Source organism: Rissa tridactyla, chromosome Z (genome assembly GCF_028500815.1).
Source record: "Rissa tridactyla isolate bRisTri1 chromosome Z, bRisTri1.patW.cur.20221130, whole genome shotgun sequence".
Taxonomy (NCBI): Eukaryota; Metazoa; Chordata; class Aves; order Charadriiformes; family Laridae; genus Rissa; species Rissa tridactyla.
In genome coordinates, this window is record NC_071497.1 from 33,911,087 (window position 1) to 34,016,878 (window position 105,792).

The 105,792-nt window shown below is 45.6% G+C and overlaps 4 protein-coding genes across 4 annotated transcripts; 2 read left to right on the forward strand and 2 right to left on the reverse strand.

The window, feature by feature from the left end:
- Window positions 1-12,066: 12,066 nt before the first annotated feature.
- Window positions 12,067-25,066, reverse strand: LOC128902550 (transcription factor JunD-like). The gene is made up of 2 exons (XM_054185758.1): window positions 24,814-25,066; window positions 12,067-24,726 (listed from the first exon to the last, which is right to left on the reverse strand). The coding sequence occupies exons 1-2, from the start codon at window positions 25,064-25,066 to the stop codon at window positions 23,756-23,758; spliced, it is 1,224 nt and encodes a 407-aa protein (XP_054041733.1). The 3' UTR covers window positions 12,067-23,755.
- A 2,905-nt stretch (window positions 25,067-27,971) lies between these two features.
- Window positions 27,972-34,660, forward strand: THAP1 (THAP domain containing 1). Its single transcript, XM_054186635.1, has 3 exons — window positions 27,972-28,376; window positions 28,902-29,097; window positions 32,424-34,660. Exons 1-3 carry the CDS (start codon window positions 28,306-28,308, stop codon window positions 32,877-32,879), a joined length of 723 nt encoding a protein of 240 aa, XP_054042610.1. The 5' UTR covers window positions 27,972-28,305; the 3' UTR covers window positions 32,880-34,660.
- Window positions 34,661-53,364: 18,704 nt separating this feature from the next.
- CHRNB3 (cholinergic receptor nicotinic beta 3 subunit) lies at window positions 53,365-64,990 on the forward strand. The gene is made up of 6 exons (XM_054186674.1): window positions 53,365-53,437; window positions 56,488-56,639; window positions 57,681-57,725; window positions 62,184-62,293; window positions 62,483-63,365; window positions 64,693-64,990. Exons 3-6 carry the CDS (start codon window positions 57,699-57,701, stop codon window positions 64,825-64,827), a joined length of 1,155 nt encoding a protein of 384 aa, XP_054042649.1. The 5' UTR covers window positions 53,365-53,437; window positions 56,488-56,639; window positions 57,681-57,698; the 3' UTR covers window positions 64,828-64,990.
- A 4,615-nt stretch (window positions 64,991-69,605) lies between these two features.
- CHRNA6 (cholinergic receptor nicotinic alpha 6 subunit) lies at window positions 69,606-84,876 on the reverse strand. The gene is given in 9 exon segments (XM_054186673.1): window positions 69,606-71,665; window positions 74,466-75,453; window positions 75,567-75,676; window positions 80,333-80,377; window positions 82,077-82,216; window positions 84,574-84,719; window positions 84,721-84,779; window positions 84,782-84,846; window positions 84,849-84,876. Coding segments are annotated over 9 exon segments (1,704 nt in total). The 3' UTR covers window positions 69,606-71,542.
- Between the last annotated feature and the right edge of the window lie 20,916 nt (window positions 84,877-105,792).

The window sequence follows — 105,792 nt, forward strand, 5'->3', positions numbered from 1 at the left end:
AAACCTTCCTCCCTGTGTTTCTGCCAAGTAGCAATTGTGGCTGCCTTGGGGACAGGGTATGTTATACCTTCATACTCTTGTTTCAGACTCTTTGCAAACTCAGGGTTCCTGCTCCCTTATTTATTTTTATAAGGTTTACCTGTCAGCCAGGAAACCAGCAAGCTGTATCTCTTTACTTAATGACAGCAGAAGGCTCGCACAATGTCAAAATAATTGGGCAGATGAAATTTGGCAGATGAAACCCAGCTTTGATGAACATGAAGTAGCATGCCCAGGGCAACAGCAACCCTTGCCATGGCGACAGACTGATGGACTCCATGTCAACCATTGCCACTCAGTAAGGGACCTGGGACATTCTGTGAATGGTTTGGTATGCCAATAGTGGTCAGAAAAGGAAACAAAAGGTTGAGAATTACAAGGAAGGGAAAAAAAGTAATTAATTCATTCTCTGGTGTATCTGCATCATGAGGCCTCCACTAGTTCTGGTCTCCCCGTATTAAGGTGGGGACAGGACACGTTCCAAGAAGCTGCAAGTATGGAATAGCTCTGCGCCAGGACATGGCAAACGTACTAGGACTTTTAACCTGCAAACAGAGAATGTACAGTAGCAGTCTAAAAAAACAGGACTCAAATGGGAAATCACAGAATCACAGAATGGTAGGGGTTGGAAAGGACCTTCGGAGATCATCTAGTCCAACCCCCCTGCCAAAGCAGGTTCACCCAGAGCAGGCTGGAGAAGAATGCATCCAGGTGGGTTTTGAGTATCTCCAGAGAAGACGACTCCACCACCTCTCTGGGCAGCCTGTTCCAGTACTCTGCCACCCTCAAAGTAACCAAGTTTTTCCTCATGTTCAGATGGAACTTTCTGTGTTCCAGTTTGTGCCCATTGCCCCTTGTCCTGTCGTTGGGCAACACTGAAAAGAGTCTAGCCCATCCTCTTGACACCCACCCTTTAGATATTTATAAGCATTGATGAGATCCCCTCTCAGTCTTCTCTTCTCCAGGTTAAACAGGTGTTTCAGCCTTTCCTTATAACAGAGATGGTCCATTCCCTTGATCATTTTTGTAGCCCTTCACTGCACTCTCTCCAGTAGCTCTCTGTCCTTCTTGAACTGGGGAGCCCAGAACTGGACACAGTACTCCAGATGTGGCCTGACCAGGGCAGAGTAGAGGGGGAGGATGACCTCCCTCGACCTGCTGGCCACACTCTTCTTGATGCACCCAGGATGCCATTGGCCTCCTTGGCCACAAGGGCACATTGCTGCCTCATGGTCAGCTTGTTGTCCACCAGGACTCCCAGGACACCCTCTGCAGAGCTGCTCTCCAGCAGGCCAACCCCTAAACTGTACTGATGTATGGGGTTGTTCCTCCTTAAGTGCAGCACCCTACACTTGCCCTTGTTGAATTTCATAATGTTCCTCTCCGCCCAACTGTCCAGCCTGTCCAGGTCTCTCTGTATGGTGGCACAGCCATCTGGTGTGTCAGCCATTCCTCCCAGTTTTGTATCATCAGCAAACTTGGTGAGGTTACACTCTCTCCCCCCTACTGGGTCGTTGATGAATGTAGTGAACAAGACTGGGCCCAGTACTGACTGCTGGCTACCACTGTTAGTTACATTCCTACAACTAGACTCTGTGCCGCTGATCACAATGCTCTGAGCTCTGCCATTCAGCCAGTTCGCAATACACCTCACTCTCCACTCATCTAACTCACCCTTCCTAAGCTTCCCTATGAGGATGTTACGGGAGACTATGTCAAAAGCCTTGCTGAAGTCAAGGTAGACAATGTCCACTGCTCTCCCCTCATCCACCCAGCCAGTCATTCCATCACAGAAGGCTACCAAGGTTTCCCTTGGTAGGGGGAAAGGTTTTTTTTTGCTCTCTCACATAGAGAGCAACTCCACCGCCTCGCCTCGCTGGCTTGTCTTTCCTAAAAAGCATATAGCCATCCATGACAGCATTCCAGTCATGTGAACTATCCCACCATGTCTCTGTAATTGCAATGAGATCATGGTCCTGCGACTGCACACAGATCTCTCGTTCTTCCTGTTTATTCCCCTTGGTGTGTGCGTTGGTGTACAGGCATTTCAGAGAGGTAGTTGAACACACAGATTTCCCTGGAGGGGAGCAAGAAGATCCACAGGAGCCATTCACACCCTTGAGGTGGTTGGCCTTCTGGATGTCATCTTGGGAGTCAGCTAAGAAACATCTGTCACTGCTCTGGTTGGCCTGGCTTATTCCCCAGTTGGCTAAGTTGGCGTGAGCATTGCCACCCTGCACCCCACCCCCCAAGTCCTCCAGTTTGAAGCCTGCTTCACCAAGTTGGCCAGCCTGCTGCCAAAGATTCCCTTGTCCCTTCTAGACAGGTTGATCCCATCCCTCTCTGACAGGCTGTGTTCATCAAAGAATGTCCCATTGTCAAAAAAGTGCCTGCCAAAAAAGCCAAAACCCTCATGATGGCACCAGCCATGTAGCCAGGAGCTGACATGCATTATCTGTCCATTTCTGGGTGCTTCCTTTCCTCTAACTGGTAAAATGCAGGAAAAGAGAACTTGGGCACCAATTTTTTTCACTTGCACCCCCAGGGCTTTATAGTCTTTCTTAATTCTGCCCAGGTTCCGGCTTGCAGTGTACCCATGTGAAAGGGTAACGAAGGTAGTAGTCTGTGTTCTTGAGAAGGTGTGACACCCTCTGGGCAACACCTCTAACCTTAGCTCCCAGGAGGCAGTGTACCTCATGTGACTCCCTGTCAGGACGCAGATGGGCGCCTCAGTGCCCTTTAATAGGAAGTCACACACTACTAGCATTTGTTGTTGTTTTTTTACCATACCTACTGTGTGCTGCTGGAATGTGAACAGGGAAACCTCTATTCACGGCTTCTTATGCCACCAGGTCTGGTGACACCCCATGGAATTAGCAGAGAATAGGTCCTAAGCTCAGAAAAAGGATGAGCTGCTTCACAAGATGCAGAGTTAACTTCTGCTGCCAAAGCTGGTGACATTAGGAGTTTGTGCAGTTTTCAAAAGCTTCTAAACAAATCTGTGGCACAAGTTCCATGAGAACTATTAAATATGGAGGCCCTAGAGCAACACTTCCTTCCAAAAGTTCCTAAATGCTCTTCAGCAGAAGATGGAGGAAGATCTTTTATCCTGCCTTACTCTTTTCTGAAGTGCCAGCCGCCGTCAGCCAGGGAGCTTGTGTCAAATGGCCCCAAGGCCTCACCAACTTTGGACCAGCAGTTTCCCAAAATCCGTTAGCACGTTTTCAGTTTGCAACAGCTTTGGGACAACAAGGGAGTGAAAAGCAACACAGATAAAAACCCTTTGCATGGCCCTGCAGGAAGCACTGCTTGGCTGAGAAAATGGTCTCCTTCCCCAGGAAGCCCTTCCCCCAACAGCCCTTCCTCCCACAGCTGCTCTCTGGGGTGTGGGGTGGATGCCTGTGAGGCCAGGCCTTTCCCCTGGGGGCAGAGCCCCTTCTGCCGTGGCCTTTCTGCAGCTCAGAGGTGGGGAGGAAGGCAATAGCACAGAGAGTGGGGCAGGTCATGGTGGCTGGACTTCCAAGGAACTGATAAGGCTAACACTTCTGGTGCCTGAAAGTGTGGGAGAACTGTCTTGTGAAGACAAGATAGTTCTGCCGCTTACGTGGTAAGCTTCCTAGTTCTCAGTTCTTGGGGCCGTTGTGTCTGATGAGTGACCTCTGCTTCATTATCCATGAAATGCATATGAAAGTGCAAACCCTGCATGTGCTAATGAAGATTATAGAGATCATGCTAAACATTTATGACTATGGCAGTTGTCTCTCCACACAAATCATGCTACACGTCACCAGGGAGAAGGAAGAAACCTGAGACAAGACTGTCCTCGGCAAGGGGGGTGGACCATGCTAATCCAGCAAACATAAAAGGGGAAAATAAGTGCCCCTAAGGAGGGGAACAAAGAAGAAACAAAAGAAGAAGATTGTGCCTGGGAAGATTCTTCCCAAGAAAGAAGACCGTACCTGGGAAGATTTTTCCGAGAAAGAAGATTATGCCTGGGAAGATTCCCGGAAAAAGACGCTGGAACCAGGACCCGTGATCTCTTTATCTCTGTCTTTTTCTCTATCTTTTCCTTTATCTATCCCTCAGTTTCTCTTTTCTCTTAGAGTTGTTAAGTAATGGTTAGAGTTAAGTCACGACCTTGAGTAACGACTTTAAGTACGACCTTAAGTACCGCTTGCCATAAGTTGTCCTATACCTGCTGTTAAGTAACACAATGCATACCTCACCATTTGCCATCATTTGTTATATACCTAACCAATTACTGTGGCCTTGTTAAGACCTACACCAACCATTTTGGGAAGCTAATAAATGTTTCTATATGGACCTTGAGATTTATCTCACCTTAGTCTGTGCCGTTGGGAATTTCCGAGTCTGAAGTCACTTACCCCCCTCTTTACTGAGAGTGGGGCGTGACAGCCTAGACCCAGGGCTCCTTGCTCCAGTGGTTCCCGGTGTTGGGGGGCACGTGGACACAGTCACATCATGACACCAACTTCTGGGGCCAAGACAACTGTTACCACCAGGATGAAGCCTCCCCTGTGCTACCAAATCTGTCTGAGGAAGTAGGATACACGCAGGTTTTGCGAACAGCAAAACCAGGTATAAAAAAAGAAGATCACCCTCTCACTGCACCTGGAACATTACTGATCCGGACAGAGACCAAGTTTTGCTATTGCTCAGAAAAAGGCAACACAAAATACCAATTTCTGCCTTTTTTAATCTGATCCCTTGAACATAAGGGGGATCTAATTCTGCGTAGCCCAGTGCTTTTTTTGGGGGGAGGAGGGGGGCAAGCAGGGTAGTGATGAACGATCTGCCCTTGCACCTTACCAGGCAGCAGAAAGGTTCCCAGCTGGGTGGATCATGAAACACCCAATGCCACAGACCCAGCAGGAGGCAAATGCAGTTTGTTTGACCATGCAGTAAGCAAACAGTAGGTTTGGAGTCTCAAGATGTTGTCAGGAGCTGGAGCCAGCCGTGTTCTTCTCCGCCCCAACCTTCCCAGTCGGAACTCAGTAATGGGCAGCTCCTGCTGCAGACATGGAGGAAGAAAGATGGCATGGGAAGGTCTTTTCCCTCCCTCTTCCTGCCTGGAAAGCTGCTTCTCAGAGGAACAAGCCAGCAGATCAGAGGCAGGTGAGCCACCTCTGAGATTATGCTCATACTTGTGCTTGGAGGGCATTTAAGCATTTAGTGTAGGCCAGCTGTGACTGGCCCACTCCTGTTTTTCACCTTTTATGGCTGCTTGGGAGGCCTCAATGGCCTTGGCTTTGCATTTATGTCCTCTGCGTGGCTGAGAAAACAAGCAGTGCCTTGTCTCCACTGGACTTCTCCACCCTTTGCTGGCTGCCTTTCAGTTATCTGCCAAAGTGCGTTACAGGCAAATATTTGCTCTGCGGCCTCAGACGCTACCTCACTCCTGTTTGCCCAGGTTCTCACTTCAGTGCCTTGAACATTGTGCTCACTCCGCCCACACCCTGGGGTGCTCAAATAGATACCGACTCACAAGGGCTCGGGCTTTGTGCGAGCTGCTCTCCTGCCCTGGCGCTGGAAAGCGTCGGGGAGGAAGAGGCAACACAGGCAAGGAGATGTGCAGGCTGTCAAACCCACCTGGAGACTTTGCAACAAGCGTTGTCCTTGCTGTGGAGCGCGCCAGCCATGCCCAGCGCAGCAGTAAGCACCAGGAGGCGAAGAGAAGGGGCAGACACTGGGGCTGCTTTCCGTGGACCTTTGCTTAAATGCTAAGCCCCCGTGCCTCAGTTTGTTGGGGCTCTGGTCCACTGCAAGCCCAGACGAGTGGAGGCTTGGGGCTGCAGCTTTTCCACTCGCCTGCAGGTGCCTTGTGTGCAGAGCTTTCTCTGGGGATGGCTGCATTTAATTATATGTGTAGTTTTATTCCACTGGGCTGTGCTCCTGTGAAGAGATGCATGCTAGATAAAGCGGTTTGCTGTGGACCGCGAGGAGTGCTGTGCCTGAAAGAGCCCGGAAGGCCACCTGGGTCTCCTCTCTCAGAAAAATTGTCCAGTTAAGGCTGTTGCAAGTCCATCCTTCCTGGGAGTCTCTCAGTGGGATGCTCAGTTTGGCTGGGTACCTCTTACTCCCCTCAGAAGAGCCCTGGTGTAGTGCTCAAGCAGCAAGAGAAAAATGAAGATCCTTGTGCTCTTTTCCTTCTGTCCTGATTTGAGGTAAAACAGAACCAGCTTTCTGTTCAGTAGTTTTACTTCTTAGCTAGACTTCTTCTAACTCTCTGAAATTAACAGCATGTTGTGCCGAAAACAGTTTGTTTTCAGAGTGATAAGAGCAATGTTTACAATTAGTGCCAAGGAATGGTATGTAGGGAGGCTCTTGCTTATTCTTATTGCTATAACAACCAAGGGCAGCTAATTTCATTATTTGTCCCATTGGAGGGTTGGAATTGGAAAAGCATAGAGGGGTCCCACCTGCAGGGAGGAGCAGACAGGACAGGTGACCAAAAATTGACCAACAGGGGTATGCCATCCCCTCTGCCCCGTGCTCGGTATAAAAGCTGAGGGATCAATGGGTCAGCCCTCTTTCTTCAATGGCTGACGTACAAGGAGGACCCTGTCTGTTCATCTGCCTTTGATCCCGATCCGTGAGTTCCTGACTCCAGCTGTGGAATCTAGTTGCCACCCATCGCTGGGTGGCACTTCCTCAGTGTCTACCGGTGACATCATCCTGGGAGCTTGATACAGTTTTGTATATACTATATCTATTTCATTATTTTCCTTTTTATTTTATTATTAATATTTCATGAAAGTAGTTCAGTTCCTTCTAAATTCATAAATCTCTTTGTCTGTCCTCCTCTCCTCTGTGTGTGAGAGGTGGGGAGAGAGCATCTGTTACCAGTCATTGCCCAATTTGGCCAAAACCACACCACCTTCTTTTTTTTCTTTTCCTCTCTCCTGAGCTCACAGCCTCAAAAGCTCAGAAGTGCAGCCCAGATCCTTCCTCTTACACAAGGGTGGGGCAAAGATGCCTGAAGTGCTCCCTGTGTGCCCTGATAGCAAAGATGGCCCTGATGGACCCAGGGCAGTTTAGGCAGGACTATCAGCAGTGGCCCCCCATGATTTTAATTTGGCCGGCACTGTGGAAGAACGGCACACCGAAAGGTCTAGGTCCAGCCGTTGTAGCAGCTCCTGGCCAGCCAGACACACGCTGCTGCAGGGTGCCCGCTCTGTGGCTGCTGCAGTGGCACGAAGCAGTACGAAGGGTTAAATATGATGCTCCATTCCTGCCGCCACCACCACGGTGCCCAGCAGTAACAGCCACAGATCCGTCCAAGAAGGAGGGACTCACCTTTCTGCAGCTTCTTGCAACGCTGGTGTGCGTAGTGAGGTATCAGGGCGTGCGGTTTTAATAAAGGAACGCCAGCGCGCAGTCTGACATGTAGCGAATTCTTCCCTGCAAGCAATTTCTCTTTCCAGCCCGGCACACTCACTTCACATAAAGGCAATGCAGTACAGTAGAAAGTCTCTCCTGGTGCAGGCTGTCAAAAGGAAAGTACGATGCTAATTGTGAAAGCCAAGGGAACAGGAGCGAGGGCAGGAGGCGGCTGCGCGTCGGCCCCAGCTGCGCGGCACAAGGCGGACACTCCCCTGGGCCATGCTCTGCGCATCTGTCATTTCCCGAAAATGACAATGAGTCACATTTGCCCTGTGTCTCATTTAAAGAAACTGAAAGTATTAACTGCTCAGGCATTGGGAAAGGCTGCCGGAGCCATAGCTACGCAGGCACTGGAAAGCCCACGGGGGTGTTCCCAAGCAGCAGCCCATGAGCGAGATTGTCCCTCAAAATCTCCAGAATTGGTGATCAGTGGGACCCCAGCAGCTTCAGAAAGGCTCGGGGTGATCCAAGGGGGATATTGAGGGTTGAAGATGCTCAATGATTGAATGAGAGGGACAGGTGTTTGCACAGCTGGGTTTTGGCTCGGGTCTGTCTTATCCAGAGTGCATGCTCTCAGGCGGTGTGGAAACAGACTTCAGAATAGTCAGTAGGAAAGCATTTTTTCCACCACCCACTAAAAACGGATGCACTGTGAAAGAGAGAAATTATGGGTGAGGAGGGGGAGTTGCTAATCTCCTGAGATCAACACAGCTGGCCAGCACCTGAAGTTAAATCTTCAATTCTCCTCAAAAGATTACAGAGAGGAGAGAAAAAGGCTGGAATACATTCCACCCCCCACCCCCCCAGCCCAGGTAACTCTTACTTAATATCCAAGTGCAAGCTCTGGAGAGCCTTGCCCTGTGGCAAAACAGCAGTGGTAACCTGGCACCTCTGTGGTGCTTTCTTAATTACATTCAAGTTGCCGATTTTCTAAAGCATGTTTTGGGGAATATTTTCAAGTCTCCCCATGCTGGCATTTTACCCCAAAGTATTTACATTGGTCTCAATTTTCTGTAATTTTCTCTCTGGGATTTTCCTTCATTTTCTCCCCCATTTGAGCATGCTAAACAGGAACCCCAAAGAGAAATGAGATCCAAGAGCTCCTTGGAGCCAAGGGGCAAGACTACAAAGCCCATCCCGTTTTTAGGGCTACTTTCTCACTGTGGCTTTACTCCGGTCCTGACCAACACAGGACAGCAAGGCCGTGCTGACCTTGCATGCTGACGGCACTCACTTGTCAGGCAGTCTCTCTCCTCTACAGCTGCGGTTGTTGTTCAGTTTACTAGTTCTTTGAACTGAGATTTTCCTCTTTTGTACATTGAGAGATGAAAGGAGGGGAACACTCCTGCCGGTATGTGGTCTCCCTGTCCTTCTCTCTTCAGGAGGCTGTATTCCGCGGGCTGCCAAGCAGAGAAGTACCCCCACACACCTGGGCGAGGAAGGCAAGGGGAGAGGGAGGGGATGCAGGGAGCTGGGGAGGCTGCCAGCTGCAGCCACAGGGAGCAGATGGAGACGCAGCGTTAGGGTTAGAGAAAAGCAGTGAGTGGGAGGCACTGAAGGAGAGCTCAGGCATAGAGAAAGGATGGGAACAGGGTGGAGAGGAAGGCAAAGAGTTCCTCATTGCAACTCTTGTATAAGCATCGGGACTTGCAGAGCACCAGCAGGTCCAGCTGTTTGCTGAGGAATAGGGTAATGCAGGGGCACAGCTATTGCACTACGGGCACAGGCTATGGGAAACCTTCTTCAGGGGTAAGATTTGCTTCAGGCCCCTCAAGGAGGCTGCTAAGCAGATGCAATGGTTGCAGCTAATAACCCATTTCATGCTCCTTTCAGTTGGCTCACAGCTCAGGGCCATGGACAACTGAGTTGTTTGCTGTCCTGCCTGCCAGTCACCAGGAGCAGCAAGCTCCCTATGGAAACTGCAGAGACTGCTCTACCAGGTCGAAAGGAAAAAACTTTCTTGATTAAAGAAAAAAAAAAAAAGGCAACCAAAACCCCACAACAAGCTGCACAAAGGATGGGCATTTAATCCCAGGCTTATTTAGGTTAGGTAGTGTGGTGTTCAGGGCTGCTGTGTTGCAGGTTACGTGAGTCTGTGGCAACAAGTGGACAGGAGCTGCCAGATCTGAGCAGAGCAGGAGTCTATTTAACACAACACTATGGCTTGGAGAGCAACTGTCTCCAAGTATGTCCACAAAGGAGTAAAAGCTGCAAGGAGATGGTCAGAAATAATGTGACCTGGCTGCGCTATTTGTCTCCTCCTGTGCCTCCTGGTCCAGGTTACTTAATTCCTGGAGAATGAGCTTTGAGATACCCTCCAAAACTCAATCATTAGGATGCATTACCCATAGCAGTCAAATCATGGGACATGACATGTATCCAGGGAGCTGTGACTGGCTTTTGCAACTTGGACTTTCAGGAGTCAGGAGATTCTGAGCCCTGCCGAACATGCAGACCACAGGCTGACAGTAGGGAACCGCCTCCATCCACCCAACCACCTCTCTGAACTGATGCACCCTTCGGTTACAGTCGTCGGCTCCCCACCACCCCTGCAGCGGGGTCTTTCTGGGACTGACATTTGAGAACTGCAGCAAAAATGACAAAGGCACGAATTTCGGATTCGGCAGGATGGCTCAGGTGATGAGACATCTGCCCAAATGTGCTGAAATCTTGTCATTTACACTTCCTGACCTCATTTACAGTTGGTGGGGGGAAACCCAAGGCAACTTGTGTGTCATATCTTGCACATTGCTATGTCACACCAGAGAAAGGGAAAACTTCAAAAAATTACTTTAATGCGGCCAGCTGCAGGTGAAACAGAAAGTAACCAGCCAACATCAGGACAAGTGAAAGAGGTTCACAGCTTTTTTGTGTCATCTGCTATTTGACTTCTGGCAACTAATGCAATTGCCTGAGGGGCATATGCCAGAACCTGAGTCACCCATGCTGGAGAAAGAGTAGGCTGCAAAAGAACCATCGAGCCTTTGCCTCACTTAGTCTAGAAGAGGGGCAATGCCCAGGAATATGTGATGACTTGTTGAATTACTACCTTAGGGCACTGTTCTTGGAAGCCATACAAGGGCCGTGTCTGTTCCACTCCTGAAGGACCCCAGAGACAGAGCGGGAGGAGGAAGGGACCATCTCAGAAGCAAAAAAATGAACACAATTACACAAGTTGTTCAACCAGTGCAAAGCACCCAGCTTTTCCTCCACACCCTGTGGATAATATAGCACAATCAGCCTGAACTATCTCCTCCCTGAGGACTTTTGAAGGCATGGCCCTGAGACACTCAAGGCCAGAAGAACTGAAAGCTTAAAGAGAACAAGTAGATCAGTTCCTGTACCACATAGTCAAAACACTTTTCTATGGAACTAGGCTCTGAAGCTCAAATTGACATCCAAAATTAGCAACAATACCCTCAAGCATCTATCAAAGCGTTAAAGGCTCTCACCATCCTGTTGTTTGCCTTCCCTCTGTATTTAATTTGGAAAGCATCAAGATTATTGCAAGAGAGCTGCAGGCTCTCCCAGGAAGAAATCTGTATTAGAGTGGAGTGGAAATCTGCAAAGGAGTGGTCTGCCTCGCATGTGTGAAACACAGCCCGCAGTCATGCACGATGTGGAGATTAAAAAGCATTAAGTAACTCCCAGAGCACTGAAGGAGGCATGGCTCACATTTAGAAGTCACAGTAGTCCCACCCCAAACTGATTATGCGGTCATGCACTGTAAGTGCCAACGTACAACAGCTTGAACGACAGTGTGCTCACAGCTTCCTTTTCACCCCCCCCCCCCAACTTCTGCATGCTTCTGAAATCTTAGCTTTCATACCTCACACCAGAAGAACCCCGTCCCTCTACCATGGATTCAGTGTCAGATCTAGAACCCACGCACCTCTAGGGAGCAAGCCAGGGGTCCAGCCCTGCGCTGGGGTCTGAGCCGGTGTAACCAACGCCACCAGTGCTGCCCCGCTTCTCGGCTCTTCACTTGAAACTTGGCATCCTCGGAGCATTCTTGGTGGGGCTTGGCACTCAGTCCTTCCCCTTGCCTCTCAGTTTGGAAGGACGTATCCGGAAGGCAGGGCTGCCTTCCCAGAGCAGGGGAGCTTTCAAGTGGGACTTCAGAAGTGTTTTTAGCACGTGGCAATGTTTACTGAGTAGCTCTCCTTTGGGAGTATGTCAAGATGTCGCAACGGGCATAAGAATGATCACGGGGAAGAAAAAGAGTTGCCTTATTCAACAGATTAGCTCCAGATGTGGCTTCAGACCAGTATAAATGGCAAAAAGTTTTTGCCATCGCTCATTCTGCTGAAACAGAAAAGTCCCGACATGGGCAACTGGAGTCCCATCCCACAGTGCTGATGACTCCAGTCAGTTTTTCCTTAGTAATGGCCTGAAATCTGATGTCACCAGAGCTGGACTTCCTCTTCTCTTTTGCCCTTTTCAAAAGTTTACTTTTTTGAGTTGCATCTGCTCTAGCATATAGGGAAGTTATCCTGAAGAACAGCTTTTTTACAAGAAGAAATTCTTCCTTCCTTGCACTTCAAAATGTTGATACAATCGAAAGCAGCAGCACATTAAGGATGAGTAAAAATATTTTAAAAAAAGCCCAGATCAACAAATTCTTCTTGGATTTTCCAACCAAACAACAACTATACCTTAAGCTGACTTTTAAATTTCTTGCTGAAATAATGAAAACACAGCCAAAAATATGAATATAAAGCAGTTTTAATTTTCCTCTAGATATTTATATCAAAGAAATACTCATGTCCAAGTACTGTACATACAATATCTTCCTTATAAACTCTTTAGTTTAAAACACATGTACAAAATTGCACATTGCAGTTTGCAAAAAATCATAAATACCTTTTTGCATGTAAACAATTCCAGCACAAGGATCAATGTTATACATTCCAAAATGTCTAAGTGTCTGTTCAGAAACAAACAAAAAACAAACAAAAATTCCACTGTGATCTCCATAAAGGTCCTAGTGTTACAAATCAATCATTAACAGGTTTCTAACCGATGTACTACACAAAAGGATACATAAATGAGCACAAGGCAAGTCGCCTTTTAGTCGTAAGTACTTAAGACAGAGGCTTGAAATACAATTCTGCTACCATTTAAACCCATGGTAGCCATCCCACAGTATTTAGTGGTAGCAGCATTGTGTTAATTTTTCCAAGATTGCCAATCGCAGTATGCCTTACTTTTAATTCTTAAACAAGTTGGCTACCACTGAACAGTAGGAACTGGAAAATTATTGTAAACACAGTTATCACCGTTGTATATTTAGTAAGTTACAGTATTCTTCTAAACACATCACTAAATTAAGAAAATGTTTTACATTTAATCAAGTGCAAGATGCCAACTAATGTCCACTTTGTCTCAGAAATAAGTATTTTAGATATAATACTACATAGTTTGTAAAAGTAAATAAAAAAAATTACAATGGACATAATCCTCAGTTGTATATTATTAAGCCCTGTAGCTTCTGTTTGCATAAAAAAAATATCACCGCATCAGAAAAAAAGCTGTCAGAAGTGTCCTTGATAAACCTCTCCTGACCAAATCCAGCAAATGAGTAGCTACTGAATTTTGTTTCATTATTATTACCTCCGCCTGTGTGCAACATCCTTGCCAGCACACCTGTTTGAAGAGTTCCTAAAAATAATCAGGTTCAAAAAAAAGGGGAAGTATTTCTGTCTCCATACAAAGTCATTTGTTTTGCTGTTTGTTTTTTTGTTTTGTTTGTATTGGTTTTTTTTTTAATCTATTCAAATACTGTAATTTTTTTAAATTCTTCCTAAAGCAGAGATTTTGAAAGGGTTTCTCAGAGGCTTCCTCTGTGCCAGCTAATTTAATAAGGCAGAATAAGAAGGTACACGTAAACCCAACTTACAAGAACCCAGGAAAGGATGTAGGCAGACAACCACCCACCGACTAGTTGCACGTAAGCTGCTGGAAGAGTAAAGCCAAATCTGAACTGCTCTGTCTCCACCTTTCGTTTTGAACAGCTTTCCTGAACAAGAAAGTTTCAGCGCCATGCCTGAAGCCCTGGGAAGGACCAGTTTGGATTTCAGAGCTGTAGGAAGTGGCAGTTTGCTCACACTTCTCCTTTTGGACAAAAAGAGAGCTTGGGGATGCTCATGGCTGGGGCTGCTTCTCCTTTTCAGGAGGTCCCTGTGGTCCGTTGATCAGCATGTGGCACAACTGTAATCCCAATGAGGACCACTGGACTTGCGTGATCCTAGCAGCAGCCCCAGCCCACAATATTGCAAGGCTCACGATTCTGCAGGGCATGAGGCATTTTCTGCATTGCGGAAGTTCAGCAAGAACCAGGCACCAAAAAGCACTGTACGCTTTCAAAACTGGGTCCTATTGCCCAAGAGCTCTCTCCTTTCTAGCTGGTGGGAGTTAGTTGCTCTGCTCAACAGATGCAAAGACACATGGCTCAAAGAATGATGGATTTCATCTTTCCCAGTCTGCACCTACCCAGAGCTGCTCCTTTCTCAGAGGGTCTGAGTGATACCATATTAGCCATCGTGAACACCACACAGCGAAGGCACACGTATGGTCTCCTAAACCTCAGAAGGATTTTCAGTCTAGGCAGAAACTGCGGAAAGAACAAGCCAGCCTTAGATGAGCCACTCCAGGAATGAGAAACTGCCCTGGAACAACATCCTACAACTCCACAGACTGAAAAACTTGGAAAGATGAAGCCAGTGAGACTTATTCAGCAATACAGACCCAGCCGCCTTTCCTGGTAAGACCCTGCATACGGAGCCTAAGGATTACCTTCAAACATCACAGACCAGAGGTAATCTAGGAGATTAACATGAGTTTTAAGGACTAGGAGCCTCGGGGCCTTTCGCAGCACAACAGCCATGACACTGCCTGCTCTGAAGATCTCTACCCTTCTCTCCTTCTGACCTTAAGAACGCAGTAGACCCATTCCTAATTAAGAAGAGAGGGAGTGGCAAGAATCAGTGGCCAAATTTTCGTGGGTGAGAGGCCTATGCAGACTTGCTCATCATTTTCAGTTTGAAAGCCAGGAATTGCACAATACTATATTGCAACACTTATTCCCTCCCCTTTGTCCCCTACAAAGTAGCTACGCGCAACCCAAGCAAAATCACTGGTGCAAGGAAGTGTTTACGCTGATGGCTCGCGTGTCAGAACTGCGCTAAGTGTCTCTGTAATTAACAAATAGTTCTTTGCAACAAAGTGAAACAATTCCCCGAGATTTGCTTGTGTTGCATCTTTTGTTCCGGGTTTGGGTTGGTTGTTTTTTTGTTTGTTTTTTTTTGTTTGTTTGTTTTGTTTTTTGTTTTGTTTTGTTTTGTTTTGTGGGGGGAGGGGGGAGAAGGAAAATATTAACGATGCCTGAATATCTAATCTGTTACATGCGGAGGAATGCTCAAGGGGCTCGCAAGAACTTGTTTTGCTACATGTTGAGCAACACCACATGGGAAAGCCTTGAAATTAGAGCAAATGCTGGAAGACAGGGCGTAGCTGTCTTTTGGAGCTCGTCCTTCACGGGCCACATTTTATTAGAGAGCAGACCTTTGCATCATCAGTCAGCATTCAGACCTGGACTTTATTTGATGACATTTCAGTATGGTGGTTGCCATGGCTTTAAATAAATAAGTGTGAAATTACCAGTCATCAGGCCAAATAGGGAGGGGCACAGTTTCCAAAGAAGAGAAGTTTAGAAGATACTAAAGCAGTCATAACAAAAAAAAATAAGCTAAAAAGCATTCTGAAGATCAGTCTTAATTCTCTGCCACTTAAACATACAACAAATATTACCATTAAATACTGTATTGGAGAGAAATTTTATTTCTTTGTTGGATTTTTTTTTTCTTACTGTTGCTGCTTCCTCCAACTATCATCTCTAACTATTAGCATAGAGAAAGGAATAAAAAAGTATACTTTTATTAGACACTTTTAGCCTGCTGGGAAAGTGGTAACATACCACAAAGATACCACAGACATACCAGCTTGTGCTGTGATTTCAGTTACAGTGTGCCCAGAAAGACTTTCAAACATTCGAAGGATTTACAGTAACATTTGACTAACTGGCACAAAAGACTTTGGACTGGTGATGAAGCTTAGCCACCATTTTAGGAATCTCTGTTCTGAAGGTGTCATCTTGCCAACTGTAAACAGAATAGGTGTCCTAGCTACTTATGGCTGTAGTTTATGTGACATATTATATATATCAAGATTATTTAACTCCCCAGTAGTCGGTGCATTCCCACTATTTCTGTCACCATTCCATGAATATTAAAAGACAGAATGGTAAAAGCTTGAAAAAACAAGAGTTCAACCTCTAGCTCTATTCATTAAGAAGGCTGAGTTTTATAACAGTATCTTTCCCTAGCAATTACTCGGGAAAAGGAAGAAGGGTATCCTAACTATGCTCTCTGGAACAGTCCATTACTTTTATTCTATGCCACCACATTGCTCGTGTCCTACATTACATGAAAATCTGGAGATTTATAAAAACAGAGGTGTGGGAAAAGTTCTCAAGCTCAACATGTTATCCTTCAAAAGACTCAGTGTGAACCACAAGACTATCTTTATGAGCCTTTTTTTTAAAGGCTGTTCGTTCTTAAAGGTCAATTTTCCACGTCGTGCAGGAGGGCCACACATCCCTCAGGGCGGTGGGAAGCTTTCTGCAAAGGACAAGAAAATGGTATCAAACAGTTCTGCAGAGTTCAAGCTGCTGGTTATGATTTTTCAAATGTTCAGTCCATGGTCTGAGAACAGGGTTGCAGCGAGAACCCTGACTTTTAACAGCTTCAGCTTTCTCCGTCTATGACAGAAGTAATACCACAATCTCGCTGATTGTAACTGAACAGTTGCAAGAGATGCTTCAAGGTACTCAGCAGAAAGGTTTTCAAATTTATTTAAACAAATTTCAAGGGAAGAGTGAAACAGGACTTAATATAGAAAAGTAACCAAACTTGCAAAACCAAAACGAAAACAAAGAAAGACTGCAACCAAAAATATTTTTTTCTGGGACTGGATGGAGGGTCTGTTATTGATCTCCAGTGACACAGCTCTCCAGACTGTGTGGACCTTATTTAGGTGGCTTACAATTCCACCCTGAACTAGTTCTTAACCAATAAGTAAGAGTAGAAGTAAATCTTATCAGCAGTGTGCTAAATATCACAACCTAGCAGTGTATTAGTGCACAGTGAACTGGTCATATCTATTATCTCCGTGTGTTAGCAAGGCTTCATAGTCAACCATCACTCCAAAGCATTCCTACAGAAATCATAATTCCTCCCGAAAAGCCATTTAGCCAGCACACATACTCCTTAAACTATTGCAGACCATGTTAATTACTAGTACTAGAAATTCAGAGCAAAGCTCAATTTACAGCTAGCCACACTATGGATACAGACTTTTTAGGTAACAGACAAAAAAGCAAACAGCAGGTAAGTAATTATTTAGGGTGACTCCCTTGCAAACATTATTTATAATAACCTTCCCTTCACTTTGCAGCAAATAACTACATATGAACTACAGCACTTCAGATTACGTTAAGGCTAAATATGACTTTAAAATAAACGATCTTTTCATATTAATTTAGTATTGCAGGATTTGACAGTCCTCCAATTTGACTGGAAGTCTGAAAAATCACCTTGCTATCACCCACAGAATTACAGCTTAGTTTTCTTCCGGGAGAACTCGACCATGCCAAAGGATATGAAGATGACCCATCGTACTGCTGCAGCTAAGAAAATCACAGTTCCTCCATTTGACCATGCCCTTCTCTATGCATGCTAGTGTCCGTGCACAACACCTTGAAATGCGTTTGTGGGTATCTGTCTGCTTCAGAAGAATTCGTTCATAAAGTTCAGATTTGCTGGCTTTTCCCATATCAGTGGCTGGCACTGAGTGGAGAGGATACCACCCAAACCAGAACTCCAGCACAAGAACTCATGTCCCCAGCGGGCACACGACCAAGATTACAGAATCCCAGAATGACAGGGGATGGAAGGGACCTCTGGAGATCATCTAGTCCAACTCCCCCGACTGAGTGCTTTTACATCAGCGACACACTTTTATCAAGGCTACTCAACAGAAAGTTGCATTTCAAAACACAGCATTGGGGTGAAGATACACATCCTAGACTGGTTTCCTTCCTCTCCCCACCACTGTTTCCTCAGCAGGACCCTGTGAAGGCAGCTAGAGCATGGCATCCTGACTGACCTACATGCAGTGGACTGTTGCAACATCCAAGCAGAGATCCGGTTTGTGACTGTGTTGATGCAGGAAGTAATCCATCTAGTAGGCAATAGCTTAGGAAAAGTGCTTCCAGACTAAAGCAAGTGGGAAGGATCAATGCCTGTGGCAAGTCAACAAGATGGTGTCTCAGAAAGCCACCCTTGTTATGAATTAGGTGTATACATTTCTAGACTCTCTTAGCAACACACAGACACAGCAGGTTCCCCATGTGCACTCACTGTTGCAGTGTTTTTCAGAAACCTACATTTATTTTGCCACACACGACCACTTCATGCACAAGTTGCTTCTGTCCCGCCTCTGATTTACGACCACCCACTAGGGGAGAGGTTTCACAGCACAAACAGCTGCAAGCCACTTCATAGGCAGGATGAAAAGGGAGAGATATTTGAAACACAGGACAGAAGCAATTGGGAATTAATAAGATCTCTTGTCTTCAATAACGTACTGTAATGGCCTAAGTCTCCATAAATTCAGATTTAATTCATGAACACCTTCACAGTAAAGTTTCACCATGCACAGTAAGATTAGCAGCATTATAAGAAACTTTAGATTCTGCAGTTTGACACAGGAACATTTCATCATACTGCACAGGGTACAGTAAACCCTGATGCAGCTCCACAGCAAGTGTCTGTGGCATCAGAAAGATCAGTCAACATTTGCAGCATTATTGTGCATTGTGCTTTCTGTTCAAGGCTTTTTCTGCTGATACAGGTCTTGCCAAACGTTAAAAACGGTGAATCCCTGACAAATTTTACTGTCCATCTCTGCTGTAAGATGCACAGTCACTGCACACAACAGTGAAGCAATCGAAGGGTGTCAAAACAGCCTAGGAACTCTTGAACACTCATTCTTGGTTACAGTAAAACTGCAAACAAAATACTTGGAAAATGGAAGTGGTTTTGTACAACTCAAGTATGTACACAGATATGCCATACTCCAATTTGTCTACTTGCTAAACATAGAAACTAAGAGAATCAAGTAAGGAAAGGGCAAAATTATCCAGCAGCAATTACAGCTGCACATAAGAATAAACAAAAATGTAACTCGTCTCTTTTTCTTTTTTAACTTACACTGCAGAAGAAGAAGGACACATAAAATGGATTGAAGAATTACTTATGTTACCAGTAGACTGGGGAGGGGGATGTTCTTGCATATTAATTTCAGATATAGAGAAATTTTCTCTCAAAAGGTACTGGATTCAAATAGCCAAGACTCAGGTTATGGAAGTCAAGTCACTATTTTCAGCACAACTAGTAATTCAGACATAGCATGCATCTGTACTTCAGACACCCCCGAACACTCTACAATAATTTGGAAAGTATTATCAAGCTATGTAACTGATTAGAAATTAGTTACCAAATAGAACTTCCACTTTAACAGCTGCAAACTGCAGAATACCTCAAGGCTTAAATTTAAGAGATATCCCTTTGTCAAAGGTGAGAGAGACGTGGTTGATCAGATATTTAAATGAACAAAAAAGGATGACTCTTCCTTCAGTAATGACATAAGCACGAACCAAGATAACAGAGAATTGTAGTAGGGCCACCCTTTGATCTTGAACAGTGCATGATAGTCAATAGTAATTTATGAGCTGCAGTGAAGTGTCCAAATCCTTTGAGGTATTTACTTCTTGCAATTCCATCAAAGACTCATGACAAAAATGTCACCACCAGAATCACCCCTCTCAGGACTTATCACCTCCAAACACCTACACTTCTCAAAGTATGCAAAGTACTTGTGTTTTGGGAACTGCTCTCTAAGACTGACAAATGGGCTCGACGCGGAGTCACAGTGAAAGTAGTAAGAACCACTCACCAACCACCCGACCCGTCTGGACACCTTGTGATAGTGACAGATTTCACTACCCGTTCTATGCCAGGGAGTAAACCAATCAACTTTTCTAGCAGTGGCATCATTTGACTCAGTCGTAGCAGAGTACTTCCCCTGCACTCACAGCAAGCAGGGGCAGATCTGATGGGAGCTCCTCCCTCTGCCCAAGGAAGGGGTGAACAAGACTTCCCTCACCACAAACACTCCTCCTCCTACTCCCCAAGACAGAAAAGATCTGATAACAATTCAAAGAAATGAAAGTCACTTACGAATCAAACTATTGTGCTGTAGCACCTAAATAGGAAGGCACTTTACATCTAGATCAAGACCTCGTTTCAAGTGCATTCTAAATCGGCTGATGAGCAGCAATCAAGATTTGCACAGGAGCAAATCCACCAACCAAAACAGACAAAGGAAGGGACTGCATAAACTCCAGTGTAGACATTACACCTAGGGCAAAGAAACAAAGAGGGATGCTTATTTGTCATGGGTTTGCACCTGGAATGCAAAACCAGATCAGAAGGGCATGAGGGTAGCCTGCAAATCAAGTCACGCAGTCAGAATCTTTGTAAGGACTAGCAAAAAGTGTGCAGAAGTATAAAAAAACACGGTACAGTTCTGAAGGATGAAGAAAAATACTAAAAACCACTGAGGTTCCACTGAAGATAAACTGATTTTTTTGGGTTGTTTTTTTGTTTTTGTTTTGGTTTTTGGTTTTTTTTGTTTTTTTTTTTTTTTTGTTATTTTGTTTTTTACAGTGACTCTTATACAGACAACTTGCATGAAGTTACTGAGAAGGAGCTACATTGATGCAAAACATATAAACAGTCCGGAAAATTTTTACCCAGTATCTATCTTTTAGGATCTCACAGTGACCAAAGTTTCAGGCAGAAAATCAAAACCTGAAAGAAACAGACATGAAAAATGCTGCAACAAACTGAATAGAAGAGGCAGAACAAGATAAAGAAGCCATATTTAAAGATTTAGGAACACTGTGGGGGTAAAAGTCAGAGTACTGATGTGCTTCAGAAGACAGTACCAACCAACCCTGACAGCTGCAGCAGGCAAGTACTGCTGAGTCTCTTTATATTGGTTTAAACTGCTGGGCTATCCACTCACATCTCTGCTATAGAAGCAGCAACCTATAGCAGAACCAACAGGGAAAAAAACACAACCAACCCACACTATTCTCAGGTTTTGCTCACGCCAGCGTTACATCCCATGTCTTAGCCTAAATACCAGACAAAAGAAGGTATTCATGAAGGTAACCTGCCACTCTACAGAAAACAGGTTTCTTTCTGACAACTCTGCTACCAGAATAGTAGCCTCTGGCAGAGAGCTGGAGCCACCAGCCTCTCTAGTAGTGTCTCATCAGTCATCAGGGTAACAGAGCTGGCCTGTCAGCACCTCTACCACCGAACAGATGTCAGCTAGAACATAAAGCAGGCTACCAAAGAAGTTACCACACAAGATCTTTGAGAGGCTGGACGCAGGACTGCTCTTGCAGAAAGTTCAAATGGGAGACAGGTAACGTGTGGTGGTTTCCAGCTTTAACACCACCATGCTGAAAAGGGTGACCTCATTATAACCCTGCCAGGTTATAGCCCATGATAGCCCTGCCTTTGGCTGGGAAGGGAAATTGCAGGAGTTTCCTGTGTTTTATGGATCACCCACTTCTCCTTCTACATTGTTAATTTATTATGACCCAAAATGGTAAAATAAGTAAAGACCAAGTACTGCGCAGCTGCATTTATCACTGTCCTGTGTCCTACTGCAAGATCTTTACCTAGCCCTACACTCATTTGCAAATACAAGAACTGAAACAGTTGTGTCAACCCATGTAATTTTTATGATTTTTTCCAGGATTTCTTCAAAAAACCCCATCTCACCATGCATGCAGTAAAGCCAAGTGTCTCACATCAATGCATTTACCAGGCAGCGCTACCTCTCTCACTAGGGAAAACGTGTTAATTCGGGGGGCGGGGGGAAGTCTTTATCAGTTGCTCCAGTCTTGCAGCATCCTTGCAGGTAGGTGATGCCTGCCACATAGTAAAAAACATTTCTTTTTCATCCAGTTGTTATATAACAGGCAGCGCTACAGATTGCATGCTGTCCGGTTCAGAACGCCTTTCTGAAGTCCTTAAACCTGTCTTAAGATCCAAATGGTTTTTCACCTGTTCATTAATATTTCTAACAGCAGAATGTACTGTTACAGGCAATCATTTCAACCACCGAAAAAGGCTCTGGTGACATGATTAAACAGTTATACAATGATTAATATGGCTTCTACCTAATTTGCATATGCATTAAGAAAAGAAATATCCTCAGAGCATCTCAGCTACAATAACACAATTACTATGCATTGTCATGTCATTTCACACGTGTGCCAGGAATGACTATGCACTAAAAGAAAAACCTCAACACACTTGACTGCCACAGCTCAACTTTCTGAACAGATAGCACTCACGTATCCCCAATAAAAGCAAGAAAAACTGTGAGTCTATCCCATTCTTCTTGAATTTCAAAGCATCAAGTGTGGCCTTCAGAAGAAGTAAGAGATGTTTAACAGCTCCTGAGTGGGTTTAACAGATCTGAGCAATGGCTTGTACACATAAAGATGTCTATGCCCCCTCGGCTCCTCATACAATCCCCCATTTTCACCAGCTGGCACAGACACGTATCCCCATGTAAGATTTGCCTCTGAGTTTTTAGCACAGTTTCAAAGAGGGGAGCGGGCCCCACTCTGCAGCTGGATCTGCTCAGGAGAAGCCCTGTCCTCCCCCAGCCGCAGGCCCAGCCCGCAGCCCCTGCACCGAGGGGCTTCTGGTGGGGTGACTGTCACACTCCGACAGACCCTTCCCACTGCACCATGCCACAGGGCTCGACAGCGCTGCGTTAGCGGCTATGCTCAAAACACACGGGTGCAGCAGAAGCAAAGGTAGGCAGTAGTGCCAAGCAAGGGATCTAAAGCTTCCAAAAACTTATTGAGGATTATGTCTAATCAGAGGAAATAGTCCCTTCGCGATTCTCTTCTACTAGTAAAATCTTGACAAAGAAATAAATCACACCAATTCTTCCCAACCAGAAAAATGTTTCGCATTCTAGCGCTGACTCTTTCTGTCTCTAGAGTATTGCAGAAAGTTTCTTTAGAACAAAGTAGACCAAGAAGCAAGATACAGATTTCTACTGAAAAATAAATCTACTTCTCCACAATATTTCTGCAATTTATTCAAACAGAATACAATGGAATTACCACCTTTATAGCTAACCCACCCCAAATCTGAGCCCTTTTCCGTATAGCACTGAATTGTTACTATACTAAGCAAAGAGCAAACACTACTGGAATGTACACAGTGAAGGACAAAAAAGTAAAGCTCTTCTTGCCAGAGTAACCATTTCCACTACTAACGTGTTATCTAGAAAAATAAGGTCTAGGCAACGTCCAAAAGTGTTCAAGTTTCAATAAATAACTATCAATGCCCCAGTTTTGCACTGGCACAAGAAATATGGAGCATACAGTTTAGAAAAGTATTTTCATATGACTGAGTCAGCAATGCATTTCATCCTGCTTAAGATTTACAACAAAAATCATTTCCCTCCAGGGTTCGATTTCCAAACTGAAGCCGTATTAAGTGCAAGAGCACCCACGTAGTTGTCTTAACTCTCAATGGCAAATTAAAGCTCTAGAGAAAGACAGTATTTTAAAAAAAGTTCTTTATCAATACCAAGAAAATATACATAGCCATATTATGTTTTAAATATATATATATACACGCACATCTTTTCAAAAGGGTATGATTCTGGCTTTTTTTTTTTCTTTTTAAGTTTGAAAAGCTTATCCATTGCTATACAGTTCAGTAAGGTGTATTAGGAAACACACTTTTTAATATCCCCCATGAAAATAAAGTTGAATCTTTCTGTAAACAGGAATTTCCTTATTTTCCGAAATCTCTACAGACCTCAAGTACTTCACTGAAAAAAAAAAAACCCACCACCAACCACCTGCCCCAAAACCACCCACGGAGACCCTCGCTGCTTAAGTGCAACATCGACAGACCTCGGGAAACGCTTAGCAACACCCGGCTCCTGCAACCGCCTTCTTCGGGCGCAAATAAATAATAATAATTAATAATAATAATAATAATAACAACAGAAGAGCGGCGGCGGGCGAGCACCTCGGCCCCGCGGTGCCTCGGGGCCGGGGCCGGCGGGGGGTCTCCCCTCAGCAGGCGCTGGTCTCCGGTGCGGCGGCCGCCTCGGCGGGAGCCTCCCGGGGCTGGGCGGCGGCGGCGGCGGCGGGGGGCGGAGGATGCCCGGCGGCGTTGATGTGGCAGCCGGAGGAGAGGTGGCTGCGGACGCGGCCCTGCAGCTGGGTGACCTGGGCGCGGAGGAGGTTGGCGGTGGCGGCCAGCTCGGCGTTCTGCCCCTTGAGCGCCTTCACCTTCTCCTCCAGCCGGGCGATGCGCTCCAGCTTCCGCCGGCGGCACTTGGAGGCGGCGATGCGGTTCCGCAGCCGCTTGCGCTCCGCCTTCAGCCGCTCCTGGCTCTCCGCGTCCAGCGGCGACAGCGACGGCGGCGTCGGCGCGCTGCTGCCGCCTTCCCCGCCCGCCGACGGCGGCACCTCGGGCACCGTTTGCGGCTCCTCCAGGGACCGCGACGGCGGCAGCCGACCGCTCCCCAGACCCGCCGCCCCGAAGGCCAGGCCCGGCGGCGGCGGCGGCGGCGGCGGCGGGGCGGAGGCGGAGGGGTAGGCGCTGCCCGAGGGGCTCAGCGGACCCGCGGGATTAAAGCCGCTCAAGTTGGTGTAGACGGCCGGCGGGTCGGCGGCGGCGGGGGCTCCCGGCGGCCCCGGGCGGGCGGTGCAGCAGGGTCCCGGCGTAGAGAGCGGCGGCGCCGCCAGGAGCTGGTTTTGCTTGTGCAGGTCGGCCAGGGCCTTAACGAAACCGTCGGCGAAACCCTCCTGCTCCTGCGTCACCGGCTGCCTGTACAGAAACGGCCCCGCCGCCGCTGCCCCGCCGCTCCCCGCCCCGGGCGCCGCCGGCCCCGGGCTACCGGACGCCAGCCCCGCGCCCCCCTGGATTAGCAGCTGCTCCAGGTCGGCGGCCGGCGGTAGTTTCAGCAGCGGCAGCTCCGCGGCCGAGCCCAGCGCGGCCTCCGGGCCGCCACGGGCCGCCGCCGTCGCCCCGCCGCCGCCCGCCGGCTCCGCGGAGCCGGCGGGCGGCGGCGGGGCGGCGGCGGCGGCCGGCGGCGGCGGTAGCAAGCGCAGAGCCGCCGCGCTGCCGCGGGCGCTGGCAGGCGGGCGAAGGGCGAAGGGCCCCGGCAGCGGCGCGGGGGCGGCGGCCGCCAGGTCCCGCTTCTTCCCGGCGCCCAGCAGCAGCTTCTGCCCCGCCGCCGCCGCCGCATCGGCTGCGGGTCCGCCGGCGGTACCGAAACCCGGCAGCGGCACGAAGTCGGGTAACAGCTCCAGTCCTTCCTCGGGGTAGAACGGCGCCTCCATCTTCACGGCGGATCGCCCGCTACGCCCGCCGCTCATGCTGCCGCCCTCGCCGGCCGGCGGCAGCGGCGGCGGCGGCGGCTCCGGTGCGGCGCGGCGCGGAGCGGGCCGGGCTGGGCGCCTGCTCCGCGGGGCCGGCCGCCCTCGGCTGGCAGCGGGGACTGAGACGCCTCCCGGCGCCGCCGGCCCCACGCCACGCCCCGGGCCTGCCGACTGCCCGCCCCGCAGCCGCCCGCGCCGGTCCCCCCGCTCTTTTCCCCGCCCGCCGGGCTTGCGCGAAAGGGCTTCCCGCCGCAGCCCCGGTGTTGCCCCGGTGGGGCGTCCGTGGGGAACCCGCGCTGCTTCCCCCCGAAAACTCGCCCCGCGGCTGCGGTGCGGAAGAGGAGGCGCCGCCGGGGGCTTCGCCTGGGACGAGGGGTTTCCCCTGCGCATCAGCCGGGGATGCTCCAGCAACGGCACACGTCCAGCACGGGCAAAGCGAGCGAAGCCCACGCGTGGCGGCTGCTCTGTGCGGGTATTCGTGCGTTGGGTCTGTGACGGACGGGCACAGGGCAGTGCAGGTATCAAGGGTTAATGCTCCCCGACAACGCCGGCTGGGAAGTATGCCGGAGAAACGCTTGGCCGTCGGGAAACATGTCGAGTTGTCAGAGCAAAAGCCATTCGCAAGAAGGAGATGGACCCGACGCAGCTTTTCTTCTCAAAAAAAAAAAAAAGTTTAGAGAAAGGGTGTGAAACAGCTTAGACGTGTTTTCAACGTTATTGAAATGCGAAAGTACCATTTTTCAGTTTGGGGGTGGTATTTATTTGTTATCTTCCCTTGAGACAATTCCCCCTGCCCCTCTCCAAGTCTCCAAAATTCTTACAGGATGAGGAAATTGCTTTACGCCCAGTCTTTTAAAAATCTCTTCTGCTCAGGATACGGTTGTGATCCTGACAGAGCTGCTGAAAACTCTCTTTTAAGTCAGCTTGCTGGCTGAGGGCCTCAGCCGCTCATCTACACATTCATCAGTTCTCCCCATCCATGGTGGGATCCAACAGCATCCCCTCAGTGAAGTATCAGCCTTTGGCAATCTACTCATGCTTTCTCCGCGGATATTTCCTCCCTGCACATCAAGACCAAGCGCGTCTTCTCCTGGAGTCTAGCAATGCTGCTGAGCTGTGCTGTAGCCTCACCCTCTGCATGGGCACACTGTGCCTCGACTGTGCCCAGGATAGCTTCAAAACTGGGAGTGGGGGAGGAGGCAGAGACACCACTGTCAAGTCAGGAAGGACTTTGCCCCACACATGCCACTTCAGATCCATAGGAGGACCAGAGTCTAAGTGCACTAATGCCTTGATGACCTTGACTCGCCTACCTTGGGGCCCCCAACTACTCACCCTTCCCATGGGGCAGGAGCTCCATTTCAACTCAGCTCAAGGCCTTCAGTCACTGCCCTGCTACGTCGTAGGTGTTCCTCTCTCCAGCCCCATCTCCTGGGTGAACCTTTGGACCTGTGTTTCCAGTTCTGTTCCCGACACCATGTCTTGCTGCTCCTGCCTGGACTCCCTGGGTGGACCTCATAACCTGGTTCATCACCTCTCCTCCTCTGGGTGTGTCAGTGGGTCCAACCACTAGTGCCTGCTCTGCCCGCCCTGCTCAGGCACTGCAGGACTCTGCCCAGGCTGGTGAAGGCCACCGCCTTGGCTCCAGACACTCCAGCTCATCTTCCTGTGGGGCAGCCCTGCTCTGCCACTCCCTGAGGCTGTGGCAGAATTGCTGCCTGGAAAACTGTCCAGAAGAAAACCGTCCAGAAGAAAGCCATCAGGCAAAAGACACAAACAGAGGCATTTGCGTGGATAGGGGAGGAGTAAGCATATCTTTCTTGGTGAGGAAGGTGGTGCTAGAAAGAGCTTATTTTTATTTCCTTGTCTCTTGGCTGACCTAACAGCAGAGGGGCAGAGCTAGAAGTGCTCAGCCAACACCGAGTACTGAAAACAGCTAACAAGAGTGGCTAGCGGCTTTGTGGAAGTATTGCTGTGACTGCCTGCCATGTGGGCTTTTCCTGTCATATTCCTGTGTGACAAATGGCAGTGACTGGTACCTGCTCTGCAGCTAGGCAAAGAGGGCTGTCTGGGCCGAGAAGCCACAGTCTCCAAGCTGAAGTCAGTGCAGCTTCTCTTCTTTCCCTTACGCAGCAAGTGCAGAGAGGGAAAGTGGACTGAGGAGAAAATGAGGTCCTGAGTGGGGACAGAGAAGAAACTGGGGTGTTTCAGTTGGTTCTGGGGACATTGTCAGAGAAATTCTAGATACAATGCAATACATGGCAGAGATGACACTAAAGGTAGGTCCTTTTGTCAGTCCTCTGACAAGACCTGTTGGTCAGTTGTATAGGGTGGTTTTACTCCCTGAGTTGGAAGGCGAGCCTACAGAATGGAAAAATGCAGAAGCTGCTCGAAATAAACATTCGTAACGACAGATCGATTTATTTATGTTGCTATCTGGTATTTGCTGATATACCTGCAAGCCAAGTCTCGGTGAGCGAAACAAAGTTCTTTTCCACATCCTTAGCGCAACTGTGTGTTATGGCAATGGGGGTGGGTGGGTTTGTTTTCTTTTCCCCCCCCACTGCCATTTTTTTTCGCTGAAGAGAACCAGGGAACCCCGCGGGGCTCTCGGCGCCTGTGACAGCCGCCTGCTGCCCGGCCGCCGCCCGTAACCCTGCCCGGGGCCAGGCCGAGCATCCCCGGCCAGGGCCCCCCGCACGGCGGGGGGCGGACGAGCCGGCGGAGGGGGTCACCCTCCCCACGGGCAGGGCCCCCGCCGGCCTCAGCAGCCCTTGGCCCGGGTGGGCCCCGGCCCCCGCCCTGCGGCGCGTAGGCGGGGCCGGGAGAGCGGTGTCGGTGTCGGGGCGCCGCGGCCGCCGCTGCCCAGATGTGCGGCGAGGAGGAGAGGGGGCGGGCCAGCGGCCGCGGGAAGGGGGCGGAGCGTGGGTGGGGCGGGGAACACACACCTCGCTTGGCCCTGGCAGGTGGCGGCCCCATTGGAGGGTGCGTTGGGGAGGCCCCGCCCCGGCGCGCAACCCCACCAATGGGCGAGGGCGGCGAGCGCCAGTACCGCGAGAGTTGCGCTGAAGCTGGCGCCGCCATCTTGGAGTTGGGAGAGGCCGCGTCCCGTTCCTGTCCCTCTCGGCGGGTCACGGGCCGGGGGGGCAGGATGGGCGCCCGCCGGTGAATTAACGGCGCCCGCGAGCTCGTCTCCCTGACGCCGGGCCGCGGCGGGCGCGGGGACGTAGGGCGGGATGGTGCAGTCCTGTTCCGCCTACCGCTGCCGGAACCGATACGACAAAGAGAAGCCCATCTCCTTCCACAAGTGAGCGCGGGCGGCGGGGCGGGGCTGGGCCGCGGCGGGGGCGGGGCCGGGGCCGGGCGCGGGGCCGCGGCGCTGGCGGGGTCTGTGGGGAAGGGGGGGCGGGGGGAGGCCGGGCGCGCGCGGCGCGTCAGTGAGGGGCGGGGCGCGGCGGGGCCTGCGGCCGCTGAGGGCGGGGAGGAGGGGAACGGACCCGCCGGGATCCCGGCGTTGCGCCTCCCCCCTCCCGGGGCCTCGCTGAGGAAAGACGGGGAGCGGTACGGCTTTGCCGCCGTTTTCAGGGAGGGGGCCCCCCCCACCTCCACACCACACCGCCCCCCCGCCCTGTGTTTTCAGAGGGCTGAGAGCCCCATCCCGGTCCGTGTGCGAGGTCTGGGTTGTCGGGGGTGGGGGGGGGTTGGCCCCGAAGATGGGCCCGTCAGAGGAAAAAACAAGCGATCGCGCAGTTAGTCGCAGCAGTGCTCAGCCGTAACCCGACCCCGCGTTAAAAAGCTTTCCAGACAAGATGAAAGTGCTTCTTATTTACAGGTTTCCCCTTACGAGACCTGATCTGTGCAAGAAATGGGAAGCCGCTGTTAAAAGGAAAAACTTCAAGCCAACCAAGTATAGCAGCATTTGCTCAGAACACTTTACTCCCGATTGCTTTAAAAGGGAATGCAACAACAAGCTTCTGAAAGAAAATGCTGTGCCCACAATATTTTGTTATACTGAACCCAGTGAAAAGGTAAACGCAAAGCACTCGTAGTTTAAGATACTGGAATGTGTGTGTTGCTGGTGTTAGCCTAGCCAGGGCTTGATGTAGCAGAGCAGCGGGGAGAGGATGCAGACAGAGGATACCGGCAGAGCATGGGCACCTGGAGGCACGTGGAGGACTGTGGTGGCTGAAACACGTCCAACAGCTGTTCTCATGTGCTTTGGCAAGAGCAGAGGTGTAGGCTGCCCAAGGCTCTGGAGCATGTGGAGCATTGTACATGCGTGTGGTAGCTCTGCCCTGCTCTTGGGTGCGTACGCAGAAGCCTAAGCAGAGTAACTTCGGTTAAAACCTTGTGCAGAATTAAATGGAATGGCAGCAAAGTAAGAAGGTGTTGCCCCGTAGTTAAGTTGTTCAACTGTTATTTGTGGCATACTGGAAGTTTTAGAGAGCCTTTAATAATACTTGCAGATTGCACTGTACTCTCCCACGCTGACTGGTGGCTACTGTTGTAAGAGGTGACGGACCTTAGTTCTGAAACTTAACTGTCCTCTCTAAAGGGCTCTGTCCTCTGGTTTTACAGAGTTAAAGTGAGATGCGAAGAGAGGGGCAGAACAGTAGCTGCACCCGCTATCTGTCTGTGCTTGAAACCACCTCTGTCTTGCCCTAACAGTTACCTTGTTCATAAGCCAGACTGGTCCCTAACTTCTGTCTCTGAATTTCTGATGATAGTCTCCTGTGAGATGCATTGTTCCCTTTGTTTTGCTGCTAAAGCAATTTACTGTGAGGTGCAAGTCAGTTTTGTGTTCTTCCTTCTTGATGTAATACCTGCAAGACAAGAATGTAAAAGATTGATTCTAAATTGCTGTAAAGGAGAAAATATTACATCTCTTGCCACTCTGCTGTAGAGGAAGTGGCAAACAAGAGAGTGGATATTATAGGTCTAGGAGGTGAAAGACTGTAGTGGGTTGGAGTGCACAGAGGAAAACTAGGACTTTTGCTTGTTTGATTTTTCACTTTATATACAATATTGGATTTGATGCAGAAGTAAAAAGGGAATGTATCTCAAAAATGAAAAGTGGCTAATAACAGAGAAGAGGATATAAGCAGAAGGTATATAAGGAAAGACAGACAATTTCCAGGTAAATATGGCTGGTTTAAGCTTTTTTTGTTTGATTATGCTTCCCTGCTGTCTGTATGACACACATTTTCTTTGTCATGTGTAAAATATTTGCATATTTTTTACAGTCTGAAAGCTGAATGGTTGTAGGGGATAATCTGCAAAAGTGCAATTGCTGCAGCAGGATTAGTTGTGGGCCACGTTCCCCATTTCATTATCATGCCTGGATCTACAAAAACACAAAAGAGTGCCTTTTAATTATGGAGAAGGATTTAGTGCTATTCCTATTTGTCTGATGGCATTTTTAAATGAACTGCCAGAGATCTTCAAGAAATAACATAGTAGCAGAGAATAGTAGTGATTGTTTTGGAGTGGAATCCACACTGATTTTGCAATACAGCTTTTCATCTTTTGCATTATTTAATTTGAAATACTTTTTTTTCCTTTACTTATGTCTTGTGAGAACCATTCACTGGCTGTAAGAACTAATTAGAATTCACTTATGTGTCAGTGGTACCAACGACCTGTTCTCTGTGATACGTTGTGACAATAGTAATGTATTTATAGAGGTAGTATAAGCTGCAAATAGAAGTCTTTATGTGAATTCAGCTGTCCAGCAATGACCTGATTTTTGCTTGTGCTTCCAACAAGGGTGAACTTCTTTGCCAGTTACGTCTTTGCCTTGTTTTTTAGTAGAAAAGTTTGGAAGTGATGGTGATAGGGTCAAACTCTTTAATATATTAATGTGTGAATTAGATAGGCACACTGTTAGCGGTGATTTCTCATAGTTGAGATATAAGAATGGTCATTGGCTGGTTTTGTACTTTAAAGTGAGCAGCTCTGTCAGGATCACCAGTCACTAAACTGCCTTCTCAGTTACTGTCTGCCAAGTACTGCGGTTTGTACAAGAGGGGTATCTTGACCCCCCAGTATCAGGTATTAGCTTCAGATCTGATGAACTTGATACTTAGATGAAGAGGCTTGTCCGCTGCTCTTATAGTCAACGTTGTCCCTTATGCTTTTATGTGTAGTAATAATATTGGCAACAGGTAGGTAGTTAGAAAGTTGGTTCAGTGCCTCTTTCACTGAGAATGTCTCAGGCTTTCTTTCTGACAGGTAATATGCAAGCCCTTTTGTTTAAACAGTGCCTTTTTTTTATCATCACGTACACAAAAGCATTTCTGATTTATACTGCTTTCCTCTGGGGCAGAAAGAATCTGATTCTCTGCTCTGGCCTATCCTCAAGTGGTGAGGGATCCATTTTGTCCTGAACCGTACAAGTGAACCTGTCGAGAGCAGTATGATAAAGACTGCAGTTTCATGTGGAGTTGAGCCAATCAATATTCTCACTGCCAAAAGTGAGAATCATGCTTCTTCCTTCTCCATCCCATCTGCCAGCCATGAAGTCCTGTTTCTCACTCCTGCCACACGCCAGCACAGGTGTAGGTCATGCGTCGTGTTGCATTGCTTTGACTTTTAATAAAGCAGTGATGGTGGGAGACCGAATAGCTTTTTGTCATCTTAGCAACTTACTATGTTTGAGCAAAGAATAAATACCAGGGCTGGGAGGGCTGCTTTGTGGTTGAAGAGCTATTTATTTTGGCTCATCATGTCTCTTGAAACCAAACCCTTATGCTGCAGCCTGAAACCAGTGACACAGTCCCTTCCAGTTGTTGAGTAGCAGGCCTTTACTGTGTCTACCTCTCTGCTCTGCTAGCTTATCAACCCCCTCAGTAGGTGAGCCTTATTCTTCCTGAGCAGACTGTTGTGGTTTTGATTAAGTTAGCTGATAAGTTCAAAGTATATAATGGTAAGATGCACCAGAAAGAAGGAGGGACAAAGGGGAATGGGATGGCAATGATGAGTTATTAGGTCAGCTGAACTTTCTTTTATGGAACTACAGCCTGCGTTCTTGCTCTTAGCTGATAGAGGATATGTATTTGACATAAGTCTTCAAGTGAGAGTAATTGCTACATTCTTCAGTTTTTGATTTATTTGAGACATCAAGGACCTGAGTTTCAAAGAACCCTGAAAATCAAGCTGCTTAAAATATCTCCAGTTGAGAAGCCAGACAAAACAGGTCCATAATTGTTTGTCAATTTTGAAAATGTAGGCTTTGAAATTTATTTTATTAATTTCAATCCTGGTTGTTTATGTTATTCTGGGGCTGTAGTAAGGGAGTTGTGTTGTAAACAATGTTCAGCATGAAAATGTACTTTTTTTTTCTTGTTGTTTCTAGCCTGAAGAATTTGCAGAGCAGCCAGAAGACCCACCACCGCCGCCTCCACCGCCGCCGCCGCCACCACCACCACCACCAGCAGCTCCAGTACTACCACCGTCTCCATCAACTCCTTCTTTTCATTTGTCTCAAATAGATGCCAGATTTGTAGATCCAAGTATTGGATTATTGATGCCTCCTCTCCAGACCCCTAGCAATCTTGCTGTTTTTTGTGATCATAACTATACCGTAGAGGATACAGTTCATCAGCGAAAAAGAATTCAGCAGCTGGAAGAACAAGTTGAAAAACTGCGGAAGAAGCTCAAGACAGCACAACAGCGATGCCGGCGTCAGGAAAGACAAATTGAAAAACTGAGAGAGATTGTTCAGTTTCAGAAAGAAAAAGACATATTGGCAGGAAAAGGCTATGTGATTCTGCCCAATGACTATTTTGAAGTTGTAGAAGTACCTGCCTAGAAGTCAATGAACATCAGTTTTCACTTTGCTAGGCCAAGAAATTTAGTTTAAAAACTAAATGCTCTCTAATTCTGTGTGTAAGACTCTCCTGAATCCTAAAACAATAAATAAGCAGTCATACAAATGAGATCACATTTTTTCTTCATTATCCTGTCAGTTTGATACACTTTTAATATATTGAAAATGCAAGCATCTCAGAATTAGAATATGCATTTAGTTTACAAAATCGGAATTGCTTTACAGAAGGAAGTGATGCAAGGTTGAATGCATTTAAAATCTGTTCTGTTTTTTTTTATTTTCTTTACAATGACTGTCTTATGCTTACAGGGGATGGGGAACTGAATCTGGCTGAGACTGAAGTTGAGGTCATTGTACACTTTGTGCAAAGCTTTGTCAAGGCATTTAATGTTGGGTCTGGTGATCTTCAGGAGGCAGTTTTCACTGATTTCAGAAGGAGCACGATTAGGCCAGCTAAGAACACCTGCAAGTGCTGCAGAAAGATAGAGAAAGATAAGATACACATTTCAGCCTGGGAAAACTTCCAACCTCAGTTGCTATACCTTCAAAGCATTGCAAAAAGTCTAATTCCTGGATCCCTTTGGTGAGGTATGTAAATGAACCTCTTCTTTTGGAGTAACCTTTCACCACGTGTGTCTTATGAGGGAGATGAGGAAAATTCATTAGCATGGCTGACGAGAGCTTTTGTTTTGAGGGCACTTAAAAATACTCCCGAAGTGCAGTGCTGCACTGAACATTTATGTTATTGGACTGTTGTCAGGATCAAGAAGACAGCATACTGTTTAGGGTGACTGCTTTTCACCTTGATGATATACAATCCCCAATATGTTAGAGTGTGACGTTCCCATAAACACTGTTAACGGGTAGAATGTTCTTCTCTTCTTTGAAATTGTTGATCTTAACTCACACCTCAACTGTGTGTAGCTTTAAGAAATGAAGTTTTTTTACTTATCCAGGGTGTCAGGCATTTGTGACTTTCATTTCAGTATACTGTGATTTTCTTTCCTTCTTTCTTTTTTTTTTTTTTCCCCCCTGTTCCCCAGAAGGCATCCACCAAAGGACAGTTACAGAATTAGACTTTGGGAGTTGCTTGGTGCTAGACTGGTTTTTAATATTTCAAATGCTGCTGCCTCTCCTTCGGCCTTACTAAGACTCTTTCTAAAAATGAACTTAGCATGACAAAGTAGTGCAGCAGTTTGCACTTACTCTCTAATAATTTGTTTAGTCAATAAAGTCATTCAAAATCAGAGAAGATGGCATCATGCTAACCCTGTTGTAGTCTTCAGAGCTGAAATTCCTGGATATATTAGACATGAGTAAAATTATTTCTCTCAGTCGATGTCAAACTTGTATGTTGTGTGGATTCTAGCTCTGAAATTAATCAAGCCCTGCTAACGATGGCTTTAAAAGCTTTCCTTAATATCCTGTTAGCATGACATTTTGAAATGTTTTGAACCAGTCTCGATACTTTTGACCCCACTCATGCCATGTATCTACTTCCCGTACCAATTCATATACATAAGATGAACAAAAATGCTGATGCATCCTTTTGTGTACATTTATTATACCTGATTAAAAATAAAAAGCAAATGGTGTGTTAGATTTTTAACTGCTCTCTCTCCTATTTTCCCAGGACTTTGCCAGAACCAACTTGATATTTTATGTCTTTTTTCTAAAGTAGTTCTGTCGTTTAGATGCTGTTTTTTTCTCACAATGTTCCCATCTTGTTGCTGTTACGCTTTATACTTAAAATAAACTTGAAAATGCTCAAATTCAAAAAGTAGCAAGGAAGAGACACTTAAAAAACTGTTGGCATGTGTGGCCAGATAGCAGATTGTTTCTGTTTTCTCTGCAAAATACTGTCTCTTCTTACTCTTTGGGAATTTGAAGTGTGAATTCCTGAGGCACGGTGGGTTGCTGCAGTCCCATATGGCTGTGGTTGGGGTGCTCCTGCCATCCCCCTCCTCCCTCTGCCATTTGGCAGTGTACTCCCATTACTGCCCTTCTCACTGGCAGCAGTTCTGCTGCTGGTCAAGTCCTTCTGTGGGCCAGTTCAGGTCACTAAAGCAGCAATTTTGGGTTGTAGTGGAGAGGCAGAGGAAGACCAACACTATGAGATCTGATACGAGAAAAGGCAGGGCCAGGAGCTGGGGATGGGGAGAACCATAGAATCACAGAATGGTTTGGGTTGGAAGGGACATTAACGATCATTTAGTTCCAACCCCCCTGCCATGGGCAGGGACACCTCCTACTAGACCAGGCTGCTCAAAGCCCCATCCAGCCCGGCCTTGAACACTCCCAGGGATGGGCAATATAGAAATGGAGAAATAAGTCCCCTGCTCCAGCCGCAATGAGCTGTTGCATTATGTCAGCTGCTTCTGAAAATATAATGGTAAGTTCATGCTCTTTTAACATTCAGCACTGTTTCCTTCCACCCTGGCCAAAGATGCCTGTCTTCCCCGCACCTTATGTTCTGTTTTCTGTGCTTGTTGGACCCTTCCTTCAGGTATTTTAGCTTCATAACCCTTCAGAAAAGCAGCCCAACAAAAGTAAGTTGCAAGGTAAATTTAAGGCACGCTGATAGATGGCTGGTGGGTAGAGTTCTTGTGTGTTCAAGCTACTCATATTGGGATGTTGGTTTAATGGCTGGACCAAGTAAATGTTCCTTCTATAGAGAGGGGTGATTATTCCTTGTCTTGAGGGTTTCAGTAGTATCAGGTTGAAGAGGCAACTGCTGCCCAATTACTGACACTTCCTCTCCTATTATCAAAGGTTTTTTCCAAGAAGAGATGCAGTCAATTCGGACAATGGACTTGAATTTCTCCTGCAGCAACCCTTTCTTTTTTTTTTTTTTTTCCTTTAAAAAAAACCCCTCGCTAACTCCTGATGCAGTGATGCTGGGGCTAGGTGTGGAATCTCTTCAATCAATGAGACCCCCTTCAGGTACTGGAAGGCCGTTATAAGGTATTCAAGATCTTAAGATAAAGGCTATCTGCTACTGGCCAGGCTAGGAAAGGAATACTAGCTTTTAATGTAAAATTAATAACCACAGTTTGTTCAACCAAGCATTTATTTACTAAAATTTCCACTTTTTTTTTTTTTTTAAGTGTGATCTGTTACATTCACACAATTGGCTGTAAAAAAGGGCTGCATCACTTACTGTTGTATTGGGCACAACCGGCACCTGCACATAGCAGCGAATTGGTAAACATCTCTGAAAAAAAGTGATTGGGAGTTAAAAAGCAGAGGTGGGAATGTAGAATGGCATGTGGTTGCCCAATTGCGCGTGAAGTAGTTGACATTTGTTTAAATACACACACTTCACTGAAGCCTATTTTATCAAGCAAACAATTCAAGGAAGTTAGAAAGTAGCAAAATTGGCAAAAATGCTCCATCCTTAAAATCTGGACAGGAATATTTGTTTTGAAACGAACTGGTGCTTCAACAGGCAGAAATTGAAGCCACTTCTAAAAAGAGAATTGTTGGCTTACTTCCCCCTGTTGCCCTACATTCCCTTTTGCTGGTTTCACCTGTGTGTAGTGTTTACTTTTTTTTCTCCTTAAAGCTCTGCAAAGTATTAGATGTCCCTGTCTAACTAGGACAGTTCGAACCCAGAGATGTGTTTTATGGGGAAAAAAAGTTAGCTAAATACTAGGATTGCTGCTTGTCACACTGAGGGAGTCCATCACTGCCTTTTTTCCCCGTTTCCAGTTGCCATCTTCTCCATGCTGTTACTAGCACAGTCTTAACCGGAGATTTCCAAGAAATCTTCTGTTGTGCTCAGACTTAATTGCCTTTCAGATCTACACAGGATTTAGGGTACAGGTGCCCTGTGTGAATTTTGAAGGAGTCCTCTTGCAGCTGAAGAAAGTGCAGTGCTTCTGAGGAACCAGGCAGTTATTCCTAGTTGCCCTTTTGCTTTGTTTCTTTCGAGATCTGTTTTAGGTTTTATTCTGTAGGCTTATCTGTTTCCTGTCAGCTTACACCTTCGTCAGGTGGCTTTGGCAGGGTGGAAGGGGGTGTTCTGACCTATTGTCTAATTTTAACAACCGAAACACAATCTGCCGAAGCACTTTGATGCTTACAGTCTGTCATGGCTGCAAGTGCAGGTCTGTAACTCCTGCTGTTTTGAGCACAGCAGGTTATTTGCCACACTTTAGCCATGATCATGATTTATTAATAAATGAAAGACCAAAACAGGATACATGATTCAAAAATATGATGACGACAGTAATTGCTATTACAGATTTCTCCCTGTGCCTGTTCAATGCTTTCAATGGAAATTTTATCTTTTTACAGAGATCTTGGGATGGAACTGCAGCATTTTATTGTGCAAATTGGGCAGAAGGCCTTACAGTGTTGTACAGACTGAAGGAGTTTAAAAGCGTGCAGAAAAAATCTGTTGCAAAGTTGTTGTTTAATCCACTATGAATAACTTGAAACATCTCCCAAAGGACAGTCATCTTAAATATTCTTAAGTCAAAAAAAGCAGTTAGGTCAGTTATGCAGGAGGAAATTTTCAAGAACCTCTCTTGAGAATAGACACATTACATTGTCATAATTAAATTATTGCAATAATTAAATCTGTCCCCAGTCCTGTCACTATTAGTTCATTTAGCATTGAGTACCAAGCCTTTTATTGCCTGTTGTGCCAAATGATCTAGTGATCCGCCTGTAGCTGCGTCCTCCCTTCGTACAGGGCAAATAGACTGTAAGGCCTGGGCTCACACAGTCCTGGAACCTCTGGAAAACTGATTGTCCTCTGCATCTTAATTTGTTCTAGTGGTCTCTTTAAAGGTCTTTTAGTTAGGTAGGAGCATGGAGAGTACCATGACGCTAGTCGTTTGGGTTTATTGTTTCTTTCTTTTTTTTTTTTTAAACTCAGGGAGGACTTGAGTAATTTAGGCAGGCTTCTTATTTCCTGTCAGGTTTCACTGAATGTGATGATTTAAACTTCAGGGTCTGTGGCTATACTAGTCACCTATAGGTGAACCAACCCCTCAGTATGTTAGTCTGTGAAAGACAAGTGATTTCCTACTGTGAGATGTTCAATTTGGTGACCTGGGACAGGTAACCCAGAAGAAAAGAGGAGGTCTTGCCTTCAGTAGTGGTTTCTTCTTTCATCTTGGGCTTATTTACCAGCCCGCAGGCAGAGTCCACGACGCTCTAACCAGGTTCTCATAGGTGTACCCAGAGCTGATGTAGCAGAGTGATACAACAATATACTGAAATCGCAGCACAAGCTCAGTGTAGCAATTGCAATATATAGTGGATACACAACACAAACATAATGTACAAATTCCCATTACTGGTGTCTAAATGCTCACTGTCATGACACCATGTGTTCCCAGTTGCTGGGAAGGAATATGTGGGTTAAACGCAGCTCAAGCCAGTTTCTTCTGAGGTGATTCAGTTTTTATACTTTCTATTGGCCTGAGTTGCATACAGACTCCCCTCCCATGCTGGTCTGGCTGGCTCAGGAAAACATTACTTTTGACTAATTATTTCAGGGAAGGCTGTTTATGCAATCTGATGGATGAGTGATACAGCTGTATACCTAAAACAAAGGTCACCATCCAGTCTCCCTTGTGTTGAGATAATTTCAGCTTTCTTTATGACAATTTGGTGTTGTTCCTTCCATTCTTCCCTGAGCTCATCATTCTTGCCCATCCCCTCCCGGTTTTCTTCCACTGCAGGGGTCAGCCACACCATGTCTTCTCAGGAGTGTCCTCACACCTGTCTTTTGTAGGAAGAAGTGAACTTTTTTGGCTTCAGGTGCTTTACAGTCTGAACTCATGGCTCAGAAAGGAACTAATTTTCAGGGGTGGTACTTTTTTATGTTAAGAGAAAGGATCTTATTCTGGGCTTAAGAAATCCCAAGATTTCCACCTGCACTTTCAGGTTTAGGATAACAACCATAGCAGCTGAGTCTGCAGAGAAGGAAGCTTCAGAATACCCACTTTCACAGCTCAGTCCAGAGTTCTTGCTCTTTTTTGTTTTTGTTTGGTTGGTTGTGTTGTTTGGGTTTCTGTTGTTGTTGGTTTTTTTTTTTTCCTTTTCTTCTTCTTGTACTGATAGGATCAGACTCTTCATTCATCAATTCAGTGATGTTGATGCTGTCAGGTCCAGAAGAATGGAACCTGCATGCCAAAAAAATTGAAACAGAGAGAGAGTTGTTCCCAAGCTGGCTGTGAGACACCAAAATGGACTCTTCTGCTCTCACTACAGCACATGCCATGTGAGCTCAGGCCACAGGGGCTGGCCTTACTGATTACTGTTTACATTTCTAGTGTTTTAAGCTTCATCTACACTTGCAGGCTTGTCTTATAGGTGTCCTGAGCTGATATGGTGTTTTATCGAGTGATTTTGTGGTAGCAGTTTATCTGAGGGACTTCAGGAGTCACTGCCAGATAAATGAATATTTGTGGTGTTATGTCCAAGAACTGAAAAAGAATTTATTTATCAATAACTTCAAATTCTGTACCCTGTGTGTACATTCAGTTCTTATCTTCATTTCTCTCTTTGTGACAGACAGGAAGATCTTTTTATTAATTTTTGGGTTTTTTTTGACTAACAACGGACAAAAATTGCTCATACTTTATTTATGTGTCCAGCATGGTGAGGAACTGGGCAGGTTCTGCACTACAGGTGCTACAGCATTGAAATCTCCTGGTCATGGATAATAGGAAACATGTCTATCCTCCCACATGAGTGTGCATGTGGCTATTTCAAGTTGAGGAACTCTAGTTATTTGGAAGTAACCTGTTTAAAATATGCACACACACAAACCACAGTTAAGTTATCTTTCTTTGATACTGCCATCAGCTGACAAAATCAGATTTCCTGGTGGTAACTTTTCATATAACTAAAAACATATATATATGTGTGTGTGTGTGTGTGTGTATGTAATATCTTTTACTCTCCAATGTTCAAGCAAGCTTATGATGACATTATAATTAGTCTAACAATATCACTGTTGATAGCCATTCTGCCATCAATATTGAAATTTATCTCTTGGCTTGTCTAGTAAAGTTGTTATGACTTAATTTTTTGCTTCGTGAAATACCAGCTTAATAGCTGTCAGGTGATTGACATGTACGTAACTTCAGTGATAAGACGTAATTAAGTGAAACTAATATTTGCAAATTATGCTTTCTTGTGTTCCCAATGCTGCCTGACAGTCTAGATTCCTACACCAAATCAAAAAAATCAGCCTCCTTCAACACCTTTTACTCCTTCAGTCACAGAAGAAATCATAAGCTTACACATGCAGCAGATGACATTGGCCTTGCTTGCTTTCCACAGTACAATCACCATAAAGTCTTGTGAGCATGCTGTCTACTGAACCCACCATCTCTGTGGTGAGATATAACTGTAGAAGTAAGATTTTTCTCCCCACTAGAAATCTTTTCTAATCTTGAATGTTATCTCATTTTCTCTTATGTGCCTTGCTTTGCTCCTCTACAGCATCACTCCTCTCTCTTACCAAAGATTCATTTGATCTTTTCTATTAATGCTTTCAGAGTTTAAAAGTTTGTGTATCTTACCACATTTGCCTTTTCTGATCTTTTACAGATGGTAATGAGGCACTGACGTGCTCAGTTACCGAGGTTGTCAGCAATTGAGCCTTGGCATATTTGGAATGTGGGGACAGTAACCTTTTGTTATGGACTGGTAACTTTTTATTATTTCATACTATAAAATGTGCCACAGAGATGAAAATGCAAAACACTGTTGGAAACAGCATTAGCATGAAAAGCATGTCTGAGCTGAAGAGTGCTTCAGGTTAATGGATGAGTTTGGCCTAAGGAAAAAGGAGGCTTGCTTATTATTTCAATGGGTTTTACTCTCTGTGCTTTTAAGCTGAGTTTTTACTTTTATTCTACTTGTCTCTTGATTCCTGTATATAAGACAATATGTACCAGAGGTACAAAAGTGAGCTTGGCGATTTTCAGGGGAGCCGAGAGCTTTCTGAGCAATGTCTTCACCACTGGCGTAACTTCCCTCCCACAGAAATCAACAGTGAAAGTCCTGCCTGTGCTGAAGTGCTGAAAACTTAACGCTGAACATTCTGGGGAAAGACTTGCTGAGTCCCATGGGGCTGGGATTTCTTCTTTGTATTGCTGAAAATGGTATTGTTGTATCGTTGGAAAGTCCACCGTGAGTTTTTCTATCATCAGCCTTGTGCAGAGGAGGGGGCACCAGGGCAGCGTCACTGTCTCAGACAAGACTAAGCAGCACCATTCTTTGGCAACAAAGTCATGAAACCATCTCCAGATGGTTCTTGCTCATGATATGACCATGGGAGATGGGCTCCAGAGCAATGTGACACTCTGGTGTGCTGCAGTGGGATCACGGTAAGGTAAAATCCAGCTGCAACGATAAATGGTTATTTACCTGAATGAAGAAGGTGTCTGATAGCATTCCTAGCCAAATGGTCATCCCCATTACCCATGGAGGAATTAAACTCTGAAGCATTCCTGCAGTCTTTTTTTCCCCCCTCCTTTCAATTTTGCTGATTATATCTGATGCATCTGGAGTTGATGCATCATGCTCTCTGGGCTTGCTGAGAGCCTCAAAACATTGCAGACCTTATGAAACCAGTCTGTTGGCTGACTGAAACATCGTTGAAGGCAGGTACATGCAATGCAAGTGAATGTGAGGAGTTGCCCCAGTGAGGACAAATAAGGATGATAATGTGGAGAAGGATGACAATGTGGAGAAGGGTGAGAGCAGCCCAGTTTGTTTTGCTAGGTCCTAAGGCAGTTAAAAGGCCTTTTGGGGCCTTTGTGAAGTTTAGTGGGGGTGGCATTCGTTCTGCAAGCTCTACAAGAGCCATGGCAAATTGTCTCCTGGTCTCCTGGCACTCTTCCCTGTCATCCGTCCACCTGGCCCTGTGCTTATCAGCCTTCCTGCGGAGGGCTGGACCTCTTCCCAGTGCCCCTGCACCACAGGAATAGTCTGCAGAGCATTTTGTCTGTGGTCACATACATGCCTTCTCCTCCTGATACAAACTGTTGGACTTTTCCTCACAGTTGGGGAGGAGTTATTCCAACCCATACTTTGTTTGCTATTAGATGAAGTTACCTAAATACCTTTAATTAGGTTAATTCTTCTGACTAGGCACAGACAGGCCATTAAATCAGTTATAGGAAATAGGATATTCTGGTGTGGTAGGAAAGGCAAGTCTAGTTTTTAGATTTTTCATAAGTAACCCCAATTACACTTTCCAGTGAGGTGAAGCTGTAAACGTTTGAGTTTTGTATTCTGCTTCTCTGGCTTATCAGAAGCAAGATAAATGACAGATGTCAAAGATGTCATCCAGTAGAGACAGCTTTATGGGTCTCAGATCCTCTCAGTTTTCTTTTTAAAAACTTTAAACTAGTCAATGAATTTACAAAGTTTTAAGATATGTCCATTGGTTACGTACATCACCAAATAATTACAGGACATTCTACTAGCTAACGTTACCTTTGCATCCCTTCTGCTATGATTGTCTAAAAGTTAATTTTTGCAGATTACATAAAAACCATATTTTACTTCACTCAGAAACTGTGAAGGCATCTGATATTCTGTGCTTTTTTTACCTCATGTTTAACATGAAATATTTCAATAGCCCCAGGTTATTTGGTAGTACTCAGAACTGTTCAGTTGTAGATAAAGGCGATTATGCATGCAGGTCAGAGAATCATAGAATAGTTTGGGTTGGAGGGGCTTTTAAAGGTCATTTAGCCCAGCCCCCCTGTAATGAGCAGGGACATCTTCAAGTACATCAGGTTGCTCAGAGCCCCGTCCAACCTGACCTTGGATATTTCCAGGGATGGGGCATCTGCCACCTCTCTGGGCAACCTGTTCCAGTGGTTCACCACCCTCAGCATAAAAATTTTTTTCCTTATATTTAGTCTGAATCTTCCACCTTTTGGTTTAAAACCATTACCACTTGTCCCATTGCAACAAGTCCAAGGCCTTTATTTCTTCTGTACTTAATACTCTTAGACATCTGGTATAAAAACTGAAAAAACCACCAAAAAATCACCTAATATCCACCATTTCATCTGTGCCACTCAGAAGTCTAACTGGGTTTGTATGTACGTGTTCATGAGCACAACTATGAAAATCTTTAATGTAGACCTGGAGGTAGACAACACTGAATTTTAAGCACATAGGTAGGTATTGAAGGGGACTACATCTCCTTTTGAACTGGAAATAATGGCTTCGCATAGTAAGTTGTAATGACTAGGAAATTCCAGAAGTTATTGTGTGTGAAAGGTAGTTTCTGGATATATTTTTAAGTGTACTGTCTGTTGATGACTCAGTGAAAATGGAAGCCCAAAATTTGCCACTGACAGTCAAAATGGTGGTCCTATATACTCCATCTCTTGTTTCCTACCTGTGAACACTTATATCTAATCTTAAAAAACCTCTAGAATGAATAAATATTATTCTTTATAAATTATTTGACATTAACGCAAGCAATACAGACTCAGCATGGCAAGCAGGGATCTCTAGCTAGAAGGCGCACAGCCCAGCTTAAACCATCAGAATGTAGTCTTCAGAACAGCAGTGGGCTGACTTGAGCCCTGCTATGACATGGCTAGAGAAGGACTGAAGTCAGTTAGTGAGAGGTACCAAATGAAGAACCTCTTGCAAACTCCCCCTCCACTGTTTTCCCATGGAGAAGCTGGCTTTACAACACTGGTTAGGGCGGCCACTGTGACAGAGGTGAGGTCCTGTCTGCTGACTGGCTGCTTCCAGGGCAGTTTCTGCTTTTTAAGCAGGGATGGTCCGAAGTAAAATGCACGCACTTCATAGCAGCTGTCCCATTCAGCTGAGTGTCCTGACTGCAATGTCAAAATTCCCACTTCGTAAAATTCTTGGCTGTAATGTAGCTGAGTGGGGGACTTTGCTCTTGGTAGGTCAAAATATGAGTCCAGACCTCCTTTTTCCTGGGCAAGAGTTGCAACCATTTGATAACTTGCAAGAGATGGGTGCATCTCAAACATCAGGGGTCTTGCTCACAAGAGGACTAAACAGGTGGGTCCTGGGTGGCTGAATATGCTTGGCATTGCCAATGGCTCCTAACTTAAGGAAACCCCTCCACCATTTGGAGATGGAGCATTTCTACGCAGAGGAGGCTCATTTTCCCTTTGCAGGACTTCAGCATCTTCTCATTTGGTGGGCACCTAGAAAGTCAGGCATGTAAAATCAAAGTAATGCCTGAATGAGGTGGCCATCATAGAATCATAAAATCATTTAGGTTGGAAAAGACCCTTGGGATCATTGGGTCCAACCATCAACCCCACTCTACAAAGTTCTCCCCTACACCATATCCCCTAACACCACATCTAAACAACCCTTAGACACGTTCAGGGATGGTGACTCCACCACCTCCCTGGGCAGCCTGTTCCAGTGTCTGACCACTCTTTCTGTGAAGAATTTTTTCCTAGTGTCCAGCCTAAACCTACCCTGTTGCAGCTTGAACCCATTCCCTCTTGTTCTGTCGCTAATTACCTGTGAGAAGAGACCAGCACCAACCTCTCTACAGTGTCCTTTCAAGTAGTGTAGAGTGTGATGAGGTCTCCCCGCAGCCTCCTCTTAGTCAAACTAAACAGTCCCAGCTCCTTCAATCGCTCTTCATAAGATATTTATTCTCCAGGCCCTTCACCAGCTTCGTTGCCCTCCTCTGCGCTCGCTCCAGCACCTCGATATCTCTCTTGTATTGAGGTGCCCAGAACTGGACACAATACTCAAGGGGTGGCCTCACCAGTGCTGAGTACAGGGGGACAATCACCTCCCTACTTCTGCTGGTCACACTATTTCTAATACAGGCCAGGATGCTGTTGGCCCTCTTGGCCAGTTGGGCACACTGCTGGCTCATGTTCAGCCATACTGCACTCACATCGTCTGTCAGCAAAACAGGGAGCCTTTTAGTATTTTTGGCTCTGGTTTTGAGAGGGAGGGCAGTAAGGGCTAATGGGGCATGCTGCTGATGAACAGTTGGCAGGGGAAAGTTTCTGAAGAGCCCTCAAGGTGAAGGAAATCGGTCAGAACAAGTCTGAATCAACCAGAGAGTGGCCGCCTTGGCACCCAAGCAAGGATTTAACACTTGTGGGCGTTTGTTTGTTTGTTTGTTTTGCTTTTATTTTTTTCCTCCTGTCCTCTTCCAGTTTATTTCTGAAAACTAAAGATGAAGTCACATCTGTCTTGTAGCTCAGCAGCCCATGTTGAGAAACTATGTTTCTCAGCCCCTGAGTTTTGTGAGGCCAAATGTGGCCAAAACAATTGGTGCTGCTGCTGCATTTTCTTTAAAAATAGTAGCTTTTTTAAAAAAAATAATAGAATAACTCATGATGTACAAAAATTCAAGTATAGGGTTGTGTTTATGAAGCACAATCTGATAAAGCTATTTTGCACTTGCAGGTTTGAGTATGTAATTTTTCCACAGAAATGCAATCCTCAAAACACATGCTGAAAATGCATGTGGTGGAGAACTGTCTTTCTGTAATCCCAGCAGGTAGCAAAAGGCATAGAGCAGCAGAGGAAAATGCTCAACAGCAATTGCATTTCTTTTTATTGAAACATCAGGAAAAAGCCACAAGCACTGGAACAACCTCCAGTAACGTAGTGAAGAAAGAGACAAAAGAATATGGGCCTCCAAGCATTCCTAGCAAATTTGTTAAGTTTTAATCCTTTGGACAACAGAGAATTATCATCTGCGTCAAGGTACATTTATAAAGCTAGAAGGAAACCTCCTTGTGAATCATGTGTGGACAATGTGGGCCCACAAAACAGCCACCTCTGCTAACTCAGGAAAAAATTATAAACAGCAAATGCCCTCAAACACAGGCAGCAGCAGAGCTTGTAGACCGCATCCAATTTCTGACAAAGCCTTTGATTTTGCTATGGTATGTCCAAGGCAGTCCCCCACCCTCCCACAGCAGATACAGAAAGCCTGTCAGCTACCACCATTCAGGCTGTGCGGTGGGGCTATTGCATCCAAAAAGAAGTGATGAAGTCAACAAAGCTGCCACCAGGATTCAGGCAGCTTATTGAGGCAATAGGATGCGACAGGAATTGCCTTTTGGGTTTTATGATTGCCTTGGGGATAAAAAGCCTGTATTAAATTGGGAGGAGAAAGCAGAAAAGAGGACAATGGTGCTCCCTCTTGTCATGGAGCACTTGCGTGTGTTGGGATAAAGGCTTCCAGGCACCAGGTTTTAGCATTGGCAATGAGAGGCTGAGAGGTGGATGCAGAGATAGACATGAACCAGGTGCTTCTGTCATTCCTGGAGCAGTTGTCTTCAAAACAGAGTTTTCTCTCACACCCTGCAAAGTCTTGGCACTTGCTAATAGTTTGCCTATCCCTGAAGTCGTCCAAGCCTTGACATCTGAACAGCAAGTCCATGATGCTGCAGATAAAATCTGGGCGGTGAGGAGCCTTTACCAGAGCAGAGATGAGCTTGATAAGATTGAAAGACGAGCAGAGAAAACAGCAGAGCCCAGCCAGTTCTTCGTTTATGGTTATCAGCTCAGACTAAACAGTTATGAAAATTATCACATTTCAGAGCCAGTTAGTGTCACCAAAATGCAAGAATTGACCACAAAGCCCCAACACACGGTGCCACATCCTGAACGAGGCTCAGTGTAAAGCTAGAACTTTGTAAAGGGAAAACAGAGCCTAATGCATAGGGCAATGTACTATTTACTAGAAATATTGAAGTGTACACAGCGGTGAAGAGCTTGTGCAACTCCAAAAGGTCCATCTGCTGATGTGTCTCCAGTCCCAACAGAGCAGTGGAAAGCTTTTACAGGGAAATGGGCAGCAGGCGCTTTGCACGGACTGTACACTGTCAGAAGGCCTCAAAGCTGTCTCAAGCCTGCATTCACGTAAAAGTGATGGAAATTGGAAGGCAGGCAGGCAGGGGTTCATCACAGTAGGAAGGCACCAAGGAAATCCAGGACTGGAACGGCTCTTGTTCCGCAAAATCTTGTCCCTGTACTTCCAGAGTCTGGTCATTGCTGAAAAAAAACACCTGTCTGAGCGCTGCTTGAAAGTGCATTCAGTTCTGTCAGCGTCCATCAAGGGTTCCCGTCAGTCCTTCTCAGCGTGCCATGCTAGGTGGCTGCTTGTTCCCTAGCTGACACAAAGACTTCTTTCCCTTGCCCGCTGTGTGAAAGAGGTTAAATCTCTTTCAGGCAAGATGTAATTGCTGCTGTGAACAGGTCTGTGCACAAAGCGCAGAATTCTTACATATTTTTAGAGCTCGTTATCTAGCTCCAACTAACGCTGTGCAGAATTCCAGCATCACTCAAAGCACGAGTTTTCAAAACTGCACGTGTTACACTGCGCTCCCACAGCATGTACCTGTACTGTAGCCCGAAGAAGTCCGATGAACTAATTATGTCCGCAGACCTCTATTTAGCACGGGGAAAGCGCTACCGGCCCCGCAAGGCGGAGCTGCCTGCACTGCCCGGCTCCTGCCAGGGAGAGGAGCCGGAACAGCGCGGTAGAGGAGGGAGGGAAACGTCCACAGCTGAGAGTAAGAAAAAGGCAAGGCGAAGGCAAGTGGACCTTCTCTCGGTGTGAGAGAAGGAAAAAATGGAGGAGGAGGAAAGTGGCTGGGGCACCGCGGGGGAGATTAAGGACGGTGGTGGTGGGATGCGGTGCAGCTCCCCGTGGGAAAAGAGGAGGAGGATGAGGAAGGGATGGAGGGCAAACAGCAGGGAGGGAGACACTGAAAGGGTTTGTGCTTGGTGGGGCCTGTTAGCAAGCCAAGAAAAGTGACAGCAGGAAGGTTCCTGGGGCAGACAGGGAGCTGGAGGAGAGCGGAGAGGCTTCAGGGTGTACGGGCAGGTGGCTGACTGGCTGCAGACTGTGCCCTCTGGCACATGGAAGTGCCTGGTGCTTCAAAAGCTGCTGGCAAACTGGGCTAAAAACTTCCCTTGCCCATAGAAGATGCATGTTTTAGGAAAGTGCTGATGGGGTGTCTGCTGACGGTGAGGACCGAGAGCAAAGAGAACTGGAGGGGAAGTGCCGGGGCAAAGATGAGGCCCCAGATGTGCTGCCCTATCCCTCCCTGCTTTTGCTCCAGAAACAGCCCTTCAGCCCTTTGGGGCTAATGTTTGCCTGCTGGCTCCCTGTGTGGCGTCAGATGGCACAAAGGTCCTCCTGATACCGTAAGCCAGCAATTAAGGACTCTCTAAGACTCAATTTTGGAGTGTTAGAAAGCAGGCGTTCTTTATTGCAGTACTGGGCACACAGGGGATCACTCCGCCTAGTGTGCGTGCCGAGTTGCTCAACTACGAAGGTTATAAGCAATCAGAATATACATATCCATTACATTTCCCAGAAATGATTAACATATTCATATCGTCACCTAGAACTCATTAATATATGTAAATGTCCTTGACGCATGCGCATCTTCGTCCATTGGTGGTCTTCCAGGGTCCTCTGGTGGTCGTTGATAGTCTTCCTCACTGTGTTCACTGATTGAACTCGGTCTTTGTGTGTAGTCAGTTCATCTTTTGGCTTAGTTTGCAACACTTGTTTTCACAAAACTGGCTTATTCTATCATCTCTCCCTATCTATTCTACTCAAGGATACAATGTCTCAAGGCTTCCTTTTATCCAACTAAACCTAGCAGATGTTTAACCCATCTGCTTACAAAGCATTTCAAACTTAGCTACATTATTCCAGTAAGGAGGGAAATATATGTTCTTTTTAACTCAGTATCAGTAAGGCCTGAAGAGCCTTCCACCCCAGGATTTTGTGCTGTTCAAGGCTACTGTATCACCAGCAACTGTATCGCTGCAAATCCCTCTCAGACTCTTGGTGCCTCTTGGTTCTGGTTCACAGCATCTCCCATCCATGTCCTTTCTCCCTGCTGTCCTTATCCCCCCAGTCCAGGTTCCCCACCCTCTGGTCTTCAGCCAGCACTGCTGTCTCTCCCTAGAGAATACATTTTCCACACTCAGCTGCATGACACCTTCAGGTAACATGGCTTGGCACTCTCCATCATAATCTCAAGTTTTCACTTGCTCCTAATATTAACCATGTGGGCTCAAACTGGTGGATTTGTGTCTCTAGGTGGATTTCTCTTTTTTTTGCTTTATTTCTCCCATCAGTTTGAGCTGCCCAGAGAGTGAGGCCCAGTTCCAGCGTTCATTGTGCTCAGGCAGCTCTTGCTCTTTGCAGCCTGGAATTGCAGGCCCATGTCAGTTACAAATCCCATGAAACCTGTGGAAAAGTAAAGGCAGGTTCTTAACAGAGGAGATTCAAGTTTTACCCAGGAATTCATTTGCTATCTCAGGGTGGATGCCCGTCATGCCTCATGGCCCATCTGGTAAAATGGAGTATTCATGCGTACTGCTTTCCCAAAATGTTGGAGAGCATGGCTGAATAAAGACCGTAAACAGAAAGCATCATCAACAAGTAAACAGAATTATTTCTCCAATACCCTCCTCTGGTTGCCAGATAACTCTGGAAGCCAAAGACCAGGCAAGCTAGGTTCACACCTCTTGTCATGATCTTGGCAGTGGGTGTGTGATGGTAAAGCAAGCAAACATATTTCCCTCCAAGCAACTGTCACGTTGCAGCAGAAATCCTACCCCTATAGCCAGCTAACAGATTAACTTCATAACCTCAAGGCAGCAGGCTAAAGCCTTATAATAACAGATTTGTCTCCAGTCTGTGACACAGCGTTGTCTAACAGAGCAGTGCCTGGATGTGATCTCAGGCAGTAATTAGGATCAGAGGAGTCAACAGGCAAAGGCTGGGGCCTGCAGTCATGAAGCTGTGGTTCCACAAAGATGATGGATGATGCCTGAGGGTGCTGAGCCCTGTACAGGACCAGAAACATGCCGGAAAGCATGGGGTAGTCTGCACAAAACATTTTTAAAGGGTAGCTTTGTTGCAGAAAAATTTGCAACAAATTGCAGGATAATCGTGTTTAATCCATGCTCTACTTTATGGCAAGTTGTGGTGCTGTCTGTCCGCACCACTCCAGCCAAATGTCCGCTGTTCTTTTGATGTCAGCATAAAAAAAGGACCCTTACAGTGCACTTCGATGAGTTGTGTGCTCAGGTCTGGATCTAGTGGGTAAACTGAGCAGTCTGGTAGTGACAGCAGCTGGTGATAATAAGACAGTTCATTCAAGACAGTCTCTTCGTAGCACTGTTGGTTTTGAGTTCCTTTCTGCAGCTGGGATGAGGAAAAGTGCAGAGGAAACCAGCTGCTCCTCCAGCCTTGCCAGATGAATGCTGGAAGAGCCAAGGAGCCAAAGGGGGCCCTTGCAGATTTCCCGTTCCCAGTAGTGGAAAAGGCAAACCCAGAGAGCTGCTGGTGGCCTGCCCGAGAGCTATGGACGAGGCAGGCTGTAAGTCCACAGCAGCATGGATAAGGGGGTAGGACACTACAAGGAGGTTACTCGTAGCTGCAACGTGACTTTCACGGAATCACGGAATCACGGAATCTTCAGAGTTGGAAGGGACCTCTAGAGATCATCTAGTCCAACTCCCCTGCTAGAGCAGGATTGCCTAAAGCACATCCCTCAGGGCTGCATCCAGGCGGGCCTTGAAAATCTCCAGAGAAGGGGACTCCACAACCTCCCTGGGCAGCCTGTTCCAGTGCTCTGTCACCCTCACTGTAAAGAATCTTTTCCGTGTATTTGAACGGAACTTCCTATGTTGTAGCTTGTGCCCATTGCCCCTTGTCCTGTCGCTGGGAACCATTGAAAAGAGCCTGGCTCCGTCCTCCTTAAATCCACCCTTTAGATACTTGTAAACATTAATCAGGTCCCCCCTCAACCTTCTCTTCTCCAGGCTAAAGAGTCACAGCTCTCTCAGCCTTTCCTCATAAGGGAGGTGCTCCAGTCCCATAATCATCTTGGTTGCCCTATGCTGGACTCGCTCCAGTAGTTCCCTGTCCCTCTTGAACTGGGGAGCCCAGAACTGGACACAGTACTCCAGTTGTGGCCTCACCAGTGCAGAGTAGAGGGGGAGAATGACCTCCCTCGACCTACTGGCCACAGTCTTCCCTATGCAGCCCAGGATGCCATTGGCCTTCTTGGCGACAAGGGCACACTGCTGGCTCATGGATAATTTGCTGTCTACCAGGACCCCCAGGTCCTTCTCCTCAGAGCTGCTTCCCAGCATGTCCGCCCCTAACATATACTGGTGTTTGGCATTCTTCCTTCCCAGGTGCAGGACCCTACACTTGCTTTTGTTGAACCTCATTAGGTTCTTCTCTGCCCAGCTCTCCAGCCTGTCCAGGTCACGCTGGATGGCAGCACGGTCCTCTGGAGTGTCGGCCACCCCTCCCAGCTTGGTATCATCAGCAAACTTGCTGAGGATACACTCTGTCCCCTCATCTAGGTCATTAATGAATATATTGAACAAAATTGGTCCAAGTATTGACCCCTGAGGGACACCACTTGTTACAGGCCTCCAACTGGACTCTGTGCCGCTGATCACAACCCTCTGAGTTCTGTCACTCAGACAGCTCTCGATCCACCTCACCGTCACCTCATCTAGCCCATACTTCCTCAGCTTCCTAATGAGGATGTTATGGGAGACAGCGTCAAAAGCCTTGCTAAGGTCAAGGTAGACAAGGTAGACTTTGAACCACACTGAAATGACATATTTTTCATTACAGGAAGCTGAATAATCTGATAAGTTTACAGATGCCAGTTATCAATCCTCTGTGAGGACGTTAGATAAGATAAATCTTAGTCTTATGACTGTACCAAAACTGGGCCACTGCAAGAAATATGCTGAGCTGTTGCTGAAAAAAACAGGCTCCCCATATAAAAGTCAGCAAGCAATTAAATTCCTCTAGGTTACGAATGTGTATCAGTGGATGAAGACAAACTCTGAGGATACGCAAATAGCCATGAATGGTTTTGTTTGCATCAAATGTGTGGGGTTACTCTGCCAGCACAGAGACAGAAAGAATAGCCACAAAGAATAAATCAAAGCAGGAAGAGTTTCAGGTCTGGGTGCAAACTAAAGTAATTTTGCACCACTCTTTCTTGAACTTGAAAAGCTCAGGCAAAAAGCTCCTCTTTGGAGAGCAAAGGCAAAGTGACTTTCATTTGGGATGAAAACTGAGAAGATCCTGACATCCCTTGGCAGAGGAGTGGAAAAGAGGAACCTGCGTCCCTTTTGATACCAGCAATTTCTGGCGGCTTCTGAAAGGAGCCCTGTTCAAGGTGTTGCTGGGGAGGAGTGACACCTACAGAGAGACTGGCTGAATAACCAAGGGCCCTGTCACTCTCATTGCTAAACACAAGGCTCCGGAGCAACATTCTCTGTTAAGCTGTGCCAGTAGATAGTACTGTGCAAGCATTTCTGTGCTGTTGTCTGTGATGTTTTGTGTATGATGATGAGACATAAATTTAGAAAACAGCCCTGTTTTCCCACCTGTAATTTACTGTTTTTTTCCTCCCCAAATCCATTTTATAGCTGTAAACCAGCGAGAGAAGTATGAAAAATGAATAAGCTAAGTTAGGTGTGTAGGGAGGCTGCCTCTTCTATTAGACTAACCAATACAGCTGGAGAAAACAGGCAATCTTTCAGGCATGTGATCTGTCTTTGGGTCTGATCTGCAGCCTGTTTTTTTCCTCATCCATAACTGGCAGCATAATAAAAGACATTTCTCCTCCTTAAAAACCTTGCCTCACTTCTACTCCTAGACCGCAGCAGCTATAGCCACCCAAATACAGCCACAAACAAATCAGTCAGAGTTTAGGACCCAGAGCCCTGTTTTAGGCTTACGGGATGTGACAGCTGACTGAAAATCAATGAAGTGTGATTTACAGAGCGTCATAATGAGGCAAGACAAGGCTCAAAAGGTGCTGCCTTGCCCTGCAGACTCAATTGTCTGCCTTGATTTTTAACTAGATTGTATTAGTCTCCTACTAGGATGAAACCAATTTGCTTATGAAAACCAAAGACCAGATTTAAAGGAAAAGCCACGGTGGTGCCGATGCTTTGCCTGGTGCTCTTTGCACTGTGTCTGAGCCGCTCAGGTAAGTGCAATTTCTTCTTCTTCCAAGCTGAGCTGACGATGTTCAAGATTTTTTTGTTTCTGCTGTCCAGTTAGCTGCTGCTTGCTGGGAAAAGGTAGGTGCTGGCTTCCCTTGGTCCTCTTCTTAACACTGTCTGACTAGCAAAAGGGGGTTGTATCAACGGCTGCCTTTGTATTGCAACCACAGCCAGTTTGGCAACAAGGTTTTAATAACTGGGGTGGAGGGGTGGTCGCTGGGTGGAAGTTATAAAAACCCTAAGCTTGACTCTCACTGCTAACGGGAGTTACTGGGGAGTCTCAGTCAACAGGAGGGAAACTGAAACGCCTCAGGCAAGCTGATGAAAGGCTAAATGTCCTGGCTGTATTTCTCAGGGTGTTTTGCATGTTTATTTAGCAGACTCCCTGCCCCAGCACTCTTGCCCCTGCACCTGTGGGGAAGCACTCCTGGCACGGACCACAGAGGAACATGAGCAGAGGAGAGATAGCAAACAGTGCCCGGTTACTTGTGCATGCAGTAAGCTGCCAGGGAGCTCCCCAACTTTTGCCTTCTCTGTGCATTATAAGTAAATTCAGAGATGCATCTGTCCTATGGCTGCTGCTCTGTTCTCTCAAAGGCAGAGCTACTTGGTTCAGTATTTTCTCCGTGGCTCTATCTAACTTAATCATCAGACAGGGCTTGATCAAAGGAGCTGTTAGGCTATTTTTTCTGCTTGATATGTCTTCCTTCTCATTAAAAACTTCTGCTCTTAAACTGTCCTCCTGTGACTACTGAGGCTGTCTTATAAGGGCACCAGTCTCACTCATTCTGGCTTTCTTCTTTGTAAGACTTCTCAAGTCTTTTTCACTCTTTTCTGTGGCTTCCCCAGCAGCTGAGAATCAACACATCCATCCCCAAAACCAGCTTTACCATCTCTACGCTAAACTGTCTTGGAGCATTAGGGCCCTTGGAATTCTTGTGAGGTACAGGCTGTGAAATGGCACCGTTTTCCTATGAGGGAGCTCATACACAGCCACAGACGCTGTGCCCATGGGATGTGTGGTTGTGCATGTTTGTGCAGGGAGTTATACTAAAACAAACCCGGAGTAATATATTCCAGCATTAAGACAAAACTGGTTTTGCCCCTGCATGTTTTGGGTTTGTGGATTTTTTCTGTTCACTAGCTTTCCCATTACATTTCCTGTGTTTAACAACCACGCACCCCTGTGAACCTCCTAAAGGGAAAGCAAAAGGGCTGGGAGACGGGGTCCCTGCAGAGACTTTTGCGTGCCAGGGGACTGGACCCCTGAGGAGGGATAAATGTGTTCTTTCTTTTCCTTTGGTTGTGGATGCGATGCCTCTCTGGCATGTTTGGGCAGGCAATCCAGTTTCCTAGGACAGACCCCAGACCCTGATCCCCATTTGCTGTGGTGGAGCTAGGGTTAGCCCTGGTGTGAGAATAAAACCTGGAGCAAGCAAGAGGAGTATTTGTGGTTTCCCAGTTGGTAATAGCAGACCTCAAAGGCTTGTGACAAAGTGGCAAGGCACAGGGTGGCCACAGGGGTTGCTATAAACTGTGTTGGCAGCTGCATGAACCCATCCCCAGCTGTGCTGCAGAGCAGGTGGGAAGGAGTGTGAAAGCTCCCTCTGACCAGCTGGCCTCCACCTCCCCAGGGTTTGGTAAGCCCGCCACAACTGCACGTCCAACAACACAGGGCAAACACAGCCTGTGCTAGAACACCTGACAGTAAAGCAATTGTTACCATAGAGTGGCAATCATTAGGCTTCAGAGTTTACAGCTTCTCAAAGAGAAACAGGCATTTGCTGTGGCTGGAAGTGGGGGATGACAGTGCTGCTTGGACCTTGCGCTACCCTGAGAGAATCCAGACTGCCTGAGGGAAAGATTTCGTCCCATGGGAAGCTCTGATGCAGAGGCAGGTTTTTGCTTCAGGCAGTCCTCCATCTGTGCCCCTTCCTGCCTGCTCAGGGAGAGGAGGCTGCACGGCCCATCCCACCCATGAGGGTGGCACAGCTGCTGGGGGAAGAGGACAGGGGCAGGGGTAGTGGTCTGTGGTCACAGCCTTTCCTCCGTGCATGTGGAAGAGCATTACCCTCTGCCTCCGGTTTTCTCTCTGGAGCTCAGATGCCCTCTCCTCCCTCCCCATGGCACAGGAACCCTGCCGGGGGCTGCCTTACCTCCGATGTTTGCTGCACAGTGTGTGTGAGCCCCGCAGCTCTGCCCTGCTGCCAGGGCTCTCCTGTCACCCAGTCCTTGCACTGTCCCTTGGCCGCGACCCTCTGCCTGCACCTAATGGCTGGCAATCCAGGTGCAAGTGTCCTGCTCACACCAAGGCTGGCAGGCATGGGTGGCGAGGGGACAAGGTGGGCCCTGGGCACCGTCCTGTGATGTTCTTTTCAACTGCTGGCACAGCAATATTGGCTGTGACCCCTGCGGCACAGGGCTGATCAGCACAAGCTCCCTTTTCCTCCATCGTACCTTTGAAGAGAGGTGAAATACTTCTCATGCTTGGGTGCTGTGTGTGCACTGGGGAAGAGGTGGAGGTTGTGTCAGGACCTCAGCATCACGAAGAGTGGGAATAGCATCTGGGAAAGGCTGGAGGGTCCCCTTTCCCCCTGGTGCCAGGGACTGGGTGAGTCTCAAGTCTTGCAGATACAGACCATGGTGTCTCCATGTTTGGTTGTGGGCAGACGTGGCCCTGGCAGCATCATCGAGCTCCTCCTGCTGCCAGATGAGCTCCTTCTGCTTTTTGCTTCCCTGATGCCCACCCAACCCACCCCCTGATCGGGAAAATTCAGCTTTCTCAACAATTTGCTGCTATCCCCTGGTTAAATCCAGAAGGAGGATTCATTTCCAAGTGCTGCACAAGGCTCCCTCAGATCTGGCTTAGAGACTCTGTAGCTTCCAGCAAGGAAACCCCACCACCCCAATCCTTGTGCAGGGCAGCCCGTTTCAGAGAGGTCACAGAAACCAACCAACTACAAGTGAAATCCCTGGGGCCCACAGTCTATTTCTGCTGTTCCTAGCTACAAGCCAACCAGCCAGGGATTGCCCCACAGTTGACCAGATTTCCCCTGTGGCCCCAGCTGTCTGTGGTACACCATAGGTATCTGAAAAACCATAACTCAGAGTGGCATTTATTAGGCTGGATATTTACTACTCAAGAGTGAAAGGGAGCAACTGATACTCTGAGCCTGCAGATCCATGAAGATTCTATGATTCTATGAGTCTATGATCTACTAAAGAATAGTAAGCAAGAAAGACTGGGCAAGTATGTTGACTCAAGACAAAAAAGGCCACAGAAAACAGAAACCTAGTAAAAAGTCGTCACTGCTCTTGTTCTGATGATTTTCGTGTGTGTGTGATTGGGCTTGGGCCGTCTTGCCTTCCTCTCTCCTCGCCCTGGCTCTGTTGAGAGTCTGTGCATCTGAATTCCTACAGATTTTACTGACAAGAGCTACCCCGAGGCGATTTGTCTCACATCATCACTCTGCCTCATTTCTTCAGGTCGTGCCATTCTCCACGTCTGCTTTCCAGCACGCCCCCACTCTCTGTTGCTCTTTTCCAGATGTGGCTGCCTTCAGTTCAATTGCTGAAAATGAGGACGCGCTCCTCAAGCACTTATTTCAAGGCTATCAGAAATGGGTCCGCCCTGTGGAAAACTCCAACGACACTATCAAAGTTCTTTTTGGATTAAAGATATCACAGCTCGTGGATGTGGTAAGTGCTGTGTTTGGCTTGGTAAAACATCCCTTCTTTTATAGACAGCCATGCATTCACCTGGGAGGGCTGGTGATGCCATTGGCATTTGCCTCCTGACACGTGAAATGCAAAGTGATGGTCAGGCAACAGAACGCCGAGTGTGATGCAGTGCTGGTGATATGACCTCCTGTCCCACACACAGCATGAGCCATAATACTCGTCTATTTTGCAGCAAACCTGAAGGTCCTTTTTTCCCCACTGCTCTCAGGGAATAAGGGCCTCACTGCATCAGGTGTTAATCAAACAGCCCACATCAGGCAGTCCCTGGTGCCTGAATTTGCAGTTTAATGACAAAGCAGCCACATGACAGATGTGAGGAAGGGCAGAGTTGGTTGGACGTTGCTCAGTCTAAGCAAGCTTGTACCCAGGCTGAAGGCAGCTCATATCATGACTCAGCTGGCCTCTCAGATAAGACACTAGAGGTAAAACAGACAATCCCATGGTTTTGCCCATGTAGAAAGTTTGCCCTCCCTTTCCCTTCCATCACTGCAATGCCCAGTGGAGTTTGAACAGGGCCCAGCGGTACCCACACAACAGTTTGCTCCTCGCATCCCCCCGCCCCTGGCAGCATCCCCCATCTAATTTTGTGCTTTATTTACATATTTAGGACAATGTTTCAGCTTATATCTTCCCAAACTCACTCCACACTGAGCAGAGTGGGGAGATGAGCCATCCTCTGAGCCCACAACCATGTGTGTCCTGACACCACTTGCTGGGTGAGCCCTGCTGCCGTCTTGCTCTTTTGGCTTCTGATTCCTTTGGGCTGCTGTGAAATGCCAGACCTTGGTTTTCCAGCCTCAGAAGCTCCCAGTGAGAGCTGGGATAGCACCTAGAAAATCAATTCACTTCCCCCAACAGTGACTAAAGACCCTAGCCCCATGGGGAAACAGGACCATGGGGATCTCCCCTGCTTGTCACAGGGTTGGACTCAGCAGGCGTAGGGTCTGTTTCTGCTGTCTGTGTTGGTATTGCAACCCTCTCTACCTTGTGTCATCCTAGGATGAGAAGAATCAGCTGATGACAACAAACGTGTGGCTGAAGCAGGTAAATTAGTTCGAATCAGATGTCCCCTTTCAGTGTGGGGCTGCTGAGCTGCATGGCCATCCCAGCCTGCTGCCCACTGCAGCATCCATCCCCTTCCGTGACTCCAAGTGGCCAGAAAAAACCAGCACCATGTTATCTTGCCTGACATTTTTATTTTACTCCTCTCACTTCAGCAAATGCATAAAGGAGCAGGAAGGCAGGCAGGTGCGCCTTTAGGAAACAGAGTACCCTTTTCTCCCAGTCTGCACCACAACTGTGTGCTCAACCCAGCTGTATTTCAGGGAAGCAACATCTCCCGATACGGCAGTGGCTGTCCCTGGGATGCTGAGTGTGCCCTGTGGGACTATCTTGTCTCAGACTTAGAGGTCACACAAGTACTGTCTCTTGCCCATGCTACGAGTGGTGCCTTGGATAGTTTTCTTCTTCAGCGTAAGTAAAGAGAAGGCCAGCATACTACTCTCCCCAAAATTAAAATCTGTGGCAACTTAACCAGATCTTTCTAACATCTATCTAACATCTGTCACTTCTGTAAGTGACAAGAATTTATACAGATGGGGGAAAGGTGCAAGTTGAACTGTTAGGTCTCCTTTCTTCTTCACTCCCGAAGAACACTGCATTTGGTTTAGATTACATTGCACCACTTTACTGACCTTGTGGCAATTATTTTAAGTCTCTCAGACTTGTGACTATCTATAAACATGTCAGCTGATCCTAGGCAGAGGACATAAAACACAATCTGCACTTGAAACAAGGCCATGGGAAATGGTTACCAGGAGTCGCTGAGCTGGTGCAGGATATATGTAGCTCAGTTTTTGTTCCCAATCTGGTACCCATAGTGTTGCAGTGAGTGTGAGCTTCTGGGTGGAACAGGACCCCTAAAGGCCATATGGACATTATATGCATATGCAAAGTTGGTTTTTTCCTTGAAGAGGGAGAAGCTCAGGCTTCCCCTTGCTGCAGCAAGGACGGGAACTTCCCCTTTTGCTGGGGAAATTTGCTGCTGATCTGAATCCTACTGCTGAGAGCAGGTGTAACATCAACCCACTTCACCCTCCTCATTCTCTCTGTTCCTGCAAGTGTCCCCAGAAAGATCTTACAGCCTTTTGCACTCTTTGACAGAAGATTCCTGGGTCTGACCATCTCCTTCTTGTGGCGCTTGTGTCACCACTTCTGCAGTGGGAAATCAGATTCCGCTGCAGGTTATTCCAAGGATGCCACAGGAGGCAAAGACATGCCATCATCCACTGATTGCCTCTTGGGTATGGGGGAGGGCAAGGATCAAGGGGACGCCACTTTATCAGATCCTTCTGCTTCATGCTCTGGCTAAAAGAATGACCTACCCAGGAGTCTGCACTGCAGACATGCTGATTTCTCTGGAGGCCTTTGGAGACTATGCTCAGATTTTATCCAAGGCAGCTCCCTAGGGTAACTCAGCACTGTGATTTTCAGAATTGCTGAGCTGGGGCCTCACTAGTTGTTGCCACTTCTAATACCTCTTCTCCATCTGAAGGGCCGAGAACATCAAGCCCAACATTAAATGAAATGCAAAGGGAGCAGAAAATAAGTGAGACACAGGCTCTGATTTTCACGCGTGCAGATGCCCTCAGGAGGTCAGGCTGAGCACTAAATACCCATGGCCTGAGCCAGGTGTCCAGGACCCAGGTGTCCCTGCTTTGGTAGTCATGCATTCCCGTAGGCTCAGTGTGAACTGGTCTCACACGCAATACAGTGCTTGGGGGATCATTAGAATGCATAAGCAGAACAGCTAGGGAAAGGTCTGTAAAACTAAGCAGAATTAAAATATTTTTTTCTTTTGAGTAGAGAAAAGTGAAAAGCACAGAAACAAGCCAGAACTCTCTCATGATACAGACTCCTTCTGCAGGAGCTGGAGAGGTCAGGGAAGTCTGGTCCTCACCCTGGGTGTGAGGTTGAGACGGAATTACAGTTCTCATTTCTCTGCAAGAGTTTGGCTTTTCTTAGGTGGGCAAAGATTAAATCCAAGGGTTTTCTGTTTGGGGTGCTGTTTTTTGGGTTTTTTTTACCTCAAGCATCCAGATGCACAAGATGGTGGGACTGGCTGATGTGCACACAGGCAGACACACAAGGTGCAAAGAGCTTTTTGTGGTTACTGAGAAAGTATCTGGGTTCAAACAAGCTATGGAGTCTACTAGCAAGGGTCGAGATTCTGGATCCAGTGTTTCTTGGTCCTCTTGCTGTGTCTTAAGTACTTGAGTGACAGCCCAGAGATGGGAATTTGGCAGAACTGGAGAAAGGGGAGAGCTATCGAGGGTCTGGAGCAGCGTGCTAGAAAGGGAGAAGAAAAAGCCTTTTGCATCTGCTGCTACAGTTCGTGTCAGCATTGCCCATAGGGAGATTCCCGTTTTAAACTGCTCATCTTAAAAGTCTGCACACAATCTATTTTCTGCTCTAGTAAGAAGACATGCAACCATTTGCCTTGCAGACATAAAAGAGCACTTTAGCTGGGAGAGAAATCAATGCAGAGCAGGGGGAGGGAGGAGTATTACAGATGCAGCAAATAACCCAGGCCAAAGGGCTGCTCCAATTCAACCCCAGAGGGATGATTATATCTCCAGACGGCTCACAGGGTATTTGCTTCTGTTGTGTTAGTGCAGGCTACGAGCTGACTGTGGTGGCTGCTGCTGTCAGCCCCGACTATCCCCTTGCATAACAGGTATGTTTCCAGCCTAAGCCCTCTTGCACTTATTGCAGGAGGTGTCCAGGACACACATGAGTCTGTGCCCACCTAACAGCCCAGGCTGCTGGAAACATCTGGTAGATACCCATCCACAGAGAAAAGTTTGTGCTAAAAATGGTGCGCTCTGCCCTTGCTGCTGAGGCGAAGAGCAGCAATGTTCCCTCTTCTCCTTCCACACCTGAACAGCCCCCATCCTGCAGCAGCAGGAGGAGCCAGGAGTGGAGGCCTGTGCCTGATAGCTGACACCAGCCATTTGGGCAGTTCAGAGGATGGGTCCACATATCTTCTGGTGCAGGTAGTGAGGCCATTAATCCTGTTACGTTACCATCCTGGGCGACTGCCTCTTTTGCTTGTGCCTTGGGTCAGATTTTAGGAGGGGGTCTACTGGCCACCTGCCCATAACCTTGAGCACAATCCCTTCCCTGCACCTGGAGAAGGAAGACACTTGTTCTCACTGTCTGTGTTTAGGTCTTTACTGAGGCTGTCACACTGTAAAGGATTGTAGTAGCAACTGTCTGTAGGTATAGCTGTGGAAACTACAGGGAATAGAAGAAATGGTTGAGCGACCATCCCTGGAGGTATTTAAAAGACATGTAGATGTGGTAGTTAGGGACATGGGTTAGTGGTGGACTTGTTAGTGCTAGGCTAACAGTTGCACTCAATGATTTTAAAGGTCTTTTCCTACCTAAACAATTCTATGATCCTATGATTCTCAGTAAGATGGGAACAATACAGTGGGAGAGAAAGCAGAGAATATTGCTTTTTGGTTTGTCCTTAAGTCATGGAGAAAGTGCCCAGAGAAGGCTGAGGCCCCGACAACCCTCGGGAACTCTTAGTGCTGGAGCTTAATGGAAAGTGGTTCATGTTCCGCTTCTTGATATTGACCACAGTCTACAGCTCTTGCTTCCTCTCGCTGCTATTCCCATGGGCAAGTGAAAGCCCCCATCAATAACAGCAGAGACCTGCTTTTCCACTGCGTCTCTGTGGAAATCTCCAGCTTGCTAAAGCCACTTTTCTAGGACCTCCACGCTGAAAACAAAAGAGGAGAGAAAAGTTATCCTGGAGTTCAGCATGATGAAAGTTGACAGGACTCCCCCTGCTTTTGCTTCTTTAGTGTTATCTCTTCAGCATTGTAACCAAATGCTTTACAACTGTGTCATATTATTTTTCCTGCAATAGTGTGCAGTTCTCTCTGATGAAAGAAAAAGGATTTGGTTTACAAGGTCAGTGTAGAGATATTAGGAGTTGTATTCCATTCACTGAAAAAAAGCCAGGTTTCCACTGAAAAGTAATTAAAGGCCACCTCTCTCATTTGTGTAGTAGTAGCCATGCCTGATGGCTCTTCTATGGGGTCACTGCCAGCCAAAAACATTGTGAGCTGGTTCTCAGAGGGAAGAAGAGGTGCCATACCCAAGGGAGGTGGCTCCTTCCTTCTGGACTACCCTCAGGTGGGCTGGGCAGGGTGGTGAGGGAAGTGAGAGTCAAATGCTCTCTGGGAGTGCCTGCCTTGGGTTGCCTGCAAGGGGATGGAGTGCTGGGGCCCACCTGTGGCTGAAGGAGCAGTGCTGGTGGCAATTAATATCTCCCAGCCATGCCTGCCTGGCATCTTCTCTGCAGCTGAGCAGTCTTACACCAAGTGCTGCCCATTGTGCTGTGCAATGCAGTCCCTCTGAGGCAGGAGGTGGGAGGAGGTATGAGGTATTGTGTATGAGTGGGCAGAGGATTCTGCTGGCTTCTTACAGGAGTGGATCGACCACAAGCTCTCCTGGAATCCAGAGGAATACGGTGGGATCACCGCCATCCGTGTCCCCTCTGAGTCCCTGTGGCTTCCTGACATTGTTTTGTTTGAAAAGTAAGTAGCATGTCTCCCTGCTCCGGGTTTAGGCCAGAGCTTGGGCAAGGCATGACTGCCACCACGAAGCCTGCACATGCTGTCGGAAGGCAATGTGAATGTTGGCTTCCCTTGTGTTCTGGGGAGGGAGTAGGACTGGGGCAAATGTAGTCCTGAACTTGGTACTATTTCTTCCTGTCCAACTCCCAGTGCTGATGGACGTTTTGAAGGATCCCTGATGACCAAAGTCATAGTGAAGTACAATGGAGTGGTGACCTGGACGCCACCGGCCAGTTATAAGAGCTCCTGCACGATGGATGTGACCTTCTTCCCCTTCGACAGGCAGAACTGCTCCATGAAGTTTGGGTCATGGACATATGATGGCAGTATGGTGGACTTGATTTTAGTGGATGAAAATGTAGACAGGAAAGACTTCTTTGATAATGGGGAGTGGGAGATCTTAAATGCCAAAGGTATGAAAGGCAACAGGAAGGATGGGCTGTACTCTTACCCGTTTGTCACTTACTCTTTTGTGTTGAGACGCCTTCCGCTGTTTTACACTCTTTTCTTAATAATCCCTTGCCTGGGATTGTCTTTTCTAACTGTCCTGGTGTTTTATCTTCCTTCAGATGAAGGAGAAAAGCTTTCATTGTCTACATCAGTTCTAGTCTCCCTCACTGTTTTCCTTTTAGTAATTGAGGAAATAATCCCTTCTTCTTCCAAAGTCATCCCTCTGATTGGTGAGTATCTTCTGTTCATCATGATTTTTGTGACCCTCTCTATCATCGTGACTGTGTTTGTAATCAACGTCCACCACCGCTCATCAGCAACTTACCATCCCATGGCTCCCTGGGTTAAAAGACTCTTCCTCCAAAAGTTGCCTCGGCTGCTCTGCATGAAGGGCCATGTAGATCGTTACTCTTTCTCAGAGACTGAAGAAAAGGAAACCACCTCGAAATCAAAGTTCCTGGGGAAGCATAAACACAAACAAGCAAAAGACGGAGAGAAAATTGTTATTGCCTTTCTGGAAAAGGCAGCTGACTCCATTCGATACATTTCCAGGCATGTTAAAAAGGAGCATTTCATCAGACAGGTAGGTGAAGGGAGGGCAAGGGGTACCACGGTTTCCTTGACAGCAACGGCTTCCAAGCTCTTACCTTTTCTGCATGCCTTTCCCTCTGCCTCTGCCTCCTGCTCATATCTAAGACATGTCCTGGGAACTTCCTCTGCTTGATGGATAATATGTTTTCTGGGAAAATGCATTGCTTCAAGGAGAACTGTACTGAGCTCTGAGAGTCCCTGCTCTTGACAGACGCAAGAGGCTACAGCAACCTCTCCTGGAGGGATTCCTGTTTTGGGATTATTTGCATAACCTTGTCCTGCTTAAGTTAGTGGTAGATATGAATCTGGAAAACCTCTGAACTGTCACATGCTCTGACATTGTGTGTTTCACAACACTTACAGGCAGGCTCTACAGCAGTTGCCAGGTCTGCAGCTGCAGGGAGTCCAGGCCTCCCAGTGACAATACACAGTCCAGCTGCTCTGTTTCGAGTGGAGGTCCTCTAGATTTTCATTAACATCTCTTCAGATTAGACCCTAACCACCACCTTCATCCTCCTCCGAACAATCCACCTGGCAATTAACAATGGAAAATTACTGAGTGCATCTCATGCAGGGTAGAACAGCAAAGCAATGCACCTAGCAGCATACAGAAAGAGAAAAATTTCTCTTAGCACCCTCCTGACAAAAGCCAGGGCTTTGTTCAAACTATGCTGAGAGGATTTCAGCAGAAAGATGACCAGTAAATTGAAAATGCATTATGTGAGCATATAGTGTCCGTGACTGAAGCCTTTTATTTTAAGTTGAAATAATTTTTAATAAAAAAAGTCCTTTGAATTGCTTTTATAAATAGCTCTTTTGTGTGTGCAGGGTTGTGCTGCTACTCACAATGCAAAATCCCCTTCCTGAATGCACTCAGTCTGAGGCAACAGAGCACTTAAGCAAGCACAAGCCAATGGGACCACTTGTGCTGGAAGCAATGTCTGCGTTGAAGTGCTGTACTGGAGCCAGGTCCTGGCGCTCCAAGGGAAATGCAGTTCTGTGAAAAGAAACCCAGTTCATTATGAAGCCATCTTCAAGCTTGAGTCTGTAAACTTCCATATATGCACTTAGCTAAAAGCTTTTGCACAAGCTGAAAGAAGTCTGATTACCATGTGTGTAAAACTATGGAATTGTTCTGGTGTTTTGAGTGACTTGCAGCTATGGGCACTGAAAAGGTGATCCATGTCAGTTTTAGGATACAGCAAGCTACAAACTTCTAATTTCAAACACAGGCTTTTGAAATTAAAATATATGTAGCAGTATCAACAAAGTCCTGGGCTCATTACTGTTTCTGTTTGTACTCCCTCTCTCCTTCCCAGGTTGTCCAAGACTGGAAATTTGTAGCTCAAGTCCTGGATCGCATCTTCCTGTGGTTGTTTCTGGTGGTGTCAGTGACGGGTTCAGTTCTCATCTTTACCCCCGCGTTACAGATGTGGCTGAACAGCACCTTGTAGAAAACGCTCCCACAGTGGCATACAAGTACAATGCCAAGGGATGGTGGTGCCTTTGAGCTTGGTCTCTGCTGTATGGGATGGAAAGCAACAGCAAGAACGAGGGAAGCTGATGGTAACAGTGGGCATTGAGTACTGCTTTCTATCTTCATATGACTCTACCAGTTACAGATTTGGCTGAGATCAGAGAAGGGCTTCGGGTGCAGCCGAGTCCTAAGTTAAATTGGGGTTGCACAATTGGGTTATAAGTATTTTACTAGTAGCCCTGTTATATTACAATAAAAGCCAAGATTAATAGTTAAAATTGGAAATAGTACTTCTGGCACAAAAATTATACTTAAAATACAGATCTGTCAGTTAAAATGCTGCTTTATGGAAGAAGTTGTATTATGAACACAAACCAGTACTCAGTTTATCTACATTTCCAAGTAAAAACCACAAAGGCGCTACAGATCGCTTTGTGTATGTCTCAGAACTGGCAGCTGAACAGCATGTGCGCCAGAAAAAGTACAAATACCTCTCAGATGGGATGTTTGAAACCTTGACTCCGTGGTCTCCCCTTAGCTGCAGGATAAGCTCAACAGTGGCAGAACTTACCACTCTGCCCAGCTGCTGCCAGCCTTTATGGCATGGACACTTCATCTCTCCTCTTGGCCATCAGGAAGCTACAATGTGTTACCCACTTTTCAGTATTATTTGCAATTTTGTCTGCTGCTTTGTAATGTAACAAAAGGCTGAACGAAGAAGGATTTTCCCCATGCTCTGCACTTAGAAATTATGATTCCTGCACCTGCTTGTTCACAAGACAAGTGGAAGATCACCTCAGGCATATTGCATGGAGAAAGGTGACTATGCTACTCCGCAAGGCAGCAGGGATCTTCCTAAACAGTCAGTTGGAGGGAAGCTGCAGACATCACTTTCAGCAAATGAAACTTGTGGTTGGTGCAGAAGTGGAGTTTCACCTGAGAGCTGTGGGGTTGGCTGGCTACCAGGAAGACACATTTTCAGTTTTGGCTTGTTCATGTTTCCCAGGCAATTCAGAATTTTATTCCTTTGATTCATTTAAATGGGATTCTTCTGCAAGATTAGAAACAGCTCTTAAAAGTGTAAATGAAACCTGATAGAAAACACACAGGTGAGGCTCTTACCACTTTTGCTGGGGCAGTGATTTGCCAACATGGAGTGCTTTAGAAAAGCCCATTCAGAATTTGCAGATATTTTCAAGGCTAGCAGGGGATTTGCAGATCCAATTCTTGACAACCTAAGTGTGAATATGGTGTTAAAGCTTTAGCTAGCCTTGAAACTTTCTCCCTAGGGATGGAGGTTAGAAGGTGTTAAAAGTACATGCCGGTATTCTTGTGCTCTGATTATGTGTGCACGCAAGACCTTTGTGAGTTAATATCATCCCATCTTGTTGTGTCACTGCAGAAAGTTCTGTTCACTTGTGCAATCGTAATTAATAAAGATGTATTTAGTAACAATTCCTGGGGTGAGAGTCCTCATACACTGGGCTTTGTTGTTGTTTTGTTGTCAACAAAGCCTGCACCACAGCCCATTTTAAAAGCCTTGTCTCAAAACTATTCAAACAGAGGGGTTGTCACATTCTTGGAAAGTCCTCACAACTTTTTAGCTCTGTCTGCATTTGAGGAGGGAGCATTCAGATCTGGTTATTGCAGGAATCTAGAAGAGACCCATTTAGTTTAGCATATATAGATAGATGTCTTGACATAAAACTCTAGTATAAAACGCTTACACATTGACCTTACTACCAGCTGCTTGCCCCTTCTAGCTTTGTTTGAGTCAGTTTGTTCCCCTGGCCAGCACTGTGAAATATCCATAGGAAAACAGCCAGGAAGCTCTTCTTTCCAGCGTTTACAGACTTTTAAAATCAATTAGTGGCAAGTTTTCCCTCTGAGCAGTGCTGCCAGGGGGCTGGCTCTTAGCCGTGACAGATGACAAAATCCTCTTCTGGGCAAGTGCTTCAGGTGTTTAGCTAGCAGATGGTCCTGTCCTCACCTTGCGACATTTCAGTTGCCCACCCACAGGCAACACATGGCTGCATCTTATGTGGCTGTGTCTGATGCCACGCTGCTTTTTGTGGCTGATGCTGGTAGAGGTCAGCAGGGCTGAGGTGCTTTGAGTAGATGTATGAACACTGCACCAGTATGGCTTTTGGCCTATGGCCTTCCTAGCATTGCAATCTGGAACTGCTACATCCGTATCTCACTACTTGTTATTTCCTTGTGCTGACTGTTTCCGAGCTTCCCTGAATCTCTGCTGCTGGCCCACAAATGCATTCAGCATGTCCCACAGCCTGGCCTGCCACTAAAAAACACAACTAGGGAGGACATTCGGGCAGACAGTCCTCTGATGGGCTCCTTCCCTCTGCTTGTCCTGGTTCCGGCGGGGATAGGGTTAATTTTCCCTGGTATTCCATGCCATGTGAGCCATGCCCACCCTGAGCTGCCGGGGGAGGGGGCGGGAAGTCCCTGTGGAGCGGGCTGGGGCGTCCCGGGTCTGGTCGGTGAGCCATGGGCTCCCCGCAGTTCCGTAATCGTGTTTGTATATGCCTCTGTCCGTGTTATTGTTGTTGTTTGCCTGTTCCCTTTGCTGTTCTGTTAAACTGCCTTTGTCTCAACCCAAGAGTTTTGCCCTTTTTCTTCCGATTCTTCCCGTATCGGGAAGGCCCGAGCGAGCAGCACGTGGCTCTTTGTTGCCGTCTGAGGCCAAACCAGGACACTGCTCCATGTGCTCTGCCTGTGGATGACAACGTTGCAAATTGCAAATGTTTTTAAAAAAACAGCAACCCTCTGCCTTACTACTGCCTCAACACTGCCTTGGTTTCTGAGCGCTGGTTAGCAAGGGCCTCAGCAGTACTTGGCAGGACCATGTGTATCATCCACTCACCAACAGACAAATAGGGCAAACTCCTCTGGGCCTTTTAGAGGGGGGAAGTGGAAAGACTTTCTCCCTTGGGAAGAGAATGTAACAAGATGGTTGAGCTGTTATGTTGCTCCTATACTTTTAAAACTAATTAATAGATGCCATCACTCTCAAGGAAAGGAGCTTTCTCACTGCTAGTGCTATGCTTGTCGCTGGGACATATAATAAGGGGTGTTGCTGATGTGGTTTTGATGAGGTGAGAACAGACATACCACTCTGTGCGCCCTGCAATGAACATGGGTACTTTTCCTGTGGCTGAGCATGGTGTGCGACCCAACTTAGTGTCTGGGATGGCACCAGCTCTGGTTGAAACTTTTCGTGGTATTTCAGTTAGAAGGTCCCCAACATGAGTTGGGACAAGCAAAAATGTCACTTTTGTGGGGGTTCTTCCATGTCTGCTCAGAGGTGGGCCCCTACTGCAGGTTTTTCCAAGGTGAGATGCTTATTATGTCCCCCACTCCCACTATCTCTATTCAGCCAACAACTTTCACAAAGCTGACAGGAGTACGCAAGGCTCCCAGTCTTCAATGTGCCAAATACATCTGAAAATGGCAAAAGAAGGATCCAGAAGTTACTGGGTGGGGGGAAGGAAGGGAAATAGTAGACTCAGAAGGACACAGAACGTGACTTTGTAAATCTTGCTTTCTTAGGATACCAGGCTGATGAGGTAAACTGTCCAAACCCCATGTTTGAGGTCCAGAGGCAAGATAGAGAGATGTGTAGTACTGTAAGTGACAAAGACAGGGAGCTGGTGCATGGAGGTCTTCTAACTGGAGATGAGGAGCTGTACAATTTGAATGATTTGACAAAAAGTCAAGGATTTTGCTAAAGTCAGCTTACTGGCTGTGGGGTAGTAGCTGTCACGCCTAAGACACCAATGGGCACTTGCAGCCCAGAAAGCCAACCACATTCTGGGCTGCATCAAACAAGTGTAGCCAGCAGGGAGAGGGAGGTGATTCTGCCCCTCTACTCTACTCTGGTGAGACCCCACCTGGAGTACTGCATCCAGCTCTGGAGTCCTCAGTACAAGAAGAACATGGACCTGTTGGAATGGGTCCAGTAGAGGAACACGAAGATGATGAGAGAGCTGGAGCACCTGTGCTATGAAGACACGCTGAGAGAGTTGAGGTTGTTCAGCCTGGAGAAGAGAAGGCTCCAGAGAGACCTTATAGTGGCCTTCCAGTACCTAAAGGGGGCCCTCAGGGAGAATGGGGAGGGACTCTTTGTCAGAGAGTGTAATGGCAGGACGAGGGGTAACGGTTTCAAACTGAAAGAAGGTAGATTTAGATTGGATATTAGAAAGAAATTCTTTACTGTGAGAGTGGTGAGGCACTGGAACAGGTTGCGAAGTAAAGTTATGGATGCCCCATCCCTGGAAGTGTTCAAGGCCAGGCTGAATGGGGCTTTGAGGAACCTGGTCCAGTGGGAGGTGTCCCTGCCCATGGCAGGTGGGTTGAAACTAGATGATCTTTAAGGTCCCTTCCAACCCAAATCATTCCATGATTCTATAATGCAGTGCACCTTCAGCCACAATATTTTGATTGTTTGTATGGTCATAGACTGCAACAGTGAATGCTGGCAGTCAGATGTCTTTCCTGTAGAAATGAAACTTTCAGGCTCAGAATGCAGCTCTCCTCTTCAAATTCCCTTTCTTTCCCCTCCCCTCTTTTCTGCTTAAAGAGCCAGCATAGCCAATGTAATTTAGTAGCATCTCTAAACACATTGTACAGCAGGGAATTTTTTAATAATCAGGAATTCTTCAAGAAAGTATATCCCAGGAATGATATTTAATTGACAGGCTGACAAAACAATCCATGCTTGTTCATACATCTGTCGGTCAGTCACTACATAATTATGCAACATCCAGGGCAATTACAGAAAATATGGTTTTCTTCTAGAAAAACATGACATTACATATTTCAACTACTGGATTAAGACAGTTATATTCTTGTCATTCCACCTTTATCTCCAACGTATAAATTTATTCAGTCCTATTCTCTTTATTATGGAGCATCAAAAAGAGTAAAAGGCCAGTCAGAAACAGAGTGTCATACTTTCCATGGATTGGTGATGCTCAAAGCAGAGACTGACACATGGCAGACATTGAAAACACTGTACTGACACTGTACAATTAAATTTAGAGCCTCCTATAGGACTTCTACAAGGGCTTTATACTCTTGAAGCCATTGGCTTTAATTGGAATGGTGCCTTTTAGAGAAGGATCCTTGAGCACTAAACCAACAGGAATCTAAACAGAGAAGGGACATGAGGGAAACTGTCCACATAGTATAGAAACCACATCAGGTGCACATTTACAAAGTGTTTCGGCATTAAGCGCACTACCACTGGGAACCTGGCTACACAGCAGCAACCTCAGCCCCAAAGGAAGTGTTCCTACAGCGACAGCTTTGCATACACAGCACTGACCCATGAGGAGTCAGCTCAGAAAATTACTGCAGAGCTGATTGTACCAAGGTGCCTGGCTTTACACTGGATTCATGATTGCCAGTCTTCTCCTGCTGGGATGTGTGTAACCCACGTTGGTCTTGAGTTTTAAAAACACAGAAAAACTCAGATCAACCCAATCCTGTCAAGCCAATTCTGCCTGTGATGAGACAGAAAACCCCTTCCCTGTTAGGCTTATGTCTCAGCATGAGCAAGTAAGAGTTTTCAGAGCAGAACCTGTGGACAGGGATCACTGTTAACCTGACAAGAGAAATGTGCCTTGCAAATCCTACTGGAGCTCACCAAGGTCTTGATATTCAGTATCAGGAAGTAAAGGAGACTTTGGTCACCTGCAAATTAAGTGGCAGATGAACTAGCTTTTAAATGTCGTAGAAGCATGTAGGTTTCAAATGTGGGTGCCTTCCATGGTAACCAGAGATAGTTCAGGTCTTTTCTGGTTTTCCATAGTGCATCCAGGTTATTCCTCTTTGGTGACTCTAGGATGCTTCAAATGATGTCAGCAGGGCTACATGCAGTGCAAAATACTTACTCAGTTTGTCTTCGACTATGATTAAGTGTTTAAGACCTGTCTGACTTCAAACATAAATGTAAACATGTGCTTTGTTGATCTGGGACCCTCATTTGTGTACATATATTGCAGAAGATGAGGTCTGCTTATTTTAGATTGTATTGAAAATGTTACAGGGTCAATGGATTGGTTTGATTGTACTTTTATTTTGATTATTGGTTGCCCTGACACAGGACCACTACAAAAAGCATTGGTCCAGTCAGTAGGACTGTGTTACCTCATGTAAGTACTGTACCAAAGACTAGCTGTTGTACAAGGAGAGAAATAGAGAGGAAATGTAAATTAACTCAAAGGTGAGCAAGAGTTCTGACCAGGAGAGAAAAATGAAGCCAGGTAGAGTCCTCTCTGGGCAATGCACTCAGAAGTGCCTGAACTGTCCCAGTAGCCCCCTGTACTGAAACCAAGGGAAAAGCTCAATAACTTCAATCTGCTCCTGTGATCTTGAGTGTGATTGTTATTGCTGATCTCACTGAGGGGAAGGACAGGAAGGCACTCTAAAAATCCCAGGCATTCTGCTCTAGAAATACCACATGCTCATCTCCTATTTTCAGTCCTCTTCTCATTCCATTTTGGGTTGTTTGCTTTCCTAGAGGACCCTTCCCTCTCTTTCTCCTTTTCTCTGTGCCTGGGTGCTGAGGGGACGATGAGCAGAAGGGTTATGTAAAAGGACAGAAATATAGGGGACAGTTCCAAACCGAAAAGGAAACAAGAACAAAAGTGCATAAAAAACTGTGGATCAAGTTATGTATCTGCTATTAGTGGCTGGATAAAGAGCCCTGCTGTCCCAAACACACAAAGGATTATAAATACCCAGAGAAATACTCTGTCTATCACCATAGCTACGTATTTCCAATCATCTTCCACCTGTAAGACAAAAAAAAAGAAAAGGATAAAGTACATGTAATGTAACGTGCAACCGTGAGTTGACATTATGCAGTAGAAACGTCCCTTGTGCTTTTGAACATGAGGAAGAACACACTTGCAGTCAAGAATGTTGCTTGTTGTGCTTATAGTTGCTGCAGATTTCAAGTGTCTTTAGAGGGGGCTGATTTTCTAATAGTATTTAGCACTTTTGGCTGAGAACATTCAACACTGCCCTAGTCTGCTGAATTTTTCTAAATATTCAAATCTGTTGGCAAGCTATGGCTGTGACGCTGACATTAACAAATAGGACCCCATCACGTGGTGGATGCTGAGTGGGGCAGTTTAACAGCAGGCAGAATCATCATAGCTGCACATCACTAGACCCTGTCAAAGGATTTATCCTAACAGCCCACACAAGAAACAGTTCGCTATTCTGGCCTGATTTGCCACAGCGTCACTCTAATCAAGCCATACTGATTTCAGCAAACTGGACAGCTGGACACATGGACTTCAGCAAAGCAAGGGCCCTGACTGAGCAAACCACGGTGTCGTGTGCTAAGCAGGCCAGGGTGGATCTTTTATGTCTGAGAGATACATCTTAGAACCACATTCAATGAAGTTGCTGTCCTTTAAACTGTAGCTACCTACAAGGACCGCTGCATCAAAACATTCACTCATAAAAAACTAGTGACTGGTTAAGAGCTATCTGCTGAGGGATCTTCCACTTGTTTTCACAACTTCTTGGTATTTTCCTCCAAGAGGCTGCTGCTGTGCTTTCTGTGAAAAAACAAACAAACAAACAAACCAAAAACCCCAAAAAACCCACCAAAAAACCAAAACCGCAGCAAGAACTCCAGCTTCTTTAAATGTTTCCACAATTTTTAAAGGGATTTTATTTATACAGGACTAGTGCATAATAACACCCATATGGCTTTGTATATCTGGCAGAAGCTGCCGGCAGAATCATTTCCTCAGTGACTGCCCTAGAAAAATTTCTCAAATTAAAAATCCTGCTTCCCATCCCTAGTATGCTTTGAAAGGTAAGATACAGAGCTGCTGACGCACACTCCAGACTAAGAATACAATTTCATGTGGCGGGAGAGATTTGCAAAATGCAAATCAGCAAAACTGGCAATGGAATAAGCTCTATAATCAAGGCAGCATGTTATTCAAACTGCTTCATACAAAGCCTCTTCTTTTTTGGAGTGCATTGGAGAAATCAGCTGAATACGGTACATGGATATGTTTTGGGCAGCTGGTGTGTCAGTGACAGCAGGGCTAAAATGTTGGGGTCAAGCAAAACGTGAAGGGCACAGTTACGAAGTAAGGCTCCACTCAATCCCCATCCTCCTCTGTGCTGATAGATTCCTGTATTTTGCTTTGGGCTGGCATGTATTATCCGCTCATCCCATGAATTCAGTCACGGGGCCTTAATTGTAACCCTTTATTCAGAAAGTTATGGACTTCGTTTTCAGATGCAACTTCTTCTATAGGACATAAATAAGGGGAAAAAAAAGTAATTTGGGGATTGCACGAATGGGATTGCAGCATGAATTTGTGCTGATTTTGACAAAATATTCTGATAGAAAGAATGGCTCTCAATGTTTCCCTCTAAAAGTACTAGTTTTTCAATAAAAATACAACAGTATTTAATTTTTAAATGAATTTTTCCATCATAGAGCACCTAAAAAACTTCAAAACCTAAAGCAAACATTTCATGACAGGTCAAAGATAAATATTTCATTAGGTTCTAAACACTTTTAGAGAACATCTTGAAGTGTCAGAGAGGCCTGGGTGTGGGGGGATTTCAGATAATCTTTCTTGGAGCTGCTTTTAGTTGCTTGTGTTTACACCTGAGGACATGGCCCCAGAATTCTCTAAATTCCAACATGCATCATTTTCTATGACAGTAATCCCAGCCAGGATGAAATTTTTATTACCTCATACAAGCAAATCCGTTAGTTCAAATGCTAAGTCTCATTTTTAACCCCCCCCCCTTTTTTAATCTGTTTTTATTCAGCTGTCTTCCCCCAAAACTCAACTTTTATTTCAATATATGTTTGTCATGCCTGAAAATACTGTATTGCTGAAGACACAATTAGTCAAATCACTGTAAAAAAAAAAGAAACAGAACACACCAGACTGAAACAAAGTATAGACAACAATATTCTGAAAGAAATATCTTTACCAGATTTATCACTGTCCAAGAATGACTCTTCTCCAGGTGAACTTACTGTGCTGCTAGACAAGCCCTGTTCTTTAAAATGCAGTTCCCAAATTTTCTTGTTCCATTACTAACACAGAAAAGCACCCTGATTGGCAAACAGCGTCCTTAGTATCGAGATGTCTCTGCTTACCAGGGCTGAGCAGTTGGTGAGCAGTGGAAGAGGGTTGCTTCTGAGGATCTACAGAAGAAGGGTTGTAAGAGACCTTGAAAGGTCTCGACTAGTTTATCCTCTGCCCCATGGCAGGATCAACTCTACCTGAACCACTGCTTATCAAAGTTCATTCCTCAGCCTGACACTTGTCTTCTTTTCCTTTGGAGGGTGAGCCTCATGTCTAATCTAAAACTGTCTTGCTGCTTAAATTATCCACTGGAGATAGAGGAAGAACAGATGAGATCACTTTTCTTGTTCCATCCCCAATGGATGATTTATCTCCTCCCTTTGAGACCCATTCACAGGTCTCAAAATTTTCTTCTCTAGACACAACTCCAGTTCCTCTGGCCATCCATCCTAGATCATGTTTTCACTTGCTCGAAGTGTGGCCCCATGCCCAGCTGAGGGGTTATCTGCCTTACCTCTTTGGTTTCATTTTGAGACCTCATGTTCTCTGCGATAAATTGAACGCTGCTAATGACGTCCTTCACTTCTGGGGAGTACTCCATGTGCTCTGCCATCCATTTCAGTGACTGATGGCTCAGTTGTCTTCTTTTGGTGGTAGTGAGTTCAGTTGCCTTATCACAGTGACTGCATCGCTGCTCTTTGTGTAATTTGGTACCTTTGTGCTTGCTGTGCTTTGACTTGCCTGATGTATCAGCTGATCCTGTCTTGGATTTTCTGGAGGCATTTTTTTTCTGCAGTTCTAGCGGTCTCTGCATCAATAGGACTTTGGGGAGCAGGCTAAGAAAGACGGTTTTTACCCATTTGGGCATTGTGTGTGTGGTTGGAGTCCTGTAATGTATATTCAGGACAAACACTGTGATGACAATTGACAGAGTCACAAATATCATAGTGAAGAGTAAATATTCACCTACGAGGGGAATTACTAAAGAGGTGGATGGGATTGTTTCTGTGATCACCAGTAAAAATACAGTCAAAGAAAGGAGCACAGAAATGCAAAGAGTCACTTTCTCACCACAGTCAGATGGCAGGTAAAAGACTAACACAGTCAGGAATGAAATGAAGAGGCAGGGAATTATCAGATTTATGGTGTAAAACATTGGCAACCTTCGAATGTAAAAGGAATATGTTATGTCTGTGTAGATTTCTTCACAGCAGTTATATTTGATGTCATGTTTGTAGCCAGAAGCATCAACTATTTCCCATTCACTGTTTTCCCAAAAGTCATTCATATCTACTTTGGATCCAATGATCAGAAGATCAATTTTGGCTTTGTCATAGGTCCATGAGCCAAATTTCAGTGAACAGTTCTGATGATCAAATGGGAAAAAGGTAATATCCATAGGACAGGAGCTTTTAAAAATAGCTGGTGGTGTCCAGGTGATCATTCCATCATAGCGAAGGAGGGCTTTGGTCTTGCCTTCAACTTGAAAATCTCCCACAGCACTAAAAACACAAATGAGGCAAAGAAAATTACCATGAAAGAAAAATGTCTTTCATGGACACTGCAAGATGATACTTTTGAAAGAAAGGGTAAAATAGAAAAGTATTACTCATACTTATTATACAAGACAATATCTGGTTTCCAAATTTTATCTGCTGGTACCCGAACAAATTCAATGCCATTGTATTCTCTGGGATCCCATCGCAATTTGTAGTCATTCCAAATCTGAAAGAAGAATGGATAAGGATTTTAAAACCTTGAACTATCAGTAAATATCTGCTTCTCGGATATTCCTGTAAAATGGCAGGCTATGATAAAGACTGAAAGTGCAGCACACGTAGAAGGGGACAATGGACTGAAAGACAACAAGGCCATGACCTGGAGTAACACTGGACACATATGAATATTGTTCCTGTTGATTTGCTATTCCCTCCTCTGTGAGGGGATGGGATGCCAACTCTTATTCATTGCTGACATGCTGAGATGTCTGTCTTACTACATCAGTATAGCCCCCTACCTGTGCAAGGTTACCTCCCCACTGCAGAGAGGAAATAAAGGCCTTGCTGCTGCTGTCATGAGAGAGCACCTCACAGGATAAAGGAGGCCAGCATCAAAGGAGACCAGGATCCAAATCACTCAGTCTGCAAGGAACACAGCAGTGGGCACAGTAAGTTCTGTGGCTGGGTGCTAGATTGAGGAGGACAGGGGGTTCCCAGAGCCAGGGAAACCCGAAAAAAAGCAGAGTGCCCCACCAGGAGCCGGCATCTCTCTCGAGCAAGGCTGACTTGGTGGAGTGGGTGTTCCTGGAAGCAACCGTGGGAGATTTAAACACCTCTAGGGAGCTCGAACACCCAGGAGTGCTGGCGAGTCAGTCAGGACATGGCATGGCAGTTTGCGCAGAAGGGCTCTGCACCCTGATTGTGGGCCCACAGCCCAGGGAAGTGCTCAAGGTCTCTGCCAAAATGCTTGTCACTTGTCTTAGAGTTAAACCTATGGAGTCTCCTCAGTGCTCCTATGGAAAAAGCCCCTCAGATGTGTGATGCATCCACCCAGATGGAACTGGTAAGGAGGGAGACTTCAGTGCAGGTGGTAGGTTGCAGTGAGAGCCCAGACCCTTCTCCTTCTCCTGGCAGAAAGGTACGTACTTGCACAGGGTGTGCACAGGTTGATGATCTGTTACATCAGGTGGCTGAGTTGTAAGAAATGATTAAAAGGTTGCCCAGTATCAGAGGAGCAGAGGCAGAGATAGATAGGCGGTTTCATTACCATGTTCCTGTAGTGTACAATGAGTACATCCCATGTACTGAGAATGAGGCACCTTGGACCCTGGTGACCACAAAACCAGGAGGGATGGGATCAACCTGTCTAGAAGGGGCAAGGGAATCTTTGGCAGCAGGCTGGCCAACTTGGTGAAGCAGGCTTCAAACTGGAGGACTTGGGGGGTGGGGTGCAGGGTGGCAATGCTCATGCCAACTTAGCCAACTGGGGAATAAGCCAGGCCAACCAGAGCAGTGACAGATGTTTCTTAGCTGACTCCCAAGATGACATCCAGAAGGCCAACGACCTCAAGGGTGTGAATGGCTCCTGTGGATCTTCTTGCTCCCCTCCAGGGAAATCTGTGTGTTCAACTACCTCTCTGAAATGCCTGTACACCAACGCACACACCAAGGGGAATAACAGGAAGAACGAGAGATCTGTGTGCAGTCGCAGGACCATGATCTCATTGCAATTACAGAGACATGGTGGGATAGTTCACATGACTGGAATGCTGTCATGGATGGCTATATACTTTTTAGGAAAGACAGGCCAGCAAGGTGAGGTGGAGGAGTTGCTCTCTATGTGAGAGAGCAACTGGAACATATTGAGCTCTGCCTAAAGGTGGATGAAGAACGTGCTGAGAGTTTATGCGTTGGAATTAAAGGGCAGGGTAATATGGGAGACACTGTTGTGGGTGTTTAGTACAGACCACCAGATCAGGAAATCAATGAGGCCTTGTGCTGACAAACAAAGAAGGACTAGTTGGGGATGTGAAGGGGGATAGCCTTAGCTGCAGCCACCATGAGATGGTGGAGCTCAGGATGCTGTGTGGAAGAAAGCAGGGCAAAAAGTAGAATTACAATCCCAGACTTCAGGAGAGCTGACTTTTGACTCTTCAAAGACATGCTTGGAGGAATCCCATGGGTTAAGGCCCTAGAAGGTAGGGGGGCACAAGAGAGCTGGTTAATATTTAACGACCGCTTCCTCCAAGCTCGAGATTGGTGCATCCCTACGAGCAAGAAATCAGGCAAAGGAGGCAGGAGACCTGCACGGATGAACAAGGAGCTTCTCAAAAAACTCAGAGGGAAGAAGGAAGTTTACAGAATGTGGAAAAAGGGACTGGCTGCTTGGGGGAAGTATAGGAGCATCGTCAGAGTATGCAGGGATGCAACGAGGAAGGCTAGGGTTTGCTTGGACTTATCAAATGAGGTCAAGGACAAGAAGAAGGGCTTCTTCAAGTACATCAGTAGCAAAAGGAAAATGTAGGCCTGCTGCTGAATGAGGTAGGTGCCCTGGTGATGGAGGATGCAGAGAAGGCAGTTACTGAATGCCTTCTGTGCTTCAGTCTTTACTGCTAAGGCCAGCACTCAGGAACTCCAGACCCTGGAGGTAAGAGAGACAGCCTGGAGTAATGAACACCCTCCCTCGATCTAGGAGGATCCGGGTCAGGGATCATTTAGGCAAACTTGACACCCACAAATCCATGGGCCCTCATGGGATGTACCCTCGAGTGCTGAGGGAGCTGGCAGATGTTATTGTGAAGCTGCTCTGCAACATTTTTGAAAGGTCATGGAGAACAGGAGAGGTGCCTGAGGACTGAAGAAAAGCTAATGTCACTCCAGTTTTCAAAAAGGGCAAGAAGGAGGACCCAGGAAACTACAGGCCAGTCAGCCTTACCTGCATCCCTGGAAAGGTGATGGAACAGATCATGCTGGATGTCATCTCTAAGCATGTGGAGGAAAAGAAGGTTATCGGGAGTGGTCAGCATGGATTCACTAAGGGGAAATAATGCTTGACCAGTCTGGTAGCCTTCTATGATGGAATGACTGGCTGGGCAGATGAGGGGAGAGCAGTGGACATTGTCTACCTTGACTTCAGCAAGGCTTTTGACATAGTCTCCCGTAACATCCTCATAGGGAAGCTTAGGAAGGGTGAGTTAGATGAGTGGAGAGTGAGGTGTATTGCGAACTGGCTGAATGGCAGAGCTCAGAGCATTGTGATCAGCGGCACAGAGTCTAGTTGTAGGAATGTAACTAGCAGTGGTAGCCAGCAGTCAGTACTGGGCCCAGTCTTGTTCACTACGTTCATCAACGACCTGGATGGGGGGACAGAGTGTAACCTCACCAAGTTTGTTGGTGATATAAAACTGGGAGGAGTGGTTGACACACCAGATGGCTGTGCCACCATACAGAAAGACCTGGACAGGCTGGACAGTTGGGCGGAGAGGAACCTTATGAAATTCAACGTGGGCAAGTGTAGAGTCCTGCACCTAGGGAGGAATAACCCCATAGACAGGTACAGGTTAGGGGCTGACTGCTGGAAAGCAGCTCTGCAGAGACTTGGAAGTCCTGGTGGACTCCTCCCGCTCTACTCTGCCCTGGTCAGGCCACATGCAGAGTACTGTGTCCAGTGCTGGGTCTCCCTGTTCAAGAAGGACAGGGAACTACTGGACAGAGTCCAGTGGAGGGCTACAAAGATGATCAAGGGAATGGAGCACCTCTGTTATGAGGAAAGGCTGAGAGACCTGGGTCTGTTTAACCTGGAGAAGAGAAGACTGAGAGGGATCTCATCAATGCTTATAAATATCTAAAGGGTGAGTGTCAAGCAGATGGGGCCAGACTCTTTTCAGTGGTGCCCAGTGGGCACAAGCTGAAACACAGGAAATTCCATCTGAACGTGAGGAAAAACTTCTTTACTTTGAGGGTGGCAGAGCACTGAAACAGGCTGCCCAGAGAGGCGGTGGAGTCTCCTTCTCTGGAGATATTCAAAACCCACCTGGACGCGTTCCTGTCCAGCCTGCTCTGGGAGAACCTGCTTTGGCAGGGGGGTTGGACTAGATGATCTCCGAACATCCTTTCCAACCTCTACAATTCTGTGATTCTATGATTCTAATGAGGAAGGAGGTACATGTATACACTAAGAGGCAGTTGCTGCCAGGGGACTTTATTGATTCCACAGGGGTAGCAAATTACCACATCAGGAGCAGCAAGGGATGCCCAACAGCTCTCTTGTATTGCTGTCTAGTGCCCTATCATGGGACCATGCTCCATGCTCTCGCAGCCTATCCCAAAGATCTTGATCATAAATACAGTGTCTTTTACAGAAATCAATGTCTGAAAGAAACTGGTTTTGTGGAAGTTGGCTTATTTTTCTCAGCACTTTATGTCCTGTAAAGGTCTTTGTCTATGTATAATTGCTAAAACCATCAGGAAAAATGGAGGCATGTTCCTCTTGCTAATAAATATTTTGGTTGGAATCTTCAATATGGAAATGACCTAGGACTGCAGAGGTGCACATTTAATCACTCTTTAACGGGTACATCCAGCTAGATTTATCAGATAGACTAATGATCTTGAAATTGGAGAAGAATATACCACACAGGAAAGATGGGAGATGTAACTTTATGGAAATAAGAATAAAAGATGGGAGATGTAACTTCATGGAAATAAGAATAAAGAAATTACTTTTTCAAATTTGGCTATGGTTAATGGAGCTTCTCCTTATTCATATGTTTAAAATCCTTGTCACAAAACAAGCACTTATTCTATAGATGTAGCTTACAAGGTAACACACTCTTTATCATACCAATGAAAAATGCATGAGAAATGCAAGGCAGTCACTTACATGTCTTAGCCACAAATTTGTTTCCATAATCTGATTTACTTCATCCTAGAAAGAAACACAGACATGCATATCTTCACTCCATAAATCAGTTACAGTAACCTGAGATGGCAACAAACTTACTCTGCTAAAAATGGAAACTAGAATTCCACGTTAGCTGACACCAGATTTTTTCTGTCTGTTTTCAGGGGGCTTACATATTGTGCATGGTCACGTGCATTTTTCTACCGAAAAATTTTTAAAGATCTACTGAAAAATTATGCCCCACCAATATGAGACATACAAAGAGCTGTACTGTTCTGCCAGAAGCCTGAGTACCTGGAGAACACAAAACTTAAAATTGCTCTAACCAGTACCAGAGAAATAACGTTCTGATGGTGGCTATGTGTTTTGTTGGATTCAGTGTTTATAATACTCTCTTTACACAATACAGCACTGGTCAAGATTCAAGGAAAATGGCATCTGTACCACAGTGTTCTTGCATTTCTATACAAACCTCTAGAGCAGATGCACTCACCAGCACTAGATTAGGTCACTGTCATACTGACACCTTCTTTTTACTGTCAATTATGGTTATCGTCAATCATCAATGAATCAGGAAGGTGCCGTGAGAGACACAAAAATAAAAGCTTGGATCCTGTTCTAATGAGCCTTCAGCCTAAAAGTGTTCACAAAAGACTCATGTTACATATATCTATGAATTCAGGCTGACATTCACGATGAAAATATCTGCAACAATATTGCTTTGGGTAGTTCTCTGGTTTTAAGCATGTGGACTTGAAAAATTTAAGACTTTTACAAGCCAAGGGTAAAAAATGTTATAGATGAATTTTCAACATTGCGTACTAAAGATCAAGCACAAAGATCATTTTGAAAGGCCTGTAGGGTTCCTACCTATGGGTTAAACTACCTAAGTTCTTGTAAAAATCATGACTGTTTCTTGAGAAAATTCAACTGATTCACTTATGATGCTCCTTTTTTTCTCCAAAGACAGCACTGGGAGCCAGGGGCTGCAATGTGAGACAGAACTGCTGAAACCTACCAAACCACCTGTAACATGGAAACAAAATACTTTGACTAAGGAACTCCAAAAGTTGACAAATGCCTTTACCACGAGGACTTCCAATGCTTTCATTTATACTCTCAAGATAACTTATCTCCCTGGCTGCTGTTGAATATTGCTCCTCAGTCTTTGCCTGTCACTTCATCATGGGCTCACTAGGTACCTCAGAATCAAAACTGAGCCTCTGTTTTGTGGATAATTTGCTTCACGGAGCAGACTTCAGCAAGGGTTAAGGTCAGGTTTTGCTTCTTCCACAGTTCCTCTGCCCTGCCCAGCAGGTCTCCACCTCAGACACACTCACCCTTGCATACAGTGCACCCCAGAACGCAGAACATTCTTCCCCAGCTCAATCAGGTGTCTCTGGAGTGGGCTAGCCCTGTGGAGAATGGACTTGAACATTTGGTACTACTGCTCTGGGTGCCACTGGAGCTGCTGCTGCCCGGAGCAGAGGGATTTGATACCACAGAGCAAGTAGATGAATCTGTGTATTCGAGCAACTGGAACAACTGTGCTGACAGGAAGAACAGCAAAGGTCTCAGTATGCACACGTATGCACACATGACTACGTCAGCTATGAGAGTTGCAGGTGCAACCACGACAGTTACATCTGCTGCTTTAGCAATTGGCCTGTTCGTAATTTGCAACCATCCCCAAATCTCAGCAGTATTCTGTAATGAGTCTTACCACATTTGTAAGCTGGGTAATGGCCAGTTCAAAATACACTGTGACAGGATCAGACACATTTTCCACTGGCCTGATGAACTGGTTGTACTGGGAGAAGAGTTTGTGAAATAAACGTTCCTCTGATTCACAGGCTGTGGTATCTGCGTTGTAAAGATAAAGAACAGCTATGTAAGTGGTAAGGAAGAGGGAAAGAAGGTGCTGCATAACATACTAGTCCATGCTTGTGTCCATATATCAAGACACAGGAGCACAGAGAGAAGAGGGCCGCCAGAATGCTGACACTTGAAAGCATTTTCCTGTAGGACGTTGACCGCTGCTCCATGTCTCCTGAAAGTGTAAGGTAATGGACTGAATGGAAATGTCTCCTAAGCTGGATCTACCCTATGGGCCTCCATTTGGCCCGCCCCAATATCAGACCAAAGTAGAATAAGGTGGTGTGAGGTAGAAAAAGTAGAAATGTGGTGGATTTCATCTTTGGGATTTTTTATGGTAAAACTGAGAGTTTATGAAAAGCATAGCTACTTTCTCAGAAATTAAAACCTTTAGGCTGCAACTACTTGATCAAAATCTATGTCTGGGACTTTAATTACATGATTATAATGATGCTTCCTAGTCTTAAAAACTATGACTACATTTTATCCTCATGTTCACTATTTCAGCTCTTTAGATAGTACAATTTTTGCTCTGAAGGAAGTTCATTTATTAAGTTCTATGAGGGAAAAAAAAGTGGAAATATTAAAATTTCTTACAGAACAGAATGCATCTTTGTAATACAGAGCCATTCTTTGGGAACAAGCTGTAACCCCCAGTCAATGCAGGACAGACCAGACGGCTTAGCGGGAATAAGGTATATGACAGACACTGAGCTGCCTCACTGCAGAGTCAAGAATAATGCTCTTAAACTGTTACATACAGCCCAAACCTGAAATGGTTATTTTCATAGTGCTAAAGGCTACAGACTTTGATTTCAAAAGGAAAGATTAAATCATGTGGACTCTGGCGACATCAGCTCAGAGAAATACTTTCCTTGAATAACTTTGTTATTTCAATGTTCTACTACAATTCAGCACTTAAATTCAAAATACCTTACAAGGCAAAGATTTAGAACTTGCTCATATTGAGCAGTGCTGTGTTATCAAAGCTATATGATGATGCCAAAGATATTGCTGATACAACTGAGGAAAAAATAGTTTTTCAGACAGATGGTCACAAGTTTTTGCATTAGTCCCAGACTGCACTAGAACACGTCAGGAAAGCAATCATGATAAGCCTTTATGACTGCAAATTTTAAACGTAGAAGGAGCTTGTGTCAAGCAGTGTTGTCTCTGGCATAGCATAGGACATAAATTCGCAATTTGCATTTCCTTTGGTGAACACAAGGGCCTGTAGTTGCACAGATGTCCTACAGGGAGACAGATGCTTAGTCTCAGTGTACTGCACTGGTTTCACGCTTAGACAGTCCTTCCCCGGTTTTTGAAAAAAATTACATTTCTGCCTCTAAGGTAATACAAAGCATGCTCAGATTCAGAGGACTATCACAATTAAATGTTGAAATGTTGGTTACTGGTAACTTACATGTATGGAAAGAAAATTCTAGTAAAACTTCCATGACTTGATGTTTTGTTTCATCCTTTTAACATCATCTGAAGAAGATACATGAATGTCTGTAAAGTCTGGATGTTTGTACATCAGGTATTGTGCCATTTAAAAAGGAAATTGCAATTTCATTTTCGCATTTCCTCACCACCATCCATTGCACTGTGACTAGAAGTCCCTACTGTGGGAACATGAGTTTCTTACCAGTCTCAGGACTAAAGCCGGTGAGCCTAAAATCAAGTTTCATTTGAAATTTTCCTACTGGCTTCTTAACAGACACATGCTTTAAAACAGAAACAGACAGGTATTTAGGCCTTTCATTTTTATACTTCAGTTACAGATTCTCATCCCATTGGTGCTGCTTTAAGACAATCCCTTATGCCATGCTAACACAAGCACTGTAATTCATACATGTCTTGGTCATCAGCAGAAATGAGACTTTCAAAAAAGATGTAGTGTTGTAAAATCAAAAATCCTGCAGAGCCTCATTGAGACACGTACATGGAAATCACTCCAACATATCTAACCTTAGATTACAAACAACAGTGAACAAAAATATACCAAGTTCTCACTTTTGAAGGTGTGAGTACAGAACGTGCACATCTTTAGTCTGCATTATTTAAGCAATTGCAAAATTCAAGCACCAAATGAAATTACTAGAACTCTATTACATATTCATTTTTTGCTAGAAACAGTTCATCAATTAATTATCAAACCAAAATGAAGAGTTTTATGTGTGAAAAGTAGTATTGCTTTAGCTGTCTTAAAATACTGTTGAAATGTTACAGATTTCAAGTTAGAAATAGCTGGCAGAAGATTTACATTTAATTCATTCCAGGAAAACAGAAGCAGAGACAGTGACTAGAAAATATTTTAGAGACTAGTATCAAAGAGAGCCTACCTTTAATCAAGGATGTGAACACGAATGCCCACACACAGAAAGCAGGGTAACACCAACACAGCCACCTCTCAGGATGCATTGATAGCAGCAGAATAGGGCTTCCTTTTGAGAAGAGAGGTTTGGGGAAAGGAAGAGAAGGCAAGAAGCCCCCTGGATGTTAAGTAGGCGGTACAAAGATGGATTTCAGTTTTGCATTTGCAGCAAACTCTGCAGTCTGCTGGGCAAAGCAAAGCCTTGCAGAGTTGCTTCCACTATCACCAGGCAAGGAGAGTGCTGCGCAGAGAGAAGGGAGTCGGGCAGCATCCTATCAGGTGACTTTTCACATTTCCAGTCACCCGCACCCTTGCCTCTGGGGGAATGTATGAGGCTGCAGGAGAGAGAGGGAAGGCAAGACACAGGGCGGCCAGCTGCAGCGTGGAGCAGGGGGAGGAATTCGCTCAGCCCTCCACCCTCTGTTTAAAGAACACTCATCCAAAAGCAGCTGCTTTAGCTATTGCCCGGAGCTCACCTGAGTGAGTCTGTCAGAACACGCAGAGATGAAAGAACTTCAGTTTCTTGGCTGAGAACTAATCTGCAGCAGGAGAAATGGATGCTATATGGTTTTAACACCTTTACCAGAAACCATTCAAACCTTGAAATAAGCACAGCATCATGTGATAGAATTGCCTGACGGTATTCTGAGTGAATAAATCTAAGGCAAGTAGATTTATTATTGCCGTCTGATAGGAACAACTAAGTATGACAAAAAAGTCAGCTCACAACATCAATTTTTCTATCATTTTTTTGTGTGTGCAGTTATTCCCATGCCAGTAGCCTGCCAGTGTGGAAATGGCACAGTAACAGAAAGGAAAAACATCAGGTGCTGTTACAGAAGTACCCAACAGGCCAAGTTCACCGGGACAGAGTGCTACTCTTAACCACAGAGGTTAAAAAAACAGACATCATGATCCTGTAGAGATTAATGCGTGTTCACTCCTCAAGCGTTCAGTATGCATGTGCTTGCAAGAGGAATGCCTGAAAAGAATCTGTAGGCAACGGGTCCAAAATGCTGAGGGCCCTGTTTAACTGCAGAGGAGTGAAAGGCAGCACAGGTTACTTGGTGCCATCCAGCCTCCCAGAGAGCAGCTTGGGTAGGGAATCTTCTTTATGTGCGCTCAATCCAGCATGAACAAGTCCGAAGGACTGGATGAATGATTTGATCAAAATAGAAATGCTGTTGATTTCCAGGCAGTTACAATGAAGTGTGGAGAGAACAGCCATAATCAGAAAAAAGAGTTTCCCCACACTGCAGAACAGAGGCAATACTGTAGCTCAGGATGAGAAAGTGATTTATCTTATCTTCTACAGAAGTTGTTAAAATATGGGAGGAGGGAACAGATTTGTCTGGAAGAAAGAGGCTCAGGAATGAGTTGCCTGCATAGAGAAGATATCTGAAGTGGGCAAAGTTGCCCATGGCAAATTTTGAGGAATGAAATGGCAGTCTTGGAGGATTACTAACAGCAGCCCTACTCCAGGGCTCACTGGAGTCAGGGAGCCTTGAGCAGAGTGATGAGAAAACAAAAAAAATCAAAACACAAGAGTGTTTGGGGGGCTGGGAGTCATCTTGCACTCTCAAAAGCAGCAGCAAACTAAACATGGTTGTAAGTGAAGACTACAAGGCATGGCTGAGGCATCTCCAAGCTGAAGTTAGATATAAATTCTCCTTACAAATGATTTTAAGATGAAAATGTGGGTTTCATCATAGTGATATTTCTGGTAAATTTCAATTTTGCCACATTTTCCAAGGAAAAAAAAGTAAAAGTTACAAAAATATTTTTGCTTTGTGTCTGGTTTTCCCAAGTTGCAATGTTTGTTAGAACGATGTTAACAGTCCAGGTCCATAACCTTGCGGTTCTCTCTTCTTATCCAATGGAGCTCATATTTCCTTCTTGAACTTATGCTTCCCATGGTGCACTGTGGCTAACAGAATTATGCAGCCACGCGGCATCACAAGGTGCCTGTGGCTGGCTGTAGTCATGGCATATGCACTCCTGTTAAAGTCCTGAGCTTGTACAAACATGACATATGGTAACATACTCAGATGCAATTTGAAAACAAACTGACCCCAAATTACAATGTTTTGACATTTCCAAACAGGCCAGGGAATCGGGTGCAAGACGTTAACATACCTGCAAACGCATATCTGAGTTAAACTGAAAGGTCTTCAGAGGTAAGGGTAATGACTGCATTTCCCCTCTGAAGAGGAGGAGACCAGTGGCAGGGCAGCTAGCATGGTGACCCTTACTGCCACACTCGAGGTAAAGAGTTGCTTTGTTATGGGGAGAAAGGAACTGGGGAAGCAGGCTGAGCTAGGAGGCAATACCAATCATTCTGTGGGCACATGGCAGGAGCGATTGTGCCACACCTGCCCTGCAAGTGTGTGCTACCCCTGGAGTGGGTGCTGCCTTTGGGAAAGGCTGAAGAGGAAGGCTGATGTTCAAACTGGGCCATGACAAGCTGTTGTTGAGGCATCCAGATGGAGAGTCCAGAGAGACCAGCTGAAGTACTGCCTCAGTGACAAGGAATTCAGCTGGAAGCGGAGCAAAATGTTTGTGAATCATTGGGACTAGGGAAGATACCTAATTGAATCTAACATGAATTGGCCAAGGAAGGTATCAACATGCCAGGGTCAAACAGCAAGCATGTACTGACAGGCTTTCACTCTTCCTTTGCCCTTCATTTGTGGAAGAAGGGGCTAATTAAGTCCCTTCACATGTGCTTTTACTCTCCAAGAACATACTGACTCAGAGCAAAATTTCTGGCTTCCTCTCTTCAGGTGAGGAGTCTCAGGCAAAAGAGGACAAGCAGCTTTCAGGGATGCACCAAATCTGCTCACTATAAAGATTTCTAGCACATGGATGCACTTTATCCCTGGAGCTTGAGATTGTAAAAGTTGCGTGGTGTTGACTGTGAAAAAAACACCATGACCCATATGAAGGGTTGCCTGTGCGCCCTGTAACTCTGGCTGAGGGCACATTCCCCGGTCCTATTGGCAATCCTAGTGACAGATCTTGACTTTTGGAGTCAGGACTGGGTTGGAATGTCTGATTTTTCCCTCTAAAGCTAAGCAGTTCACTGCTGGAGAGCCGTATCTGAATTGCTTGTAGGCTTTGACAGCAATGGGTTCACCTGCAGCAGGGCTGTGATGAACACATTTTCCATGGTGAGCCACTCATGTCCTTTCCACCTTCCGGAAAGACACTGGACCCACTGTGGGAGTTCATTTCGCAGCCTTGTCAACTGTTTGCTAACTACCACTAGGCAAGTGAGTTTGCACCTAGGGGCAACTGCTCCCCCTTCCACTGCTGGTCTACATGCACCGTGGGGGGATGAATCTCATCTCACTGTTTTCTTGCTCAGGGCTACCCATACATTTGCTTGTTAGGTCTGCGCTGATGTAGCTGTGAAGGTGGCAGGGATCTCAGCAGCACTGTGTGTTATGACTAGTCTGCTACTTACCACTTTTGCAAGCAGACAGCTGTTAGGGAAGCAATTAACTCAGCTACAGCTCACTCCTATCTGGGTATTCACACACAGCGCTTCCCTGGGGATGAGACACCTAATGCTAATAAAAATGATGACGAGGAAGGAAACTTTAATGGGATAGTGAAAGTATCAGTCTTACTGAAGCCACCTTTCTGACAGTTCTGTAGTCAACCTTGGATAGCTTGCGCATTAGCTAAGTTAAGGTAAAGAGGGAACTTGGTAAAACTCACAAACAGAGGGGAGATTTCTGAGAGTGGGAGATGCTTTAATTTGTGCAGGCAAATGAAGGATAAACTGTAAAGGCTGAGATGTGAAGCTGCGCTGCAGGCCCTGAGTGATGAAGGAATAGTTTAGTTTGCAGAGGTTGTTGTGACTAGTGCTTTTTCTGTGCCTGTGCTGCACGGACAACTCAACTGCTTGTGAACACTGACATTTTACCTTAAAATGCTCTGCTCTAATTCATGGCAGTTGGAGACCGTCACCTTCCAGGTCTTTCAAGCAAAGCTGCCATATCTTGTCAGGCATAACTCCAGTTGAGAGAGAAATAAAGCAGGCTTTTTAACCATTCAAGGCATTGCAGACCTTAGACAGGGAGGCAGAGGCCATCTCTGGGAAAACCCTGTGAAAGAAGTGCTCTATCTCAGAAAGCACTGGGCTTAAAGTGGAAATCACCAAGAGATGTTTTTCACACAAGTAGTTGGGTGAAATAGTCACAAAGATTTATACCTTCTGGAGGCAAAATTTCAGAATCTATTAACTGTGTTGTCAGAGTTATCCTTCACTAACAAGTGTTCATCTATTACTAAGGCAGGGCAAATCATTGCTCCCTGCGTGCTCCCTTCTTATATCATCCAGGAGGTGTTTTGTCTCAGCTGTTTTTCTTGGTTACTCCTGCTCTTTTTTTCTGAACTGCATTCCCCTAGACCTACTCCCTCCCCTCAACTCAGTAGGCAAATGCTTGTCTGATGGGCTTTAGATCTCAGTTCCATCTCCCACCTTCCCCATTTTTAAGTCCTTTTATTGCTCTCCTTCTCATACTATCCTTCTGTAACTTCATCATGGCACTGTCCTAATCTCCTGTGTCATCCCTCAGTGATCTGGCCTCTGCCTGCCTCCTTGCACTCACTTTCTTTTCCTCCCTCTCCCCTTCACCTTGCACCTGTCCATGCTGAAAACACTCCAATTACCACAAAGCCTTCCACTACCTGCTGGTCTCCTCCAAACCTGTTTCCTTCTTTTTTTCTTCCCTCTCATTTTTTTTATTCTCCTCTCCTCTTTATCTATCCATCTTCTTGCCTCTCTCTCTCTTGTGGATGAAGCAGCAGAGGATCAAGAGGTGATGAGAAAGACAGGGGAAGGAGAGAGTGGTAAATTTTCTCCTCTCTTATTCCTTTTTGTTCCTGTTACTTATTCTTTTCTCTCCCTTTATGCCTGCTACAATCTCTGTCTTTCTAGACCTCCCTCCTTTTCCTCTTTACCCCGATATCTGAGATCACTTTGTTTCTCCCTCTCTGTGCTCCCCCTTCTCTTCCTCCATTAATGTTTTGTTCTCTGAAGCCTGCTCCACCTGCCATAGCTTGGTGCTCCAACACTGAAAAGCACAACACAACGCACAAACATGCATTGGCTTCCACGGGTGCTGAAGCACCACCTCCCATGTTCACATTGAGACATGTGCGCAAACACCCTCACTCTCACACAACTCTGAATACATTATGTTGTCCTCTCACTTGCATGTGTGTGCACGAACAGAGCCATGCCCTTCTACCTATGTGAAATCTGGCATATCTTCTTCATAAATGCTTGACATAGAATCATAGAATCGTCTAGGTTGGAAGGAACCTTTAAGATCATTGAGTCCAGCTATTAACCTAACACTACCAAAACCACCACTGAACCATGTTGCTATGCACCACTTCTACTCCTCTTCTAAATACCTCCAGAGTTGGTGAATCAACCACTTTCCTGGGAAGCCTGTTCCAATGTTTGATAACCCTTTTGGTGAACAAATTTTTCCTAATACCCACTCTAAAACTCCCTTGGTGCAACTTGAGGCCATTTCCTCATGGAAATGCAACCGGCAACACCAGCCTGCTGAACCCTAAATTCTTTAGAGAACCAGTATTCCTACAGCTGCATAGAAACAATACCAACAGCAGCGCTTCTCCATTCCTTTTTTTTATTCTTCTTCTGTGGCGTGAGAGCCACTGGGAAATGGAGAAACACAGCTCTTTCTGGGGTGCTTGAAGAATAAAGCATTATACTGCTGTTTGCTCTGACCTTTCATATGCTGTACCTGCCTCGTCTGTGGCAATTACAGTCTCATCAGGGCAGAAGGTTTCTATTAACTTGTGCTAATGCTGAGTGCAGTTGGGATCCCCTGTTTTGTTTGACTCCTGGATACCACTGCAACAAACCGGGCTAATCAAGCATTTATCAGAAGAATATTAGGAATCCAGTTTTCACTGCCTCGTTGGCAGACATTCAACTATCACAGAAGCACTTCCAGGTCATTACCCTTTGCTGAGTGTTAGTACAGTCCAGCTTGTGAAGTCTCACACCCTGAAGAGTACATTCACACAGCTGGTTCACCTCCCGCGCTCCCTGCAGCAAATCCTGGATGTCACTCATGTGTAAGCCCTGGGCTTTGGCCTCTCTCCTGCTCTGGGACCTCATGTGCCAACAGCGTTTGCTCTCTGATCCACCAGGCACTGACTAGTGGCTTCTAATGTGCAGGAGATATGAAGCATGAGCGAGGATGGAACTTCAATGGCTACTGTGTGCAAATGTGTGCAGTAATGTGCTCATGCTTCAGGATGATTTATATTAAAGCATTTTTTTGTTAGGTTTTAAATGATGGGTGGGAAGAGACCTTGCAGCTTGCATTGATTAGAGCATTTCTACATATTGAGGACAGAATTTCTTTAGTTCAGTAGCTTCCTCTGTGATACAGTCCTTTCTTCCTTTTTCTTTTGTTTTGAAGAGATGGAACCACAATACCTCTGCCAGAATCCCCCTGCTGCCCCAGCTATAACGTCTGGAAAGTCAGGCAGTCATTACACACTGAGTAGCCAAGTACATTAATGGGGATGCCTGTTCCTATAATGCTACCTGCTAAGCAGCTGCAGTACCCACAGTACAACGCAAAGATCCATCTTTTATAAGCTGAAGCATCTCTGATGGCAACATCCTCAAAGCACCTTCCATTGTACATATGGGGTCAAATAGCATCACGGTTTTTTTAGCTACAGAGCCCTCCAGCTTGGGCTAACTCTTCTTTAAACTGATGGTGATTTACATAGGCTGATAAAATCTGATCCACTTCAAGGAACTAAAACCCAAATCAATCGTCTCTTTTTGGCTTTTCTAGCATTCTTATTAAAGCAAAAGTCCTCGGAGTATGTTTTCAACATGTAAAATACATGTTTCCACACTTCACTAAAAAACCAAATACCTTTTTTTGGCACAAACGTACTTTCACATTGTGGGGCGGCATGGACTGGATGTTTCTGTACCATTTTTTGACCTCTTTGCCAGACATGCCATTTCTCTTTAATCCCAAATGAAAATCAAGACACATTTTGAAGCAGCTCTGAAGGGACATAATGGAGATAGACCAGCAGACAATCTCTTTGTTTGTGCACATAGTTGTGATAAAATAAATAATGTAAAGACCACACAAGGCTGGGTAGGATCTTTTGGAAGCCACCTAATTCTACACTGACATCTGCAGTACCTCCAAGGATGTTACTATAGCCAACATTTTACTTCTAAGAAATTTAGCATCTCATAAGTAGAGAAAAAAACAAAGCAAGCAGAAGTGTAAATGGAAATTCTCAAAAGGATGCTCTGACATAATATCCTGAAATGATGGATTATTGGATTCAGTGAGTGTAGGGGGCTCGTCTAATGAGGATAATGGGTATAGTAGCAATATTGTTAGGGAAAATATGATAGCAATGAGTATGATGACTCAAAAGGGTATGCATCTTGGAATGAAAAGTACAGGATCAGATAGAGCAAGAGAGTGATGGGAATATGGCTGCAGTAAAGAGTCCCAGACTGAAGGTCTGAAATTTCCTAGCCTAAAAGGGATGGAGGAAAAGAAGAACATTAGGGGATTTAGCACAACAGGGAATGTTTCTTGGAAATAGGAGGAGCATGATGGCCCTAGAAAATAATTACTGGGGGACAATGTGGTTTTGTCTGTGTATAGCATCACAGACATCCCTGGCATCAAGCCAGATTAACATTCATTATAAATTGGCCTTGGAGAGGTCAGTGAGTAGACAGAAGAAAATATGTGATGACATAAATATTCTTTGAACAGGAAGCTCGGGTGAAATAAAGAACAGTTTTTCTATTCCTACTTCAACCATTAGCAACATATATAGAAAATAAAACCCTCAGAGAGGAAATAAGTTAAATACAGTATGTCTCCCAACTTTTATCCCAAAATCTGGAGTAGGAAGAACACCAAACACTTGGACAACCAGAAGAGAGAGATGTAGGATAAATCTTCTCAACATAGATGTATCTCCTGGAAGCTTCCTGCCCACTGCATGTCCAAGTGCAGCAGAGATAAAAAACACTTGACTACACAGTGATAACACCGTATGCATTCCTGTCTCATTAAATGTTAGATTCCACCTGGGATAGAAACCTCAGAAACCCACCACATCTAGACCAGGCAGCTTGACGTTCCTCTGTAACTCATTTTCTGTCAGAGGACAGAAACTGAAGAGAAGCTAAGTGAGGGAAAAGCTTTTGTCAGGTTGGACACTTAAGTAAACCTTTATACATAGCTGATATTGAAGAAAAGCCTTAACAATGCACTGGGTACTCTGAAAGCCTAGGTCCCAGCTGGCACCCCAGCCATTACCAAAAAAAGCAACATTTGAGGGAACATGTACATGCATGAGGTTAAAAATCCATGTCAGCAGGAATTCTGACATTCACTTCTCAGATTTCCCCGGTAATAAAACTAAGCCAACCTGCGGTACCTCTGCCTGAAATCTGAGACACTTCTCCCAGGTGACGAAAATGTTGAAGGACACAGTTTCTCCATGGATCATAAAGAGACCATAAACTTTCTTTGAGAATTGTTAAGACCTCAGTCTTTACTCCTTATTCTGGAATACTGGAATGATTTACAAATGTTTCTCTTAAAAATTCTTCATGTCTAGCCCCCCAACACCTCCCAGGGCATCACAACATTTTAATGGACACTGCAAGGGTGTTTGCTCAAGGTAAAGGGGACTCTGATAGAGAAGGATATCCTTCTGGAAGCAAGACAGGTGCTGCAGTATTTTGTAAGGGCTCAATATATTTAACACATACCTCTAAAAGTGTGTGTAAGAATTTGCCATATCCAGTGAAAATGAATGGAAAATAGCTGAGCAAAAATATAAAAAAAATATGAACTCCACACTACCATTTTCGTTAAAATGAGCCAGGGATCTGCGAAGTTTAAGTAAACCTGTTCTAGTCAGAGTCTGTGAGATGCTCTCATCCTTAGTGTCCTGTGGCTTTTGAAGAATCTTGTTTGGGATTATTTATGGTCGGTTTTGTGAGTAGTTTTGATCCCTTTCAATTAGCAAGTATTAATGTTATTTTTTTTAACCTGGCTTATTCCCTTTCTGCTCCTAAAGACCGTATCCCCACCCTGGAATAACAAAAGTAGTATTAAAAAAGTTGGATCTGAAAGAACCCAATATTCCTCTCTCCACCTGTTTTCCCAATGTGTCATTAAAGATTTCTGGAGTTTCTCAAAGCGATTGGGCAGTGAAGATGCAAGGGCAGCCACATATTCCAGTGTCAAAAAGACTGACTTTGCATGAGCTCTGCACAAACACACTGAGAGACATCCTGTCTTCAAAGGGATCAGTATCTAAACTGGCATAGGAGACAAGGCATGGAGGAAAAAAATCTCAATGGTGACATGAACACCTGGAACAGCCAAAGCGCTGAGCAATCATGGAATCAACTAAAACTGAAGAGGAAAATGTGGCCTTCAGGGCACTAACCACAAAGGGATACTTCCTGGACAATCATCCATATTCACAATCATAGTTTCATATGAAACTAAGCCCCTATTTCTGTTTCTAATCAGATTTCAATAGAAATTGGTCAGCAGGAGCCCTTCTGGCAAAAACTAAAGACACAAAATCTTGAGAAATTTTGGAGCAAAATGAATGATGGGAACAGGCAGGAATTTAGTCTGTCAGACCTCAATAGTTCTGTTACAATTCCACATGGAACTGAGAAATTGTGTAAATGTTTTTCTTTTGACTCCACGAAAACCTATCAAAGTATGCAGGTTTAGAGCAGCACTGATGTCAGACCCTTGGCATGCAATAAAGCACATTAAGTGTGCTTGGATTTCCCATCAGCTGAGAACTTTAGTCAGAATGCTTCTCAAAGGACGTTTTTCTTCTCCAGATGGAACTGGTGCAAGTCTCTGGTGAATTTTGTCCTCATTGAAAGAGAAAATTATTATCTCTGTGTTAAAACTGCGTCTGCACTGTGCCACAAACTTGTACTTAGATTGTGCCAGCACATCTTAGCAGTGTTGTTTTAAATAGCCCAGAGATATTTTTCTGAACCATTTCTATACAGTTTGTCAGAAAATCATCCACATTTTCACACGACATTTTCATTTCCTTTTAGGTAAAAAATGAAAAACGAGGAAACGAAGTATTTGGCCAAACCTAAACTCCCTGACAGTGCTCCTGGCAAGGAGCAGAGGAGCATGCTATGACTGTAGTGACATACAGAAGCCTTAGAATAGCAAGCAGCCAAGTGACATCTCCCACGAAATCTCATCATGACAAGCCTCCTATGTGAACTGTTTCAGTTTGGGGTTGATTTATATGAAGGGCAAGGAGAGGACTCTTTTACCCTTAGAAAGTGGTGCCATCCTTCTGCAAACAGAAATGCTTAGCCAAAAATCCAGACTTCAGCTGAAAATATTTTTAATCCACTTTATTCATTACTTAATTGCTGGCTCTCAAACAAAGTGTAGTGAGAAAGACAGCTGTGGGACTGACAGAATTTAAATCAATCACCATCTGCAAAGAACAAAGACACTGCAATGTAAGTGACCAAAGCTCCTGTGGTCTTGAAACATGCTACTTTGAGATGCCTGAGTTATGATTTTTGAGGCTGGCCTAAGTTTGCATGTGGAAGGACTGCACTTCAGGGCTGCCAAAGGAGGCTAGCTGCCCATTCCCATTTAAATGGATGACAAATTAAGATCTAAATTTTATGGTAATTCAGAAAGAAAGAAAAAACCCCTACCCTCTGCTATGTGAGGAGCAATCCCCCTAAGAAAACAGTAACTCGGTAACTGAAAACACAAGTGGGTGCATTCGGGTTAAAAAGAGGCAAGTGGCGGATCTTGCTTTTGATACGTTGGTCGACTTGCCCATCTCCCCTGTGGACACCTTCATATTAGTGAGAGAGGCATGGAAGCCATCAGCAAAGTTGAGTGACTTTCTTCTTTATGTAGCTTTATTTTTGTTAAATGACTGTCTGACAGCTACAAAGATCTGTACACTTCATTTAATGTATGGTTTTGTGAACCTTATGAGCTCAGACATTTCTAGGACAGGCTGAGCCATCAATACCTCTTGTGCCTCTGGCCAAAACGTGTAAGGAGAAAGTCTGATGTCATTAGGGTCAGACACCATCTTTTCTGTTGTGCTCTGAAACAGCAGGAAGGAAGAAGAGAGAAGGAAGAAAAGAGAATAACGGCAACCTCATAACGAGCGTCGTGACTAAGAGAGGGAGGAAGTGGAAAAATTAATTAAAAACATCCTCTACTTTAGTTATACAAGTATTGTCACTGCCTATTACTTATGACCAAGGCAATGTCTGAAGGGCACAGGCTTCAAGTTTTGTACACAGCCTTGTGATTAGACAGGAGTGTTTGGTGATGAGTTGCCATGCCACAGTTTTTGTGATGCAGTCTTAGGTTTAGGCAGAGCTGAGATATCCCTACCTTTGCTTCAGGCAGAAGTAGGTAATCCGCTTAATGGGAGATTAATTCTAACTCTAGCTATCCAGAAATGGGGTGTCCATTTCAAGGCCTTCTCTGTTATCAGTGGAAGAAGATTTGCTGCTGCAGAGTTTAACTTAAACCAAGGACACCTCAGAGCCTGTTCTGCAGGGACCAGCGAACTCTGCCTTCTGGGTAGCTTAGGTTAGGCCAGACAGATCCCACCCTTTTTCCTCCCCTTGTTTCATCTGGCACAGCAGGATTGCAATGCTTTGATTCTTAGATGTTCTCTAGACTCTGAGACTGGCACAGACTCTCCATTTGCTGTATGCTTGTACCACCAGACACCCTCTACAATTTGCAAAGTAGGCAGTGACAAGGAAGATGTTCACGTGGATAATACTTAGGGCAGACTTACATGAACAATGAGAAGAATTTGCATCACTTAAGGAGAAAACTGGGTGACAGAAGTGAGTAAAAATATGGCAATTCCTTTGCAGGCCTCCAGAGGCTCTGCAGCAGGTCCTACGTTTGCTTCCTGTGCTACATGCCTTAAGGCATTGTAACTATAATATAGTACATATATTGTATTTGAGCTCATGACTCATCTATATGAATATCTAATAAAGCAAAAATTGGTGCAAAACATATGATAATAAACAGTAATACAGTTGGGCAGCAGAGTGCTGTAACTAACTATTGTGATTTGCTTTTTGGCAGAGCATCCAGCAGCACATTATTAAGAGCATTTTAAATCAGCCTGCATTACTTGCATAAGGAGAATATAAATATGCAGTCAAAATCTAAGCTGAAGCATGTGTTGAGTTTGAATGTGCAAAGCAGGCCAGGCAGATTTCAACTGTCATTCATACATGCTACAAAAGATGCAGCAGTTTTGAATCAAGAGTGGTGAAGAAAGTAAATATAAACTGGCAGGGCACCCCTTGCCTTCAGGGGTGCAAATTCAGCAGTAAAGTTCCAGAGCCACAAATGCAAACATTAAAGGAAAACACAATGAAGAGCAAGAAGTGACACCAAGTGGCAACCGTGATCCACAGGGCATCACAGCAAGTTGGTGCCATGTCAAACATCAGCACCAAGACAGGCAAGAGCGTGTCAGTGCTTGTCTAACATATTTACATTGTCAATCACCTGCAGCTTGACAAGGAAGAGCAAAGGGTGAAATTCCTGGAGTAAACCCACGAGGACTGAGCAGCAATGACAGCTAACATCTGCTGGAATTAAAACGTCGTTGGCTCATCCAACAAGACCCCCTAGTTTAGAGATGGCTAGAAGACTTGCAATTCAGACAAGGTCAAGGTTTGAAAGAAGTCAAAAATAGAATGAATGGACACATTTTTTGCAAAGACACCTCATTTTCCTTGGCTGCCTCTACAGCCAGTAGGAATTTTTCAAGTATCCTAATTTGTGTTTTTTAAAGTGATTTCTCTTGAAAAGAAAATGGTTAATTTTGGGAGGGGGAAAACCCCCAAATTTAAAGCCAGTTTGATAAACATCTCTAGATTTTACTGCCTTGGTAGCCTGTACCCACAGTATACTTTGTTACTTGTCACATAAAAAGCTATCAAAGAGATTACAGAGCTCTATTTCGTTTCTATCGTTTCTATAGTTTGTTTCATCCTTCCACCTTTAACCCAAAAATTACTCTGAAGAAATTCTTATCAGTACGGCTGAAGTTTGCAAAATACAAGCCAAAGAAGAGGATATAGTTTGGAAAGTAGACATTCCAGTGCTGCTCCTTTGCATCTCCTTTTCCCCCAAAAAGTCATCCTTTCTCACCTATTTGGTCAGACAGAAACTATGAGGAGTAACATAGAAATCTGGGAGCAGCAAAATGTGCCCCATGCAGAAAAATGAAGCCACCATAAAGAAAAATAAAAACACAGGATGTCATCACTCCAAGGAGACCTGTTTTCAGACAGCAACCTCTTATTGACAAGAAACGGAGCGTTGACTCCCCTGATAAGGGGAATATATATCTGTGTGGTTTTGTGTGTGCATGCATATAAATCTAATCATGTTGATAGGTTGGGAAGGCCCTAAGACTGCAAGGCATACTTGAAACTGATGCATTGTGCTAGTCTAAACCCTCTGATGATCCTGTCCTGTCCAGATTAGGCTGCATCACAGCGTGTAATGGTACAGAAGCATATGCCCATAAAATCCCAAATGAGTGTGCAACGCTTATGTCTGTTGAGCTGCTAAAGCTGCTTTGGACTTCAAAGGAAAGCAGTTGTGCTCCAGTTCAAGGAGTTTACCAGTTCATTTTCAGAAAGTGGTAAAACTGAGAAGTCTAACCGTGCCAAAGAATTTACAATGTCTGTTCAGGAAACATCTGCAAACCCCTGAAGCTGGATGACCTTGTGTTCTGTTTTAATATATTGTTTGAACTTCAAAAATTGCATTTTCAACATGTATTATTTCAAGAGTTCTGTTCCTTGAAAATGAGTATTCAGTTAACTTGAGCACATCCACTCCACCACTGTGCAAATGGAAAAACCTTGCCTGAGAAGTGTTCCCATGGATTATCTACCCACAAGCATAACCTACAACTTCTCCTTGGACCAAAACCTGTGGACAAGCATAGCAACAATCTTTCAAGCAACACAACAAGTCCTTCTTGCTTTAGCCTGGGTACCGCTATGCACGTCTACTTTGCAGGACTTGTTTATCTCATTCTGTATCAAGCTAAGCATGAACACAAGTCTGCAATGCAAATCCCAAGCTTTTCTTTTCACTTGAGTGCACTCATTTTTTTAGCAGGCACTTCCTGCCATTACAAAAAGCTTCTAGAGAGCACTGTATAAAATGGTGGAGAAGCTGTCAAGAGGCCGTTGCCCTGGGACTGGTCATTGCTTTTTTAGAAGAAGGATGGGCCTTCTGGGGAAGCTGTATGAAATGCTGGCATGAATATTCTGCACTGTCATTTCCAATGGCAATGAAATGGGAAGGTTATCACAAACTCTCACTATTTATTTATGGCTTGTGTACAACTGTGACTACAGGTAGGTCTGTCAAGATACAAGATCTGCTATGAGTCTAAGCCAGGTAGTGTAGGGGAGGGGATATGCCCGAGAATTGTATGCACGTACTTAAAGAGACCTTTGGGGAGCATAGAGGAGAGGCACATCCATTTCACAGGCAGCTAGAGACTGTCCAGCCCTGGCGGGGTAAGGGCACTGACTTGTTCCTCTAATATGCTAGCATTAAGCCTTTGCAAAACAAAGTAACACGAGTTAATAAATCATTAGGCGAAGTATTTCCAGTGCCTTTCCTGAACTTTATTCCTTCAGTTTTTAAGTATCTCTCAGTGGCCTGTTACTCTGCTCTGTTCTTCAGTTCATGACTGAAATAGAAAGGCTGCAGAGCTGCGGGGAAGATACTGATGGACAGCTCTGCAAATTGTTCCAACTGAACCATAAAACTGTCAAACAAATGATACATGTTAGTTGTGATGGCCCTATGCCTCCCAGAAATAAAGTGGATCCTTAATGGAAGACTTTGGTAAGGAATTAAACATTAATTAGGACTTATACAAGATGGATATAAAAGGGATTAGAGACAAACCACACGTTTGCTGTGGCAATGGTAGAATCAAAGGCAGAGCATTTATTTCTGAACTTTGGCTTCTTGACTGATTATGAGCAATACAAACCTACAGCTAAGAATATCATGTGGCAGAGGAAAACATCTTTATTCCTTGTTTTGAAAGGCGTAGTGGCCCTATGCCCTTAGTTTTCTTTACCTGCTTCACAAGCACAGTGCTGGGAGAGTACTTATGTTCTCAATTATTGACATGGTTCCTAACTGGAAGAGCTTCTAATGGGTTACTTCATCAGCTCATATGATGGCCACAGGAGGTCTAATATGGAAAATAAGGCTATAGATGTCAAAGTGGCAAATAGCTTTGTGATGGAGATATAGTTTTAATTGAGTACAGTTGTTTTGAGTTATTTAGACAAAATAAGCCAATGAAAGCTTTTCAAAGGCCTTAAAGAGCAGCCATTCTGATTTTTCTAGAGGTCTTTGTGATTTGTTATTATTTTTGCCTCTGCCTCTCCACAGCCCACGTAAAATATCAGTTACAATCCATGCCCTGTGGAACAAACAAGTGAGAATGTGTAAACCCTGTGCCTTTCCACTTTTGGGACAGGCTTCCAAATCTGTATTAATTAGTATGTTGACTGGCATTTAACCTCAACTTAGTGTTCAAATCATGAGTCATCATTGACACTAACACCACCAGCATCACAGATTTCCAAAACTTGCTGTCAGACCGAACACAAACGATTTTAATTCCAATTCACAAAAAAACCCCAAAACCCACGTGTCTGTTGGATTCTGTTTACCAAGCATTATGACAAATGATAAGTTAATTGACCCATTAAGAACAGATACATAAATAATAAATATTCCCTCCTGGATCAGCTGTGAAACAGAAGCTGACACAAATATTGTAGCAACTGGAAGCACCTGGAAACTTTAACCACAGCTCAAGTATTTGCTCTTGCCCAGCTACAAGTGACTGGACTCAGTCTCCATTTGTTTAGTACCATGAAGTACAATTCAATTCTGTGAAAGGTCCACTGGTTAACATTCTTTGAACAGTAGCACACAGTACTACCACTGTTGGACCATAGAATTTGAAAGTTTCCCTTCTGGCCTTTAGCTATTCCCACTCATGCAGAAGAAAGGTGTGCACAGAGAACAAAACAGATTCACCGTGCTTCCCTGTTCAGACGCAGTGCACAGAAGGAATCACAGAGTTGCAGACAGCGTGGTTTCCTCTTCCAACTAGACTCAAAACTTCTGATAGGCACTTCTGCATGGCACTTCTGAGGCCATGCAGCTTCTTCTGCTGCTGCACTGCTATGAAAACTACCCCGTTTGCCAGCTCAATGTCTCCAATGAAAACAAACTCATCAGGGTTCTGCCTGGTCCTTACACAGGCATGAATCCTTTCTCTTCCATCCTGGTAGGCACATTTTCTTCCCCATATTCAGAGCCAAGTTCCTGATAGTTGTGCTTTTCTGAAGCCACATGGCACTCTACCTGCTTTTGGACATACAAATTTTTGCCCACCCAAAGGTATGAGTGTTGGCGAGAAAGAGTTGTGGTTTTCCCCTTCTAACTTCAAGGTTACTCTGCGTGAACATTACAAAGGCTTTGTGCATAAATACAGATTAAGCTTTGCTGAGCAGAGCAGAAAAGTGAATTAAAAGAGCCCTGCCTTCAGCTGCATCTTTGTGACACCCAGCAGAGACAGTTTTGAAAAAGACCATGCTGCCCAGAAGGCTTCCCGGGAAATTGTCATGTCTGACATGGGAGGGAACCATCTACACATGCTCACAAGCTGCCCAAGATGTGCTAGACTGTCACAAATTTATGAAAAAGCCTTGTATCTGCTTCCAGTCAAGGACAACACAAGTAAGAAACAGGAGCTGACACTGAATGTGCTCTTCTAAGAAACCTCCATATATAGAGATTGCAACAAAAGGTAAATCTTTTACCTCTGCATGAGACTTGGAGAAGTTCGCTAGAAACTCCTCCAATGTTTCATCTCTTTGTATGCTTTTGGCAGAGTGACCTGTGGATATCAGCTACTCACCCTCTGCCCACCCTGTGCGCTGATGCCTGTTCTAGGAGCAATGATAGCACCAAAGACTGTTCAAGGTTTGAGGGATAAATCTGTTCTTTCCTCCACACTCAGCCTCCCTTCCTCAAAGCAAGAGGTGGAACATGCTCTGACCATAGGTAAATGCATGCAAATATTCATTCCACCAGAAGACCTAAGGGACTTGAAAGAGAATTGACTATGTGGGGTGCCATACAAATAAATGGTAAATTTTGCCCTAAGGAAATGATGCAGCCAGAGAGGAAATTGAGGAGATAAGGTGGCTTGTGAGAAGTAGGCAAGGCAGTGTATCATCCTTTGCTAGCCAACATAGTGCTCTCTCTCCTATACACGACCACAGTTGTAACAGATATATAGAAGCTGACTGCTATGTAACATCAATGACATTCTTTCTGGTATGCATGCAACACTCTCCCTACATTATAAACCAAATTTTGCTATGCGCAAAAGGGAACACAGATTATATGCAGACCTCAGAATTTATCATTAATCTAATTAAGGTCTTCACAGTCTAACTAAAGTACAGGAGATCGCTATCGTTAGTTCATTTACAGTAATATTAACATCCTGAAAACAAGATTAAGACTGATAGACACTAAATTCCTAGTATCTATCCCTTTTCTCTGCCCTTACGTTTAGCCTGCCATTGTCCTCCTGAGTGCTAAGACTCAGGGAGGACATAAGCTCTCCCTAAGCAAAAAGTGGATATCACACTGGCATGCCAATTTCTTCACCAAAGGTAGGCTAGTGGTTAAGCCCTGTAATGCCTCTCCATTATTAGTACTTAGTTATTGGAAAAAAAAAATCCAGACCTGTCTGTTATTTCCTCCCAGGCCTAAGAGCAGAACTCATGTTCTGGATGATTTTCTAGGCTTTGGGTTCCATACATTATGGAAAGATTCTTGTTCCTGCCACGTGGCACAATTAGATGGCTATGTGACAAAGCAATCTTGGCATTTTCAGGGATGATTTCTGAGGCCAAATTTGTAATTCGATTAAGTGCTGAATTCATTTAAGAGCTGGAGGCATCTGAACAGAAGAGCCCCCCCCTCCCACCCCCCCCGAAAAATTTGCTGTGCACTGGTTTCCTCTGTATTGTGCAGGTACTTTTTGACAGGGAAAAAAGAACACAGCAGGAAGAGCTCCCTGATAAACCTGAAGGAGCCTGATACATCGCTGTTCCCCAAAGATCTGCAGGGACACTGAAGGGAGAGCAGCTGGGCCCAAATGCTTTGCACAGCCTTTCTGCAAGGAGTGACTCAACTCAGGAATAACAGGCTTTACATTTCTTAGCTGTCCAGACTAAGACAGCGGCCAGGTAACTGGGAAGCTGGTAACAGCATAAGCATACTGTAAAGGGCCAGTGCACAGTGCAGCTCTCCTGCTACTTCCCTTCCATTCTCCCACCTTTTCCTCTGCCCATAAACCTCCTCAGGAATGCCTCAGCACAGGAAGAGCTCCAGGTCTGTGCAGGGTGACAGGAGGAGGCTGCTGTAAAATCCCCAGTGTCCTTTGATGGGGAGTGTCAGCTGTGGGAAAACTCCCTGGTAAAATGCTGCACAGAAAACGTCCTGCTGAGCACTTCTCAGCCCCTGCATGAGCAGAAAGTCAAAGGCAATAGGGGACATTCCCCTTGGCTAGGGTCTTTATGAGGGCTCTGCCTGACAGTCTCTAGAACTATATTTATAGGAAGCTGGACATAGGTGTTCAGCTCTGCATCAAACTTTTACACCTGGGAAATTGCTTGCTGGAGGTCATCTGTGGTAATCCTGGCATTTGCCCTGTCCCTGGGAGAAGAGGCTTGGGAGAGCTGCAGAGCAGGCTACTAGGTTTCACTGGTGTAGCCTGGTGTTTGGCCTGCAAATGCTCCCAGGAACATGTTGGCCCAATTGCCTACCTTGGTTGGGAAAAAGCAAACCACTGTCCCCAGATGCTCTCCATGCAGCATCCCTGCAGATGTTTTGGGAACAGAGGCATATCATGCTCCTCCACAGGGAGCAGGTAACTCTTTCTGTGGCAGTTTCTTTCTCTGGCAGGAGGCACCAGGGAAGTTCTGGTGAGCAGGAAATACTTTCTGTTTGGAATTCCAGTTCTTCACAAGAATTACCTTGAAAAGCCTTCTTAGCTGCTTTCTCAGACATGGCATGAGAAGCCTGGGGGTGATGCAGAGATGCTCCCAGTTCTCTGTCTCTCCTTTGGCAAGGGGTTTTGTCTTATCTTCCATCTCCCAACTTCTGATCTGATGTGTTTGATGTGCTAGATATAGCACTTTGCCATGCCTTGAGGGAAACTGTAGAAAACAAGGGAGACAGTCTCTTTAGCCACTACCGCAATCTCTGAGAAGGACCTTCTTGGAAATGCTCTGTAGGTCATGGTCTTGTCAGACTCCTGGGGAAGAGTCTTTCCCTGAGCTTTGACAGACTCTTCTTTAAAACACCAACAGGGTGCCATCTGCATCCATGGCTCTGTTGTGTTTCAGGACTTTCTACAACACGCTTGATAACATATCTGAGAATGGAGAAGGTTTCCTGGTCTAAGAAGGGAGAAGGCTTCCTGGTCAAATGAATATAGTTTTGGTTTGTCACCTTGTCTTCCAGATGTGACTTTGAAATCAGCCAAGCTGAGACAGAACAGCTCTGTTATGACAGTCCCTGAAGGAAAGTCAGGGTGGTCTCAAGGGCTCAAGCCTTCCTGATGCCAATGGGGAAAGTCTGTGGTAGGAAACCATGGGGTTTCTCCCTTGCAAATATATTTTTGCTGAAATTTGCTGGTAGGTCTTCGTTTTGAGGCTCAGATTTTGCCTCCTCTGTAAGGGATAGCTTCAAAACTATTGCAGCTAGGTGCTGGAGGTGCTGTTATCTGTGCTTGCCCTGCAATGAACCCTCCACACTTAAAGGCAGCGAGGTGCAGCATTGCTGTTAATAAGCAACAAACCAAAGTATGATGTTTGGCAGTCAGGTGTTCATCTCCTCCAGCTTATCGCTCTGGAGGAGAAGCCAACAAGAGAGGCAACATCAGCGAAGTTCTTCCCCCCATCTTTTCAGCTGGCAAAATGCCCGCAGCCCTCATTGAATCCCAGGTAGCAGCACTCACCCCAAAGGCAGTTGTTGCCCCAGCTCGGGGTGCAGCTAGCAGCATAGGGCTGACTTCCCTGCCTATTGGCTCCCAGATGTCAGATCCCACTTGAGTTCGCACTTACACTGCCTGTTTAACACCTTCCTCAGGTCTTCTCAGAAACAGAGAGTTTGGAGGAAACAAGTATCCCCCTGCAGAAACCTCGTTGCCAAACTGGCATTTCCTGTAAGGATAAAGGCAATTTCTTAAATACCCTGCATGGAAACCTCACTAGAGCTCAGCGTGGGCCTTGCTGCTCTTGCAAGGCAGTGGAATACTGGAGCTGAGCCACAGCATGTGCAGTCCTGGGGAATTTAGGGAAATCACCCTTGCCAGAATCAAGTCACGCTGCCAGATCACCATTCCCACCTGAGCCTACAGGAGGTAACGCTATTGCCTGAATCTTGTCTGTGAGCCTTGGACACTCACAACAAGTCCCACAGGGACTGAAGGCCTCAAGAGGCAGATGAAGCTGCAGAGGAATAACATATCAGCAATCACAACCAAGCCACTTTCCAGTTTCTTAAAGATGGGGCCCAGTTTGCCACTCCTTCGAGACAGCGAACCTCCTGGCTCAAGGAGGATAACACATGGCATAAACTTAGTTGTGCAGAGCCTTTTCCTAGTTGCAATATTCTTGAGCTGAGGAGTCTGTCTGACTTCCCCTCTGGTAGCTCTGGCATAACTGCTTTGGTGAAAGGGGCTGAAATACCCAAGCTTTTGGGGTGGCAAATTTTGGTTGCTCTACTAAGACTGATAGCTTTGATTCCCATCAACACAGTTGTTGCTTCATTCTCTTGTTGGAGATCATCTGCAGCCCAGCTCTTTGCCTGGCAGCTCCCTGCAGTTTCCCTGTCACAGGGGCCCACGATTTCCCCTGCTAAATCCTGCTAAAGCCCCTCTTGAAATCAGACCGGAGTACCCC

Excerpts from the sequence above, each read along its gene's own strand:
- LOC128902550 (XM_054185758.1), bottom strand. The coding sequence starts at position 25,066 with ATGAGCGGCGGGCGTAGCGGGCGATCCGCCGTGAAGATGGAGGCGCCG. Across the intron at positions 24,727-24,813 it reads CCCGCCTGCCAGCGCCCGCG|GCGGCGGCGGGGCGACGGCG; the intron begins GCAGCGCGGCGG and ends CGGAGCCGGCGG.
- THAP1 (XM_054186635.1), top strand. The coding sequence starts at position 28,306 with ATGGTGCAGTCCTGTTCCGCCTACCGCTGCCGGAACCGATACGACAAA. Across the intron at positions 28,377-28,901 it reads AAGCCCATCTCCTTCCACAA|GTTTCCCCTTACGAGACCTG; the intron begins GTGAGCGCGGGC and ends TCTTATTTACAG. Across the intron at positions 29,098-32,423 it reads ATACTGAACCCAGTGAAAAG|CCTGAAGAATTTGCAGAGCA; the intron begins GTAAACGCAAAG and ends TGTTGTTTCTAG.
- CHRNB3 (XM_054186674.1), top strand. The coding sequence starts at position 57,699 with ATGACAACAAACGTGTGGCTGAAGCAG. Across the intron at positions 62,294-62,482 it reads GACATTGTTTTGTTTGAAAA|TGCTGATGGACGTTTTGAAG; the intron begins GTAAGTAGCATG and ends TCCAACTCCCAG. Across the intron at positions 63,366-64,692 it reads AGGAGCATTTCATCAGACAG|GTTGTCCAAGACTGGAAATT; the intron begins GTAGGTGAAGGG and ends TCTCCTTCCCAG.